Source organism: Arvicola amphibius, chromosome 5 (assembly GCF_903992535.2).
Source record: "Arvicola amphibius chromosome 5, mArvAmp1.2, whole genome shotgun sequence".
NCBI lineage: Eukaryota > Metazoa > Chordata > Mammalia > Rodentia > Cricetidae > Arvicola > Arvicola amphibius.
Window position 1 is genome coordinate 14,951,964 of NC_052051.1, and position 142,285 is coordinate 15,094,248.

A 142,285-nucleotide genomic window follows, 5' to 3' on the forward strand; every position below is an offset into this window, starting at 1 on the left:
GTGGTAAATTTCAATTAAGAACTTCTGCAGATGTTTTAGGAAGCTTAGTAACAATTGACCGACCTTTTTTTGAGTCTCAAAGCCACATCCGTAAGCTGTATCGAATGCCTGCTTACTCTAGTAAATACACGACCAACAATAGTTGATGCTATTTAACATCATAATACCCAATGAATACCAAAGGAAACAGGTCAAAAACCAGGAGATAATTCATTCCCTCAAAGCTTGGGTTAAGGCTAAAATTTTGACAGGTGTCTAAAGTGCCTAAATGCAAAACTAACATTCTAGCCAACTGGTTCATCCACACTAGACAGTCTTCTGGGCCCCAGGTAAACCAGCAACAACCTGGCCCAGTGTGTTTCCAGAGACAAAAATAGAAGAAGCCCAAAGCTGGCCATTACTGTGACTGTTTCTGATACACTGCTAGTGTCTCCAGGGTGGAAGGGTCTGTACAAGATTTGGTCAGCCTGGCAAAAGCCATCCCTTTCAAGGTCACCCATCATCCTACAAAGGCAGTTGGTTACCACCAAAGGCACAGCCAAATGGTGATACTCCTTTACATAAGGCTTGTGTACATGCCACAAAAAACCAAGACCCAACTACCTCTAGGTGGTCATCTTTGCAAGCAGAAAACCTAACAATTTCAGCAGCCTCAAAGAACCATCCCATGTAGCTTACTTTAGAAATGACAAAGCTGAGGTCCATGTCTTGTCCAGCCACACACCTGACTCCTGGTCCAAATGCGTTACTCACATAGTCTGGAAATCGAGTATTTTATGTTGACCAGTATGATCCCATGGAGAATCAGAACTTTATGGGTTTGGGAAAAGTTTCTATTGCAAGATTTAACCCTGGAATCCCAGGGATGCTCTGAAGCACCTGGCTTCCAAATTTGATCTGTAACTACTGCCTGGGTCCTGGTATTTGTACTGCTCAGTTTACAATGCTTTCTAGGTCCAGCAATGACAGCTAGGGCCTGAATGAACCTTGAATCTTGCTGATGAGCAACAGAGGTCAACACCTAGGGTTATTGGGGAAAGAGACTCTTAACAGTTTCATGTGTGGCCATCTTTCAGGATTGGCAAACTGCTTCAGAGTTGTGACCAAATTGTTTCAGAGTCGTGATTAATCCACTTGTCTTCTCCTAGTTACTTCAGAGTGACTTTGACCCTGGTTGCTTCCAAGATGTGTAAGAAACAGATACAGACAGCTTATATAGACTAGGAGTTGCAACATTTGGGAATCACCAGGGCAATTTCCATGTCTTCCCTGGAATAATGCAGATAGCCAATGGTCTCCCTGTGGTGGGCTCACCCTTTAATCATTATAGGCAGCTCCGTCGCTGCATAATGATGGAGCAAGACTGAGGCCTCGGCATCTTGAGCCTTGTGCCTTTCTAAGGAATGGAGAAATTCTACACGGTGACTCTCCCAGAAGAGAGCTAATAGCAGGAGTAGAGCTGGGACTTGACGGCTCGCATGGAATCATCACACTGTGCATCTGAGATCAGTCCTTCAGGTAGCAGTGGCTGGCCCGGGAGACTCTCACAGGCAGGCACAGGCTGGCAGAACTCTTTTACAAAATCATCCTCTGATGCCAGCAGCACCGCATTCCAGGGGGCAATGTCCAGCTCTCCAGCTGTGCCCCCATACTCCCTGGGGAGGATATTCCTTGGAAGGCTTGTATGGAGAGAGTTCAGGTCAGACCCATGGAGAAAGAACTAAAACACAACAGTATAAAAAGCACAGACTCAGCAACTGTGATCATGGGCACAAGACTGGGTCCTTCAACATTCCATCATGGTGTTGAGGGCAGGACCACCCACTCCTTTAAGGATCTATGGTTAGTTAATAGTTGTTGGGGATAGGGGGATTTTCTTCAGTGTTATAGCCACTAGTAAGTGTCCATGTTCCTGTAAATGGCCCTTTACTCCAGACCTTGTAAGTGATCCTAAATAAACATGGATCACCAAAACAGATAAAAAAGACTGTGTAAGGGGGACTACTTGAAGAGGAACAATGGGCATGGGAGGAGGGTAAGAGGGTAATGAGGAGTGACAATGCCATAATGAAATGACTATTATATAATATATATGCTAATTGTGCTGGTTAGTTGTGATCAACTTAATATAAGCTAGAATCATTTGAAAGAGAAGAACCTCAATTGAGAAAATGCCCCCATCAGATTGGCCTTCAGGAGATTTTCTTGATTGAGGACTGATGTGGGAAGACCCAAGCCACTGTAGGCAGTGCCATCCCTGGGAAGGTGGTTCTGGGGTATATAAAATAGCAAGCGGCAAGCCATGAGGAACAAGCCAGTAAGAAGCATCCCTCTATAGTCTGTTTCAGTTCTTGCCTCTCGGTTCCTGCCTTGGCTTCCGTCAGTAGACTGTGACCAGGGATATCTTTCTTCCCTAAGATACTTTTGGTTATGGGTTTATTACAGCAATTGAAACCTAAGACACTGTAAAACTTTTTTTTTTAAAGCACAAACACGTGCTGAGGAGAATCAGTAATGCAACAATCTCCCTCAGGTCTCAAGCACACCCCACTGAGAAAGTTCCAGTGAGTCATGATGTAACTACTTCACTACCACCCTACCAGTCCCAGGCCACCACCATTTCTCAGAGCCTACCAGTGGCCTTCTACCTGGCCTCTCAGTTTTGAGCCTTGTTCCGCTACAGTCCCCTCCTTTCAGTGTGGCTCAGGTAATGTCCCTATATTTACAGTCATCTCACAGGCCCACAAGAACTGTCACAGTCTGGCTTTACCCATCATTCTCCCCATCCCTCAGCTCCGGCTTCCTACCTGCTCTTCCAGGCTGGACACCCCTCCCACACCTCAACATTATCCCTTGCTGGTCTCCCAGTTGCTGATCATAGATCTCACTGGTACCGGCTTTAACTATGCCAGTGAGTACATAACCTCTTCACACAATCCATTCTGTGTGCCTTTCCAGAGTATGAGGATCTTAGGGTAAAGATTTGGGCCTGTTCTTCCCATGGTCCGTATAAAGTTGATTGATCATACTTTTGAGTGAGTGTGTGAGCACAGAGGGAACAGATGGGACACGAATAAGAGGATTTCAAAGATGTGAAAGATCCTTCCAAGGGCTGCAAGGTAAAATGCTAATTGTGACAGAATCACTTGGCAGACAGGCCTCTGGACATGCCTGTGGGCAATTTTGTCTTTATCAGGTTAACTGAGGTGAGAAGAACCATGGTAACTGAGGGTATGACCATTCCCTAGGCAGGGCTAGATCCTGGTGTGCACATAATGGAGAAAGACTACTCCCCTGCCTTCACTGTCTTCTCACTGTGGGTGCCACTCAACCAGGGACTTTACCCTCCATTGTCTTGACTTCCCCACGGTGAACCAAAATAAACCCCTTTGTTTCAAGTGACTTTTGTTCTGTGTTTTATTATAGCAAAAGAAAGGGAGGCCAGGAACCAACAGGGGCTCACACGCAGCCAGCAGCCTTCAAGGCTAATTGATCAGAATTACCTGAGGTAGTTTAAAAACCACCCTCACAGGCTCTTCTCTGTTAATATACTTGGGGAAAAGGCCTTGGGAATCTGGAGCTGGATTTTAAGCTTTAACTCTTACAATCTTGAGATTCTCTATTTTTAGATGCTTTTTTTAGAGAGAGAGAGAGAGAGAGAGAAAGAGAGAGAGAGAGAGAGAGAGAGAGAGAGAGAGAGAGAGAGAGAGAGAGAAAGAAAGAAAAGAAAGAAAAGAAAGAAAAAGAAAAACTGGGCTGGAGAGGTGGCTCAGTAGTTAGGAGCATTTACTGCTCTTCCAGAGGACCTGGGTCTGGTTCACAGAACCCACATCAGGTGGCTCACAATCGCATGTAACTCCAATTCCAAGGTGATTCAATGCTCTCTTCTGGCCTCCTTATGTACTGCATACATGCATGCTGTTGAATAATCCTTCTGCACACTGTGAAAATGTGTTGCAGTCATTGTTAATAAATAAAAAGCTCATTGGTCGATAGCTAAGCAGTATTTTCAGGGCAGAGAATGCTGGGAAGAAGAAGGGTGGAGTCGAAGGAAACGGAAACAGGATGAGCATGCCCTGTTGAAAGAAAGTACCACCATGTGGCAGAGCGTAGATAAGAAATAGGGATTAGCCGGGCGGTGGTGGCGCATGCCTTTAATCCCAGCACTCGGGAGGCAGAGGCAGATGGATCTCTGTGAGTTCGAGGCCAGCCTGGTCTACAAGAGCTAGTTCCAGGACAGGCTCCAAAGCCACAGAGAAACTCTGTCTCGAAAAACCAAAAAAAAAAAAATTAAGGGATTAATTTAAAATGTAAGGGTAGCTAGTAATAAGCCTGAGCTATTGGCTCAGCATTTATAATTAATTATAAATCTTTGAGTGGTTGTTTGGGAGTGGCTGCCAGAACACAGAGAAACTCCGCCTATACACACATACTTTAAAATTAAAAGATTTTGAAAACAAGAAAAAGTGTGAAAATGTGAAAAAGTGTGAAAGAAATCTAGCCGTTGGAGTGACCTCAGTGTCTCTGGGTGCAAGGAAAGAGGATAAAAATGTCACTACCACATTTACATCAGTGGCCTTGCGAAAGATGAAAAGAGGAGGGGCTTCTGTGTGTCAGAAAGGAAGATCCTCTTTTTAAAGTATCTTCCAGGGTTGGCCATGTAACTTAGCAGTACAGCACTTACTCAGTATGCATGAAGCTCTGAGTTAGCTATGGTCTGTCTATCTGCTTGGTGACCTATTATTTCCCTTACCCAAATCTTCTTACACATAAGATGCAATGTTGGTTCACAGTGTCTAAGCCAGGAGACCAGAAGTCTGAATAGATTACAGAACAGGGAGGCAGCTTATAAAAATCCCACCAATCAGCCTGAGCTACGTGAGGCCCTGCAGTAACACAACACCCTCGTCCTGTTCTCGTTGTTGGCAAACAATGTATTCTTACTAGTTCATCTTCCCCTCATGAAAAGGATGGATCATGTTAAGTCTAAGTACCTTATGTTTCCAAATTAGTTTCTGAACAAAATAATGATGCTCTAGGTGTCACAATAAATCAAGTGAGAAAAAAAAATCAAGGAAAATTTTAAAAAAGTATCAAGTTCAAAGGAAATCGCTCACCCTGTTTGCAATTTTCTCCTTCAGAAATGGTTTTATGATGGCAAAAATGCCTTTAAATATCCGAGGTTCGTTCACTATGTGGACTGCTTTTATCCGAATGGGGAAGCCATCCTGTGGGTGGAAGGAATGCCATGTTAGAACATAGGTAGTATCTGGTACCCTCTCCTCTGCAGCTGCCCTCCTCATCTAAACCACAAGCCCAGCACCAGTCTGCTCTGATTCTCACAGCCGCCTCATAGAGCCCTGGTGTCAATCACAGGAGACAAGTTTTTGAGGAAGTCTGGGTCAGAAGAGCTGGGCAAAGATAGCAGGTGGGAGGGCTCTTTTAGTAGCAAACAGTGGTCCAAGACCACAGAGAAAGAGCTGGAAAACATCAGACCTCCCAGGTAGGAGCAGCCCAAGTGTACTTCCCAGGGTGTACAAGATATGATGTGAAAGCAGATCTGCTTGGGAAATTCGTGAGCCAGAAGAATACACTGGCCTACATAGTCACATAGGTTTCCTTAGCCTGGCTTAGTGGTTCAGGCCTGTAACCATAGCTATTCAGGAAGCTGAGGTAGGAGGATTGTGAGTTCGAGGCCTGTCTGAGTTACAAAGTGTGGTGGTTTGAATGAGATGTCCTCTGTAGGTTTGGGCATCTGAACACTTGGTCACACTAGGCGGCACTGTTTGGGAAGTTGAGGAGTGGCCTCCTGGCGGAAGTATGTCACTGGGGACAAGCTTTAAGAGCACACTATTTTTAGTGCTGTTTTGTGCTTGCTATTGAAGATGTGAGCTTTCAGCTTCCTGTCCTGCCACCATGCCTAACTCTTGATAGACTCTGCCCTCTCTGGAACCATACACAAAATAAACTTCTTTTTCTAGACGTCACCTTGGTCACGGTGTTTCACCACAGCACCAGAAAAGTAACGAATCTACAGAGTGCTTTCAAGGCCAGCCAGGACCACTCAGGAAACCCTATCTCAAGATGTAAAGTGGCTTTTTTTGTTGTGTATTTTTTCAAGACAGGATTTCTCTGTGTAATGTCCCTGGCTATACTGGAACTCATTCTGCAGACCAGGCTGGCCTCGGACTCAGAGATCTGCCTGTCCCTGCCTCCCAAGTGCTGGGATTAAAGGTGTGCGCGATCACCACCTGGCTATATATAAAATCTGTTTTTTAAAAAGGGCTGGAACTTTAGCTCAATGGTAGAACCCTTGCCTAACATGCAAGGCTCTAGGTTCAATCTCCAGGTCCATTTAAATAAGGAGGGGGTGTGTCTTTAAGTGCAGTTCTGTTCACAAGCTTTAATACACTAATGTTTACAGTGAAATTCACCAGAAAGGGACACATTACATCACAGTTCCCAAACTTACTTAACTTTGGAATTTTGATCCTTCTGGGTGATCTTACATTAGTAGAAAATACAAATCCAAACCCAACACTGTGTGTGTGTGTGTGTGTGTGTGTGTGTGTGTGTGTTTGTGTGTGATTCAACAGGAGCCATTAAAACCCAGAGCCAGGAGCTGGAGAGATGGCTCAGCAGCCAAGAGTACTGCTGCTCTTCTGGAGGACCTGGGTTCAATTCCCAGTACCCACAGGTCAACTTACAGCTGTCTGTAACTCTAGTCCTAGGGAATCTGATGCTTTCTGGCCTCCTCAGACACCAACCACATGTGCACAGGTACAGATGTAGGCAAAATACCCATACACATAAAATAATTAAAATAAAACATTAAGCCAGGAATGTATCTCAGTGGTAGAGTGTTTGCCTAGCATACATGAGGTCCTGAGTTGCATTCCCAGCACAAGAAAAAAACAGTAGAAGCTAAGGGAAACCAGACTTTCCAATTTACAATGCTGGAGGTGTGCATGGTGGTGGAGGCAGGGGGACCGGGTAATTCTTTGGCTACATATCAAGTTTGAGGCCTACCTGGAGCACAAGCGATTCTGTTTCAAAACAAAATAAAGTAAGATGATGGCCAACAGCCAAGTCTGTTTAAGTCCGTTCACAGCAAGGGCTTGGACATCTGTGGACCTCAGTGAAGGGCAGTGCATCAGGCACCTCACAGCTCACATGAGGCAGCATGCCAGGGGCATGTCAGTAAGTAAGAGCTCAGTCTTTATAGCTGTGACATGTGGAGCAGGCCACGTGTTCACGTGTTCTCTAGGTCTCTGCTGCCCCATCTATCAAAAAGGAAAACAAATTCTTGCCTGCCTCAGAGTGTTCCCTGGAGGATTGAACTGTAATGATAGGGCTTTGTGAATCACTGAGCACAGATAGGAGATGCCTTCTGCAGGTGCCTTCAGGCATGGCATATAGGACTAGAGATTATTCTCACTGCAATGGGAAGTGGGGTTTGTATAGTCCCCATAAGACAGCAGCAAGTGGACAGGCCATGGGAAAAGCAAAGCAACCACAGAATGGGTACATGATGAATAGGGGCCATACCTGAAGGATGCCAATCACCTTTTTGGCTATAAAAGGGCCAAAATGAGATGCTTTTGATAAGCTGACACCTTTGTAGTCTGCGAGAATTACAATTCCGTTCACCTGGGTCTCTTCAGACTGAATGAGTTTCTCTAATGTCAAGTATATGGCTCGGATGTTCTCCGTGATTGGGTAGTTGCTTGGTATCCATCTGTCTGAGATCACAAGGAGAGACAGTGTTACGGAATGAATACAAACAAGCGCTCAGAAAAAGATGGATCTTCTAAAACCTTGGCTTTGCAATGGAAGAGAACGACATTCTTGTCACCAAGATCCTGCCTAGCAACTGGTGTTTCCTAACCTCCCGAACCCAGCAGAACACCTGGAGACAAAAACACAATTAGGCCAGGTGGTGGTGGCGCACACCTTTAATCCCAGGCTCAGGAGGCAAAGGCTGGTGAATCTCTGTGAGTTCAAGGCCAGCCTGGGCTACAGAGCAAGTTCCAGGACAGGCTCAAAGCTAAACAGAGAAAACCCTGTCTCAAAAAACAAACAAAAACAAAAAGAAAGAAAACAAAAAAAGAAAAAGAAAACACAATTGACAACTGAGTGTTGAGGTTGAAAGCATGAACTCTGAAGTCAGAAATGCTATCCTCTGACATTTATAGGCCATGTGACCTTGGGCAAGATGCTCCAGCACTCTAACTCTCTCCCTCTCCCTCTCCTCTCTCTCTCTCTCTCTCTCTCTCCTCTCTCTCTCTTTTCAAAACAGGATTTCTCTGTATAGTCCTGGCTGTCCTGGAACTCACTCTGTAGCCTTAAACTACTGTATAGTCCTATAGTCCTGGAACTCTGTAGACCAGGCTGGCCTTAAACTCACAGAGAACCGCCTTTGTCTGCCTCCTGAGGTCTGGGACTAACGGCGTGCGCCACCACTTTTCAGATGAGCCTGGCTCTTAAGTAAACAGGGTAACACCTACCTTGGCCACCTCTGCTTCCTGCTATTAAGTGTCATCACACCGCCACCTGATTTTCCACTCTGGCTGCACAGGCTGCACAGAACTAACCTGACTGGTGACTCCAGGAGGGTGATGATGCGGACTGGCTGGCCAGGCTGGTAGACACCTTAGCCACAGCATGCGACCTAAGCCAGGCCACACAGAGCCAGACTCCATCTAGGGTGTGGTCCTCGGGAAGATCACTCCTCCCTCTCCTAGCAGTAAAGCTGTGGGCCCGAGGTCCAGGGGCTCATGAGACCAGAGCAGGACTGAGAATGAAGTCTGTTGTAGTGAGGAGCTGCTGGCAGGCCTGCTTTTCATCCTGCCCAGCTCCCGGCCACCGGCTAGCTTATACCCCAAAATAACAATTCACAAATTGTATTCTTTTTTTTTTTTTTTTTTTGATTTTTCGAGACAGGGTTTCCCTGTAGTTTCTAGAGCCTGTCCTGGACCTAGCTCTTGTAGACCAGGCTGGTCTCAAACTCACAGAGATCCGCCTGCCTCTGCCTCCCGAGTGCTGGGATTAAAGGCATGCACCACCACCACCCGGCTCACAAATTGTATTCTTTTAAATACTGCCTGGCCCATTATTTCCAGCCTCTTACTCACATCTTGACTAACCCATATCTAATAATCTTTGTAACACCACGAATGGTGTCTTACCGGGAAAGATTCAGCACATCTGACCTGGTGTCTGGCTTCATCGCATCTGGGATCTCTCTGAGCAGAGGCATGGCGGTCTGTCTAACTTAGGAGAGGCGTAGCATCTGACTGAGCCTTCTACCTCACTTCCTCTTCCTGTTCTGTCTACTCCACCCACCTAAGGGGCGGTCTATCAAATGGGCCAGGCAGTTTCTTTATTAGCCAATGAAATCAACTCAAACAGAAGACTCTCCCACATCAGTCTGTGCCAAGGCTGCCCTGAAATCATCCATCTAGGTCCTGCCCCAAACCAAATCTAACCGAACCCAGATATCACCTGAGCAAATGAGTTTTTGTTTCAACTGACAGAAGTTGGCTTTTGGTTTGCCATCTAAAGAGTGAGTGCTAACTCATAAACACCTCCAGGGTGTTACAGGATGGAGCACAGCTATTTCCATGAGGCTCTTCCTCAAGTTCCTCCTTGCAAGCATCCTCCTGATGCTTGATTAATATTTGCATATTTAGTGATTCCACTCTTTGGGAAAAAGATAAAAATGACAACCTTTTTTGACTGTTAATGCTTACTATTTCCCCCCCCCCCCAGACAAGGTTTCTCTATAAGTCTTGGTTGTTCTGGGACTTGCTCTGTAGCCCAGACTGGCCTCGAACTCAGATACCCACCTGCCTCTGCCTCCTAAGTGCTGACACTAAAGGTGTGCACCACCACCTGCCTTAATCACTATTCTTTTTCTCTTCTATTTCTTTTTTTTGGGGGGGGGGCAGGGGTGAGAGGGTTGAGACAGAGTTATTCTGTATCCCAGCCTGGCCTTGAACTTTCAGGGATTCTCTTGAGTGTTGGGACAGTAGGCACAGGCCACCATGCCCAACTGGAAACTACTATTCTCAAGAAAATCTTTACCAAGACTCACGTGCCATAAGACATAGAGACATAGACATAAAGACGAAGCTGACTCGGGTGCTATGCTCACACCTGCAATCCCAGCACTTGGGAGTTGGTGGTAAGAACAGGAGTCCAAGGAAGTCTAAGGCCAGCCTAGGCTACACAAGACCCTGTCTCAAAAACAAAAATCCCTCCCCAAATGCTGGGGAAGTGGAGTCATAGTCCTCAGTAGTGCGACCACTGGTAAGATCCTCTTGCTCAGGGAAACAACTCCCAACCTGTGCTCAAGCAAGTGACCCTAATTAAATGCAGTGGGCCCCTCCCCACCCACCCAATCCCTGCAAGGGGGTGAGTAGGGCAACACAGGACATGAACACTGGAGGATTTCTTGGGGAAGAAGAAGGGGCTTGGGAATTAGAGGGAAGGGTGATAATGGATAATGGGGGCTTATGGTCAAAGTAATTATATATGTATGAAATCAAGAAAATACATAAAAAACAAAATTTCATTTTGTTAAAAATGGGATATGTAATGTGCACATCTGAATATGTGTGCATGACACATGTACTCATTTATGTGTGAGGGGACATGTGTGCCATAGAGCATGTATGTAGGTCAGAAGACAATCCTAGGTTGTCATTTTCCACTTTGACTTGGGTTCTAGGGATCCAAACACAGGCCTGCGGGGCCAGAGCTTTTACCTGCTGAGCCATCTCACTGGCCCCATACAAAATTTTCATACAAATCTTTGCCAAACCTGGTGATTAATGTTCATGTGAATTAGGTCTGCCTCTGTGTAAATGTATATCATCTTTTCAACCGCATACATCTCAAAAGAGCTTAGAAAAAAAGCAAAGTAAAGCCCGGTTAGGAGCACACCTTTGTAGGTACGCTTCCTCCTAAGAAGCTGGGTCAGCAGGGAGGGCATAAGCACATGCCAGGAGGAGGCAGAGCCAGCATGGTGCCACCTGACTGCCTGATAACACTCCTGTGCTGAGCTCACAGAGGGAGACAAAACTTGCTGGCCGGTTTCTAGGTCTCACGGTGCTCAAAAACCTGCACTGCTTATTTGAAAATAAACACCTAATTTTGGAAAGTGCCTGGCACAGCAGGTAAAACGGCTCCAGCTACGTCTGACACGTGGCGCAGGGTGAAGAGAATGCTCTAGACTGCACAGACAGCTTGTCGAAGGCGAGAAGGAAATGTGGTGTGAGGCCTGCAGGCGGAGGAAAACAGATGGAGGTGGCCTCACCCGGCTTGGCACCCCTGCAGGTGCAACTGCAGGCACAGGGCCGTCAGCACGTGCTCACTTCCTGGCCTGCTTAGGAGGAGTGCTGTAATTTCTCACTCTCCCTGGACTCTGTCAGGCAGGGAACTGCAGGGGCTGCGAGTGGACTGAAGATCTCTCTTCAACTGCACCCAGTGCCCAGGATGGACAGAATTAGGAATCAGAAGGCTGGCATCCCATGCCCTCCATTCACTAGCTAACGCTTCTAGTTTCCCCCTTTAGCTGCTCCTAGAGCCATGGTTTTAAATGCTCTGTGGGAGCTTCCCTTGCTGCAAATAACTGTGCTTTTCATTATCTTTCCTGGCACCTAAGCTGCCACCTCCTCTCCACTGCGAACAGTAAAGTTAATACACAGAAAAGCAGGATAGAGAGATGCAATGTTTGTTTACCGTTGAGTCTACCATACTTCTTTGTGTAATGTTGAAAAGACACCTAAAAGCTGGGCATACGCCTTTAGTCCCAGCACTCCGAGAGGCAGAGGCAGATGGATCTCTGTGAGTTTGAGGTCAATCTGCTATAAATAACAAGTTTCAGGACAGTCAGGGCTACATAGAGACTTTATCTCAAAACACAAAGTAAAATAAAAATTAAAAAAAGATGCATTTTTTTTAAAAGTAAGCTACACCGAGTACCACTATGAAGTGCTGGTATTGGCAAATGAATCAAAGGGTTCTGATCTTAGCTCAGTGGTACAGCTCCTGCCAGGAGGTGCACACCGGCAGTCCAGCGCTGCAAAACTAACTAACTTAACTAAGTAAGTATAAACAAATAAATAACAATATATAAGACCTTGTCAGGGTTCCCCACAGAGGAAGGAGGGGAAGGAGCAGAGAATGGGTACCTTCTCAGGCTGCCCAGCCCACACTGTCTTGCTTCTATCTGTCCTCAGCCCACTCAGAGGAGGCACTGGGAGGGACTTGGCAATCATGCCTGTATCAGCCCACTGGATTCCTTCCTTTGGAAATCTGAGTTTGCACTGACAGAAGCTCACTGAGTGGCCAGGTGAGTCTGAGAGTTTTGCTGTCCTTCAGGGTAAAGAATATGAAGAAGCTGTCCGTGCCCAGCACAGATAGACCTGAGGACTTGGGGCTCTAGAACCTAGTCGGAGTAGCAGCAACTTCAGTATGGTGGATATGGGAGCTGTTCCCGCCTCATTAGGTCAAATCTTCCTGTGGTCCTCTGTCTGAAGATGATTTTGTCATCTCTAGTCAAAAGAGCCTTGGGGTAGGTATGGTGTACACACTTAAAATCTTAGCACTTGGGAGGGAGAGGCAGGAGGGTCAGGAGTCTAAGATCATCCATGGCTGCATATTGAGTCTAAGACCAGCCTGGATTGTTTTAAAAAGCCAAAACCAAACCAGAAAAGTACCTTCACTAAAACAAGCAAATGGGGGACTTTAAGAGAAAGCAGGGTGAAGAACAGACCCATCCCAGAAGGACCACACATTCCCCCAGTACCTGGTCGGATGCAGAGGACGTGGCAGCCCCTGGGGTCCGTGTGGGGCAGCACTGTGAGGAATCCAGAGTTAAGAACATCTTTCAGAGCTGAAGGTCTCAGGTTGCTGAAGACCTCTGGCCAGTTCCGCCTGCAGCCATGGTAGTTGACCAGCAGTTGCAGGGCCCGGTCATAATCAAACTTTCGGGCCCGCAGGAAGCGCAACAGGAAAGCATCATCGAGCGACGTGCTCAGGTAGGGGTACTCCTTCCGCACCATGTCTCGAAGGGCCTGCACATCCCGGAGTCTCCACTCGGGCTTCTCCTGAAGCTCCTCTCTGGCTTTGGTGACCAAGTCTTCTGTCAGTGAGCACACATAGCCAGGAGGCTCAGGTGGAGGCAGTGGCAGCTCATTTTCAGAGAGTGAGGCCACAGAGGGGCTGGTTCGCAGAGAGTCACTTTCTTCTGACATTAGCTATGGGGGTTCCTGCTGACACACAGGCCACATGTGAGGGTAAGAAAGTGCAACATGGGCCTTCATGACGGCTCAACAGGTAACTTTTGTCACACAACCCAATGACTGGAGTATGATCCAAGAACCCACAGGAAGGTGAAAGGAGATTATTGACCCCTACGCTCACAAACTCGCATGTGTGCGTACATGTAATGTTTCAAAAAATTGTTTACTATTAGTATTCTATTTATTCATTTATCTACCCTTATTTTTAAGTCGATCTTTTAAAATTTATTTATTTCATGTTCATTGGTGTTTTGCCTGCATGTATGTCTGTGTGGGGGTGTCAGAAGCCCTGGAATTGGAGTTACAGACAGGTACCAGATGCTATGTAGGTGCTGGGAACTGAACTAATGAGCCATCTCTCCAGCCCATGTCTGTAATTTTTAAGGTGAAACATTGCTTATTTGGATCCCCAAGAGCGGGAAATGGGTGACAGGGAGTTTTGTCAAATTACCTCAGGGAGTCGCAAGGAGGTCTTGATCTGAGTCACATACCCAAGTCAAATCCAACAGCCAAACACTGTGCCTTCCTTGGAAGGGTCTAAATAGGGGCTTGACTTGTTGTTACATAAATGTAAATGCAAACACCCTTGAGATTCAGACCCAGTTCAAAAATAAGAAACACATTTTCTAAAATACTGGTGAGAATATAAACTGAGTCTTTCCAAAAAGCAGTTTGTCAATGCTGAAATTCAAAACTAGGCTGTTGAGAGGGTTCAGACAGCAAATAGCCCAAAGTACTGTTTGGATGCCCAGTCTCCAGGGATGCGAGTCTGGGAAGGGGGCAGAGACAGGAGCATCCCTGGGGCTCATTGGCCAGGCAGTCGTCAGTGAGCTTCAGGTTCAGTTAGACCAGTGGTTCTCAACTTGTAAGGTCACATATTAGATATTTCCATTGCAATTCACAACAGCAGCAAAGTTACAGTTATGAAGGAGCAATGAAAATAATTTTATGGTTGGAGTCACCACAACATGATTAATTGTATTAAAGGGTCGCAGCGTTAGGAGGGTTGAGGACCACTGAGTAGACTGGCAGAGGGCCAGGGAGATGGCTTGACAAGTAAAGGCACGTGATGCAAATCTGACGATCTGAGTTTGATTTCTAGAACCCGCAGAGTAGAAGAGAACTGACTCCCTCACGCTGTTCTCTGATCTCCTCATCCACACTGTGGCACGAGAGTGTGTCCCCCCCTCAAATAAATAAAAAATAAAGTGGAGATTGATCAAGAAAGACCCCCACACACACAGACAGATGCAGAGCCTCACAAACTGACCTTTGCAGGAGGAAAAAGCCACAAGAGAGTACAGAACAATCACATTTGTGTAGGAGATAAGAAACTTACCAAAAGTGCCTCAAAGAAATAGATCTGAACAACTGGACATTTAAGAGAGTTTGTTTGTTTTTGAGAAACAGAGTCTCACTAGGTAGCTCAAGACAGTCTGGAACTTGCTAGCCTCCTGCCTCAGCCCCTGGAGTGCTGGGATTGCAGGTATGTGCAACCATGTCTAGCTTGCCCGAGTTTTACAATGTAACTTACTATGGAGATCATAGAAATGTAACTGAAGGACCCCGCTGCAGTCCCTTCAGAGGCCCTATCCTATTAAAGCCACGGTTTCTACAGACACCCACAACAGCCCCCGTTCCTACCCCCAGCCAGTGACTGACCCAGAGAGACTGATCTAGCTGGATTCCTCCTGCCTACACCTCTGTCACAGGGGCCAACCTGCCTCACGGACCCAAGGCTCCTCCTCATCTCCTTGGATCTGTGGAGGCACTCCAATAAACTCCACACAGTGCCCGTCCATCTGCTGATCCTAGGGCTTGCTCCTGGAAAACCTGTGCTAACACACTACGGGATGAAAACAGGACAGCCTGAGCTGTCCTGGAATCAGCTGGCAGCAGGACTCCCTGGCTGCAGAGCCTAAGCCTTTGTCCATGTGTGGACACTGATCTTCCACCCTATGCTCAACAAGGAGAGCAGGGGCCATCTCAAGAGTCCTTGCACATACCTGTAATGTCCTGGCTGCACCTGGCTGAACTCCCTCCGGTCCACTGCAGCTAGTGACCAAGCAGGCCACTCCCACCAAATCTTAGGATCGCCCACTCCATCACTTGAATTTCAACATCTAGTCACACCAGGTTCTTTCACTTGCTTCCAAAGATATGTCCTCATTCCATGCATATTCTGGTCCCTCTCAATGGTGTGTTCTTACTCCAGAATCTCCCAACCCACACAGACTCACCCTGAGTCCTGACTGGGTGACACACATGCATTCAATGAATATCAAACACTTAACGATGTCTGGGTTTTTTTCCCCCCAGGCACAGTAAGTAGAAGCAAAAAAAAAAAAAAAAAAAAGGTCCTGTCTTGTTGAGCCCAGTGGAAATGGGAGACAGTTTCTAACCATAATACACAGTCTACTATTATGAAGAACAGAAGGGGGGGAATCAAGATAGGTTTTAAATGGGGGCAGCCAGGGAAGACTTGACAGAGTAACATTTGAGCAAAGATGGCAGGGTGGGCCAAATGTATCACATGGTTGTATGAGGGTATCTGAATAAATGCGTGGCTTTTCTGAAAAGCAAGAGGCCCAGTGTAAACTGGGCGGTGGTGGCTCATGACTTAATCCCAGCACTTGGGAGGCAGAGGCAGGCGAATCTCTATGAGTTCAAGGTGAGTCTGGGTCTACACAGCTAGTGCCTGCACAGGCTCCAAAGCTACACAGAGAAACCCTGTCTCCAAAAACAAAACAAAACAGACAAACAAAAAAAGATGCCCAGTGTAGCTAGAACTAAGGAAGCAAAATGGGGAAAGCAGATGGATTTGGAGGCCGTGTGTATCCGTACATCACAGAAATGATGAAAAGTAACTTTAGTTTAAGGAGTGGATCGTAATGGAGTGATGCACAGAAGGATCAACAACCCAGGCAACAGGGAGCCGTGACGTGAAGAAGCCAGCCTTCACTCACTCCAGGCTGCCTGAGCTGCCTGGGCAGGAGCTCTGTGCATTACATCTCCAGTTCTTGTCACGTGTGCAGGTAACCAGTGTGGGATATCCAGGTGATCGCTGTGCAATACCTTGTAGCACCTAACAGGGTCTTAAGACATAGAGGCTCCATGACTTAATCCTTTACTGTACTTCATAGAGTGTGCTGAGCAAGGAATGGGACACTCCTGCCTTCACTGGCTCCACCCTGGGCTGTTTCCATGGCAGTCGCCAACAGGTAGGTGCCAGGTATCCCAACCCATGGCCTACCTGAGATGAACTGTAGTGTCACAGGTCAGAGAACTAGCCTTAAAGGCCCTCTCCGTTCCTCCTCCACCCCTCCTCTGCCAGGGGGGACAAACCAGTGACCCTCCATTCTTGGAGTAGCTCACACATCCGATACCCACTGCATGAAAAGTCCTCTCCATGTTCGTCACCAACCACACAACTCAGGATAGTCAAGGCCCAGCTGCGAGGTCATCTATTCTGTAAAGCCTCCCCGATTTCCTCAGGACGAGTCCCTCCAGGTTTCCACAGTCCTGGGTTCCCATGGCGTTTTAGAAATGTCTGTTCGGTGTCACAGGTGTTTACGTGAAACCCTTCAGAGTCAGCTCCCACCCGTTCATTTATCAGAGAATTGCTGACTGCCTCTTGTATGTGTCAGCACTGTGCCAAGAGTGCTAGGGACACAACGGAAAACATTCATCCCCTGCCTTGTGCAGCTTACATCGCAGTGGTCTGATGGAAAGAGGTCATGCATGCTTCAGGGTTTTGCTTTGAGTCAAGCTCTGCATCGTACATTCATTCTTATTTCCTCCTGTGTGCTGCTGGGGATCGAACCCACGGCCCTGCACATGCGAGGCACCACTCCACTGCTCAACTCTACTGTCAACTCCACAGTTCATCTTCAGGATACAGAGCCAGCACTCACCCCCTACCGTGGGGATCCCAACAGAGAAAGACCCTGCCTGCCAGGCTCACCACAACCCCCAGTCCCGGCTCATGACAGCACTCAGTAAACATCAAGGGAAGTACAGCAAGCCCTGCCCAGTGAGGCAGAGCGAAGTGTCAAGCCCCACCCTGGCCTCATCTTCTCTCTCCTCCACCTGCAGCCTCCTGTTGTATCCCCAAGGGCTCAGCAGTGGCTGTCAGCCTGGGGAACGACATGATGGGTGGCCTTGGGGACAGGAGAAAAAGGCTAACATCCTCCCCACCTGGAGCCATCTCCCCGTGGAGCATTCCCTCTCTCCCCAAACAACCGGAGGCCGAAAACCATCTCTCTCGGAGCCCCAGAGACCTTCGAGCCGCTGGCAGCGTTCCAAGGCCCCCTACTTCCGGTGGTCGCCCCCTCCCCAGGTGAACCCATTTCCTGGGGTCTCCCGCCCCCCTGGCTCACTTCCGGCAGTCTCGCCCTCTGGGGTCCCTATCTCTGGCCCGTGGGCGCACGCACAGGCTCGCGGGCACTCACCAGCCCGGCGGCAGGCGGAGCGCGGGTCTCGGCGGCAGGAGCCTCGGCTGGCAGCGCGCGCAGTACAGACCCGCACTCCGCAGCCGGCCCGCCCGGCCCTCGCGCCGGAAGTGACGTCCGGGCCGCGAAGGCGGTGCCCACCCGGGAGCGCGCTTAAGTGAACGCGGCGGCGTTGACTTGGTTCTGTCCCCACCTGGTGGCCCAGGCTGTGCAACCGGGTGTGTTGACAGGGGAAACTGAGACCTGGAGGAGGAAAGCAGCTGCTTCCCTAGAACGTACTGCCGCAGCATGCCTAGTGTTTGCATCATTTTCTCTTTAAATTGTCCTGTTTTTGCAAATCCCCTGCTTCATGACAGGGAAGAGGCAGAGGTGCTGTAACCGGCTTCAGACCCAGACCTCAGGCTCTGCTTTCCAGAACTCCTTGGCCCTCCGCTGTCATGTGACCTGGTTGTCCAGGGTCAGTACACCATCAGCTGAGCCATTTTGACGCCTAGCCTCCTGGCGTCAGTTTCTCCTGAATATCACGGTTCTTACCCTGGACCCTGACTCAGTAACTACCTGTTTCCTGCTTTGGGGCTCACGAGGTTGTCTCCAGACAGCCATGGTTTGAAAGGGAATTTACTAGCTCCATGCCTGGCCCATTAACTATCCTCACTACGTACATATCCCTGTTTTGTACAACTGTAATTTGGGGGCAGATCTCTGAGGTTCCTCTTTCAGGTACGATAAGGACAACAAACCATTTCTGGAAAAATTCTGGTGGTCCAAGAGAATGTCAGATCCAAAGGAATGACCTTAAGTCACCTCTTCCTTTCCCTTCCTTATGGGTAAGAGGAATCTTAGGGCTGTGGGAAGGGTCCAGGAGGGATGTAAGGACATCGGGTTTTGCCAGATGCCAAATTGCCTGCGGGGGAGAAGTGTGACGTGGCCTGGGAATTCTGAGTTGTGTTTATCTGTTGTTTTTTTTTTTTTAGTATGGGCTGTCATCATGTAGACCAGGCTGGCCCCCAGCTCATGATCCTGGTGCCTTTATCTCCTGAGAGCTGGGCATATAAATGTGTACCAGTCACCCCAGGCTGCAAGTCGTGAGACTTGTGATCCTCGGTTCTCTCCAATCCCCGACTTGTAAGTTGCCAAATAAAATATAGAACACTCAGTTAAATTTGAATTTCAGATAAACAGAAGTCTATTTTTAAGACAACGTGTCTTATGTAATATTTGGGACACGCTTAGACTTTGGAAACTGTTGTTTCCAAATTTAAATAGGTGTCCTGTTGCTCCCCTCACCGCAGATCTAAGTATTAGTTTCAAGTTCCTCCTACAGCAAATCACTACAGGGTGACTGGAAACAACACAAAGGGTTTTCTTGCCCTACTACAGATACCAGGGAGTTGGCAAGGCTACATCCTCTCTGGGTACTTGTGGAGGCTTGTGGTATTACTCTGTCCGTGGCCTTCTCCACGTCGCTGCACCATCTTGCTCCGACTCTCACAGCTACGAATGAATGACTCCTGGCTCCTTCATGAGTGTGTGTGTGTGTGTGTGTGTGTGTGTGTTTGTGTGTGTGTGTGGAGGGGGGAAGGGGTTCGAACTCAGACCGTTGTTTATGCTAACTAAATGTTTTACTGCTAAACTACATAAGTGTCTTTTAAGACTTGGCAGAAGGGCTGTTTGTTTGTTTGGGGTAGTGTCTCATAGCCCAGCCTGCTCTGGAACTTGCTGTGGTCCAGGCTGACCTCAAACTCTCAGTCCTCCTGTGCCAGTTTGTATGTGTGGGGATTATAAGTGTGAATGCATATGTTTCTTCTTTCAGTCATATTCAAATATTTGAGAAATCTGAGCATTGTGGTGTTCGTGCCTTTAATCCCAGCACTCTGGGAGCAGGGGCAGGAGGATCTCTGTGAGTCTGAGGTCAGCCTGGTTTACATAATGAGTTCCAGGACAGCCAGGGCCACGAAATAAAACCTTGTCTCAAATTTTTGTTTTGCTTTTGAAACAGTTACTCAGGTTGGACTTGAACTTCCAAAGCCCCTGCCTCAGGCTCCTGAGAAGCTGAGACTATTTCAGTACCTCTCCCATCCTCCTGCCTTAACCTCCCAAGCAGTTGAGAGGATTTCACCATCACACCCATCCTTCTGCCTCCTACTTAGATTATTTCACCATCATGCCCATCCTTCTGCCTCCTACTTAGAACTTTTGCAATTACATTGGGCCTACCTGTTAATCCAGAATAGTCTCCCAATTTCAAGAACCTTATTCATGGGCTGGAGAGGTGGTTCAGAGATTAAGAGCACTGTCTGCTTCTTCCAGAGGTCCTGAGTTCAATACCCAGCAACTACATGGTGGCTCACAACCATCTGTAATGAGATCTGGTGCCTGCTTCTGGCATGCAGGCATACATGCATGCAGAACACTGTATTCATAATAAATAAATAAATCTTAAAAAAAAGAGAGAACCTTAATCACATCTACAACCTCTCTTTTACCCCACAGAATAGTTGTGAGTTTCAGAGGCTGTGATGAGGACATCTCAAGGGGCAGGGCATGGTTGATTATTCAGCCACCAAAATCTGGTGATCTAATATGACCTTGGCCAAGCCTTTCAAACTCCCAGAGCTTCTAGATCCACGAGTGCTAATTGCCGTCCTGACAGACTCTAGAACCACCGGCAAAGTGTCTGTACAGCATTACCTTAATTGTGTTCATTGAAGTGGGAAGACTTTACCTGGGACCGTTCCCTGGCTTTAGAAAGGAAGAGTTCATTCTGGTTTTGTGGAACTATTTTATCCCAACAACAGAAAAGTAACCAACATAATCTTCCTGAGGGGGAAAAAAAAGCCAGTTCAAGCCGGGCGGTGGTGGCGCACGCCTTTAATCCCAGCACTCGGGAGGCAGAGGCAGGCGGATCTCTGAGTTCGAGGCCAGCCTGGTCTACAAGAGCTAGTTCCAGGACAGGCTCTAGAAACTACAGGGAAACCCTGTCTCGAAAAACCAAAAAAAAAAAAAAAAAAAAAAAAAAAAAAAATCCAGTTCAATGGCTCATAAGACAAAAAATTATGAACTTTCTTCAAACTGAACAAATAGACTGTTGGTCTCTAGCAAAGCTTTGGACCCTGCTGTCCTAGGTGTTGAGATTAAACCCATCTTTAATCCAGGTCCAGGTCTACTGCCGGCACTGGGATCACAGGCTGCAGTTCTAGATGCTGACAGCAGGGGGCGATCAGCGTGGTGAGTATGGGGAACTTTCCTTGCTCACAGTGAATAACCGGTAGAGATGGAGGAAGGATCTCAAATAAGGCAAGAGCCAGAGTTTCTTCCCGAGGAGCAGTTGGTTACCGTGAAGCACTGGGCTCCGACCATCTGACTTATGCCTTCTAATAATCCTGTGGACAGCAACAGAGGAGACGGTCGCTTACAGAACAGGACATTCCAGTTCAGAAAGCGAGTGGGATTTGAACTCAAGTCTACGACAGCACAGTGCCAACTTTTACTTTGTCGTCGAGGCCATTCACAGTTGGGCTCTGTGGCTTCGGAGGTTGGAGAGCAGGCTCAGATCAAGGACGGGCAAGACAGTGTCCATGATTACAGAGCCATTAAGAGGTCGAGTAGAGACTTGAACTTTTTCTGTATTCTTTTCTGTCTTGAACACTCAGAAATAGCAGGCCTGACATATCACATTGAAAAGACCTGTTTCCCTGCGCGTAAAGGAGGGCGGTGAGCCTTGTGCAGAGGAGTGGTGTGTACAGAGAGATCTGGCACACCGTGACTCAGAAAGTCTGTTAACAGTGACCACCCCACTCCAGAGCAGAAAGGTCATCAAACGGCGGCAGCTTATCCTGCATCTTGGGTTGGAAGGCTGCAAACAGCCTGCTCTCCGAGCTTTGTCCCACCACCAAAGAAATAAATCCTGACACTGTGAGTGTGCCGCTGTGGCTAGGAACGCCTGTGCCGTTTTCAGCCGTGTACACTTACAGTGGGATTTTTAGCATGATTAAAGAGAACATTTAAAAATGAAATGTATAGGGCTGGAAAGATGGCTCAGCGGTTAAGAGCATTGCCTGCTCTTCCAAAGGTCCTGAGTTCAATTCCCAGCAACCACATGGTGGCTCACACCCATCTGTAATGAGATCTGGTGCCATCTTCTGGCCTGCAGGCATACATGCAGACAGAATACTCAGAATACTGTATACATAATAAATAAATCTTAAAAAAAAATGAAATGTATAAGCACATAAATGCAGCTTGCGGATACTCCGACCCCTGTTTCTGAGACAGGTTTTGCTCTGTAACCCTGGCTGGCTTGGCACTCCCCTGTGTAGAGCAGGGTAGCTTCAAACTTGCAGCAATTCTGCCTCTGCTTTCCACGTTCTGGGGTTACAGAGAGGAGCTACCACACCTGGTCACAAATTATACTCTTTCAAAATTACATGTGTTCCTTTTGAGTGTGTGTGTGTGTGTGTGTGTGTGTGTGTACGCACATCACCATGCATGTGTGGAGATCAGAGGACGACTTACAGGAGTCACCACGTAGGTCCCAGGTTCAAACCCAGGTCAACAGTTATGCATGCCATGTCTGTCTTAAAATAAGTCCTTTAAAAAATGATTTTTTTTTAAAATTTTCTGTTTGTGGGTGCTTTGCCTGCTTGTGTGTCTGTGCACCACCCTCAGAGGCCAGAAGAGGGCATTGGGTTCCCTGGAGCTGGAGCTACAGATGATTGACAGCTGCCATGTGGGTGCTGGAAATTGAACCCAGGTCCTCTAGAAGAGCAGCTGATGCTCTTAACCACTGAACCATCTCTCCAGCCCCTTTAAACCAAGGTTTTAAAAAGTGAAAATCAAACTGCTTACCTCCCTAAGTATATATATGCACATGCGTTTGTGTGTGTGCTTGTACACGCTCAGGTTGTATGGTTTCCTGTAGCAGCAGACACATAGTAGGCCCTCCCTACTTATGAGTCCCGTGTGAATCATCAGAGACACAGCTTTATGACTCCGGGAACATTACGAACATGCTTAGAAACGCTCAGTCCTTATCAGGGCTTGCTGTCTGCTAGCCACGGAAGAAGCTAACAGACTCCTCACAACTCTGTTGCATTTTTGTCTCCATTTTTACAAGGCTCAAAGAAATTACTGGTGGCCACACAGGAACTGGTCAAGCACCTTTTTTATTTGTTTTTAAATTTACATTTATTTATTTAGTGCATCTGTGTGTGGTATGGGTACACCTGGTGTGAGTGTTTGTGTGACACATGGCACATGAGTAGAGGTCAGAGATCAGCTTTTGTGGGAATCGTCTTTTTCTTCTACCATGTGAGTCCTGTGGATTGAACGCAGATCACCAGGCTTGGCTGCAAGCTCCTCTACCAGCCAAGCAGCTAAGCTGTGTTGCCAACATTGTAAACGATTCTCCTCTCCCAGCACCCGTTAACTGCCTAAAGGTCTTCAGGGAGAGGTGGGGACTTGTGGCTCCTTTGCCCCTGGCATTGAACTCTGGTCATCTCACCTCCATAGCTTATACCCCTTGCTGTTCATTAGTTTGATTGTGGGTGTGGGAAAGAGAGGAGGGCTGGAGACTGAGCCCAGAGACACCTATGTATTGTGCCCACGCTACTTTATGCTTGGCATCTGATGTTGTTTACAACAATACCTGGCCCTCACTGAGCACCTGCCCCTGTGGCTGTCATGAAGTTCTTGGAGAGGGGGGGATGGGCCGGAACTCAGAGAGGTAGAGGAAAGTGCCCAAAGTTACAGAACAAGTAAATGACTGTGAGAGGTTGGGAGCCGGAGTTTCGGGATGGGGAAGGCTCACTCTAGGTCTTGGGATTCAAAAAGAAACATTCCACGCTCTTCAACAATCTCACTGACGGGTCTGACCCAGTCTGAGGTTAAGGGTTGCCCAACCAGTGGTTTTGGAGCCTGGCTTGGCTGGAAAAGTGTCCAGACCTAGGCTGGGCTGGGGGAGGGGGAGAGCCAGAGGCTTGGCAAGCGTGAGAGAGATGTCTGACTTCAATCGGAGGGTCATGTGAAGCTTGTGACCCCCAGGCCTGGTCTGCCTCAAGTGCCAGGGACTTCTGTTTCTCCGTGTGCTACCTTCTGCTCCAGAGCCCAGAATCAGGCCCTAGAAGGGAGCCATCCAGGTCTCTGAATGGGAGCAGGGTAGTACCCAGGGCTTAGCCGTGTGGAATTCCCAGAAGAGGTCAGAGCCCAGCTGTGTTTTTGTGGTCACACATCGATCTCCCTGAGTCAGCATGGCTGCTTGGAGGGACAAGGACAGGATGTCCTGTCTGTTCCCAGGGGCTTTGGATCCCAGCCAGACTGAATATTTTCCAAAACATGGCCTGAAATGATTAGGGGGCAGATGGGGGAGACCCACCCCTTGCTGCATCAATGCTGGCCTAAGAGCTCACCCTAATGCATCGCCCTAATGCACAGCCTAGACCTAGTTCTGACCACACGCCTGGCACTGTACAAGGCTTTCCCTGTGTGTTCACTCTACTGAGCACCCCATGTGGCAGCTGAGCAAACAAGAAGCAAGTCCATAATCTCAGCATTCAGAAGGCCGAGGCAGGAGGATCTCAAATTTAAGGCCAGCCTGGGCTACATAGTGAACTCAAGGCCAGGCTGGGGTTACACAGTGTAACCCTGTTGAAATAAGAGAGGAGGAAGGAAAAGAAGAAGGAGGGAAGAAAACAGAGAGGTCAAATGACTTACTGGTCACAGGGAAGGAATTGCGGGTCTGTGTGGGAGTCCCAGGGTGTCAGATCTGATGATGCTGTGTAAATTCACTGGGTCACTCCTGACATCGTAGCAAGCCCAGTGGGTAAATATCACTACCTGCTGAAGAAATGGGAAAAGTGAGGCTCAGGAAGGTAGAAGGGGATTGTACAAAGTTGGAGAAAGAGCTCCTGGGATAGCCAGCGATCATTTCTTCAAGGGCACAATGCCAAACTCCCCAATGCGAAGATCTGGCCTGGAGGGACAGAAGCCCCTCCCCTTCCTCTGAGCCCCGTGTTTATCCACAGGTCTCCGGGATGGGAAGAGGGAGCAGACAGACGATGCAGCTGCCATTTCCGGAGGAAGATGCAGGAAGAGAGGTGTTATATGGAAAACGTAAGTATGGGAGTTTGATGCAGGGACAGCTAGGGCTGAGACGCAAGCAGCTGAACATTTGTCTGCGTCTGCCAAGGTCAGCCTGCACGCAGGCATTTCAGGGAGAGTACTTGAAGGTCTCCCATGGGCCATGGTGAGCAGAGACTGCCTACAGGAAGGACTCTGCTTGTCCCCCATCCCCACCCGGGGTGACCAACTGCCTCCTGGGGGGAGAGGGTAGACTGCATGGCACAGGGATTGGATTCTTAAGGGGAACCCCTCCCCCCATCTCCGGTGCACTCGCTAAAGAAGTGTGTTCTCCAAGGTCAAAGGCAAGAAAGGCCTGTATACATGGCCATCTTAGTGGTGCCCAGTTAAATTGGAAGCTTCCAATGCCTGCTGGGTCCAGAGAGCTGGAAGACAACCAGGCTGTTTACCCTCCTCATCCCTAAGACCTCCCCACCCCTGGCCCAGAGCAAGGGGATGACAGGCATCCATTTCACCCCTGGCACAAAGGAAGGGGATGACAGGCATCTAGTCCTCGTCCCCCAGCAAACCTAGCTGGGCTATGGAGAAGGCTTACACCTAAATCGAATTGGGAGCCTGTATTGGCAGCTTGGCTGAGTGTCCTAATGTGAGATTATGAAGTTGTCTACTGAGCTGAGGAGCAGTGGGGGTGAGTCTCCTCCCAGAGACCGGGAGGATGCTTCTCTACAGAACACGTTTTTTTTTTAAAAAAAAATAATTTATTTAACTTTATTTTATGTGCTTTTAGTGTAAAGGTGTCAGATTCCTTGGAACTGGAGTTACAGACAGTTGTGAGCTGCCATGTGGGTGCTGAGACTTGAACCCGGGTCCTCTGGAAGAACAGCCAGTGATCTTAACCACTAAGCCATCACACTAGCCCCCAGAACACATTTTTAAAGGGATTTAGGGAGTGGACTGGGAAGACACCTTCACTGGCAGAGTATTCACTAGGAGGACTCATTCATGAGGACCTGAGTTTGGATTCCCAGCATTTACAAAAAAAACCCTAACCAACCAAATGAAAAACAAAACCAAAGGAACCAACAAAAACAGGGGAGGGCTGGAGAGATGATAGCTCAGCAGTTAAGAACACTTGTTGCTCTTACAGAGGATCCAGGTTCCATTCCCAGCTCCCACATGGAGGCTTATGACTGTCTGTAACTCCAGTTCCGAGGAATCTGATGTCCTCTCCGGGGGCTTTATGGGGGTAACACACACGGTGCACAGACATATGCAAGCAAAGCAGCAACACAATAAACAAGCAACAGTCAGGTGAGACAATGTGCGTCTGCAATCCTGTACAGGGGAGGCGGTGACAGGCAGGTAGGGCCCCAGGGTTGGTGACCAGCCACTCTAGTTGAATCAGCAAGCTCCAGGTTTAGTGAGTGATCATGTCTCAGATCCTGAGGTGGAGAAAGATGGTGGAAGATCCCTGACGCTTTCCTCCAATCTCCATGTGTGGTGTTCATGCACATGCACACAAACTTTCTCTAGAAATGGGGGTTGGGCTGGAGAGATGGCTCAGCTGTTGAAGGCTAGGCTCACAACCAAAAATATAGAAATGGGGGTTGTATGGTAGATAAAAAAATTACATATCTGTTTTGATTTTGCTGTAGGTGGGGTTTGTGCAATGGGCTACTCCCACTGAGTGGAAATTTTCATTTCTCTTCCCTCTTTCATCAGGGTCTCATGGTGTGACACCTTCAGGGCCTGTCACAAGATTCTTCTACACTTAGAAGACCTTCCCTCATGTCCTCTTCCATAATGTCCCCAGGTATACTACCTAGGAGCGCTACACTTGAAGGTTTGCATCTGATTAATAACAGACTCCAGATCGCCCGAAGGATCAAATGAGAGCGCACTCCCATTATACCAGCAGCACCATGCCAGGCACCATAAAGCTCTTAGTAAATCTTAACTGTTATCAGCCTTCCCCTGGCCAGTGCTTGCTGACTGCTCAAGTTTCTCAGCCTTTGACTCAAGCACTTTCCGTCCCAACATCATTAGCTGACGTAAGAGATGCCCAAAGTTCATCGTAGAGGGGAAAGGAGAAGACAATAAAATAATATACCTCTGCAGGGCATTCAAAACACTGAAGAAAAGCAGACGTGCACATCTCAAAGGGGTTGTCAAGAGCCAGCTGTGATTATTACAGTTTGTGTTGGTTTGGGTTTTTATGGAGACAGGGTCTCACGGGGTAACCCAGGCTGACTTTGAACTGTTAAGGCTCCCGCCTGAGCTCCTGAGATGCTGGGCTTACGGGTGAGGGGGTGGGTAAGTAGCTGTGCTGAATTTTAAGGTGAAAGTGTTTTGAAGCCCAGGTAGCTTCAAACTACCTGATGGCACTGAAAACCACAGCACATTTGCATTGGCACCTGTATCCAGAGGAGGTAGAATTGTTCCCAGCTGAGTTCCCTCTGGCACCCTTCAGGGAGGGTATCATGGCAAGGCCGGGGCTGGACTTGGGACCCATTGGGTTAGTGTAGGTTTTGGTACTTGTTTTTTTTTTTTTTTTTTTTTTTTTTTCTTTTAATGTGGCCTTGAAACAAAAAGAAAAGGCAAGAATTGCCCTTTGGAATCAAGACTTCAAGCTTGTAAACTGTTGTAGTCATTATGGAAATCAGTATGCAGGTTCCTCAAAATACTAAAAATAGACCTACCATATGATCCAGCTACACCGCTCCTGGATATCCACCCCAAGTAAGCTATGTCAGCATTCCACATAGCTGTTCAGGTTTATTGATGCCCAGTGTATCATAGCCAAGATATGGATACAGCTTGGGTACTCAGCTATAGATGAATGGATAAAGAAAATATGGCCAGTTGGAGAGATGGTTCAGCGGGGAAGAGCACTGGTTGCTCATGCAGAGGACCCATGTTCAAATCCCAGTACCCACATGGCAGCTCACACCTGTCTGTAACTCCAGTTCCAGGGCTTGGCCCCTCACATAGACACACATGCGGGTAAAACACCAGTGAGCATAAAAATAAATTTATAAAACGAAGAAAAGGAGCCGGGCGGTGGTGGCACACCTTTAATCCTAGCACTGGGGAAGCAGAGGCCAGCCTGGTCTACAAAGCGAGTTCCAGGACCGGTCGGTCCAAAGTTCATAAATACACCATAGAATTGTATTCAGCTGTAGAGAATAATGAAAAGATGACCTTGAGCTGTGGATCCTCTCACCTCTTGAATGCTGGAATTACAGGCATGGGCCATCCTGCTTTATTAGATACTGGATATCAAAACCAGTGCTCCCTGCATGCTAGGTAAGCACCCTACCAACTGACTGCATTCCCAGCGCTGGCTTTCCCCCAGCCCTGCATAAACTCAGTGCGCATTTGTGATCCCAATACCAGGGTAGTTAGCGATAGGAGGACAAGAAGGCCCAGGCCATCCTCAGCTACAAGCTCAGTTCAAGGACAGCCTGGGCTACATGAAACTTTGTCTCAAACAAATAAAAAATCCAAAAGGCAAAACAAAAGCACCCCTCCCCAAATGAAATGTCATTTGTAGAAAAATGGGTGCAATTGCAGATCATCATGGTAAGTGATATAAGCCAGATTTGAAAAGGCAAATACCACATGCTTTTTAAAAAATGTGGAATACACACCTAAATATACAATGCATAATTAGCATGCTCTCTGGTATGTTTGGGACGCAAAAGAAGTGGGAGGAAGGGGGATAAGAGAAGGCAATGGGAGTGGCTGGAGAGATGGCGCAGTGGCTCAGAGCACTGGCTCCCAGCACCCACATGGCAACTCACTACCATCTCACTCCAGTTGTAGGGGATCTGAAGTCTTTTTGGGGCTCTGTGGGCACCAGGTACACATGTGGTACACAGACACATGGACAGGCTAAACACCCATAGACATAAAAATAACAACTATTAATTAGACAAGTAAGAAGAAAGAAAATATCACTTTTTAAATAAAGGGAGTCTAGACTGAACTACAATAGGTGTGTGTGCATACACACATATGACCTGAAAGTAGGAGGATTATTAGGGTGGGGAGGAAGGAGACGGAGAAGTAGGGACAAGGAGGGAGGGCAGTGGGGGCTTGAACAAAGTTTTCATATATATATGTGTGAAACATCTCATAGTGAAATTAACTAATTGTTAATTTAACAAACTACACATTTTTCAGAGAAAGCTTGGATTCGGGTAGCCTCTGCAGTCTCTGAGGTGCTATGACAGAATATGAACACTTGGGGGCACTCCAGCCAATCTCCAGTAGAGCGATACCAACGCGGTTGAGCATAAAAGAAACTTGAAGGGGCCAGCAAGATTTAGCTAGCCGGTAAAGGCACTTACCACTCAAGCCTGTGGAGTTCGGTTCAATCCCTGGAGCCACGTGGTACGAGGAAAGAATCAACTCCTGAAAGTTGTCCTTTGACCCTCCCCCCCCAACTCCCAAGTTGTGGCAAGCGTGCCACCCCCAATAAATAAATGAAAATAAAAACCCTAAACTAAAAGTAATGTCACTATCAACATGATTTTCAGGGACTGGGTTCTTTCCGACAAACCCTGAGCTGTCTTCAGAGGGTAATAGGTCACAAGATTTTCGCTTTTGTTTTGTTGTTGTTGTTTTTTGTTTGTTTTTGAAACAGGGTCTCGCCAACTCAGCTGTCCTAGAACTCCCTGTGTAGACCAAACTGGCCTCAAACTCCCAGAGAGTCGCCTGCCTCCGCCTTCTGAGTGCCGGGTAAAGCAATACCCTCCCACACCTGGACCTCTTCTCATTTTAACTTTGCAAACACCCCATTCATTAGACACTATTTTTAAAAATTATTTTTAAAATATGTGTATGTGTGTGCACATGTAAATGTATGCTGTGTGTGTGTGTATTTGTGCTTGTGGGGGGTAGAAGAGAACGTTGGGTCTCTTGGAGCTGGAGTTGCAGGTGGCTGTGGGTGCTGGGAACCAAATTCTGAGCATCTGGAAGACCAGCAGGAGCTCTGAACCGGAGCCATCTCTCCAGCCACCCCTCCCCTCAGCATGGTTACTGAGGATTTTATACATAAGAGTGCATTGCTTTTCTGGGTTTTTAAGCTGTTTCTATGGCACAACCCATACATGCAACACTGCTTAACTCTATTAAGTGTACAGCTTCACAAAACCAGTGTACAGGTTGACTCGGGGGAGGTTGGGGATTCCATGCTTGGACCCATGGGACTGGCTGGTAACTGCTTGGCTTAGCCAGCTCTCTCAGGATGACTTGTCTCTGGAGAGCAAAATGTCGTCATTTTGAACTTTGTCCTCTGTGTTTCTCCATATTGAACTGTTGTGATATATAGGTTCCGTTTTGATAAACACAGTATGGGGTTTCTGATGGGGGCCTCTGGCATCTAAGAAGGAGCTGTGAGTTCTCAGAGGGCCTAACGGACAAGCTCCTGACAGGCTTGTTTAGGGGGAGATCCCATTTCAGGAAATGGGGAGCAAGGGTCCAGCCCTGGCTCCCTCTCTCGCTCAGTCCCTCTAACATGACGTGAGTCACTGGTGTCCAGCACAGAGTGGCCCTTAGTAAATGTCTGCCCATGCTAGGTTTGCCCTTTCTCCTTCACTGCCACTGCCTGCTCACTGCCCTTCCCCAGGAGAAAGTGAATCAATTAGATCTCCAAAACGTGTAGTGGTTACAGGTGTTTCTTCAGCAAGGGAAATACTGAGCACGCCAGACCCAACCAGATGGGTAACACATGGTGGCCCCTGTCCTCTGGGAGAGGACAACCTCTGAGCCATTTCTCCAGTCCAAGCAGTGATTTTGAAGCTGTGGCAGAAGAGCCACCCAAGCAGACAGAAGAGCTCATGGGTCCTGAGGCTGTGGGCCAGTGTTGCTGAGGTCTGAGGGAAAGAGGGCAGTCAGATGGCAGAGTGGGACCTTTTGCTTTTGTTCTTGTTTGACAAAGGCCCTCACTATGTAGTGCAGGTTGGCCCAGGACTCACTGTGTAGACCAGGCTGGATTCAAACTTGCAAAGATTCTGCTGTGTCTGCCTCCTGAGTACAAAGATTCCAAGTGCACACCATCACACAGGGCTCAAAATCTGGATGCTATTCCGTGCGGCCTGATGAGGTGAGGTGGGGTTAAGGGTAATTGTGCTTTATATAAACACTGCAGGATGTGGATGCTGGGTTCATCTGGGGTACGGAGGGCAGGAAGGAGGCAGGTGTGGGCTCTGGTAAGGAGGACCAGGGCCAGGAGAGGGAAGGTGATGAGAAGAGGTGGGTTGTGGATGTTTGGGTTGGTAGAGTTGTGAGCAGAGAGGCCCTTCTAGCCACATGCCCGACTGACACTTTGCCTGGGTCTGTAGTATTGTCTGAGTGGTTATCACTGCGATTTGGTGGAGTAGGCCCTGAGGATTTGCATGCTGAAGATCTGAATAGAGGGTCCCCATTTACCCATAAGGCAGTGACCACAGTGGCCTGCTACCAGCTGGGAGACTCCTAATTCCTACAGACATCTCCTGCACCCATCAGCACCCAGGAATCACCTTAAGACAGCCTACCTGTCTTTCTGATGGGCAAAATCCAGAACCTCCAGAATCTCATCGTTTCTTTGCCATAAAACCCTTTGCCCATGAAAGCCTGACATATAAAATGGATAGAAAATTCTAAGTCCAGGGCAGGAATAGGGCTCAGTTGCTGGAGTGCTTGTCTGTCACACACAAGGCCCTGGGTTTGGTCCTTGGCACCCCACAAACATTGTCATTAGCTTCCACCCATTTAGATACCCGGCACACCCCTCATTAGCTTGGCAACGGAAAAATGACTCAAGGGCTGGGGATGTAGCTCAGAGGCAGTGCACTGGCCCGGGATGCAGGAGTCTTCTACCCCCAACACTGTACGGGGTAGGAAGGCAAAGGGCAACTCTAGGGAAGGCCACAAAACAAGCAACAAACAACAACAACACACACACGCAATGGTGGTACTGGCCCAGGCCGGCTGGAGATGCGGAAGTGATACCAAAACAGAAGCAGAGCCTTTGAGGAACGACGCAGCCTCAGCCGGAAATAAATGCAGACATCCAGCATCTCCCTTGCGCTGCTTTTGATCTCTGTGGATTCTTTGTTTTGCCAAATTCTACCAGAAGTCCGAAGGCCCAACACCTCCTGGGATGGGAGGAAGGGACTGGAGGAGATCTGATGATGCTCATGGGGAGTCATCAACGGGAGCTGTCCCAGGGAGGACAGCAGCAGGGCCCAGAAGATGGGCATTTCAACACGGCCTTTTTGTTTGTTTGTTTGTGTTTTGTTTTTTTGAGACAGGGTTTCTCTGTGTAGCTCTGGGTGTCCTGGAACTCTCTCTGTAGACCAGGCTAGCCTCGATCTCACAGAGATCCACCTGCTTCTGCCTCCGGAGTGCTGGGATTAAAGGCATGCTCCACCATGGCCTGGCTTTGAACACGTCTTGAAGGATGTGAAAGCACTGTGGTTTGAATACTGTCTCCCAGATCTTGTGTGTTTGACATGTGGTCCCTAATGCAGCAGAGTTGATAGGTAGGAACTTTGGGGGAATTGATTGGAGCTGATCTGCTTGTGGATTTATGGGTAATAAGTTATAGCAGAAGTGGTGCAGCACCATGAATCTGTCTCACCTTGATGCCCTCCACCATGTTATAATACAGACTGATGGCTCACAACACATACCAGTACCGTGTTCATGGGCTTCCCAGCGTCCAGAACTGTGAGCTAAGCATACTTCTTTATAGATGGCCATGCCTCTTTATTTTGCCACAGAGACAGTAAACGGATCGAGACACCAGGAAATAAATGTTTCATCACAGGGAAGAGAAGGCAGCATGCTCGGAGTTACAAAAGCACCCGCTAACTGAATTGTTTATTTAATCATGATTGTTTGTTCCATTGATCGACTCTGCCGTGTGTACTTGGTGAAAAGTAAACACCCAACTGGGCAAAAGGGCATCAGATGAAGAGTGGCTCTCCTGCTCACCCCTGATCCCCGCTACCCGCTCCTTCCCGAGCGCCCTTCTTTCCCCTCTGCTAGTATTCTCCCACTTCAATGATGGCAGCCTCTGCGCTCCAGTATTAGCCGCGCATCCTGTGTGTGTGTACACGATCCTGTCAAGATCCCCCTCCTTTCACTACCACAAGAGGAGAAAAGGGGTTATCTCTCTCCTAGTCCCCTTGTCCCACTGCCAGCACTCTGCCACACAGAAAGAGCTGAGGGACCAGAGTGATGGTTCAGCAGTTAATAGCACCGGCTGCTCTTCTAGAGGACCCGGTACCCCCATGGCAGCTCACAACCATCTATCTGTAGCAACGGTGCCAGGGGATCCAACGCCCTATTCTGGTTTCTGTGGGTACCGCAAGCATTTGGTGGAGGTATCTGCAGGCAAAACACCCACAGCATGTTAAGAATAAACACATCTTTAAAAAAAAAAAGTTGTTGAGGGAAGATTTTTGTGGATAAATGAGTCATAAGATGTTGGAATGACAGACCTCCAAGACTGTAGAAATCAGACTTGGTGAGCAGAACTGGGGAAAGTCTCAGCAGTGTACTAAACTGAGAATCCCCGAAGCTGAGGATCTGGGAGCGGGAAAAACTCTTGTCCAGACTTCTTGACTAAGAACCATTAGTGACTTAGAGAGGTCCTCACTGTGTCCTTCAACTGAGTTCTTTTGGGCTCAGAGGGTAAAGACGCTTGTCATGTAAACCCATTGACCTGAGCTCAGTTCAGGACCCACATGGTGGAGGGAGAAAAATAAACTTGCAAACCGTTCTCCAACATACACATGTGTGCTGTAGTATGCACACACCCACACACGTGCTCACCCTCCCCATACAAGTACATAAATAAATTCAACTTTAAAATCTAAAAATAGATTTAATATTTATTGTTTTTATCAGCGCCAGGGAGGGATTGAACCCAAGATGTTCTGGACGCTAGGCAAGCACTTTACCACTGACTGAGCTAGCTTGCACCTTCTCCACCATTCACATAGAAACTTATCTTTTAAATATTTGTTTTTGCAGTGTGTTTTATATTTATTGAGCACCTAATGTATTTATTAACCAATATTAATTAAGCAAATATTTTGGTCAACATTAATATAAATGTCATGCTCTGCAACTGAGGCTCCAAGATTAATTACCACGGTTTAAAGCAACGAGCCCGTGTTAGCTCATAATTTGGGGATGCTGGACTTCAGGAAGGGCTTAGGCGAGTGGGTTCTGTATTAGGGTCTTCCATGACGATGCAGGGAAAACTGTCACTGGACCTATGGTCACTAAGCAGGCTTAATGGGCGGGGCCATTCATTTTAATGCAGCTCATTTCTGTGTCTACCTATTGGCAGTAAGCCTCAGTGTACCTCCATGAATCCCCGAGTGTCTTCATCATAGCTCCCTCATACCCCAGAGCAGGGCATCCAATACAGGAAGGGAAAACGCAGTGCCTCAGAAGCCGCATTCTACGGCTTCCATAGTCTGCAGAGGTCGTTCAGGGCAGCCCAATTTGGGGGGCATGACTGCATAGTGGTATGGGTACCAGAGAACGGGGACTCTTCAAGGGACATCCTGGAGACTAGCTTACATAGTATCGCTGAATAAGACTGTCCAAGTTCCCGCTCTTGTGAAATTAGCACCCTAGGAGGGAAGGGGAGAGGACGACAATAAACCAATAAGCAAATATATAGATGCTTTTGGAAGTTTTCAGGGCAATGAAGAAAATCAAACAAGATGACAAGTTAGAACAGGGCTGAGAGGCTAAGATCTCAAGCCAAGTCCAGCCCGCTGCCCACTTTGCAGATGAAGTTTGCTTGGCATTCAGCCATGCCCATTCCCTTCAGATAGCTTAGGGCCCTTGCCTGCAGTAAGGGTAGACTTAAACCATTACAATGGAGATTGTTGAGCTTGCAGAAGCTCCTATATGTAACTATATTTACAGAAGGCGTCTCCAGGAGACCACACTTGGAGCAGAGACCCAAATGGATAGGAGGAAGTGGCTGTGTTAAGAGCAGGGGAAGGTGTGTGCCAGGCAAAAGAGACCTCAGGAAAGAGCTGTGAAATGGGGAGCCCTTGGGCATGGAGACACACTGGAAGTAGCCCAGAGGTCTGGGCTGGGAAGACTACAGAGGGATAACTAAACGTGAGGTGGGAATATAGGGAAAGATCTGGATCTGCTTATTGGAGGGGAGGGCTCAGGGTCCCAGTGAGTCTGAGGGGCATTTTGTCTTGTCTATTTGAAACACGGGGGTTTTTCTGTGTAGCCCTGGCTGTCCTGGAACTCACTCTGTAGACCAGGCTGGCCTTGAACTCACAGAGTTGTTTTTTTTTTTTAAGGAAATAAGCTATGCCTTATTATTATTATTATTATTATTATTATTATTATTATTATTATTATTTTATGTGAGGGCAGGCAGCACACCATAGCACATTTGTGGAGGTCAGAGAGTACTTGTAGCGTTTTCCTTCCATCCTTTCAGTCTGGGGGATCGAACTCAGGATGCCAGGCTCAATAGCAACCCCCCACCCACCCACTGAGCCAGCCCCCAAAGTGCCTGAGAGGTCCTTTTGTTTGTTAGCTTCTTTGTCTTGAGACTTGGGCTTGCCCTGTAGCCAAGGCTACAACTCATGACCTTCCTGCCTCCTCCGGCTTTCAAGTTGTGGCATTATAGGCATGAACACCCATGCCAACAGAGCTTGAGTTTTGCTCCAAGCCTGATAGGAGGCCTTGGGGGGTTTCGATAGGGAGAAGTGGGGTTTGGTGGGGCTGATAGCTGTGCCTGCTCTGGTTTAATCCTCCTCAACTGTCCCCTAAGCGCAGCTTTCCCAGAGCTGTGTGGTCTTGGCAAGACCCAGACAGAGACCTTTGATTACACACATACACAAGCCTCGGCAAACCTGAGATCAGCGTGTCCATTCTTTCTACTCATTTTCTAATCCCCTGTTCTTCCTGCCCTACTTACTCATCTAGATCCAAGAAATCTGAGGGAGTGAGACCTAGATTTTAGAACTCTTCCTGTCGCTGTGGAAGTCAGACAACCTCCCTGAGTCTCCCTTGCCTCAACTGGACAATAAGGGCATAGTTCAGTCACATCCGCCAGTCCAAGAACGGCTCATGAAAGGTGGGGCTGTCTCAGGCACACACAAAGCCAGCATCCTGAGAAGGGCATGAAGGGCACTTGACAGTTTCATTTGGAGCAGGCTTAGCCGGACTGGCGTGAGCGGTGGGACGGGGTGGCTGGTCCACTGCCCATCCTGCAAACCCTCCTGGGCTGGAATCCTGAACAAGGCAGCTCACACCTTCTCAGAGTGCCTCAAACAGCGCAGGTGGTAGTAATTCAGCTGGAACAAGACTCTGAGTGACGAATGACCTAGCAGCTAATGTGCATCAAGTCAGGCCGGGCGCTGAGAGAGCACGGGTTTGCTGAGATCTTGCCTCGGCTCTGTCATTCATCAGTCCTTTGCCTTGGGTGAGATGGAAGGAGTTGAGTAGCGGGGACTTGGTTGTAAGAGCAACCAGCATTTTGTGTACCACGTAGAAAGGAAACCACCACCAACCAAATGGCGACATAGTACTTTCTTGTCACTTAGAGTTTTTATTTTATGTTTGTTAAAAGAACATTTACGTTTGGAGCAAGGTGTGGTTGTGCACAACTATAACCTAAGCGCTCACGACGCAGGAGACAAGAGGATTTCCAGTTCAAGTCTGGGTGGGGCTGCATAGCCTGTCCTATCCTCACTATCTCCTGAAAAACCTCTTCTCCATTTCATTACGTGGGCTATGAGGAGGGAGGTCGGAGGATAACCTGCCAAAGTTGATTCTCTCCCTGACCATGCAGGCCTCTCTGGGGTTGAGCTCACGTTGCTGGGCCTGATAGCAAGCACCTTTACTCATTCAGCCATTGTGCTGGCTAGTCATCAGAGTGGAGGGAGCCTCATTTGAGAAGATGCCTCCATAAGATCGGGGCTACATACAGAGCCAGGCAGTGGTGGTGCATGTCTTTAATCCCAGCACTTGGGAGGTAGAGGCAGGCAGATCTCTGTGAGTTCAAGGCCAGTCTGGTCAAACAGCCAGAACTGTTACACAGAGGAACCCTGTCTCAATAAATAATAATAATAATAATAATAATAATAATAATAATAATAATAAATAAGAGATTGAACTACATGTAGGCCTCAGCACATTTTCTTAGTGACTGTGGGAGAGTCCAGCCCATTGTGGGCGGAGTCACTTCTGGACAGGTGGTCCTGGGCTTTGTAAGAAAGAGAGCAAGCCATGGGGAGCAGACCAGTAAGCAGCCCCTTTCCATGGCTTCTGCATCAGCTCCTGCCTCCAGATTCCTGCCCAGTTTGGGTTCCTGCCTTGGCTTCCCTCAACAGATTCTGACTGGGGTATGTAAGCTAAATAAACCCTTTCCTCCCCAAGTTGTTTCTGGTCATTACGTTCGTCATCACATGGCCCCCCAATACTCTTAAAGATGAGAGTTTTAGATCTTTGGGTTGCTGTTGTTTGTCTTGTTTCCTTTGTCCGTGTGGTCTGGAGACTGAACCAGAGCCTTGAACATGCTGGGCACACATGTGGCAACACTGCCAGCCATTTTATAGGTATGTCTGTCTGTTTTTTTTCTTTCTTCCTTTCATACTTCCTTCCTGACTTTTTTCTTTTCTGTTTTTAGTTCTTTTTTTTTTTTTTTGATATAAGGTCTTACTATCAAACAAGCCTATGGCTGGCTCAAACTCACCATGTAGCCCAGGATGGCCTCCAATTGGATATCCTCCTGCCTCAGCCTTTCAAGTGCTGAGATGATAGCCTTGAGCAACCATACCAGGACTCTTAGTGATCCACGTAGCTCTCTTGTTTATTCTGAAAAATAAAAACACTAGACTGAGTATGTGGCCCATTGGTGGAATGCTCCCCTAGCATAAGACCCGGGTGCCATCCCCAGCACTGCATAAACCAGATGTGCTGGGGCACATCTGTAATCTCAGCTCTTGGGGGCAGAAGACAAGAAATTCATGGCCAGCTTCAGCTACACAGAGAGATGGAGGTTAGCCTGGACTGTATGGGAAGAACAGAAAAGAAGAAAAATATAAATAAAAAACCGTATTTAGCCGGGCGGTGGTGGCGCACGCCTTTAATCCCAGCACTCGGGAGGCAGAGGCAGGCGGATCTCTGTGAGTTCGAGGCCAGCCTGGTCTACAAGAGCTAGTTCCAGGACAGGCTCTAAAAAAAAAAAAAAAAAGCTGCAGAGAAACCCTGTCTCGAAAAACCAAAAAAAAAAAAAAAAAACAAACCGTATTTAGCAGGCGGATCTCTGAGTTCGAGGCCAGCCTGGTCTACAAGAGCTAGATCCAGGACAGGCTCTAGAAACTACAGGGAAACCCTGTCTCGAAAAACCAAAAAAAAAAAAAAAAAACCAACCAAAAACCCCCCAAAACCCCGTATTTATTAAGGGACTCCCCAAACCCTGCAGTCCTCCTCCAGCTGTTCTGGGTCCCTTTGCCTCCGAGAACCACTGTTCCCCACACTTCTCACTGTCCGCACTGGCCCACACCTCCACTGTGCATCCCTTCTAGGGGGGCTGCTCCGTGGGCATCTCCAGACATTCTCCCCCTGCTACTGCAGAGGCTCCAGTCTCCTTAACAATGGAAGGTTTCCAGAAACTGACGTTGAGCGTGTCTCTTCCTTAAATGGCCCTAATGTCACTTGTGATAAAACAGAAAGAGCAGCAAGAGCACAGAACAAAAAATTGACCAGAACCACCCAGGCCACAGTCATCACATGATCTAACTGACGGCCCCTGTGGGATGTGTGATTTACAGACGCTTCCTAATTTCAGTGACATCATAACGTGGAAAGAGGCATGGTGAACTTTAAAATTTTGAATACCACTCAGGGGCAGTGTGGGCTAAGTCTGTGATGGGCTCTAATTCACAGGCCCCAAAGCGCTCAGCTCAGAGCAGCCACTCCCTTGGCATTGCTCAACTATTCCCTGACTCTTTGCAACCCAGGGCATCGCCCTCCTTCCAGGGCCAGCTCGGGTTTATGGCAACAATCGCTGCTCCTGCCAGACATGATCTCAAAGTCATAAAGAGTTTTATAGTTTCACTTGTCCCAAGATAAGGCTGGGGAGCCCTTCCCAAGGCCGGGCACAATCTCGGAGCTCGGGAGGAGGGGCTGGGCGTTGGGGACTGGTACAAGTTTTATGGCCCCCACTTCTCTAAAAATACCACGTTTCTCATAGTCTCAGCCTGAGTGTGCTTTTGAGGCCTCACCACCTGGAGCACACTGACAATCACTCATTCGAGCACTCATTCATTCATTCTTTCTTTCTTTCATTCCCTTAGTCATTTGGAATGGTGTGTGGGATACAATAACTTGTGTTTTCTTACCAGGCCACATCATGCTGCCTGTGGGTCCAGACAAGCTGCTTCCCTTCCTCTGCATAAGGTGACTTCATTCAACCTCCCCACAGCCTCGCTGAGGTCCACAGAAACAGCGAGCCTGTGTAGCACACAGTAGGCCCACAGCAAAGGAGCCGGAAACTTTTCTCTTTACCATCAACGTTTGTTCTGTTTGCTTTTGTTGGACCTTATTCCCAGCCTCTGTGCGGTCTGGCCCAAGACAAGCCCTCACCTTTCACCTCCTAGCTACCTACACCCATTTAAAGGAGATCAAGTCACTGTTCCCGCCCACCCCATAACCCATCATCAAAATGCTTGAAGTCTTGCCTCTCATGCAATCAAGATGTCAGAATGTTTCCAAACCTGGTCCCCTGAGTGCCTCTGTCCCCCACCTAGCAGCTTCAGCCCCTGGTAGCTGCAGCTGTCTCTGTGGTTTTGCCTTTCTTGAACATCTTACAGAAGATCACGGGGATTCTGCCAAGTCTGCCTGCCTCTTTCCCACAACACAGAGCATTTGAGGTTTATGTTGGATGCACTGGTCATTTGTTCTCTCTCTCCTCTCCCTCTCCCCTACCCCTTCCCTATCCTTCTTTCTCTCTGACAAGGTTTTTTTTCACTATGCAGCCCCAGAACCTTGGCTCACCTGCCTCAACTTCCTGAGCTCCTGGATAACAGGCTAATGCCACTCTTCCCAACTCGAAGTGAACTTTCCATCTCCAGCCCCAACTTCCCCCAGGATCTGGATATTTAGCACTTCAGGAGGTATCTCATTGACATCTCCAGTAGCACAGTCAAAGCTCAAATCAAACCGTGGCTGGTCCACTCTTCCTCGTGTCTTCCCAGGGTGCCAGGGCCACCTTTGCTTTGTTTTTCTTCTTCATCCTCAAGAAGTTCTGGATCGCTTTCCTCTCCTGTTATCTCCAGTCATGTGATCTTCTCTCATGTGATGTTCTCTCACCATTGCCTGTATTTGTTCTCTGCTGAAAATCTCTAATGTGATCAAAGAATGTGTACTGGATATCCCTGACCTGCAGTGTGCTCAATCAGAAGCATGGGCCTGACATGGCTGTGTCCTAAAGCTAGCTGCCCCTTTTCCTAATTGAGGGCTCTAAGGAAAGAACCAGAAGAACCAGCTCGCTTACTTTGCTGGCTGAATTCAGCTCCGCACGTACTGAGGTCACTGTTTCCTTGCTGCCTACCAGCGAAGGGCACCTACATTCTTGCTGTGGAGTCTCCTTCACCATCCCTCCTATATTCCTTATTTAATATGCCATAAATTGCTCTGTTTCCTGCAAGGGAAATTGATGAGGTGAGGTGGGTTTGGAGCCTTAGTTAGGCTGGTAGAAGTCCTCAGTGTAGGGCTAGAAAAGATGGCTCAGTGGATAGCACCTGCTACCAAGCCTGATGATCATCCCTAAGGATCCACATGGTAGGAGAAAAGAACCAACATTAGCTGGTTGGTGGAGGCACATGTATTTAATCCCAGCACTTAGGAGGCAAAGATGGGCAGAACTCTGAGTTCAAGGCCAGTGTGGTCTATAGAACCAGTTCTAGGAGAACCAGGGCTACACAGAGAAATCCTGTTTCACAAAACCAAACCAAACACAGTAAAAAAGAACCAACTTCTGAAGTTGTTCTCTGCGGTCTATTCCCATGCCGTGGTGCACACGGGCATCCCCCAACACATACACACACACACACACACACACACACACACACACACACACACACACTAAAATGCCACGGGGCACACAGGCATCCTCCTACACACACAACAAATAAAGTGTACTTTAAAAATGTTGCAGCAGGTGAATGAGCGATAGATTGAAGAATGAGGGAAGATGTGGATGTAGAGGGGTGGGATTCCTGGGTCCCGTTTTAGCATTTTGCCTGCTCTTCTATCTCAGACCATGCACCTGTCCCTCACCTGCACTGCTCCCAAGCTCACTGCTTTCAAGCTGTGTCTGTCATATAAACTGTTCTCAACACATCAGAAGAGGCCTTTCAAGTACACGAAGCAGGGCCTGGGAATGCAGCTCAATTGGTATAGCACTTGCCTAGCATACATGAGGTCCTGGGCTCAGTTGCCAGCACCGAATAAAACAGGGCTTGGTGACTCATGCCTATAATTCCAGCACTCAGGGGGTAGCAGCAGGAGGATCAAAAATTCAAAGTCATCTTTGACTACATAGAAAATTCAAAGCCAATCCAGGCTATACAAGGCCCAGTCTATAAAGGGGTGGGGTGGGGCCACAGATGGCTCAGCGGGTACAAACACTTGCTGCTTGACCTGAGTTCAACCCCTGGAGCCCACATGGTGGTAGGAAATGGAAATAACTGACTCTAGCAAATTATCCTCTGGCTTTCATACGCACGCCATGCCACAAACCTGCACAATTACATAAACACACACGCGCGTGCACACACGCACACACACGCACGCATGCACACACACGCACACACACACGCATGCGTGTATGCACACACACACACACACACACACACACACACACACTCATAAATAAATGTCACTTTAAGAACAGAGTTGTTTGTGGTAGTGACACCTTTAATCCAAGCACTCAGATGGCAGATGCAGGCGGATCTCTGTGAGTTCAAGACTAGGCTAGCCTACACAGCCAATTCTAGGATACACAGTGAGATCCTTCAAAAATAAAATAATAAATTAAAACAGAAAGAAAGGAGGACAAAGGAAATAAAGACAAGAAAAGATGAAGCAGGTTGGATCAGTGCTTGTTTAAAATTTCTAAGAACCTGGAGTTCTCACTTTACCGCAGCGCTGAAAATAAACTCCAAGACGTTTCTGAGGCTCCAGAAAGCCCAGCTGGTCTGGCCCTACCTCTAAGAACCCCAAAAGTGCCCAGCACATCTTGGGCAACTTCTGAGTACTTGTCCAACGAAGCTTTAGGCTGTTCGCCCCTCTTCTGAAGTTACTGCCGTGCAGACTCATCGCGGAGTACCCCAGTCTTCCCACAACGGTAGCACACCCTCCGTTTCACCCTGCCCATTGTGACTTTCCCCTCAAATGTTAAGGTTTAGAAGACCAGTATTGTATAGGCAGGAAATGAGTTTTCTTTTTTCTTTTTTTTTTAATAATGCGTTTTCTTTACAGTTTCCATTAATGGAGCGAGTTCACTGTTACATGTCAGTTTTAATGCCACTCTTAAAATGTTACAGCATCATCTAGCTTTTGAAATCAGTATTTTAAAACTTTATCTTATTTTATATGCTTTGGTGGTTTTGCCATGGGTGTTGGGTTCCCTGGAACTGGTGTTACAGGCAGTTGTGAGCTGCCATGTGGGTGCTAGGGATTGAACCCAGTTCCTCTGGAAGAACAAGCAGTGCTCTTAACCACTGAGCCACCTCTCCAGCCCCACGGTGACCTTCAAACACATACACTGGTCACAGTCCTCCCTGCTTTGGAACCACTAGTTCATTCCCACTTCTCCAGGACTCCTCTGTCTATCATCTGAAGCCCCACCCCCGTGAGCAGACAAGCAAGCATGCTTCTGGATGAGGGGATGCTGGGAGTTTTAACAGATTCATGGGACTGGAATCAGGTGACATGATCCCCAATGTCTGCCCCTTTTCTGGTCTTTCTTTGTTTGTTTCTCTTTTCTTTTTTCTCCATGATAGGGTTTCTCTGTGTAGTTCTGGCTATCCTGGAATTCACTCTGTAGACCAGGGTGGCCTCAAACTCACAGAGATCCACCTGCCTCTGCCTTCCAAGAGCTGGGATTAAGGGCATGCACCATCACTGCCCGTCTGGTCTTTCTGTCTGAAAACTTCAAGGAAAAGCTTCCCACTGGGTGAGAAGATGCCTTTGACATCTTTGTGACACTTGCCAGTCACCTATCCCTTTTTATTTTTGAGAGTGGGTCTTACCATGTTGCCCAGGCTTGCTGAAAACTCACAGACTTAAATCATCCTCCTGCCTTAAAGAATAAGACCAGCTCAGACTCTCAGTCTTTACTTAGGAGACAGAGTCTCAAAAACTAGAAAATTAAAACAAACAAGCACACAGAAAGGAAAGAAATGAAAGTAGAACTTTGCCCAGTTATTTCTGTCTACGGTGTAAAGTTAATTTCCTTTCCACCTTAGTTTTGGAGTCACTTCCTGTTTGTGTCAGTGGCTATTTTGAGTTTAAAGAGAATGTTTATAAATTGAAGAAAAGGTTCAAGGATGGAGAGGTCCACGTGGCCTGTGCTGTGGCTGAGACGCAAATGGGGAATGCTGACCTCCTCCTGTCAGTAGGCCGTCATTGGCTTCTCCGGCTTCAACTCCACCTCAAGTGGACTTTTCATCTGCCCGGCTTTAGCCTCTGAGTAGCTTTCCATCAACACACGTGCCACTTCCCCCCCCCCCCCCCCCCCCCCGGCACCAGCAGTCTCTCCCTCCTTCCCAGCTCGCTGCCCCTCCTTGGTCCTCAACGTGTTGCTTTTCCTTCTACACGTGAGCGAGATGAGCTCTGGGAGGGAGGTGCCTCATGGTGCTACTTCTCTGTAATCCCAGAACTCCTTATCCTGGGTCTTTGCCCGCTGACCTTTGTCACTTTCCAGGGTTCTTCCCACTGTGCCCACTGCACAAGGACTGAGTCATCAGTGGCTCCCCAGTGTCCTCGTGGTGGCCTCTGGAGTCAGACAATGGGCACCTGATCAGCTGTCACACCAGTTAAGGGCCTTTGGCAAGTCCTTTTCTTCTCCTGAGCCTGCTCCCTCACTTATATGACAGAACAGTAGCTGCCCAGAGAGTGGTGGAATTTCATTGTGCCCGGCAAGGTAGGCGCAAAGAGGAAGCATTCCAGGAACATTGACTTGACATCATGACCCTACTCCACCGTCAAACAGCTGCAAGGGATTCTGGGACCTTGGTCTCTTAGAGCTCAGCTTGCAGTAATACACAGACAGGAGAAGTCTCAATCAAAGGTGATCTGGGCTCGACAACGGAGGAAGGTAGCAGTCTCATCAATTTGGGATGACAGGTCATTCGTGCTACCTGAGACTTTCTTTGGCTCCTCAGGCTGCCTGTCACTCCGCGCTCTTTGTGCTTCTGGTCCTACTGTGAGCACTGAGGCCCTGCTGGGGGTGCTAGGGTAAGAAGCTTCTGGTCTGTGTTGGAAAAGAACCTTTATAGAAGGGCTAGCAGGAAGAGCCCCCCAAAAGCCCCAGGTCTCAGTCAGCCCGCAGTTTCTTCACTTTTCGTTTTACTGTCTCAAAATGAGGGTACTACAGTTTGCCACCTTCCTGATATTGTTTAGCAGCTGAAATGGGAACCAAATTCAAGGCTCTGCTGCCTACACTGAGCCTGGAGGGCAAAGGGCAGGTGAGGTGGAGGAACCAAGGTCGGGGAATTTATGGCAGTCTGAGGTTTATGGTTTTGATATGGATTTATTAAGCACAGTTTAGGGCCGAAATGTTCTCCTCCGGTCCCCACCCCCACAGCCATGTTGGCAGGAGTGGAGACAGGAGCTTATTGCGACATCATCCAAACATTTCCTGGTGTTCAGGGCTAAGGGGAGGGACAGGAAGCTGGAAGTGACCCCGGGACCCAGGAAGGGCAGTTAGTGGGTGCCCCTGAACATGGAAAGTGAATGGTTAGTCTCTCCCCAGAAACTGTGTGAGGGTAACCTCCCTCCGGTCAGTGCCCCTAGTTTACAGCTGGGGTTTGCGGAAGTGGAGTGGTCTGCCCTGCAATCTGCCCTGCATGGCACTGACTGCAAAGGGCTACAGACGCCACTGTAGCTGGGCATCAAAAGGTCCCCCATCCCTGGATGCCCTGGGGTGCTGGATACATGGGTTTTCCACAAGAAGAGCACTGCTGTCCCATTGGTCAGTTGTGATGGTGAGATGACCCACTGTGGCCAGTTTTAGGTCACTGACATGATGTCAGGAAAAGAGTTGGGAAGAGAAGTGGATACCCAGCTTTCATATGCTGGCTCTAACTCAGCCCTTGTGAACGGGAGGATGTTATCTGCAGGGACTGGACATCAGGCCATCTACCTAAGGGGAAAGGACCAAGATGACTAGCGGCCTGGCTGGAGATGGTCTCTCTCTCTCATACACACACCACCTGATTATTCTTGTTCTTATGACATCCTGGTGTCCATGTGTCTTAAAGGTTGAGGTGGCCCCCAGAAGAGCTCCATCTTGGAGCCTCTGACTATTCTTCCAAATCTTTGCACTGCCCCCTCTCTCATCCCTTCCCTGTTTAGGAGGGAAGATGGAGGACCCACTTTCGCTCTCCCCATATACCTGCTACCCTGAGTCAAGGAGCCAGGGCTGGGGCTGGGAAAGTAGATCCGTTGGTAAAGCGCTTGTCTTATAAACACGAGGAACCGAGTCCAATCCCCAGAACCCATGTATCAAGGCTAGGTGTGGAGTCACATACTTTAAAAATATTTATTTAATGTGCACGAGTGTTTTCCCTGCATGTGTGCCTGTGTGGCACATTTGTGTTTTGTGCTTTTGGAGGCCAGAAAGGGGAGTTGGATTTCCTGGAACTGGAGCTATAGACAGTTGTGAGCCATTGTGTGGGTGCCGGGAATTGAACCCTGGTCCTCTGGGAGAGCAGTCGGTGCTCTTCATCCATGAGCCATCTCCCTTGGCTCTGGCAAAAGCTTTCAATCCCAGTGATGAAGACAAACAGATCCTTTGCCAGGATTTGCTGGCCACTAGCCTAGCCTAATCAATGGACTCCATGCCAGTGAGAGGACCTTGTCTCCAGAAACAAGATGGATGATGCCCTTGAAACAACATTCTCTTCCCTCCCTGGGCATCAGCACATATACATATATACATGTGCAACCTTCCACTTGCAAATGAAAAAGCACACACATGCATGTTCACACACACACACACACATGCATGCACGCACAGATGGGGTGGGATAGGATTTCTCCCTCTGCTTTTTAAAGAAAATCACCTCCCTGAGCCTCAGTTTTGCCATCTTTATGATGGGAGATTATCCATAAAGTTTGATCTCCTGGCAGGAAGACTGAAAAGGAGGTAATCTTACCCAGCATGAATGTCCCAGACTCTTCTTATTCTGACACCAAGGGGAGAAAGACACCAATACAAAGGCTTAGAAAACAAACGTGCCATTTATTTTTTGGATAAACTTATGCTAAAACACAAGAGTAAGAACTTATTTTGAGATTTTGAGGGTTTTTTGACCCCTTGGGCAGTAATGGTGGGATTTGGGGAACAGTGTGGGACCCAGTGATGTTTGCATGTGTAAACTAGTCTGAAGGGGGGCTACTTTATGAAGGCTGGGTATGAAGTTCATAATTCCTATTACCAGGGTAGGCCACAGAGAATGGCCAAAGTGAATGGCATGGTTGTCACAAGAAAGCTAGGACATCTGCGTCCAATCCTCCCTTCTCTTGTGTCCACTTCAGGAAAGCCTCCTGAAGGCTGGAAGCTTCTGAGAGTTCCCTGAAGAAAGGAGGGTGGTCTCGGGGAAAAGCTTAGCACCCACCCTTGTCTACCATCAGCTTGTACTTAGTCCGTCGTGTTATAGTAGGACCAAAACTCAGAAGAAAAACTCCAACATAGTGTCCTCAGCTTATAATCAGAAGGGTAAACTTTCCTTTATTTCATGCTTCCCATATTGTAATAGTTATTAATGTCGAATGGATTTCTCCTTCAGAAAGGATGGACGGGGGCAACGGCTGACCCCTGCACCAGAAGACTGTTACCCCTGAAGGTCAACATTTCCTACCTCTCTCATGAACATCACTGGCGATGGAGAGGCAAAGAGTGGGAAGGACAATGTCCAGAGGGAGGCCAGCTGCCCATCAGAGCAGTCTGAGTGATCTGCCTGGAGCCTCTGGGGGCACTGGAGTGAGGATGGCTAAGGAATCCTTGAGGGCTCTGAGCATGGGCAAGTCTGTCCTGAGACCCAAGACGTGGCCTAAGGGATTAAGGACAACCCATCCTGACCATCCTGGACTGTGGTGTTCTTTTTCTTTAAGCAGGTGGCCCCAGTACCCCTCCGTTTTACGGAGGACCCTATCACTGAAGCTGGGATTTCTGGACACTGGGGTGCTAGCTCCACCCACTCAGAAGTGCCAGCTCTGATGGAACGTGGTAGTCAGTCTCATGGCTCTTTCCTCCTATTTATCACACCTCCAGCCGTGGAAACATTGGCCAGTGGCACTTTGTACGGGCTCCTCAAAGCCATGCAGAGTCAGGCAGGGGCTAAGCGCTGACTGCTGGGGATTAGCAGTTCCAGAATGCAGCTTGCATGCAGCTCCTCAAGCAAGCCTGATCCAGGCTTTCTTATCCCTCTCCTGCCCCTCACCGAGACTATCTTAGCCCTGGACTCCCAGACTAGACCGGTCCCTCTTCCAGGAACCACACCCTTGCTGCTCCTCACCCACACTTGGGGAGAGTAAAGGACAGGAGTCATGAATCCGCTCGACTACTTCTCAGCAAACAGCGTTCTTGACTTCCAGTGGGTCTTTAGAACACCCTCTAGCTGACACGTTCTGGAAAGAGCAAGCATCTGGTGTTGGTACTGGTAAAGGATGGTGAAATCTCTGAGTTCCATCACAGGGGAGACAAGAGCTTCCTATGAGGCAGTTAAGATCCTTTACCTTCATCTTCTGAAGATTCTATGAGATAGTGGATGCCAATGCCTATGGCATCATCTGGGAGTATAAGAGAGCTTGACAGGCCCTGGGGACAGCCCTGATCCATTGCTTTATCCCAGCCCCAGGCTCTAGTCTGGCCTCCTTGCTCCTTCTCAGTAGCCATACCTCTGCAGGATGTGTTCAGCTTCTCTCAGCACCACACCGCAGCTACTTCCGACTTCAGTCTAGTATTCAGGGTTTCATAGTCCCCAGTGTGTATCCCATCTCAATGCTATGGAAATGGATTTCTTCGTTGTCTCCCTCCCACATTATGTTTCTTACCTCTGAGCCTTCATTCAGGCTCCTGGAAACTGGTCTGTCACCTGCTGTGCTAGCCAGAAGCCCACTCTTTCCTCTCAAAGGACAGAGGCAGAGCTTGCCTCTCTCTAGATGCTTTCCCCATGGCTCCCAACCTCTTTCTACATTCTGTTGCAATTGTCCCCCCTTGGATGACTCTGCTATAGGAAGCCATAGGGCTCATTGCTCCAAAGGTATAGCCTAGTTCTGGAGGGAAGAATCATGCTGGTGTTGGCAGAGGTGGGGAGAGAGGTGGTGACTCCTACCCTCTGCCTCACCCAGGTCAGTGCTTACAAAAGGTTCTCAGAATGAATGGGGAAATGGTTGCCACATCTTCCTCAGCCTCCGGAGAGGTGGCTTTGGAGAAGACAGAATGGCTGAGGAAGGTAACAATGGAGGATGGGATAGAGGGTCGCCTGAGGTTGGCACAGCTGAAGAGAGAGGAGTACCACACTGCAAGCTGACTCAGCCTCAGGAGCTTTGCATCCAGACCCCCTGACCAGCACCAGGAAGGAAGAGGCCCCAGCAGGGGGAGGGAAAGGGAGTTGTGTTTCAACAAGGTCCTGCAGCATCTGCAGACAGTCATCCTTCGGGGAGAAGAAGCTGAGAAGAAGATACGAACGAAGATGAAGACAGTGGCTTCAACTTGGGAAAAGTGGTCCAGGCAGGTGCCTTCCGGGGTGTGGGGTCAGGGGTGGCAATGCATGTGGCACTCAGCCCATGGTTTTGGGCCCTGCACCCTTTCCATGGTTGCTCTGGGAACGGCCCCTCTTGTCACATCTTCCTTGCTGTGACTAAGTTACACCCCGGTGCTCTCTGAGGGTGTGAGCCAGCAGAGCCCCTGACCCCCAGCCGCTTGCTAGATGACTTCTTGCTTGGTGATAGTTGGCTGGGGGAGGGCAGAGGGGGGCTTGACAATGGTGGCAATGGCTCCTGGCAGAAGCTTGTAAGGTTCAGATCCCGAGCCACTTGGTGGTGATGGCTGCGGAGTCTCAGGGGTGGCTAAAGGGAGAAAGAAATAGAAGTCGCTCAAGATTCCAGCCTTTGTGGGAATAAAAAAAAAGAGCCCTGGGAAAGCCCTCCCACCTGCTGAGACATTATATAAAATAAGATGACGGCTCCAATCCCTAAGGTGGTAACAGCTCAAACTTCTACGTTCTATGAAATCCTCCCACCCATCTGTCCACCATTTGATATGGAGACTCAGGCTGCTTTTCCCAGACCAGGGCCCAGGTGTGACTGTTCCCAAAGGCAATACGAAGTGTGATAAAAAATATTCTGACTCGGAAGAAAGAGCAGAAACTGCGGCTCTGGGCTAACTGGGCTGAAACTGGCATTCCTTCAGTCTTTGGGAGAAGAGTAACACAAATGGAAAGGCTTCATTCCCATCGCAGTTTGGGTGAGTGACTTTCACCTGTGTGGCTACTTTCATTTTTGTAGACAATTTTCCCACGACCAAACTCAATGAAATCCCTTTCATCCCAGTGGCCACCTCATCCCATTGACGATTCTGTTCTTTGAAGAGTTTGACCCAATGACCAACCAATTTAGTCATTGACAATTTCCCCTCAGATGATGGCCGTAGCCTAGTGGGCAGTCCTACTTAATTGCCAGTCTCTTTCAGCTGCCCAGAGGATGGTGTCATTCATCAGGCCAGCCCTATTTCAATGAACACTTTCACCTGATGGACAATTTCTCAGCCAACAATCATGCTCAACGGTCCCCTCACCTAGTGGCTTGCCTCATTTGGTAGACATTGTCCATCACCTTGATGAATGCATAGCCTCACTGAATAAACAGCTTTAACCAACAATACCCTTATCCCCACCCCCATTCCTTGCTCTGAAACACAGAGAACTATGTTCTTAGTTCCACCTTCTAGACGCAATCTTCTCCTGCTTCCTTTCTTAGGTCCCCTCCCCCTCCTTATCCCTTGCAGGGTAGACCCCAGGCTGCCCACCTGCCTGCCCCCTGGGTCGGGGCCACTCACACATCTGTCCATTGCTGAGGTGAGAGGGCACTGTATTGGCAACTATGACATTGGTGCCCATGTGTTCCTGCATCAGGTGAGGGTGCAGGGGGTGGTGGGCATGGGGTGCATCACTGGCAGACCCTGTAGACAGAAACGAGGGCATCAGTCAGGACAGGAAGTCTTGGAAAAGGACCCCAGCCTTGCAGCACCATTTCTCCAGTGCGGTGGTCAGCCTGCTCATCAGGACCAACAGGATCTCTTGGGAGCTATTACTGGGTTAGAAATGTGAAAATCACCAGGCGTGTCTGTGGGCTTCGTGGCTTGAAAGAAACCAGCACTTCCGAGTTTAAATACAATGAGTAAGCTCTTTGGTTTCATGGTAAAATGGTCAGTGGGCGCCTATCTTGTCCTGGGCACTGGTTTATGGCACTTTCAATTCTTTACACGATTTCATCCTCCTGTTAGTTCTAGAGAATAGACACCATTATCATCCATACTACAGACGAGATAACAGTATCCAGAGGGATTATCTCACCCAAATGTGTCTGGCGAACAGACCACAACTCCTGATGCTTCCCCTAAGGGGTGATCATGGTCTGTGGTTAGAGTTACCGTCTTGCAGCCAACCTCAGCTCTGACTCAGCTATGCTGCGTGGGGGAGCATCATCCAAGGCTTGTCTGCCCTGTCTCTGCTTCATTACTCTCCCATTCGCCCGTCGCCTACTTTGTGATGCTCTCCACACCTGGTTTCCATCCCCCAAACCCTCTGATGCTGCTCACACCAAAGGACCGAGACCCTGTAAGCTTCCAGTCTCCTCTCTCTCTCTCCTAGTCCTTCATTGATTTCTAACTTCATCCCTTCCCCATACCCTTCCCTCCCTTTCCTTTCTTTATCGTACCTTTCCCCCTTCCTCTCTCCTCCCCCTCATTTAACACTACTGTAGTCCTGTCCTCCTGAAAGCACACCTTCTTTTGGACTCTGTAATTTTCCTACCTTTCTCCCATGCCCCTGATGGGTCATTTCTGAAGCCTTCTGACTTTTAATGCTAGAAAACCTGAGGCTGCCTTTCCTCTATTGCTGGGCCATCGACTCACTGTTGAGGTTTGTCCCGTTTGAATATCCAACACACCTTCCGTGTCAAGTCCAGATGGATCTTCTGGGTCATCTACTCACCACCTGAGACCCAGATTCAAGTCGTCCCCTGGTCTTCCTTGCCAGTCAATTATTCCACCATTGTTTCCGCCACTCAAAGCAGAACTTGACCCTTTACCTTTTCTCTTCTGTCTCTCCCTGCTTCAGCATCTGTGGCATCCAGAGAGCCTCTCCTTCTCTGCCTGCTCTACCTCCACATTTTAAGCCACCATTGTCTCAGATGGTAGAAGAGAGTAACATTCCTGGGCACTCCCACTGCCCCCTGTAATTCACTATTGACCCCTAAATCAGACTGGCTTGTTTAAAATTTAGCTGAATTTTCAGTCTCTTTACAAGAGTTGTAGAGAGAATAAAACACAATTCCCCTCCCCATTTTTCTTTCTATCTTTCCTTCCCTCCCTTTCTTTTTCCTTCCCCACCTTCCTTTCTTCCTTCCTTTCTCCCTTTTTCTCCTTCCTTCCTTTTCTTCCTTTCTTCTTTTCTCTCATTTTTTCCTTCCAAAGTTTTGCTATATTTCCCAGGCTACCTCACAAATCCATGGTCCTCCTGCCTCAGCTTCTCTGTTGCTGGAATTACAAAGGTTTGCTCCTATATAAAATTCATTTTTCTTTTCAAGACAGGGCTTCTCTATGTATCCATGGCTCTCCTGGAACTTTGTAGACCAGGCTGGCCTTCAGCTCAGAACTCAGAGATCCGCCTGCCTCTCTCTGCCTTCCAAGTGCTGCAATTAAAGAAAGGTGTGGACCACCACTGCCTGGTCTAAAACTGACATTTTTGACCATGGCCCATCAAGCCCTGTTTATGACTTGGTTTCTAATTAATTTCTACCTTCATCTCCTCCATCTTTTACACAAATCTTAGCTCAGAGCTTGGAACAAATGACTTCTGCTTGGAATATTTTCAAGATTTTAAAATCTAGTAATTTTTACCCATCAGTCTTAGATACCGCTTCAGCGAGGCATCTCTTGGTCAACTCACCTAAAGGTCTTCACATAACCAATTTTTAATTGTTCTGCTATTCATTTGTCTAATGCCCATGACATTCTCCCCTCCTTTCAAGAGTGATTGACTGACTCATGCTCGACCCTCAGTGTCTGAACAAATGGACCTCTGTCCTTATCTCCATTTTTTTTTGTCTGATGACAAACCAAGGTCCTAAACACAAGCAGATTGTCCAAGACTCCCACTGAGGAAGCACTGGAGTCTAGAGGCCAGCTCAGATCCACGAGAAGCCTGTCTCCCAAGAGCCAGCACTACAGATCGACAAAGAGAGGATGCCCCCGCCCGGCCCCGTGCTCCAGACCTCCAAGCAGCATCTCCTGCAGCAGGTTGTCAATCTTGGCCATGCCAAAGAGCTTGATGAACTGGATCTGTTCGATCATCTGCCAGGTGATGCTCTGCAGAGTTGGCAGCAGCAGCAGCAGCTCGCCGAAGCGGCCCCGAGAGTCGTACTGGCGGTCATTGATGTAGTCCTCTAGGCTCACCTGCACCTGCGACCGCAGCCGCTTGATCTTGCCCGGGTCACTCAGTCCTTTGGCATCTGCAATGGGAGAGGTGGTCAGGGAGCACCAAATCCCCTAACCTATAGGCTCCAACTGGGAAAATTACTGACCTTGGAACACAGGGAGTCTTTTTTATTAATTAATTTATTATTAATGATTTATTGTTTTATTTTATGTGCATTGGTGTTTTGCCTATGTGTATATCTGTGCAAGCATGTCAGATCCCAAGGAACTGGAGTTACAGACAGTTGTGAGCTGCCATGAGGGTTCTGGGAATTTAACTGCTGGAAGAGCAGCCATTCCTCTTAATTGCTGAGCCATCTTTCCAGCCCCATGAACCAAGGAGTCTTAACCTGGGACAAGTTAGTGCTGGGACAAGAATTTGGCGTCCTCAACAGCTAGCTTCCTCTAGAACAAGTAATGTTTTCCTAGATCCAGGCTTAAAAAGATATAAAGCCTGGTACTTCATGTTACAGTCTCAGTTCTCTTTATAGTTTTCTTGCGCTGTGCTATGGATCAAACCGAGAGTCTTGCACACACTAGGCTAATGCTCTTCTATTGAGAGCCCTAGTCTCTCTTTGTCTCAGGCAAGGGGAAATAAGGAAGACTTAGCCAATTCATGCAACTATTTGCCAGCAGAATGATGATGTGAACTTGGGGTTTCTGGCCCACAGGTGAGGTTCCACCATCCAGACCTTGCATTGACCACATCAAGATAGTATCCCCTCCCCTGCCTGCTGCTGTCTGTCACCTGGGGACTCAGCTGAGGCTTCAGTTCCTCTGGCAGAAAGAGACCCCACCCACACTTTGCACTTTTTTTTTATTCAATCAATCGTCTTTCATGAAATACCTGTTCTATACCAGCCTAGACTAGGTCCCCCTGCCCTCAACCAAGCTGCTAACTCTGCCTTGGGGCCAGTAATATCACATCTGTCACTGAGGAGTGACCACCCTCTTCGCCAGGAGTTTTGCACCGCAGTACTGGAACTAGGCCCTTGTCCTCTGGGAAATGGGAGTTGCAAGGAGAAAGCAAGACCGTGAGTTGGAGAGACATGTCTAAATTAACAGCTTGAAGTGCAAATTCATGCTCTGCAGGTTCCTAGTTGCGTGACCTTGCTAAGTCAGTCAGCCTCTCTACACTTCCACCTTCTCCCTGTTTGGAACTGGGGTGAAGATGGTTCCTAACTCACAGGAATCATGCTGTAAGTACCTTGCATGAAATGTTTAAAACTGTGCATCTGGGCGGCCTCAATAAATGGCAGTCGTTTGTTTTCCTCTTGGCTGCATTTAATTGCTAGAGGCCATCTCTGTGAAATCAGGGACCAGCACCAAGGACAGCGCCTAGCGCCCGGCGGTCCTGGCGCTCCAGCTGGTTTAGAGGGAAGACAGCAAGTCTCAGATAATGAGAAACAAAAGCAGGCTTTGTGCAAAGATTTGACTACAGACATACTGTGCAAACTCAGGGATAAGAGTCAGCACAGTCATCAGGGAGAGGACAGAGAGAGACTGAAGGGAGGGGGGAGGGGATTCGGTATCCTCATTCCAGCAAGTGAAGGGTAGAAGATGCTGCCTGTTGCTGACAGGACAGGAGTATTGCTGCAGTGCTGATCAACAGAGACAGGAGGGCTGCAGTAATGGAGGGTGGGAGAAAGGATGCTTGGGATGATGAACAAGAAGGAAGATGAGAAAAGCAAAACCGAAGCCTTTGCAATCTGTGCCCTGCAGAGCCCTTCTTCCCTGGGAACATCTACTCAATGGGACTGATGAAAATGACTTCTTCTGGTTGTCATGGTAAGGCAAGAGGTTGTGAGTTCATCAGGAATGTGACGACAGGTCTAGGGATGCGAAGGCTAGGAGGTGCGGATGGTACCTGGGTCGAAGAAGATGATGGCCTTGAGGCAGGCATACTCATTGTCATCGATCTGCAGCTCCTGGAAGGGCAGGACCAGCTCATCGAGGATGCGAATGGACACACGGCTCATCTCTGCTAGCTCTGGGCAGTGCCGAGGGACAATGTAGTCATTGCCTGGATGGGTGGAGGGGGGAGATGGGACTGTCACCTTGGTTGATTCTTGTCACCCCTGGCTGTGATTTGTGTGCCTGGTGATCTTGGGAGGAGTTACTGGGTCACCATGCCCATTTTACAAATCAGAAACCCGAGGCCAGTGGAGGAAGGTGAATGCCTGAAGTCCCGGGTGAGCTAGGAACTTAGCTTTTTCAGAGGCCTTTTGTGTTCCTCCAGACTCCTTTTTCCTGCATGACTCAAGATGAAGGAAAGCCAAGGTCCACTTGGGAGGCAATAAAGCATCAAGGTCAAGGGATAGACTTCAGAATTGGGTCACATCATCTGAATGGTTCTGTCACTTACGGCTGGTTATAATTAGTTAACATATTTGACTTGTTTGTGCCTCAGTTCCTTCATCTATAAAATGGGAACATCTAGCAAATATCTTGGGGTCGTTGTATTGAAAGAGTTTATTTATTATTTATTTATTCTGGGGGAGCAGTCTGTGTGCTATGGGGGCATGTGCAGAGGTCAGTGCATAATCTCAGGAGTTGGCTTTCTCTTTCCACCACTTGGATCCCTAGGCTCAAACTCAGATTGCAAATCTTGGCAACAGGTGCTGTTCCGAACCAAGCCAGTCCAAGGTCTCCCTAGTGCCGTCTCTATTGATCTCAACTGATAGTTGCTAGATTTTTTTAAATTATTTTTTATTTAGTTGAAGATAGGATCATGTTATGCTTCTCAGGCTGACTTGAGCCCTCCACGTAACCCACCCAGGCATGTCTTGACCTTGTAAACTTCCTGCCTCAGCTTCCTAAGTATCTGGGATTACCAGTTTGCAACAGTATATCCAGTTTGGGATGTTTTTGACAGGCCTGCCTGGTCTGTGTATGTGGAGATACTCTCCCTTCCTGGGTGTACCTAGCTTTGTTCTACCCCTCCAGCTCTGTCTGGGACCAGCAGCCTCCTCACCTAGGAGCAGCACATCCTTGAACACCATGGATCTCTTGGTGGCTCCGAGCAGCAGGTGCTCGCCGGCATGGGCTCTGAGCAGGGCCACCTGGAAGAGAGACGGGGTGAAATCAAGCAGCTGCATGCTAGGAAGGCTGCTCATAGGCAGGTCAGTGGCCTTGGCAAGGAGGCTCTGTGTCCCCTCTGCCTTTACTTACCTGAGCTCTGAAACACACCCCACAAAACCTCTGCCTTCCTCCTGTGAGTAACAGAGCGAGGAGTATAGAAAGCATTCTACAGAGACCAGGAAGGTGGAAGCCTGTGCTGTCCAAACCAGGGCACCTCCAGTTCACTCTGCTCTTGAACTGATGTGTCTCCATCTTGGGGCAAGGAGCCATGCCCCGGCCTCATCAGGGCATAGGCCATACCTGGCGTGCATGCTTCAGATCAGATTCTTAAGAGTGTCAACTTGTCCCAGATGTTTTAAAACTGTGGGTCCCGAGGTCCTACCAGCGTGCCTAGCTGTAGGGAACTGTAGTTCTTGTAAGTCTTGGGCTTAACTACTAGTGATTCTGGTTCTGTATGTAGGAACTGGACCTGTAATACGCAGGCCACGAGCTTCCCTGGTTGGTTCCAAAGCTGCACTGAGTTTGGGAAGTCACTGGTGCTATAGATCTCCACAGCGCCTGTACTGTAGATGCTGTAAGATTCTGGGATTCTCAGAGAATCTATGTGAGCTTCCACATGAATGTCTGTTCTTAGAATGTGTTTCCACCAAGTACAGGGCATCATCAAGCCCTGTCTTTTCATGGCAGTCTGTGAAGACTCAAGTTCAAAGTCAAGTCTGAGTGTTTCACAGGCTGTCGTCTGTGCTTTAGAACCGTTGTTCTTAGTGCTTGTGTGAAGACCAGAGAATGACAGCAGGCTGGTGCCCATGGGGATCTGTGGGCTCAGTGGGAGGCTGCAGGTAGCAAGCCATGCTGGGAGGGTCAGGTGTAGCAATCCAGGCTGAGAGGGGGAGGTGCTGCTCTGTGCTCTTTCATTTAGTTGTCAAGCGTTAGATGCCCACAATGTGTCCTGTGTGTGTGTGTGCATGTGCGTGCGTGCGTGCGTGCATGTGTGTGTGTGTGTGTGTGTGTGTGTGTGTGTATGTAGGGCAGAGCACAACGATTCTCTCCTTCTACTCTGTGGGTCCTGGGAATCAGCCTTGACAGCAAGAGCTTTTGCCTGTTGAATCATCTCACCATCCCTCCTAGACACTCTTTCAGACAGTGTGGGGACACTGCGGTCTCTGAGCTCACAGAACCATCATGCTGAGAGAGTGAGAGGAAAGGGATTGGTAAAGTAGGCCAGGGAATAGAAGAGGATGGTGCTGCAATGAGCAAGTGGAGGGGAAGAAAAGAGGGAACAGGAGAGAGGGAGGGAGGAGGGAAGGAGCACAGAGCAGTGAGATAAGAGCGGCCATGGGAAGGCATGGTAAGCCTCTTTAAAGAGAGCACAGCGAGCACACAGATCTGTACTGAAACAAGTGAAGGAGAGAATGGGGAGGGGTATGAATGTCTGAGCCGGCACCCTGACTTCCTCCCGGTTCCGGTTCCTCCTGAGCCCACCTGCTATGACCCCTTTCCACTTCACCTAGGAGAGAAACCCAAAGTGGGAAGGAATGGGAAAACTTGGAGGTGAGACACTATTTTCTGTGAACAATAGGAAGGGATACAGAAGATGTTAATCGCTGAGCATACTCTACCCAGGAGGCACTGAGGCAGTGTTCTCAACCTTTAGCTCCGTGGCTCTCAGACCACAGAAAGGAGGACTGAGTCAAATCCCAGCACAGTGGCCAGTGTGCTCTGGGCTTTAAGTCACTCTCCTTCTCTCTATGCCTTAGTTCCCTTATCCTGTAAGACTTGGCCTTCTAGACCCAGGAATTGGCTACTCAGCTGTAACAAGATGATGGTCCCTGGAACAATGGAAATGTGGGTCCCTTGGAAAACTGTGTCCCCAAATCTCACAGGTAGCCTCAGCCATGGTAGGCAATATGGTCTCCTTATGTACCATGCATAGGTTCCCAGTTCCAACCCTCAGATATGACAGCTGTGGGGTGTAGGCAGGCAAGGGGGCATTAATGATTGGCCCGTGTTACTGGCCACCCATCACTGCCCTCAGAGAATGCTCTGAGCCCCAGCCAGGGAGGTTTGGGTGGGAAATAGAGGTTAACAATTGCTCAGCTTGGGGGTATCTTGTTGTCTTGCTAAGTTCCTGGGAAGGAACAGAGGGGATTAAACATTAATTCAGGCTCTCCAGCAGAGGGACAGGGGCTGAAGCACGAGGAGTGGGAGAAGTCAGGGACAGCTTGGACATGATCCCTGACTGTCAGTTCTCCAAAGGAGGGATGTCTCTAGGGTCCAGACCCAGCAGGGGGCTAAGGAGCAGCCAGGCCAGTGCTGTTGACCTAGAGTGCCCTATGGCTTTCTTTCTTTCTTTCTTTCTTTCTTTCTTTCTTTCTTTCTTCCTTTCTTTGTTTTTGTTTTTGAGACAGGGTTTCTCTGTGTAGCTTTGGAACCTGTCCTGGAACTCGCTCTGTAGACCAGGCTACTCACAGAGATCCGCCTGCCTCTGCCTCCCAAGTGCTGGGATTAAACGCACATGCCAGTACCACCCAGCTGCCCCATGGCTTTCTTATAGGTGTTTAAAGAGGAAGAGCAGTTCCTGGCTTCTGTAGAGAGGAACAGCTGTGGGCCCGTGTAACTTCTCTGAAGCATTAAGACTGTATGCAGCCAGGCAAGTGGTGCATGTCTTTAATCCCAACACTTGGGAGTGAGTTCCAGGCCAGCCTGGGCTACATAGCGAGACCTTGTCTCAAACCAAAAAAAATCTCCCAAACAAATAACAACAAGATACAAGATGCTGCAGTATCAAACTTGTGGGCAAGGAACTGGGGCTTTCAGTGTTGGGAAGGCGACTGATTCTTTTTTCCTTGCCCAGGCAGGGAAGATGTCTGTGGAGACCAAGGAGTATGTGTATTGGGAGCCATTGGATGAGACATTTCAGAAACTCAGCCATCCAAAGACGCACACAGCCCTGCTACCCCTGCACTTTCCCTCCCTGGCCCCGTTTCGGGAGTTCAGAGAAGGGGCTTTGGAATACCAAATACTGACAAAAAATCTTGGGGGAAAGCAAGAGACATAACACTAGGGAGGGTAGGGGAGGTCCAGCTGAGGTGCTGTTGCACCAGCCTGGACTTTTCAAACAAGAATGGCCCCAGTTCTGACAACGTTCTTCAGAGATAACTTCCACTTGGTAGATAAGAACTTTGGGTCTTGGAGTAAAGTAATTTGCCCCAAATCACTCAGGGAACTGGTCTTAAAACCAGAGCTTAAGTCAAATTTCCTGATTCCTGGTTTTAGGTTCCTGTCAACACCTCCAGGAATGCTGAATGATGCGGTGGTTAAGAGTCTGGACTTTGGAGCATTTCTGGCTGGTTCTAATCCCGGTGATGCAGGTTATTGGCTGTGTCACCTTGAGTAATTTACTTAACCTCTTTGTGCCCTGGTTTCCTCACCTGGAAGATGGGAAACATTCCTGCTTCATAGTCCTTAGGGAGACTGAGTCAATATTTGTAGAGTGACTTAAACAGTTCTGGGAGCACGTGAGTGATATGCGTTTCATTGAGTAAAATCAAATCAGCCCAAGGCTGTGTCTTGGGTGGGTCAGCGGAACCCTAATGGCCAGTGTCCACCTCTGCTCCCAGCACATGTGCCCTTACCTGGTCATCCAGAAGGAGCTCACAGAAGGCTGGGATGTACTTGGCCCACTCAACCAGCACCAGCAGCTGCTCTTTCATGGACTCACATACGTCTGTAATGTTGGCGATCTTTTTTGCCCGAATGTCACCATTGATCCCAGAGATGGGAGATGTGATCTGTGGGAGACAAGGGAATGCTGGGGGAGTGGGGTTTCCCTGAACTTCCCTAGGAAGTCCCCTGTCTGGTGGCAGCTCTGCCTGGACAGCCGGGTCAGTAAACAGCTCTGAGCAGAGGGACAGGGAGGACTCAGAAGCAGGGAGCACTCCATTTGGATGGCCACCTACTCCTTGCCCTGCTCCCGTCTCGTCTAGCTCCTCCCTTGGGTGTAAAAGGGCGTCATCTTTATCTCATATATGAGGTCACCTTGGCCCGGAGAGGCGCTGTAACTTGTCTGAGGTCATGCAGAGGGTGACTGAGCCCATTTGCCACCTTGTTAAAATTGCTACTGCTTTTTGGTAGGACTGCTCTTGAGCCCTCAAGGAGAGCAGTTTGTGTGGCCTGTGAACATGGCCACTGTGATGAACTAGACAGTGCCCCCCAATGCCAGACCTAAGTTTGAGTTCCCTCTGTCCCAAAAGCTGTGTGTGGCATTGGGTTTGGGTTTCCTTCTAGGGTATCTGTGGCCCTTTCTGTGTGAGGCTACAGGGTCTGGTGGGAGAAGGCTGAGGTAGAAGTGAGCTCCCACTGAGAGGAAGCCCAGATAGATGAGAGGGTCCCTTGGTACCTGCTGAGACAGGACTTCTGCCTGCAGGAGCGCATTAATGGAAGGCAGGCTGCTGTCCTCGTAGCTTGACCTCCGCGTGCTGATTCGGTCCCGTTCATTTTGAACAGCTATAAGAAGGGCAGAGAGGGGTAAGAAGGATCCCTGAGAGAGGAGATGTCCCACAACCGGTAAGCAGTTGGGAGCTAGGGAAGGAGAGGCTTCAACCTGGACTGGGGCTGCCAGCGTGCTGCAGGTGGACGTATTCCGAGTGTGTGTGTGGGCCCACATGCGTGCATGTGTGAGCATACATGTGCCATGGTGCATGTGTGGAAGTCAGAGGACAAATTGTAGGAGTTGGTTCTTTCCTTCTACCACGTGGTTCCCAGGAATGGTCAAATCAGGTTATTGTCAGGTTGGTGTCTGACATCCCATTGAGTCATTTTTGCCTGTCACATGTGGGATTTTCTAACTCTGTTTGCAAAGCTCCCCAGGCACCAAAGCTTCCCCCTGCCCTGTATACTGAAGACTGGAGGAATGACAGATCACCGTGAGGGGCAGGTTAGCGAAAACTCAGAGGAGGACAGACCACCGTCTGAGTAATGCGGTGAGAATCTGCCACCATCCCAGATCCATGACTCCTGCTTGGGAGTTGGTTGGCCCCTTCCCTTCCAAATGATAAACCCTTTCCTCCTGGTGAAACAGAGATGGCCCTGAGATTCCTGAGTGACAGACAGAAGTCCCGGTTTGGGACCTGGAGGCTCGGTTGCCCTAGTGGACTGTCTGCTGGGAGGAACCCTGCTCTCTAGACTAACCTGGGAGAACGAGGGGGAAACAATCTCTTTCCTCCCCGTACCAGGAACTCTCCAGAAGTCAAAGACCGAAGGCCTTGTCTCTTAATCCTTCAGCCCACCATCCACCCCAGTCGACTCAGTACAGGCCTAAGGTGTCAGACATCCTCTCAGTGCCCCACCTGTCCCCTGGAGTCTGAGGGGCCTCGCTGTGGAAGGACTGAGGATGAGGCTGCAGAGCGTTCTCTCTGTGAAGGTGGGAATACCTTCCCTGGGGCCTCTGCTTCCCCATCTCTCTGAAGCTCCTTCCCCTCAGCCTGCTCCTTGCCTGTCTTCCATCTTAGGAACTGGTGCACAGTGTCTATCCTGTACGCAGACACCCCCATACACCGTGGTGCTGGAGACCTTCTGTGTGACGGCTGTCACACGAAGACTCTGCTGTTTCTGGCCTCACCACTCTCCCCTGGGCTGGACCAGGCTCTCCTAGAGGTCCTGAGAACCAAAGCACATGGCTTTCCCTTTTGGGGTTGAGTTGCTCTCAGGGATCCCTCTGAACACACCCAGGTCTCGTATCACGTTCTGTTCAGAATGGCTGTCTCAGCATCTCATCAAAGCTCCTTTGAATGCCCACCCACCCCCATCCCCCCGTCACTCGATCTGTCCCCAACTCCTGCCCTTCCCTATGTCTAGATATCCAGACAGGCCACAAGAAACAAAAACAAAAACAAAGCAACAACAAAAGTCACCTCAGGTGCCTTTTCGGCCTCCTCTGACACAGTGTTGTGCCCCAAACTCTGCCCTCTTTTCCTGTTTCAATTTCCCTATCTATTGTAGCGTGATTTGCTGAATTCTTTCTTATCTAGCTCCAGAGCTCCAAAAGCCAGACCTTCCTTCCTCTTGCTCACTGTCACCCTGGCCCCTAAAGCACACCCCCACACATAGTGGGTATGCGGTAAATATTTGTGGAGTGAAGATGTCATGTCCCAGACAGCATGTGACTTCAAGGGACACCCACATTCCACTCTTCAACTTCTTCTTGATTTCAGAATGCTGAAATCTAGAGTCGGGCATAGTGGTTCATGCCTGTAATCCCAGCATTTGGGGAGCTGAGGCAGGAGGATATGCCAGCTTGGAGTTTAGACGTAGGGGCCTGGAAAGAAGGCTTGGTTGATGAGAGAACGTATCACGTTTACAGAATGAAAGTTTGGTTCCCAGCACCCACACCATGTAGCTCACAACCATCTGTAAGTCCAGCATCAAAAGAGCTAAAGCTTTCTTCTGCCTTCTGAGTGTGCCCTCGCGTGCAAGTGCACTCACATGCTCGAGTGCACACCCCCCCACACACATACACACAATAATAATAATAATAGTAACGAATATAAAAAAGAAAAGGAAAGAAAAAAGCGAGACTTTGCCACAAAAACCCAGAAACAGAGAAGTCAGGCGGCGTAGGACAGAGACCCTGAGGTGGACAAGTTCCCCCCACTACACTGATTGTACCAGCCTGCCACACCCTCCCTGGCAACCCAGCCTGCCCTGTCGCCTGCCCCCACTGGGCGCTGTGGGGAGGCGGGCGGAATGAAAGACCGCTGTCAGCAGCTGTGCAGAGAGCTCCTCAAGGTTGGCCTGGCCTTATCAGCACCCAAGCGAGCTCAGTCACGGAATGATGTTTTCCTAATGTTTGCGCAGTATTAGCGGGGTCGGGGACCTAATGTAACTTCCATTGAATATTAACCGACAGGACGGGGTGGAGAGGACTTGAGCCTGTCTTCCTAGAGAACCCTGGGTCGGCCCTGGGGGCTGAGCTGGGCTCGTGAGGAAGATCTTACAGGGTGGGCCATGCTGTCCTGTACTTCTTGGCCTGTCTCTGGCCTGGCTTTCTGCTGCCAGAGGGTGGGCCCTTTAGTCCTGGGACCAAGAGCCAAGGTTGGGCAGGCATCCCTCTCTGTAACTTTAGTCACAGGACAGAATTTTCCACCGTTTGCTTGTTCACGAACACCCCCAGGCTCCCCCACCCGCAGTCTTTGCCCTCCAGGGAAGCCCCTTGTGGGCTCTGTGGCATCACCTCTGCCCAGGCAGGACTCCTGGGCCTGTAAGATTGGAAGCTCTTCTCTGCTATGCCAGGAGGTTTCAGTCACCAAGAACAGAATGTGCCACCCTAAACAGATCTTTCCCAGCTTCAACCCAGAGAGCGTGAAGGCTTCATTCTCAATCTTTGGTCCTAATCTTCGCCCCACCCCGGCCCATCGTATCACCTCTCTTGCCTCAGTTTCCCCACCTGAGAATCAGGTAGATCTTCCTTTACTATCCCTAGCTGCTCTGGAAGCCCTGTTTCCAGCTCCCTTTCTGGTCCTCGAGAACTTTAGGGTGTCAGTCCCCAAGTCCATGTGCAGGAGAGGTCGACAGGAAAATACAGGAAAATAAGTGAAAAGATGTCTCTAGACACCCGGTCAGTGGCTTTGGGATCTTTCCATCAAGCCCAGGAAAGGTTCTGGGACTGCTAAGACTTGGGCAGAATGAGCAATAGCCTTCCTAGAGCTTGCCCATGGTGGCTCAGAATGCTTTGCTTTGCTCTCCTGGTTTAACTTATACCTCACAATCCCTCGATAATGCAGGTGTGTGTATGTATACACACACACACACACATATGCATACACACATGCAAACACACATGTAGGCACTCAACAGGAGCATTTACTGACTGGACTCTCTGTCAGTGACTCATTGGCTCTCCTGTCCTCCTGGCAGAAAGGCTAGTTATTTCCCACCTAGTTATTTCCCAGCCCAAGAAGCAAACCGTTCAATTCAAGGCTGAGTAAGCTAAGACTGGATAGGGTGGGATTTCTCTTCTCCCAGGAGCTGGAATCTAGGTTCACTTGGATCTGTGGATGCCAGGGACAAGTAGAGCCCAGAGGGGCTGGAAGCCTCCCTCAGTTTCCACCCCCCCCCCCGAAACTGTTTAACAAAAGACACATGACACATGACCGCATGCAGACTTACTAGCTAGCCACCTGCCCCGTTGGACTGCCTGCCTTTCTCCCACACACTGACCATTCTATAGGAGAGAAGCATTCTCAAGCACAATGTCCTATGGGCACTTGTGCTTAGGAACACGGAATCGCCAGTTATCAGAACTGAAGACCATGTGGTCCTTAGTCATTCATCTGGTCTCCAACATTCACACATGTGCCGCAGTCCTTCCACAAAGCAGTCCTCAATGAGAAGATGATGTGAGCCAGGGAGCAACATGCCCATGGGCCCCTAAAAGCCCCCACTCCCATGTCAGGGAAGCAGAGATCTGCCAGCATACAGTGTACATAGTAGGATCTTGGGCTCTAATTTTCCAGCAAAACTCCTGAATTTGCACTGAGGACCTGCAAGGACCCTTCTGAGGGACAGGCAGTCAGAAGAATCTCGGAACGGGAGAGAAGAGGCTGGGAAGGGGGGCTGTCATGCTTAGCCTGCCTTCCATCTTGCTCAGCCCAGTATGGGCTGGATCCCGGGATGTGTGTGTGTGCACGCGTGCACGTGTGTGCGTGTGTGTGTGTGTGTGTATGCACGTGTGTGTGTGTGTGTTCCCAGAGGGCTAGACTTAGGGTCTGGCCAGAAGAATACGGTAAGTAGAAGTCAGCTGGGAAAAGTGAGTTGAGAGAAGGGAAGAGACTTGAAAATGAACTCAAGTTATTTAGAAAAAAAGTTTAAAGTTTTTTTTAATTTGTGAGCTTAAGAGGAAAATAGTCCTCCCTCCCTCCCTCTCTCTCTCTCTCTCTCTCTCTCTCTCTCTCTCTCTCTCTCTCTCTCTCTCTCTCTCTCCCTCCCTCCCTCCCTCCCCCCCTCTCCCCCCCCCCCCGTAGGCTGGGCTGGCCCAGAGCCCTGCATGTTTACCAGGCATTGGCTCTACTACCATGCTACAGCACTGGCCACTGAAAACAATGTGCAAATGAGGCCTGGCGGGCACCATGTGGGGCACAGTGTGGGGCACAGTGTGGGACACAGCATAGGGCATAGTGTAGGGCACAGTGTGGGGCACGGTGTAGGGCACAGTGTAGGGCACAGTGTGGGGCACAGCATAGGGCACCATGTGGAGCACAGTGTAGGGCACAGTGTGGGGCACAGCATAGGGCACCATGTGGAGCACAGTGTAGGGCACAGTGTAGGGCATAGCATAGGGCACAGTGTAGGGCACAGTGTAGGGCATAGCATAGGGCACAGCGTGGGGCACAGTGTGGGGCACAGCGTAGGACACAGCGTGGAGCACAGTGTGGGGCACAGTGTTGGACACAGTGTGGGGCACAGTGTGGGACACAGCGTGGGGCATAGTGAGGGACACAGTGTGGGGCACAGTGTGGGACACAGCGCAGGGCACAGCATAGGGCACAGCGTAGGACACAGTGTGGGGCACAGTGTAGGACACAGCGCGGGACACAGTGTGGGGCACTGTGTGAGCAGCACTGAGGTGTCCAAACAACATGAGGCTGGGGTTGGGGCCTCTGCTCTTCCACTGCCGTGGGGACTTCAGCAAGGTGGCTAACTGCTGTAAAAGGGGGACAGTTCCCTCTGCTGTAAAAGGGGGACAGTGTTCATTCCAGCCTCCCAGAACTGTCACAGGAAAGAAAGAGGAAGAGTCATTGGAGGAAGAGCCAGTTCCTGTCTGACGGCAGGAGCTGGCTGTGTGTGGGACCTCATCCCACTGTTTGGAAGGGGAAAATCTAGAGATTGCCTGACATCTAGGAATGAGAACTAAGGGACTGGGGTGCTTGTCCTTGGACAGGATGCCCAGAGTAGGGTCCTCTGGTCATATTTATGAAGCCTTGGTAGTCAACGCTTAGGTGTTGGCCATGTGGTGTTCTATGTTTTTCTTAATGCTCGCGGTATCCATTAGAGAACGCGCCCATCTTAGCTGCCTCATGGTGGCACAGGAAGACTCAGTGGCAGTTGCTGGGAGCTGAAGTGAGTGAGTGGGAGCTTTATCTCTGAATCTTTCTCAAGACCAAGCCCAGCCACTCCCTGTGGTCAGATCTCCAGGCCCTCCCTCCTCTCAGCCATTAGCCAGTCATCCCAGGGCCTGTCACAGAGCCATAAAGGAGGGCTGGAGCTGTAAATGCCGGGTTGGTTGGAGCCGGGGTGCAGGTGGGGCAGGGTGTAGGGAGTGCGGAGGCTCACCTTCCTTCTTCATGCCAGCCCGGAAGCACTTCTTGAGTCTGCAGTAGCGGCACTGGTTCCTCTTGTCTTTGTCCACTACGCACTGCCGACTAAACCTGGAGAGGAGAGGGTGTCGGATGGTGGGATGGAGAAGACGCAGGCTCCCCCTCTTAGGGCAGAATGAGGACCCCGGCTGCTTCTGACCCTGGCCCAGCTCCCTCCTTGCTCCATCTCTGCATCCCATAAGTTCTAATGTTAACCCATCAGAAGCCAGAGGGGTCTATGGACTGTCTGGAAGTCCAGTTTGTCCCACTCAATGTAGGAAACTGAAGTCCAGAAAGGTGATAGGTGGCTTGGATCACTCAGCAGAGCTGAGTTGGGAACTTTAGTCTCTTGGATACCAGAGCATAGATATTTTCACCATATCCTATGAGAGTGTATAGCCCATAGCAGGCTGCTGGCTATGGCTTGGAGTCAATAGTTGGCTCACGAAAGGGAAAGGCAAGGTTATGGGGGGAATATGGGTTTCAACATGGACTCCATCACTCATTCAAGTTGAATGACCTCAGCTAAATTTCTAGCTATCCAAGACATAGCTTCCTCATCTACAAAATGAGGACAATAATTGTGACCACCTCAGAAGGGCATGGACAGGTGACAATGAGATATTACAGGTTTGGCATGGGACAACGGATGCCCAGGCAACCACTGCTACCATTTTACTGTTGCTATCCAAAATGAAAGATGCCTTTGACAGAGGGAGTTTTTAGAATGTTGGGGGAACCCCATGGATAAGTGGAAAGGCTTAGGGCCAATGCCTTGTTGGAACCTAGAAAAAACAGCAGGTTGGAGGGCCGGTCCTATCTTCTCTACGTTTGATAGGCGAGTGCTAAAGTTGCTGCTCCCACCTGGATCCACAGATGCTAAGAAAACAGACCAACTTTGAAGGTCTGGAAGGGCAGGTGCCTCAAGAGGGACCCTGGAGGGCGTGAATCCCAACACACCCATATCCCAGCTGAGTAAGTCGAGGCCTAAGCCGGCTGCTCACCTGCAGGAGTACATGTGGTTCTTCCTCACGCTTCTCCTGAAGAATCCCTTGCAGCCGTCACAGCTTGAGGCTCCGTAGTGTTTGCCTGTGGCCCGGTCTCCACAGATGGCACAGAGGGCACTGACGCCCAAACTGTTGGATGAGTTGAGGTTGGCGCCTTCAGATGGGGATGTGTCTGCACCAACAGAGAGCGAATGAGAACCCAAGGGGGACAGAGAGTGAAGTGGGGAGAGAGTCTAAGACTTAAAGTGGGCTCTCCAGAGCTGGGGGGGGGGGCTACGCCGGCTCCATCCTTCCGCTCTCAGAGTCAGTTGGTTTTGGGGGGTCTCAGTTTCCAGTCTGTAAACCAGAACCACTTGTACTGCTGGTCTCCTGGGCACCTGCAAGGACTTGCTCTCCGCAAAGCTTCCTCAGGAAGGAGTGAAACTGGACCACCATGTAGCCGCTTACAGACTCCTGGTTGGGAGCTTCGGAAGGGTCAGCGACTCCCCCAGCCTCTTCCTCATCAGGAGAAAGAGAACAGGGGAACCCGAGTTTAGCCTCAGACTCTGTGAACCCTTCCAAGGAGGGGAAAGGTATACCTGAGAGCATCCTTTGCCTTTGGCTGGGTGCTGACAGGGGTCTGGGTGGACGTGGAGCCATCTTTATTTACCACAGATTAGAAGCTATCGCTCGGTAAGAGTGTGAGGAGGGCACTCAAGACCTCCAGCAACGGAGGTTTCAGTTTGTGTGCCAAGAACCGGGGGCGTTTGTACCCGTACTACCCCTAGCTAACTTCTGGTCTTGGGCCAGCTCCTTTTCCCAGCCTCAATTTCCCCAACTACCAAAGGAATCAGTTTAACTGGTTTGGTTGGTTTTAGATTAAAGAGGAAAAAAAAAGTCAACAGGTTTCTCTTTATCTAAAGGCAAATCTTCCATCACAGATCAGTTCTTTAGGAAATCTCTTCACTGGAGATGTAAAAACAGGAGGATCAAGAGTTCAAGGCCAGCCTCGGTGACTTAGTAAGTTCGAGTTTAGTCTGGGCTACTTGAGACATTGTCCCGGAAAAAAAATAAAAATCACCCTTAGGAGATAATAAACTCTATAATAATTCTCCCAAAACAAAAGTGCAGGCACGTTCACAACACACACACACACACACACACACACACACACACACACACCACACACAGGAGGGGGCCTTTCCATAGAGACTGCATATGACCTTGGATTCCTAAGGGAATGGCCTATTGCAAATGGGAGAGGGATGTGGGGTGACAAAGCATAGACCCTGCAGTCTTGCAGCATATGATCAGATCCCTTTTGGTCTTGTAGCACTGGGTTATTTCTTGTCGTTGCCTCCCCCACTTGTCATATGGAGCATAGTCATCTCCCCGAGGTGTTTATAGGTTCAGTAAGTCTGCGGGAAGTGCTTGGCATTCAGTAGGTTCTAGAACTAAATGCTTCTCTGCAGAAGAGAACGCTCCCAGCAGGCGTCTTGCAGCTCTTTCTCATTTCTGCTGTCTCCTGGCTGAACCCTTCCTAGGACTCCTGAATGTCCAGAGTGGAGCCCCCTGCAGCTGGTGAATTATTCCCAAGGCAGGGATAATTGTTAAGCTTCATTGGTGCCCTTTCTCCCACAGCCTCTCCTCCCTCGACCCCCGGGGAGAGCTGAGCCCGCAACTCGGGCAGAGGCTGGCAAATGTCCTTTTGCTGGGCAGCCTGGGTTGGGCATAATTAGCCGGATCATCTCCCCTGCGGTCAGCAGGCTATTTCCATTGCCCATTTAAGAAGACAGAGGGTCAGAGAGGAAAGGGACTTGCCCAGTGTCGTTTACACGGCTGCCAGGCAGAGGGGCAGGGTTTATGGGGTGGTGTGCTGTGTTCAGCCATGCTGGCCATGCTTGGGTATCTGTGAAGACCCTTCTGCTGTTTCTGAATTGAGGATGGAAGGCGGGAGCAGTTATTCTTAGAACCTTCTAACCATCAGCTCAGGATGAAGCCCATTCACTTTGGAAGACAACCTCTTATAACCAGACTCCCAGACCTCTGTGAACTTCGGCAGGGCATACAGACTCCTTCCATCGTATACAGAGTCCTAGAGGACAAACATGTTGGGGCCAGGACCAAACACCAAGAGAAGCTCTTGTATAATTTATAGTATGTGCTACCTATCTCCATTTTACAGATAAGGAAACTGAGGCTGGGGAGGAAGAGTTTTTCCAGAGCTGGGGGTGACCGATGTGTCCTCAGGACACTTAAGGGCTTGCCTGCAGGTGCAGACTGAAGGTCCTGTGTGGTGGCCAGGAGTGTGACAGTATGTACTGTTCCTGAGGGGTCACATGATACTATCTCAGGGCAGAAGCAACGTATTCACTACTTCAGTATGTTTCTCCCTGAGCACCTCCTCTGAAGCATCCATCCTTCAAAAGCTTTCGGCCAACAGGGCTAGGGTAAAGGAACACATTTTTATACTGCACAAGAGACAAAGGAGGAGGTGGTGTGCCCAAGATCACACCGTACACGGCAAGAGGTACTAGGGGAGGCAGTTGGGGGACTGACCATGGACAGAGCCCACATGATGCCTCTTCTTTCCAGGCAGATTGAGAGAACAGCTTTCCAGGCCTAAGCCTTCTAGTGTCAGAGCCATGGATGAAAGGTGGTAGCAGGCCAGCCCCAGCCAAGTGCCTTCTCTCCAGGGCTAGTCTAGAAGCTGGTTCCCTCCTATCCAGGCGCTTACCAGCCCCCTTCCACCCCCACTCCCAGCCAGGAAGTCTACCTTCTCATTCCCTGGCAAAGGAAAACCATCACCCCCTCCAGACATATTCTCAGTGATTCTGGAGCAGATGTTTGAGCCGGAGTGACACACACCGACAACAGAATCAGCTCAGAGACAAACACACAGGCTGCTGATGTGACTCCCAATGTCTGGTACACAGCAATAATTAAGACCCTCACAACAAACCCATGCTATTTTGGGAGGCTGGAGTATAGGCTCCCAAGTTCCAGGCCAGTCTGGGAATATGTTCTAAAGTTTCAGGCTAGCTCAGGAACGTATACTCCGCATAAAACCAATAAAGCAAAACGAAAAGAAAACCAAGTCCCGTATGGTGGCACACCCTTTAATCCCAGGATTGGTGAGGCAGAGGTGGTGAGATCGCTATGGTTTTGAAGCCAGTCTGGTCTAGGTAGTGAGTTTCAGAACAACCAGAGCTACGTAAAGACCCTGTCTCAAAATAAAATAAAACAAACAAACCCCCATGCAACGGAGCGACACAATTGTGTACATCAGAGAGCGCTGCTGTGTGCACATGCGCATATGCAAAGTGCCACCCAGGGCCACCAGGCAGGAAGCACAGAGTATGTCCACCAATCCACAAACATGTTACAGGCCCGTGACACACATTCACAGACACTATACATAAACACAGATACACAAGCAAGAAAAACGGATGCCCCTGGAGATATAACCACAGAGTATTCAACAAACTTGAAGCCAGGACACAAACTTAAAAAGGGAACAGACTCACTGCTGGGTTCTTGTGTTTGCCATGCTACTCATACACTAACATGGACACCTAGGGCTATGCATGTAGAACTCACGGCTGTGCCGGCTTTCTAGCTAGGAAGCCTGAGAATTCCACTCCCTTGGTCGCCCCTGAACTCCAGTTTCCCTGAAATATAGCTATGCCTCCGGTCCCCATCTCTAGGAACAGGACAGGGCTTTTGTTGCTTGCTCATATGCCCGGGGGCCTGAAGATGGACCACGTCGGGTGGGATTTCTGCAGTCACCCCGAGGAAGCTCACCATCACGGCCTATTGTTGTAACGTGGTGAGGAAGGCAGCCTGAGATCCCAGGGCCTAACTAGGGAAGATCTGGGAAACGTTTCTGTCGGAAATCCACCTCTGCAGGCCTCTCTCACCCAGAATGCCTCTGGCCACAGTACGTGGGTCCACTTGCTTCACCTGGCAATACCTGTACGAGCCTATAGGACCAACCTACAATTTTCTGTATTTCTCCTCCCATCCCAAAGTCCAGTGCCAAAGATTTACTCCATACCTGGGCACAACCTACCGTTGGCCATGGTCAACACCTGCACATTTTCAAACTCCAGGGTGGTGTAGGCTGGGTCCAGAGCGGCACTGTAGTCGGCCATATCCATGTCGACGAGGGTTTTAGAGAGTCGCATTCTCCCCTACCCACGGCTCAGCCCCCTGTCCTGCCCTGCCCAGGATGCCACCCAAGCCCCTGGGCTGAGCCCCAGCCCCCGTCCCCGCCCTCTCCCTGCCTCCTCCCAGGTCCCTTCTCTGCCTTCCTCTGTTTCAAACTGTCCTCTGGGAGACTCAGCCTGGCGCCCTGGCCTAGCCTCTGCAGAGGGTGGAGGCTCTGTGGGGAGGAGTGGGGGTTAATGGTTAATCACCCCCGTTGCTGGGTAGGCTGGGTGGAGCCATGGGGATTTGGCTGTTTGTTGGTTTCTGACTGACACCTGGGGTGCTAATTACAACTGTTGGGCCCCAGGTCATTAATATTCAGTTACCAATCTTCCAAGGCAGGGACTGGACAGGGCTGGCATTTGTCAAACCCTTACCTCAGCAGCCCCAAGCCAAGTTGGGTATCTCAGCTGACACACTTAGACACTGATATGTCTATCTTCATCCAACCACTTCCCAAATCATTGACTTCCATCCTCGGTGCTATGACTGAGATAAAGCTGTCCCAATGTCCTTGAACTGGGAATCTGGACCCCAGACCCACCCTGGACCTTTTGGATCCTTGCTGAAGAAAACTCTTCGGGTTCCATTCTGAGTTCTCACCTGCCCTGGGAGTCTCCTGGACCCACCTACGGGTCCCTTCCTTGATCCCTGACAGCTCCCGGATGCTCCAGCTGGACCAGATGCCAGGGATGGCCCGCTGTCACACTGAATGCTTCTACAGCCCCCACCCTTCCCAAGCCAGGCACAATCAAGATCTGCAGGCCCTCAGACCTAGGCTTACACTCAGGCATCTACCACCTGCTAACTATGACTCTAGGTAAAGGGTTCTCCTTCCAAGCCTTGGTTTCCCTCTCTATCAAATCTTCAGTCAATCTGAAGGGATCGTTTGGGCATTACATGAGACCTAAAAATAACTGTTAAGGTACACAGGCCGGTGCCTTACGCCCAGCCCATCATTTTCTGCTATGTAGCCAAGGCAGTGCTCAAATTCTTGACACTCCTGCTTCACCTCCCAAGAGCCAGAATTAAGAGGAATGTGCCACTATGCCCAACTAATTCCTCTTTTCATTTTGTGTCCCTTTTCTGCCACCCTGTTTCTCTCTGTCCCTCTCTTCCATTTGGGGTGGGCTTCATGGATATACCCCTGTACAGTCACAGGGAGTTCTATGCTCAGAATGTCCTCTGCACGTCTCAAGACTTGTTCCAGCCTTTAAATTTCATTTTTTAGATTAAAAAATAATGATCTGTATGAATGTTTTGCCAACATGTATGTCTGTGCACTGCATGCATGCCTGGTGCCTGTGGAGGCCAGAAGAGGGTGTTTGGACCCCGCAGGAACTGGAGTTACAGACAGTTGCAAGCCACCATGTGGGTGCTGGGAATTGAACTCCAGTCCTCTAGAAGAGTAGCCAATGCTTTTAACTGCTGAACTGTCTCTCAGTCCTATATCCCCACCCCGCCCCCACTTTTTTAGCCTTTAAAGGCTTTTTTCTTTACATTTTCATCTTATTGACCACATCCTTTATGAGGGTTGACTAGGAGCTCGGTGCACCTGTTCCCTCGTACTTGTTTTGTTTTGAGTTTGAACAATTATGCAATCTCCCTGTGTGTTCTTCTCTGCTGACCTTTTTTTTTTTTTTTCGAGACAGGGTTTCTCTATGTAATAACTCTGACTGTCCTGGAACTTGCTCTGTGGATCAGGCTGGCCTTGAACTCGCAGAGATCCACCTGCCTCTGCCTCCCCAATGCTGAGATCAAAGGCGTGCGCCACCGCTGCCACTGCCTCTGCTAACATTTTCCAGACTCCCACACTTAGCTGGGGAGAGAGAGTCAGTAAGGGTTGAGAGCGAAGGCAGCAGCTTTGAACGCTTCAGGGTCTGCTTGAAAGAGCCACTCAGATGGCACGGTAACAACACAGAACAGGAATGAGAGGCAGAGCCTGCTTAGGAATGAGTGAGTGGGCCAGAAAAGTGAGTGACTAGGAGACCAGGTAATTAGTGTCTGAGCTGATCGAATGAGTGAGATTCATGAGTGTGCAAAAGGGTAGAGGAATGAGCAAGTGAGCCAGGGAATGGGTGTGTGAGTTAGAGAGCGGGCGAGGACATGCGCCTTTGCACCACATTGGCGCAGCCACTAGAAGCCGCCTTTCTGCACTGCATGGCTTCATTACGCCCCTTCCATCTTGTCCCTAGAGACAAGATGGTGGGAAAGAGTGTGGGAGGCAGTTGTGAGGAAGAGATATTAGGATGGAGGGGAGGGGGGAGTGCCCTACGTTTAGAAACTATACCTGTCAGCCTGTAAGTTGGCTCAGCAGGTAGAGCACTTGCCTTGCACTCTTGCTGATCTGCGTTTGATCCCCGGCACGCCCTGTTTCTGTCATGTACACGTTCACATGATCAGAAACAAATAGAAACATTTCCTGTCACTATTCACGGAGCATTTTAGTCCACAGCTCTTCTCTGGGCAACTCTCCCTTTCGTTACAGTCAGGGGAGATCCTTGTCTTGTCCTCCACTTCTTGGTTGAAGGGGGAGGAAAGATCGGAACCTGCAGCCCACACCTTGAGATCCTAAAAAGGTCTGATGTTGACTTCAGACACTTTCAGGTCCTTTCCAGTTCCACTTGGCAACATCTGGTCGCAGAGATCTTGGGAGCAGGGCTGGGCTGGGAGGAAGGGAAGACCTGTGAAAGGGCCACCCACAGCTATTCCATGGCATTTAACATGTCTGTCCTACATGTGGCTTGTCGCCAGGAAGAGACACAATTCCATGTTTCTACAAGTGGAATGTGATCGTTAGCAAGTCAGAATTTTATTGGGTTAACGAACCAACAATGGGTCTTTTTATAGATGACAATGTAGAGTCCATTAAATACAGTCTATGATCAACTAGGGTTGGCTGGGCCGCATAGTGTACAGACAGAGATCTATCAAAAGGACAAGGGAGCTCGCATGAGAAGAGCTGCTAGGTATACAAACCATGGCACACATGGCGTGTCACACAGTCCACACCCGTGTCCCACCCTGTCACTACTCACCCACAGCAACCTATCCACCCAGCAATCATAAACTGCATAACTGTCTCATTCAGAATTCCTTCTACCTTCAGCTTATTCTGGGTAATACCCTCCCGGCAACCTTCCTTCACCAGGTAGGCCAGCTCTGTGATCTGACAGTCCTGGAGTCAGGGACAAGCTATTTTGAATCTAGTGTCTCTGTAAAACGGGCCTAGTCTGTGAAGTTTGTTGTTGCTGTTGTCTGGTGATGATTAAGTGAGATCTGTCAGTCACCCGGCTGTCCCTGCTCTTTGTTTCTATAGGTCATGGAGTCCAACGTACGTGGATCAAAACCCATCACCTCAGATTGTGCTTTCGTCAGCTTTGCTTCCAGCGTCAGGAAAATGAAGTGGATCCTTGCCACAGGTGGGTGACTGTAGGCAATAAGTGACCAGGGTGTAAGTCAGTCCTGACGCACAGGTTCTATATTCAGGGACTGACACTTTGGATGGGAAATCCTAGGGGCAAAAGGGTGTCAGAACCGGGCATCATGGACACGTGTGCTATCCCAGCACTTGGAAGGTAGAGGCGAAGAGGATGAGATGTTAAGACCCGCCTGGAATATATGAGGCTTTGTCTCAACAACAGCAGCAGTAACAAAAGGACTGGAGAGGTGGTTTAGCAGGTGCTTGCCTCATGAAACTGCTGGCCTGAGTTCAATTCCTGGAGCCCACAGAAGGAGAGGACCATCTCCTAAAGCAAAGTCATCTGACCTCGACAAGATCGTGCCCACCCCCACCTCACCTATCTCTCTCTCTCTACCCACAAATTAAATATCTTTTATTTAAAAATAACCAAAGGGTTCTGGGGAGATGGCTCAGTGGGTAAAGTGCCTGTTGTACAAGCATGAGGACCTGAGTTCAGATCCCCGGCACCCACATGGGGAACCAGGCATGGTGTTGCCTGTTTCTGATCTCAGTCATAGGAGGCAGACACAGGAGGCTCCCAAGGCTTGCTGTCCAGCCAGCCTAACCAATCAGTGAGCTCTGGGCTCAGTGAAAGACCTTGTCAAGAAACAAAGTGGAAAGTGACAGAAAACACCTGCTGTCAGCTCCACACACACACACACACACACACACACACACACACACACACACACACACACATCCCATACATACATGTGCATGCAACTGAATAAACCACAAACATATGAACACATACATATACCAAAAATTATTATTACCATTGCTGTTACTATTTCTGTATACCTATGTCAACATGTACAAACAGGAGATATTTATTTATTTGATATGGGGTCTACTGTGTTACCCAACCTGGCCTTAAGCTCCTGGGTGCAAGCCATCCCTCTGCCTATGCCTCCTGGGAGTTGGAAGACAGGCAAGCACCACTTGCCTGGCCATTGTACAGATTTGTTTTTCCTTGTCATTACCCCTTAAGTAATTTAACTTAACAACTAAAAACTAGTTATGTAGCACTCCCAAGGTGGCATACATAGCCTGAAGATGCTTAAAAATACAGCGGGCTGTGCACAGGTCGTATGCAAACACAACAGTCATTGATATGAGGTGTTGTTATCAAGTACGTGTGGATTTGGATATCTGAGGAGGATTCTGGAACCTCCCTCATGGATGCCCAGGGATACAACGTACAACAGTAGTGATTGTCATCCATGGTTGGAGACTCCTGGCTCCACTGGCCACATAATCTTTGAGACTCAGAACCCCTACTCTGGGGAACTCCTAGGTAGGGCATTTTTCAGCCTGGATATCTTCAGTGTGGGACTTGTTCGTCACCTCTGTCCTTTCTTGTTGAGCTGCCAGACCTCAGCTCAAGGAGTGGCAGTTTCTGGAAGAGATGAATTCAAAGCTTGCCTGGAGGGCCAAGCTCTTCACCTTGTAGATGGAGACAGGGAGTGAGCAGGAAAGAGGATGGTCCAGAGAGGTGGCAGCTGGCCAGGAGTTGAGCTCGAAGATCACATCTCTGATGTGAGTGGAGTTTAAGGGCCTGTCATAATGGATCATATCCTTCTCCCTCACTCTGTCTTTTGTAGCCCAGGCTCGCTATGTAGCCCAGTATGGCTTTAATTTCCCATCCCCATGTTTCTGTCTTCTGAGTGCTGGGGTAGCAGGCGTGTGCTGCCGTGGCTGGTTCATACAGTGCTTCAGACTAAAGCCCGTCACTCATGCGAGCTAAGCCCTCTCCCGACTGAGCAGCATCCTTAGCCCCCAGAGCAAACTGCAGTGACAGCAAATGTCATGGATACATGTGTCTGGCCTCAAGATAAGAACCCAATTCTTCTCACATTTCCAGGATGTCCTCACGTTATAAGACCAAATGAGACTCAATAAGGCAAAAATACATTTGCCCAAGGGCCATGACTCGTACAGCAGAGGAGTCTGCCATTTGGATCAAGGCTGACTATGGGGCTCAAGGGCCTCCCCGTCTGTGTTGCCCCCCCAACTCCCCGGGGACCCTGGAATAGCTACAGTGTCCTGGAGATTGGGTCTGGCTCCAGCTGGTTCCCTATTGCAGTACAGCAGGGGCGTTGTCATGAACCTGAGTAGCCAGGGCTCTGTCTCTGACCGCATGCAGGTCTAGAGGCACACTACAGACATCCAGCCACCTGGGGCCACCTGGCGCCTTGGCTTCTCCTCTCCGAGCTCACCTCACCTCTATCTCCTCTCCTTCCTCCCCCACCTGCCACCCGGGGCGCAGGGCAGGGGAAGCTAGCACTTATCAAGACAAAGAACAAAAGTCGTGGGGGCAAGAAGCCAAGAGCCATCTCTACTCTGGGGTAGGTAGGGCCTTCAGCTTCGCCCCTTTGAAATTTCAAATTCCAGTTTGTGGACAAAGTCCTAACTATCTCACAATATAGGTCCCCAACTGCTGACCAAACTCCAGTCCAGGCAGCCACCTGGCCTGAGACTGGCCTGGCTTTGCCGTTTCCTTTGGCAGCTCCCAAGACCCGAGGGTAGGAGCCCTAGGCAGCTGGGACCTACTAGGCCATCCTGAAGCCCCCAGCTCACTACCAAAGAATCTCTGTTCCTATCTGAGAGGACCACCTCTGTCTGAAGCTGGAATCTGATTCTTGTTGGTGTCAACAACTGAAACCAGGTAGGTGTCCTCTTGGGGGCCTCTCTGCTCCTTTTTGAGCTCCTGAGCTCTGTCCACTGTGGCTCAGTCTCACTGAGACTTCCTGGAACTTCAGTCTGGAAAAACCATCTTGTAAGCCACCCATAGGTCAGATGGAGACCTTGCTGCAGGTTGGAAGTTGGGCTAAAGACATGGGGCCCCTCCACAGGGGAGAAGGGACTTGCTTCAGGCTAATAGAGGTGACTGATGAATTCTGTCTTAATAAAGGGGACTCCATTGCCTTCTCAACTCACAGACCGTGGATGACGGCATGTTACTTCTACTCAATGACTGATGGTCCCTGGCTCACTCAGGGACCACAATATATCAAAGAGGATGATGAGGGAGCTGAAGGCCAGTGGTTTTAAAAGAAAACTACACTTATGTGGTTAACTGATAACTGGGCCCTATCCCCGGGCCTCCAGTGGCCTCTTCCTCACTTTCTGTCCTCAGTGTGATTAAGATGAACTTACCCGTCTGCTAATCATTGCTGAGTCTGTTGGTCTTGCTTTAAAAAATTAACTGGGCATGAGTTTGCGGTTTGCCTCATCCCTAACCCTGAAAAGGCCCCGGGGTGGGCAGGAGGCCTCCTAGGTTATGCAAGAGGCCACTGGCCTCTCCACACACCTCCAACAACCTCCGCAGCACCCTCCGGAGGGGTGGCTTTGCTCAAGAGTCAACACCGTGCATGTGCCCCTGCTCCAGGGCCTGAGCATATTTGTTCTGTTAGCACAGGGAGATAAAGGCAGCGGGAAGCATCCCGAAGGGGGATGTGAAGCAGCAGATTTTGGTTCTAATGTCCCAGCCAGAGAATCTTCGGTGAGATGCAAAGGGAGGCTTTCAAGTTGGGTCCTGGGGTTCCCAGGAGCCTAGAGGGAGCCAGATGGTGCCTTCTTAGATGAGATCCTTTGTTGGTTCTTTTTTTTTTTTTTTTTTTTTTTTTTTGAGACAGGTTTTCTTTGTGTAGCCCCGGCTGGAACACACTCTGTAGACCGGACTGGCCTTGAACTCACAGAGATCCATCTGCCTGTGCCTCCCAAGTGCTGGGATTAAAGGCTGCGCCACCACCATCCGGCATTAGATGAGATGGTAACAGTTCATTTTCAAGCCAAGAAAACCCTGGCCCAGACCCAGCAGATAGGGAAACAGAGAAAGAAAGGGGGTGCATCCTTTCTAAGAACAGGCTGTTTTTGATAGCTTGAGTGTCCCAGGGCCTGAGTGATGAGTTTTAGGACATCAAGGACAAGGGGCTTCCCCTCTGCTGACAGATCTCTGAGAGCTACCAGCAGCTAAGTCAGGGGATGTCATCTGTGTCCTGCAGGTCTGTGAGCAGTCCCAGCAGCAGGTGCGTTAAGTAGAGGCAGCTCTTAGCTTTGGCTGTATCTCATCTCTGGAAGCATCAGGTCCCTAGAGAAAAGACACAGAACCCAGAACAGTTCCCTGACTGTCTAGACCCTTTAGCTTCCGTTTCTTCCCTTGTGACTTGAGAAAATGCCTACATTTTAATTTTCCCATGAGGATGAAATTGTGTCAAAGACACACAGAGCCAGTGTGTGGACATTTGTATCAGGGGCTTCATTCATGAATCCTCGCACTGATCTGGGGCTGGGGTGTTTTTATCAGCAGTTTGTATGACAGCTGGCCCAGAGACGTTGAGTCGTGCGCCCAAGCTCACACAGTTGATAGGAAATAAAATGTAGGATTCAAATTCATGCTGACTCTGGAACCTGTATTCCTAGTCCCAAAGCCACCCCATCCTTAGAAGACTTTCCCGGATGTAGTAAGTATCCAGGGAAGGCCGGCAGGATAAGAACGGGGAAGCAGCTGTGAGCAGAAAGCAGTGTGCTGTGGGAGATGCGGATGGGGTAGGTTTAGGAGGTCTGAGAAGCGGATGGCCAGAAATGACCAGGAAAGAGGCCAGGATTGGGTCCTGTGGGTGGTGTTTCCTGTGGGCTGTTTGCCTACTGCCAGGTGGCTTATGACATGTGGGCTGAGGGTGTCACTGTCCTGTTTGTGTTCTGTGAGGTGACCTTAACCTTTGTAGGGCCTAAGGGGTGAGGGGGAGCCTCTGATAGCCCAAGTCGTGGTTTTGGGGGGGGATGAGGAATGATTCTGCCATTCAGAAGTCACCCTTAATCCCCCTGACTTCTGTCCAGAGGGAGTCCCGGGAATTTGTCTCAGGTTATCAGGGTAAAGTAAGTATTTGGGAATTTTGAGACAGGCCAGGATCACTGTGTACAGGATCGCTGTTCATTGCACAAATGTTCTAGGCAAGAGGGCTGAGTGGGGGATGGGGTAAGGGGTGGAAACCCAGCCCTTGTTCCAAAGCCCCAGGACCTGGCTTCTCAGGAGGGGTTTCCACTTCTTTGAACAAAGGTTCCATGAAAGTCATTGACTGCCTTATCCCAGCTTTGTTTTTAGCCATGTGTGGTCCGGGGAAAGGCCATTTCTCTCCTTGGCCCTGGTTTCTCACTTGGGAAAACCTAGCAGAATTTCAGTCCAGATAATGAAATGGAACCACCTGAGACAGTTCTGGTTTTGAGACAGGGTTTCTCTGGGTAGCCCTGGCTGTTCTGCAACTCGTGCTGTAGACCAGGCTGGCCTCGAACTCAGATCTCTGCCTGCCTCCCAAGTGCTGGGTTTAAAGGCATGTGCCACCACTGCGGGACTCACCTGAGACTGTAAAAGGTTTCTCCACCCTGGTTTTGAAGGGATTGTGCACAGTGGTAGCATACTTGTCTAGCATGTGACAGGCCCTGGGTTCCATCCCCAGCACCGCATAGAGAATAAAAGAGAGATGAAACAAAGATTTCTAAGCCCTATCACAAACTGACAGACAAATCTTGGGGTTGGATAGTCAGGCAGGCAAGGTAGCACACACCTGTAATCACAGCAAGAGGGGCAGGAAATCCAGGCCAACCTGAGCTACATTCTGGTGAGTGGAAGGAGCTAGCCTGAGCTATGTGGCCATACTCTATCTCAAAATAAAAATCTGGAGTCACATGCACGGTGCTAGGTGTTGGAAATCCCCAGAGAAGTCTGGTGGGTGGCCATTCAGAACTTTTGTGGGGCCACTGAGAGCTTGAAATGCCTTAATGTGGGTCCAGGTTTGACAATGAGTCAAACCTATGGTGAGGCTCAGTTTCCCTACCTGTGAGCTGGGTCAGGGATAACTGCTTCACAAAGTCAGAACGCTGACTCATGGGTGGTGTTTACACCACACCTGGCTCTGTCTCCAGTTTACAGACAGTTCCGATTCCAGGTACCAATGACTTTTGCTGTTATTATTGGCAACACCATATTGGCTTTCAGGTCAAGGATGAAATGACATGAAGCTAGTTCCTAGGATGTGCACTGCAATCTTGGCTGCACACCTGTCTTTGTGGAGGTGCATGTTGTTATTATTCTTATTTACTACTTTACCTCATTTGTTAAAGTTTTTAGTCTTTAGTCCTTGCTACATTGCTATGGATCTAAATCAAGATATAAGAAGGCCCCTGCTGAGAAGCCTTGCTTCCGTGGACTCTGTTCACCACCTCTTCCGGGCTCTGCACTATCCTGGCCGTTTCTTACTTTTCCTTGTCTTTCTGGAGCTTGCACTGATCCTGGGCTGTCACCCAGCCTCCCGCACTGCTCCGCACTGGGCTCTTCTCGCTTTCTGTGGTGGTCTGTAGGTCACCTGACACCATTAGTTAGGGCAAGCCTTGGCCAAGGAGAAGCTCAGCCGAGGACACTTAGTCTCCTGGGGCTCTGAATCTCGGATTTTTATTTTCTCACAGTTTCATACAGGTAGCTTAGTCTGGCCTTAAAGTTGGTTTCTAGTGGAGAATGACCTTGAACTTCTGATCCTCCTGCCTGTACCTCCTGAGTACTGGGATTACGGGTGTGCACCATCCTGTCTGGTTTATGCAATGCTGGGGATGGAACCCAGAGCTTCATTCCCACTAGACAAGCACTCCACCAACTAAGTTCCTGGGGAGTCCCTGGGCCTTACATTTCCTTCCTGGTGCTGGATCGCCAGGACATCCATTGTTTTGGATCAACAATCCTCCAAAGAGGCTAAAGGGTGAACAAGCCATCAAAATCGGAACCCGGAGACTAGTCGTCCCCTGGGTGGCATGGTCAGGGCTTTGTGGTCAAGTCCCCTAGCACTGTGGAGCCTGCTGCTTCGGGCTTCTGGGCACAGAGGGAGCAATGTGACAGGGGGCTTTGTTAGTTTCTTTTTTGACCTATGTTCTGTTTAGGCTACTTTGAGGTCTCCTCTGAATTAATTATTCACCTGTGTTACTTTACTGACTTTGAGCAACTCACTTTCCTCTCTTTCTGCCTCAGTTTCCCCAACTGCAAAATGAAGATTAAATGGTTGATCAGCCTTGGAGTACCCCCTGAAGAGTCTCTTGTTGAGGGGCTCTGAACCCTATTTTGATCATATGTCCATCTCTTATCAGGACTTTTGGCCTTCTTGGGCTGGGGCTAAAGTTTCCCACATACCCTGAATTCTGGACGTTTCCCTGAGTTCCTCGTCCCTCTCCCACCACCCTGAGCTTCCTTCTAGACAGATGCAAACTCAGGAGCATACCTGGTGGGTCCTGGGGAAAGCCCTGGCCCCCGTCCGACATCCTCTTCCCGGTCCTATGGGGTCACGAACGGTGGGCAACCTCCTCATCCTTGAACCACTTCCTGCTGCCTCTCTGGCACCCAAGACCCTGGGAGGGCTGCCGACTAGTTAATCCCTTAATACTGGTCACAATGAGATTTCGGGGATGGTGGGAAGTGGTCACCATGGAGACCAAAGACCTTTCCAGGACCCATGGGAGTAACCAGCCACAGGCCTCAAAAAGGGGCCTCAAGTCCCAACCTAGATAGAAATGAGAGGCACAGAAGCTGCCTTTGGGGACCTGCTAAGACCTCCTGCTGTCTCTTCATGTTCTCCTGCTACCCTGGGAGCCAACCACATTTGTAGAAAGAGTCCTTTACCCCTCTGAGCACCAGGATCCTTGTCCTCCTTTTGGGGCTCTGGTCCTTGGCACAGTAGCTTTTTCTGGAAGAGAAGAGGCTTCCTTCTGAGTCTCTTAGACGTGAGCTTGAAACTCTACTTTCCCTTCCCAGTCTATCCCTTCCTGTCCTCAGTTTCCCCATATGTAAGACGAGTACAGTTAAAGCCACCCTGGCATCACCTGGGAGTCCGCTGGTAGGTAGTGACACCCAGTGACTGGATGACACTCCCTCCACAGCCACCTGCAGAGCTCCAGGGCCCTGCCCTACTCTCTGACAGGGCTGGGGGTCCCACTTGTCTTGGTCATCTTTCTCCATAAAAGGCCTGATGACCTGGGTGGGCTTAGGGACTCCTCCTCTGTCCCTTCACAACCCCCAGAGTTTTGCGTCGTATTTACCATAGCCTAATCAGATGGTGACTACCTCCTCCTCCTTTGGACTGCCTGCTCATCATTGTTTTTCAAGGACCCAATGGTGCTTAAAATAAATGGGTTGACTGAGGAAATGAGGGAAGGATAGAAGGAATTCACCTATCCAAGCAATCAGCTTTATCAGCACAGTTATTGTGGAAGCTGCAGATTGAGCAAGGAAGATGGTGGGCAAGGGCCTTCCCTTACAGGATTGCAGTTGGCAGTGGAAATAAAAACATCCAGTGAAATTGTAACTTCATTAAAACAACATATGCTTTGTAGCATAAGTATATCCCAAATAATATATTAGACATACTCATAGTTAAAAAAAATAAGGGGTGGGGCCTGTGAGATGGCTCAGCAGGTAAAGGTATGGACTCCCAGGCCTGTCTCTGGAAGAAGGTGAAAACCCATCCTTGCCGGTTTGTAAGTGGAGACAGCTCTTTGGTTTCCCAGCTGCCCAGATCTGAATAATCACACAGAAACTATAAGGACATCCCACATCACAGGCTATCTCTGACCTCCACAGGAGCCTGTGGTCACCTGCTCACTCTCACATACACCACAAATAAACATAAAAATATGATTTAAAGTTTAAGGAAGGATGTGGCTTATCTCAAGTCCAAATGGAGCTGAGAACCCAGGGCTGTGTCCAGTGACTCCATGCTCCGCCTGGCCTGCTGGCATCTTGGTGGGGGAAGGTGGGGTGGGAACAGGTAGTAAAGGAAGTAGCTAAAAAAGGAAGTGAATTTTAAATGGTGAGCCATGGCTGAGAACAAGGAAGCTGAGAGCCCTGACAGCACCTGGTGGTCAGGTGACCCTTGCCTTGGAGAGGGGGAGCTGAGCTAGTGGCCCTCTTCTGCAAGGAGACGATCTTACAGGTGAGGAGTTAGGAAAACTTAAAGCGGTGATCCAGGATCCAGGCAGTGACTCAGGAGTAGCGGTTCTCAACCTTTGGGTCGTGGCTCCTCTGGGAGTCGAAAGACCCGCCTAAGACCATTGGAAAACACAGATATTTTACATTACAATTCATAAGAGTAGCAAAAAATTTACAATTCAGTAACAACGAAATAATTTTATGGTGGGGGGGGTCACTACAACCTGAGGAAGTGTATTAAAGGGTCGCAGCGTTAGGAAGGTTGAGAACCACTACTCAGGAAGGACAGTCAGGCAGGGTGCTGCTGGCTGCTGAGTCACTTGCCAGTCTGCAGTTCTGCACCTTGGATCTCGGCTTTCGCAATCCTCCGCAAACCCACGGTCCCACCCTCCCACCCCAACTCCCGGGTCAGCCAATGTTCTTGGCGAGGCTGAGAGCCCCAGGAAAGGGGCCAAAGGAGCTGCGCAGAGAAGCGTGGCCACCTAACAGAGCTCAGCGTCCTGACACCCTCTTCTGGCCCATCCCTGTCCCCCATTGCAGCAGGGCGCTGGGTAGCTGGAACCAGCTCTGCAAATCTGTGTCCAGCACCGCTATTTGACCTTCCAGAGCTCCTCCTAGTGGCCAATGGGAAATGTCGCTAAAAGACTCGCTAGAGTCACGTAAGTTCCTTAAAGAGGCCTCAGCGCAATTCAAGCACAGTCCTTGCCACTGTACCAATCAGAATGCAAGGTTAAAACAAACAAACAAACAACAAACAAACAAACAAACAAACAAAAAACCTGACCCCAGGGCCTTTTGTTCTGCATTTCTACCTTCCCACGTTCGGTTTCCTACCCCTGGTGCCATTGTGCGGGCACCTTTGAGGAAGTCCCCAGGCCCTCATTTGCATTTGCATTCATCCTCATTTACAACGGCATTCATAACATTAAATGCCACTCCCCCATCACAAAAGTTAACATAGAGCCTGGAGAGACGGCTCAGTGCTTAGGAGTGCTTCCTGTCTTTGGAGAGGACCCTCGCACCCATGTGGCAGCTCAGAGCCTTCTGTACCTCCGTTTCCACGGGCTCCGACACCCTTTTGGCCTCCATGGCTCCTGCACACACGATACAAATAAACTCACACAAACATACATATACACTACACCTGTGTACTCTAAAAATAAAGTTAGCAGAAGATATGAGTGAAAAATCACATCTAGTCATTAACGGGGATCATATTAAACACGCTGGAAGCTTTGTGTGACCGGATGGCCCTGCTCCATCCCTAGGTTCTTAGCATCCTCATCCTCATCACAACCTGTCGTACCTTCCCCGCCCCCGGCCTGTCCCTCCAGAGTCGTCATCAAAAACCCCAGTCCACACCACCTCCACGGTAGCTAGAATTTTCGTGTTTTTTTTTTTTTTTTTTTTTTTTTTTTTTCCCGCTCCACTACAGCCAGCTTTGGCACAATCGCCATGTTTTCTGGAAACCAGCAATCTTTATACAGCTCTTCCTTGCCCACTCTGGCTCCGGTGCCCGAACCCGAGGGTGCGCATGCGCAAACACACCTTACCCCCAGATCTCTCCCTTCTTTAAGCCCCTTCAGTGCCATTCATGCACCTCACAGAACTCCCGTCCCGAGGGCTTACTACTGTGTCCCACGTCTCCAACCTCCTGTCACTCCTCCGTCTGTTTTCCTTTGTGTCTCGGGGCCTTTGCGCATCTCCTTTCAAGCCCTGGAGAGACAGTGGATCTTCAGCCCCGGACTCTTGCCCCTTTCCCACGCTTTGTAAGAGTTCTGCGCCTTCCTCAACCTTTATTCTCTATTATGTCTTCCTAGCATGTCAACTTAACACGGCCAGTGTGTTCAGTTACTTGTTGATATAATCTATTTCCCCTTCTCCAGCCCCTGCTATGGAGACGCCCTCTGACTGTTTTCTTCATAGTACACCCCAAACCTTCAACAGCTTCGAATGAGACCAAAAAAAAAAAGCAGCTAATAGAGATTTGTTTGACAGAGTTCTCTGAGGAGGCCTCTGAGGAGGAATCAATGAGGATGCTTACAATGAGGTCATCGGGTAAAGGTGCTTGCCTCTTGGTTGGATGACCTGAATTCAATCCCTTCAAATGCTCCTCCAGCGGTCTCCTGAGGACTGACGCCTTGCGCCCCACGAGGCTTTCCGGTGTGGCTCTCCCCTTGCCTCCCTCCCCTTTCCAGCTACCTGCTCTTCTGTCCTTTCAAAACAGAACAGTGCCGGAGCCTAGCCGCAGCCCAGCCGCAGCCCAGCTCACTCCAGAACCTAGATGAGTCTGGACCGTTTGTGAAGGGACAGCACCCTCACCAACAGGCGTGAAGTATTTGTTTATAGAGCGGCTGTCAAGCTCACCTTCTCTGGTCCCTAGGAACAGGGGCTCTAAGGCCAGGTGCAGGACATTAGTGAGTAAGGACAGGCTAATTGAAAGGGGCTGGACTAGTCTACCCTGGTGTGTTCACATTGGTCCTACTCTCTTTCCAGGCAGGAGGTAGCTCCATACTTCTGTTCTCTGAAGAAGGACGTGACTGAGACACTTGCCAGCGAGATGTGAGGGAAAGCAAGTTGTGCCGGCCCCAGTCGGAAACTTTGAGACTAGTCTGCTTCAACAGGGTGGGTATTGAGTAATCGTGGTCAGGAGCGCCCCCTTCTGACCACGGAGGGACATGCACTGTAAGAGCACTAGAAACCAGCTAAGTGGAGCCAGGCTTGGGCCTTTTGGTCACAGACTAGCCATTCCTGATCAGTTGGGACAAACTTCCTAAAGGCATCACAGATTTCCCCAAGACCAGAATTGCTTCTGTCATCTGAAAACAATTTCTAATGCTACCTACACACATTTTCTTGCACAAGATCACATCTTTTTACTTAGCTTTATTGTATTGCTTTTTTCCCCCCTTACTTTTTGAGGTAGGGTCTCATGGAGCCCAAGCTGGCCTCAAACTTGCTAGGTAGCTGAGAATGAGCTGGTTCCACTTTCCTGGTGTTGGAACTGCAGGAATGTGACACTAAGCCAGTTTTTATGTGTGGCTGGAGATGGGGTGCTCACACTTGCTAGGCGAACACCCCACTGATTGGGCTACATCTCCAGCTCCTAGATTTATTTTCAAAAGAAATGTTATTCCTATCAAGTGAAATATTATTCCATAAGTAGAAAGCAATGGGAAACAATCATAACGAAATAAAGCATTTTGTTACCTCCTGACTTGAAATTGTTTGCCTCTGTGTCCCTGGTCTGTCCCCTCTTTGTTAAAAAGGAAGGGTCCCCTACCACCTAGGGGAGACGGTTAGAAAGTGTGGCACCAGCACCATGTCAAGGCTGAATAAACAGGTTCTGGCCCTTGACTTCCTGGCCTTGAATGTATGCACTCTACCACTGCACTGGACCCCAGCCCTGGGTCTGTTTCCTCGTTTGTGAATATCGCTAGCAACCTGCAGCCTCCTGGGCTACGGTGGGCTCATTGGCACTGATGTGGGTTTTGTTAAGGGCTGAAGCCGTGCTTGGCACACTGTGAGTGCTCCAAAGATGTCAGCTGTGAAACAAAGGATTAAGATCCGAGCTCCATCTGGCCCCAGTGGCACACTTCGGTGACTCCAGCACCAGGGTGGCTGCGGCAAGAGAATTGGGAGTTCAAAGTCAGCCTGAGCTGCAGCGGGAGGCAGGCATGGGCTACACGCTTTGTCTTAAAATAAAGAAACAAAATACAATGACCCAAGTGTCTTTGAATCAGTGTAAACACCATAGAGGATGGGGGAAAGTTCCTCTTCATTGGTTAAAGATAAATCCCAGGGATGCTGTGGATGGGGAAGGCGCACTCAGTGGCAGGTGATGTAACAGAGCCCTTGGTTTTATTTGGGGACAGCAACTCCAACTCTACAATGTCCTGGGTCACTCATGAGAATGCAGTGCTCAGGTTGGAAGAGCCAATGCCCTCTGCACACTGTCCTTAAATGACCAAATATGGACGTGGGATTTTCAGAGGAACACTTAGGACAGGATAGGGCGCCCTTTGGGGAATGACTGAAGGTGTGGAGAGGAGTGGGCCGGGCGCTAGGGAGCAGCAGAGAGGCAATTCTGCTAAGGGCTGTGGCTGTGGCCTTTGAACTGTCTGATCCTGGGCAAGTTACAAGCTCTTCAGATCTTATTTGTTACACCTACAAGATAGGACTCAACAACAGCGCCTCTTTATAGAGAGCTTTGTGTGGTGACTGTGATAAGCCTCACACACCTGGCACCCAAGTGCCCAGCATGCAGCTGTGTTTGGGATCAAAATGGATCCCTAGACTGCTTATCCAGCATGTGCAAATTCCTGGGTCTCATTCCGGCACTGCAAAAAACAAAGCATTTCCTGGGAAATAAGAATTCCCTGGTTCCTATGATCCCAGGGAGCAAACCAGAATCAACAGATGGGAGAAAAACTTGGGCCAATGTGACTGTCCTACCAGGGACAGTGCCGATGGACCCAGATGTTAGCTTCTTGTCACTGGGGCGGGAGGTTCTCAGATGCAAGTCCAGGAACCATGATGTCAGGGAAGATGGGTTGTGGATCCCGGAAGCTGGTCAAAGCTGCCTTTCCAGGGGTCAAATATCTCAAATGAAATACGACTAAACTCAAACACAGTGCAGACACGTGGGGTCCCCACGTGTAAAAGGATGAGGTTGATGAGCTGGACAGGGTGGTGCCAGCTCTCAAAAGGTGGAAGCAGAAAGATCATGGATTCAAGATCATTCTGGAACACGGGAATTTCCCTAGTGGGGTTCAGAGAGCTGTGTAGGACATGTAGACTCCTCCCAGTTCCAGGCCATGATAAACTGAAAGTGACCGGTCCCAATAAAGCTGACCTCAGTCTGCATTCAGTTCCTACCATAGGACCCATGAAAGACCACAGGGTGGGGCGACGGGGGGGGGGGCCTTCTTCCCTCTGGGAGTCCTTTTCACTTTTCTTAATAAATGTGTGTTTGTTCTACTCTCTCCTGGTCTGCATTTCTTATTCTTCGGAGACAATGAGCCCAGAAGCCACTGGCTCAGGACAGCTTTGATGACCATGATCATCCAGCATTCTAGGTCCCTGGGCTAAGCTTACTAAGAGCCAAGGAAAGTTCCATTGCTCTCAAAGAACCCACATCAAAAGGACACTATCAATAGAGTGGAAAGGCAATCCACTAGGAGGAAAATACCCTTAAATCATTGAGCCGCTGGCAAGAATACAAACAGCCTGACATCAGAAAACAGACAACTTCACCCGAGGACTTGAACAGACACTTCAGAGAAATGATCCAATGGCCAATGCAACCATGGAAAGACTAGCGTCACTGGGCATTGGAGAAGAGCAAAACAAAAGCCGCCAATAGTAGCTGCACGGTAGTGACACACGCTTTTAATCCCAGCACTCGGGAGGCAGAGACGGGTGGATCTTTGCGAGTTCGAGGCCAGCCTGGTCTACAGAGGGAGTTCCAGGACAGGCCCCAAAGTTACAGAGAAATCCCTTCTCCAGAAACAATAAAACAAAAACGAACCAAAAACCCCCACCAACAGAAAGTCAGGTGTACTGGTGTAAACCCACAATCCCAGAACTCATAGGTAGAGGCAGGAGGATCTCAAGTTCACTACCAGTCTGGGTTACAAAGCAATACTCTGCCTCAAAACCCAACCCAAGCCAGGCATAGATGGCGCACACCTTTAATCCCAGCAATCAGGAGGCAGAGGCCGGGGATCTTTAGGAGTTTGAGGCCAGCTGAGTCTACATAGTGAGTTCCAGCCTAGCCTGGCCTGTGAGGATGTAGAGACACGGCAGTCTCTGCGCTCTACTGCTGAGAATATAAACTAGCGTAGCCTCTGTGGAAAGCAGTATGGCGTCAGTCAAACACAGAGTTAGTCCACTTAGAGTTTGGTCGTAATCACTCCCCCTCCATCACACTTCCTGCCCCACTCCACTTCCCACTCATCCTTCCTGTCTTCTTAACTAACCCCCCTTTCTGCTTTCATACCGTGTGTGCGCGTGACCCCCTGAGGTCATTAGGGCCGTTTCAGAAGTGTGAGCACCTCACCAGGGTACACTATCCTGAAGAAAATGCCTCTCTGTCCTCCATCAACCAGTTTGACTTCAAACACGTCCTGACAGAGAAGTGAGACCTCAGAAGCTCCTCCTCTTCTTTGTCTTTTGAGACAGGGTCTCTTGCTCTCAGGCTGGCCTCCAATGCACTGTGTAGGCAAGGATAACCTCGGGCTCCTCATTTTCCTGCTTCTATCTCCTGAGTTTACAAGTGGATTCTATTATTATTATTAGCACTCTTAACCAACGATCCATCTCTCCAGTTCCTACAAGTAGATCTTTTTTTTCCTTCCTTCCTTCCTTCCTTCCTTCCTTCCTTCCTTCCTTCCTTCCTTCCTTTCTTTCTTTCTTTCTTTCTTTCTTTCTTTCTTTCTTTCTTTCTTTCTTTCTTTCTTTCTTTCTTTCTGAGACAGGGTTTCTCTGTAGGTTTGAAGCCTGTCCTGGAACTAGCTCTTGTAGACCAGGCTGGCCTTGAACTCACAGAGATCTGCCTGCCTCTGCTTCCTAAGTGCTGGAATTAAAGGCACGTGTCACCACTGCCCAGCACAAGTGGATTCTTATATGGTGGGGGGGGGATCAAGTCTAGGGCTTCATGTATGCTAGCTGAACCAGACATGTGTGTGTGTTTGTGTATTCTTTTTTGAAACAGGATTTCTTCGTGTAGCAGCCTGTCCTGGAACTCAGGAACTCAGTTTGTAGACCAGGCTGGCCTCGAACTTACAGAGATCCATCTGCCTCTGTCTCCCAAGTGCTGGGATTAGAGGTATGCACCACTACCACCTGGCTTCAGACTCATATTTTATTGATTGATTTTTATTTTAAGTGGTCACCTGTAGCCCAGGCTATCATCAAACTGGCTGTATAGATGAGGATGACTTTGAGTTTTGTGTGATTAGGTTTCAATGTCAACTTGAAAAAGGAGCTCACTTGAAGAATTGTCTTATAGCCTTAAGTGATGTGGGAAGAGCCATCCCATATGTAGGTGGCACTTTCTGGTAGCAGTCTAGATAAAAAAAAAAAAAAGGCATGGCAGAACAAAGAGCCTTTGGCCCCGGGCTCTCTTAGCCTTCCTCTTGCCGAGTTAACTTTCCCTGTTGTTGAAGCTGAGCCCTCCACAGACGTTAGGATCAGCATTTCCGCACATCCACGTGACGAAGGATCAGCTGCTCTACAGAAACCCTCCAGGGGTTGGCACTCAAATGGGACTGCTGAGGCTTCCAGCCTCAGGAACTGAGCAACTACTGGATTCTGCACCTCTTTAGTGTGAGACAGCCACCGTGGAGCCACCCCAACTGCTAACACACCCCACTTCTAGGACAAGGCACCTCCCAGAGCCTCAGCCTCTCAGGCGGTATTATTTCAGTGCCAACTGATTTAATCAATTGCACATTTATTTTTCTCCTATCAGTTCTGCTCTGCTAGAGAACCCTGACTCATTAATGAGTGCACTCCAGGTCCTCCTGCCTCCAACAAACAAGTCCTTCCACGTCCAATCTCATTCACCCTCGTCGAGAATGTTTCAAACATGGTTACCCAGCCTAGGACAGTGTGCTGGTTGTTTTTCGTCCACTTGGCACAAACCTAGACATGTCTGGGAAGAGGGAGTCTTAACTGAGAAAATGCCTCTGTAAGATTGGCTTGTAGAAAAATTTATGGGTAGTGCTTTGATTAAGGATTGATGTGGGCGAGCCCAGCTCACTGTGGGTGATACCAACCCTGAGCAGTTGCCTGAATGGTATAAGAAAAAGCAGTCTGAGCAAGCCATGAGGAGCAAGCCAGTAAGCAGCACTCCTCCATGGCCTCTGCTTTGGTTCCTGCCTCCAGGTTCCTGCCTTTGGTTCCTGCCCTGACTTCCCTTGGTGATGGGGTGTGATCTATGAATTATAAGAAATAACCCCTTTCCTTCCCGAGTTGCTTTGCTCACAGTGTTCTCTTACAGTAGTAGGAACCTAACTAAGACAGACAGCTCTGCATATAATTGAAAATGAAAGACAAAATTATGGCCCTGAAAACCAGTCAATAAGGGATAGCCTGTTCTACGTCTAAGGTTGGACCAAGTGCTCATCCACATGACAAAAGTGTAATGACATCAGCAGGGGGTGTGAAAGGGTCCCCAGGCGTCCAGATATTGGAAATCTAATCACCAAATACCTATGCTAATGATATTTTGGAGGAAGGGCCTCTGAGAGTTAGTTAGCATTTGATGAGGTCCTGAAGATAAGACACCACAGTTCCTAGGAGGTGCCCACACCACACACTTCTCACTTCAGGACTGTGGGCCACAGGAACATCAGCTCTCAAGCTGGACACGGTAGCTCACGCCCACATTCCAGCACTTGGGAGGTGATTCAAGTTTGAGCCCACCTGGGTTGTCTAGGGAGACCTGTCTCACAGAGACAGACAGACAGACAAAACATGAGTGACGGCAGCAAGGGGGCAAGATAACTCGGGGGTAAAAGTGCTTGCTGCCAGGCCTGATGGCCTGAGTTCAGTCCCCGGTACCCAATGGTAGAAGGAGAGGACCAATTCCCACAAAGTGTCCTCTGAGCTGCCCATGCACCTTGGCATGCATGTGTCTCTCTCTATGCACAAAAAATCAATCAATCAATCAATCAATCAATCAATCAATCAACCAATCAATGTGCTTTATTTAGGCCTTTACATTTTATATTATGTGTTTTGTATGCACATGTGTGTATACCTTATGTGTCCCTGGTGTTCAGGAAGGTCAGAAGGGGCCCTAAGAACTGAGCCCCGATTCTCTGAAAGTGCAGCAAGTGCTCTCAACTGCTGAGCCGGCTCTCTAGTCCCTGGAAACTTACTATTTCGTGTGTATGAATGTTTTGTCTACATATATGTCTATACATCATGCGATGCCCACAAAGGTCAGAATAGAGTCTCGGATCCATAGGACTAGATTATAACCGACATTAATAGATAATTAATGCCCAGTGAGATAACCCAGCAGCTAAAAACACTACCCATGCTGGAAAACCGGAAGCCAATGGTAGAGGAAGGAGATAAATCAATTCCTGAATGTTACTTCAGGACATCCACATATGCATTGTGGCACATGCATGCCTACACACACATACAGACACAGACAGACAGACAGACACACACATACACACACACACCACTACTAATAATAAGTCATAAAATAATAAAACAAGCATAACTAAACTCAAAGCACATATGACCACATGGAAGGATCTGGTAATAGTGAAAGGTGGATCTGTCCTTGTTCAAAAAAAAAATGCTTCTAGGTATTTTTCCATATTTGAGATGTTTTCTACTTAAGAGAGAGACTTAGGGACTTAGGGGATGGTTCACCTACTGTGTTCCTGTGCATCAGCAACATACAATTCAGTAATATAGTCTTCTTGATTGAGACAGGGTCGCATGTAGCCCAGGCTAGCCTCAGCCTCATTCCACACCCAAGGATGGCCTTGAATTCCTGGTTCTCCTGTCTGTCTCCCAACAGTTGGTATTATAGGAGTGTGAAATTATTCTTAACTTATTTTTTTAAAGCCCTACTGTTTAGAATGTCTAGAAAATTGGGCTGGGAGTGTAGCTCAGTTGGTGGAGCGTTTGCCTAGCATCTGTGAGGCCATGGGTTTCATTCTGAGCATTACATCACCTAAGGATGGTGGTTAGGCAGGCGAGCAAAGGAAATAGCTTGACTTGGGCCCAAGCTCGGAGTTGTGAATACCCCGTCCTGCAATAACACACTTGGTGGTCTATTTCCTTCATCTGTACACCTTGTGCACATGTGTTCCTCTGTAAGTAATACATCTTGCAGCCTTGGAACACCCGTGGGCTCCCACTGCATAGGGCTACATGTACTCTTAGCTCTGTATACTTTTCTTCACAGCTGGTGACATTCAGATTTAGGCAGTTTTTATACAAGTGTGTTTCTAGCACACCTGGGTGTGAGGAACTCCCCACCCCTGGTAACATTCAGATTTAGGCAGTTTCTATACAAGTGTGTTTCTAGCACACCTTGAGTGTGAAGGATTCCCCATCCCTGGTGACATTCGGATTTAGGCAGTTTCTGTACAAGTGTGTTTCCAGCACACCCGGGTGTAAAGGATTCCCCATCCCTGGTGACATTCGGATTTAGGCAGTTTCTGTACAAGTGTGTTTCCAGCACACCCGGGTGTGAAGGATTCCCCATCCCTGGTGACATTCGGATTTAGGCAGTTTCTGTACAAGTGTGTTCCAGCACACCTGGGTATGAAGGACAGAAGGGCTGATCTGGTCTAAAGTGGCTTTGGCTGTAAGACAGAAAGGCAAAACACTGTCCTCTAGTAATAGCTTACGGAGAATCCTCTACCATCTCATGTCTCTGCATAATTGGGTGGGCATATGTCTAGAAACAGGTGCATTATGGGAAGGGACATGCAAAGCAGAGAATGGTTATATAGTCTAATTAATAGAGAACCACCTCCTAGTAAGCAGCTCCACCTTCTCTTGAACCCCATAAGGGAAGCCTGGGACAACAGTCAGGGCTCTTGAATGTTCTCACTTGTGTAGCCCTCTGTCAATCACGACAGTGTCTCCCTGGAGAACCTGAAGTATTGCTTTGCTTCTAATGAAGTTATCTTGCTGCTTCTGCACATCTGTGTGGTCCTTGATTTTCAGTTCTTTGCATAAAAGACCAAGAGCCTGGAAAGAGCAGGCCCAGACCATGGCCATTGCTAACAGTAGCATACCCCTGTATTTAGCACAGGCGCTAATGCTGGAAGGTGGGGGCAGAAGGATCAGAGGTCCAAGGTCATCCTTGGTTACACGGTGAATTCAAGGCCACCTTTGGTTATATGGGACCTTGTCTCAAACAAAAACAAACCAGCAAAGAAATGAAACAAACAAGAAAACTAAAGTGATCATCTAGAATCCAGGCTGCAGGTGTGTGGAAATACGTCTAAGAGACGGCACTTCTAGGAAAAGCCAGGGGGAGAGAGAGCTGTACTGGCTTGATAGGAGCTCAGTGGGAGGGGCCAAACTCACTTGGGGTTCTACACACTGCTTGCCCAACACGTGGCACTGTATGAAGGACTCTGAGTTCTCTGATCCTGAAATCGTGCTTCTGCAATGAGACATTTTTCACACGCCTGACAGCAGAGTCGTTCCTGTGACATCTCATGGTAAAGGCCAGATGAGAGGTGACCTCAGCCAGATGAGAGGTGACCTCAGTGCTCGTCATTCTAGACTGGGTTCTGACACTGACTTGTGGCCAGGCCCCCGGATAGCATGCCCTGACTAACTGGGAGCGCAATATTAATAGGAAGGAAAGAAGGAAGGGAAGAAAGGAGGGAGAAAGGGAAGGAGAGAGGAAGGGAGGGACAGTGGGAGGAAACAGCATTAATGTTGTTCCTCATCCCTTAGTTAACTTTATTTTTTTTTTATTTTTAAGTGTGTGTGTGTGTGTGTGTGTGTGTGTGTGTGAGTGAAGACCAGAGGCATCAGTTCCCCCCTAGAGTTGGAATTAAAGACGATAGTAAGGCATCCAACATGGATTCTGGGAACTGAACTCAGGTCCTCTGGAAAAGCAAGAAGTGGTCTTAACCACTGAGCCATCTGCCCAGCCTGACCTTCCACCTTCTTAGAAAAAATTGGAAGCTGAGGTCAGGTGTACTGGACCCTAACCTGTGATCCCAGCTCTAGGGAGGTGGAGGCACAGAAGGACGAAGTACAAAATCATTCTTGTCTACATAGCGTGTTCAGGAGCAGCCTGGGTTACATGAGACCCTGTCTTAAATGAACACCCATATCCCAGAAGTTAGGAGGCTCAGACAGGAGGACTGCCATGAATTAGAGGCCACCAAACCAGCCTGGGCTACGGAGTGAGACCCTGTGTCAAATATACAAATCCAAACACGGCCCTTCACTGTACAGCTGAGGAAACTGAACCTCAGACAAGACAGATGCTGAGGTTCAGGCCCGGGACTGTTTCCTAATTCCTCCTGTCCCCGCAGGTTCCCAATGCCAGTCCCAGTTCCTTGGGCTCTGTCTCCCTATGCCTGCTCCCAGAGTCTCTCTATCTTCCCAGCCTTTCTCAGGCCTGTTCAAAGAACTTGGGGTGGGGGGAGGTCCTCCCTGAAGTGCGGCTGCCTCTGCTGCCTGTCTTGGAGAATCCTGGGGCCTTGGCAGTGCTGTGGCCAGCCTTGGCCTATCCAACAACAGACATTTGTCAAACAGCGCCGTCTGGGAAGAGGAAGGTATGTTTACCTAGGGCAGGGCCCAGGCAGGGGCTGTGGCTTCCTTCCCACACCACAAACCTAGCCATTTGCTCCGTACGCGGACCATACTGTCCTCATCTGTTTGTACAGTCTGAAAATATCTGTGGAGCACCTACTGAGTGCTGTCCACACTGTTGCAAACTCCACCGACATCTGCATACAAACACCAGGCCGGAAGGGCGGAGCAGGCCTGGAATTCTAGCTGAGAGTGGAGGATGTGAATTTCAAGACCTCCCTGGGCTCTACAAGACTGACTTGGAGGTAAATGAGAAGAGCTAGACTTGGTTGTGTAAGTCTAGAATCCCATGCTTGGAAAGTGGAAGGAAGTTGGGGGATAAGAGTTCAAATCTAGCTCCAGCTGTCATAGCAAACTGAAGGCTAGCCTGGGCTACTTGAGATGCTGTTCCTAAATAAATTAAGAATAAAAAATGTAAAGAGTGAGAGAAAAGGAGAAGGGGAGTTGGAACAGATGTCAGAAGGCCATGGGGGTAGAGGGCAGCATTAGAGAGGCTTAGCACGTCACTGTTGCCAACGGGCTCCTGCTGAGTCCTCCAGGGCAGTGGATCTCAACCATCCTAATGCCGTCACTATGTTGTGGTAACTCCCCAATCAGAAACATCATTTTGGTGCTGCCTTATAAAATGTAATTTTGATATCATTATAAATCATAACATAAATATCTGTGTTTTCAGATAGTCTCAGGCGACCCCTGTGAAAGGGTTGTTCCACACAAAAGGGGTCAAGACCCACAGGTTAAGAACCACTACTCTGGTGCTTGGTGTTCCGTGGATAATAAATCCTGGCTCTTCACTGTGGCCATAAAGACAATGCAAGATCTGAGCTTGCCCGAGCGAGGGTCTGCTTTCTTTGCCCCTGGCGCTAACCTCTTTCCCGCTACACTGACCTTCTTTATCAATACTCAACCCTCACCCTTCCCAACCTTCGCCCCAGCGCTAGACTCATCTCTTCTTCAGGCTCTTTGTGCGTGCTGCTTCCTCCGCCAAAGGACCTCGGTTTGTCGAGACAGGGTTTCTCTGTGTAGCCCTGGCTGTCCTGGGACTCACTCTGTAGACCAGGCTGGCCACAAACTCACAGATAACCTCCTGCCTCTGCCTCCCGAGTGCTGGGATTAAAGGTGTGCGCCACCACTGCCCGTCTGGCTGTACTTTCTTTACATGCAAACACTTACTTGCTATTTTTTTCTTTGAAAATACACATTTTTTTAATATGGCCTTTTTTGCATCTTTTGAGAGCTTTTTTATTAATGCCTCAATACGCCATTATAAATTTTCCTAGTTCAATATAAAACAAATTCAGAAAGGTTTGGAAGTGTTTGTCTATGTCCTGATATGGCCAGCCCTGTTCCCAGTGGGATACAATGAAAGTCGTGCTGCTTGGAAGTGTGGTCACGAACCTTTGAACATTCTGTCCTGTGGCTTTAAACCTTTTGATCACCAGCCTTGATTCAGAGCATATTGTGCTATATATACTGTATATACTGTACATGCTGCATATACTGTATGCATTGTTAATGCTGCATATACTGTATATACTGTGCATACTGTATATGTTGTGCATACTGCATATACTGTATATGTTGTGCATCTGTATATACCGTGCAAACTGCATATGCTGTGCATGCTGCATATACTGTATATGCTATGTATACTGTATGTACTGTGTATGCTGTATATACAGTGTATATCAAACATATTGTATATGCTGTGCATACTGTATATACTGTATATGTTGTGCATACTGTATGTACTGTGTATGCTGTATATATGGTGTGTATTGAATGTACTGTATATGTTGTGCATACTGTATATACTGGGTATGCTGTATATGCAGTGTATATTGAATATACTGTATATGCTGTGCATACTGCATATACTGGGTATGCTGTGCATACTGTATATGTTGTTCATACTGAATACACTGTCTATACAGTATATCCTGTGCAATGTGGTATATATATTTTAATACTGTGCATACGGCAAATGCTGTACATACATGCATACTGTATATACTGTACTGTACTGTCTGTACTACTACATGTACTATGGTACTATGTCTGTAGTGTGGAGCCTGCACTATGAAACATGCAAGCCAGGAAAGGGGCTGGAGAGTTAAACACATATGCACACAGACAGAGACAAGGGGACACGGGTCATCCTTGATACAAGAATGCTCCTTTAATTGTGCTCAGGGGCAGCTTATATAGTGCTTTGGCCACACCCCAGCTCTTGGGGTCTTTCAGCTGCAGACTCATCAGAACCCACTCCCCTGCCATCAGGGTCTCGTGCTCAGGGCAGCTGCAGGCTGCTCAGAGCAGAGGAAAACAAGTTGTTGGCAGGAAATTCAGGGTCTGGTGGTCTGCATCCCCAACACTGTACATCCTGTATATACTGTACATGCTACGCATAGTAAAAGCACAGGCCCGGGTCCACCTGCCTGGGCTGGCATCATGTCACCCCTAAGCGCCTTTGGTCACATTGGATGAGTGACCTGATGAATCTGTGCCTCCATTTCCTCATCTGTAAAATGAGCAACAACACTGCTTGCCTCATAGTGTCACTTTGAGAATTAGGAATAATGTATATAAAGCGACCTCATTGGTTTACTATACAGGTCTTTGTTTTGTGTTTTCAAACAGAGTCTCAAATATTATAGGCTAACCTTGAACTCACTATGTCTCAGAGGCTGGCTTTGAACTCAACCCTGATCCTCCGGAGTGTTGAGGTTACATTCATGTATTGGGATTACATACCACTAGACCATTATTGCTATGGTCACAAGTACAAACACACATGCCCTTCCAGACAGTTGCCTCTTGGAACCTGTCCCCTCTCCCTCCTTCACTTCTGTTTGCTCTGTAACAGCTAGAAAGATGCTTAGTTCATAATAGGACCACTCTTCCTTGTATGTGAAAGGCACACCCTCTACAGCTACGGGAATACCACCAATGGTTGAGATGCACATGGCCCTTTCCATGGGGTACACAGGTAGCCCCTTCCAGGGACAATACAGGCTGGGGATGTGACTCAGTGGTAGAGCACTCATCTAGAGCCTTCAATTTAATCTTCACCACCACAAAATTAATAACTCATTTTAAAAATCCACTATAGGTAGACTGTATTCCACCCTTATCATGGCCTTATTAAAGAGATGTCAGCCGTGCTTCTAGGCATCAGGGGGAGAGGACACACAGAAGACTAAAGAAAGCTCCCAAAGACACTTGGCTAGACTTCTGTCTGAACCCGGGCAGAAACAGGAGCCACCAGCAGCTACGTGGTACAGCCTCTGGGTGTTAACGTGAGGGCTGACAGCCCAGCTAGAGCCCTGATGTGACAGGAGGCTACATTCTAATCTCTCTCTAAGCAGCACAGGGAAACTTGTTTAGAAATGCCGAGTCTATTGCTGTGTACAGGGTGGGAATAAACAACCCATCTTAAAGCTAGGCCAGATAAGCCAGGCAGTGGCAGCATAAGCTTTTAAATTCCAGCACTCGGGAGGCAGAGACAGATAGATTTCTGTAGATCAGCCTGACCTACAAAGCAAGTTTTAGGACAGCCAGCGCTGTTACACAGAGAAACCCTGTCTCGAAATACAGAGAGAGAGAGAGAGAGAGAGAGAGAGAGAGAGAGAGAGGGAGAGAGGGAGGGAGGGAGGGAGGGAGGGAGGGAGAGAGAAAGAGAGAGAGAGAGAGAGCAAGAATATCTGAAGTTTGATATTATTCTCAGTTACCTATCCAATACAAGACTAGCCTGGGTTACACACGATATCCTGTTTCAAAATATATCTAACAAATAAACAAGCCTTGGAGGCTCCCTCCTATGATCTTAGTACTCAGGAGCAGGAGGATTGCACATGAGTTCAAGGCCAGCCTGGGCTATGCTGTGGGTGAGACTCTGTCTGCAAACTTCTAGCTTTGGGATCTGAATCAATTGGCTGGGTGGTCTAGCAGGCGTACTGTTCTTCAGGTGAACTGAGTTTGGTTTCCAGCACCCCACAGTGGATGGCTCACAGTTGCCTGTAACTCCAGTTCTACAGGATCTGACACCCTCTTCTTGCCTCTTGGGACACCTGCACACACATGGCATACACATGTAAACACATACAAATGAATCCTAAAAAAACCCAAAAGTTGGGTTTGGTGGCACATGCCTATAGTTCCAGGGCTTGAGAGACTGAAGCTGGGGCAGTGACAAGAGTTTGGGGTCAGCCTGGGCTATAATGTGAAACCTGTCTCAAAAACAAAGGAACAAAAGGCTCCCCACCTTGACACCTTGTTTGGAAGATCAAAGGGGTCAAAATGTGTCCAGCATCCTGTGTGTAACATAGAAGGGTCACCGAGGAGAACATTTCTCTCCTGCTGGAGGCCCATTCTCATGACTGGGACACATGAGCCAGAAAAAATAGAAGGTCCAACTTCTGCACTTTAGTATCCCAGGTTGCTTTTAGAGACAAGATAAGCCAGCCACTGAAAACAGCCAGCAAAGGACCAGGACACTCTTCGTAAAGGATAGAGTTGCTTGCTGCTGAGTGCTGATAAAGTCAGCCCTGTGCAGCCAGGCTCTGGACCTTTGCATAGGATGTCACCCCAGCTGGCACTTGCTCCTTCTTCTCTCTCCTGGATGCCTCCTGCTAAACCTTTCTGGTCCAGCTAAGATATCAGTCTGCTCTCCCAGAGACAAGAGGTCTCTGATCCTCTCCTCTAAGAGTCCTTGTGTTCCCATAGTTTGCTGTCCATGTCAGGCTGCTCTCTCCTTGGTCCCTGTTGGCTTGTTCGCCATCCCAGCAAATGGAGCCAAGCTCTGAGGCCACATTTTGTCTCCCATGTGTTCCCAGTGCCTATCACAGTATCTGGTACCCCACTGCCCTGGGAGACAGTTGTTGAAGACATGAATGAACAAGAGCACGGTGAAGTAACGGATACAGCGGGCTTTAAGATGCATTCTGGGGATGAATTCCCCTTTGTTACATGACAGGAAGGGAGGTAATAGCTTCCAAATCCCAGCTGACTGGGATGCCAAAATCCATGTGCAGACCTCAATAAAAATGACAGATGCTTGGAACTCACTCCAGGAGATCCTCATTCTCCAGATGTAGAGTTGGGGAGATGGCTCAGTGGATAAAGCCCTTGATGCTCAATTGTGAGGGTTGGGGTTTGGATCCCCAGAACCCATGTAAAGCCATATGCAGCAGTGTGCATCTGTAATTCCAGCATGCTCACAGGGGAAATGGGAGGCAGAGATAGGAGTCTCCCAAGAGGCTCTGGGTCAGCTAGTCTGGTGTGCAGTGGTGAATCCCAAAGAGACCATGTCTCAAACAAGGTGGAAGGAGAGGACTGACCCCGAAGAGTCCTATAGTGCTCTGTGTCACATCAGGACCCCCAACACACAAACACACATGAATGCACATGTGAGCATGCACACACACACACGGGACACACAAGCATGCACTCATGCACACTTTCAGTTACACACATACTCACCCAGACACACACACACTCTTGCACACATGAGGGCATATATACATGCACATACATGCACACACATATACACATGCACACACAAGTGCACGCACTCATGCACATTTGCACAGACGCGTATACTTGCGCATGCACACGCATGTGCGCACACACACTAAAAACAGAAAAGCTTCCCATGTGCAGCCAGGCTTGTGAACCTGAATCATAGAGGCTTCCATGTTGAGGCAGGGTGGAAAGATGTGTGGAGGGGTTGCAAGAGTGGTGGGAAAAGACTACACTTTGGGAAAGAAGGCTTAGAGCATCCGTAGACACTGGACATGACCCCGTCATTGGCTAGCATATGGGGTTCTTCTCAACTTATATCCCATCATCCTCAAAGGAACAAAATGTGCTATAGTTTGTACCTTTCGTCCTTCATTAGCTCACGGAATCCTTACAAACAGCCCAAGTTTTACTTAATGAATAAAGACATTGAAGCTGGACATGGTGGCACACTCTGTTATCTTATCTCGGATCCGAGAGGCAGAAGCAGGAGGACAGCTATATGCTTAAAGCCAGCCTGATCTAGAGAGTGAATTCTAGGCTAGCCTAGGCTACAAAGTAAAACCCTAACCTGTGTGTGGTGGTGCATACCTTTGACCTCAGCACTCCAGAGGCAGAGGCAAGTGGATCTCAGTGAGTTGGAGACCAGCCTGATCTACATATTGAGTCCAGGCCGACTAAAGGTACGTCATAAGAACCTGCCAAGATCCCCCACTAGATCCTGGAAGTGGCAAAGGGATGAAGGAAGGAGACCACCTTTGCACAGCTTTAAGTGAGAGAGTCACTTGCCCAGAGTGCCTCTAAGAATGGCCTCTGTCCTAAGGCTGCTGCAATTGGCCAAAAGGATGAGGCCTTTATCCCATGAAAAATTCGGGGCTCATTTGACACTTAGAAACAAGTCTATTACCCTAATGGAGACTGTTGTTAGTGGCTAAATGACTCCTATCTCCTTATCTGTCCTGTCCTAAACACTTGCAGGTGTTGCTATTCTGGCCACCTCAGTCCATCCATCCATCCATCCATCCATCCATCCATCCATCCATCCATCTTCCCTCTGATTCATCATCCATTCATTTAGCCTCTCAGACTACATAGAGCCCTGCCCTATAGAAACCTGTTGTATAAAGCATGCAAATACAGGAAAAAAAGAACCAGACAATTGAGACCTGGTCCTCGGAGAGGTCAGAGCAATAACAGGAATGTTATACTACTAAGTGGACCAAATAATAATCAAGGGGGAAAAAGATAGGAAATAAAGCCAGGGGGTCAGATTACCATACCATGTGCCCACCACTGCCTCTTATCCTCACAGTTGCCCAAGACAGTTGGACAGTCAGTTAGGAGCTAGACCCTGGCACCTACAGCAAACACCAACCCATGAGTCCCGGGATACCCCCCTGTAGACGACACTGAGCTGTAGCTATCCCTGATCCCATGTAATGGATGCGGTGTGTGTCCTGGGGGACACATGTTGAGAATCTAGAGTCTTTCAGTGGCCACAGCTGATGGGGAGACACGTTATTGGTCTCTGGTGGGTACAGCAGAGGTCAAGGATGGTGCCTAGCATCCTACAACTGCAGGAGAGCTCTCTACGACAGTTGTCCAGCCAACATCCTGGTAGTGCTGAGGTCCAGAAACCTGCTGTAACAGAACAACATGGAACATGTTGTAACAGAACAACATGGAACATGGACCGCGATGAGTTGGGCTCAAGAGAGGAGCAGGCTGGGCTAAACCAGCCTTGACTTTCCCATTTCTTCCCACCTTGACTTTGACCTTTTTGTTTGTTTGCTTGATTTTTTTTTCAAAATAGGGTTTCTCTGCAACTTTGGAGCCTGTCCTGGAACTTCCAACTTTGAATTTTTCTTAATCTCTTAATCTAGGAATCTCTGCTGAGAGATTTCTAAGGAAACTTTTTTTCCAAGACAGGGTTTCTCTGTAGCTTTGGAATCTGTCCTAGCACTCACTCTGCAGACTGCGGACCAGGCTGGCCTCGAACTCACAGAGATCTACCTGTCTCTGCCTCCCAAGTGCTGGGATTAAAGGTGTGTGCCACCATGCCCAGCCTTTTGTTTTTTGAAACTTGATTTTTTTTTAAAAAAATTGAAAAACATTAGTGAAAAAAAACCCAGCGAAGTGGAGGGCAGGGAGAACCCCAAGTGTATTGAGGGAAACTCTTCCAGTCTCCCCTAGTCTCAGGCATAGTAAGATCAGCATGATGCCTGATGCTGGGAGAACCACTTTGGGTCTAGACTGGGACAGACACAAGATACAAAAGTCAACACAGGGAGATTGACAGAAAGAACAGAGCTGGTTGACGCTGAGGGTCACCGTTCTGGATCTCTTTGTTCAAACCTTTCTGATGGATTTATACAACAAATGCTTCTCTGTGTCAATCATCATGTGAGACTTTACAACACAAAGCCAAACAAACCACCAATATCCCTGACCTCGTCAAGTTTATGGTCTAGTCAGGGGACGGATGCTCTAATCCACATCAACTATCTGATCAGGGAGAGACTGTCTCTTACTAGTGTGAGGGAAAATCAAATGTGCTGTGGATGGACTAGACATTCGGAAGTCCAAGCCCATCTGCTGTCACTCCACCAAAGAGACTGTCCTACTAAGGCTCAAACCAGGAAACAACCTGGGTCTAAGCACTCGTGTGTCCTGTGCTGGTCTGCAGGACCCTGCTCTTCACTGCCTCTGCCGAGCTCACCTCAGGAATGGCCACCATCGTCCCCTGGAGACAGTTTAATTTTTTCCTCTAAGTATCTTTTTCTTTTACCAGAATGAGAACTCTTCTCAGTCCCCCAGCAGGTTTCCCTAGTTCACCTTACAGATAAGCTCTCTAAACTTCAGGCAAGCTAGCCGTGCAGCTTGAAGAAAAAGGAAGATCTGGATGCTAACTTGGATTTATTTTTATTAGAAAATGGGGTTTTAGGCTACCCCACCCCCACATACATGCTACTGCAAATGATTCACAATCATGGGACAATGGTGGAGTTTTTTACTGTTTGTTTTTGATGTATACTGTGACTCTGGGCATTGGAGCCCCCCTTTCCCTAACCAATCACATCTGTGGCCTGGCCAAGTGGATTTACAACAGCTGACTATAGCATACCTCAAATCAGATTTATTTTTAAAAATCTCGAACTTTAGTTTTTTGTTCTTTTTTCCTCAGAGACAGCAATACTGTTTATTTCACATAACTGTTGCGATCATTAAATGAGACAATAGATACATAATATCTACTGATAAATATTATATATATATATATATACACACACACACAGACATGTGCATACACTCAGTCAACTATTCATCCACTCATACACACACACACACACACACACATATATATATATATACATTCAATCATCCATCTATCTAACCATTCACTTATCCATACATCCATAAACTTAACTATCTAACCATACAACCAAGTATCTGACCATATACCCATTCAACTACCCACTTGTCTAGTCATCAAACCATATATTCAGCCATTCAACCATCCATCTGTCTACCCATCCACCCAACCATCTGTCCATCAATCATCCATTTATTCAAGCATTCATTTATTTAACTACCTAACCTCTGAACTTTCCGTATAGCCATTCACCCAACTATGAATCTATCCAACTATCCATTTAACCATCCAACTATCCATTCATTCAGTCCAACTATCCATCCTTCCTTCCATCCAACTGTCCATATAGCCATTTACACATCAATTCAACCACACTTCCATTCAACCAACCATCCATCCACCATCCATTTATTTATATATCCATTTATTTACCTATCTAACCATCCACATATAGCTATTCATGCAACCATCCATCATCCATTCATCCATACATCATTTCTCCATCCATCCTTTTATCTATACATACATTTAGCTATCCATTTATCTAAACATCCATCTATACATCCATCCATCCACCCATCCATCCATCCATCCATCTGTCCACCCATCCATCCATCCATCCGTCCACCCACCCACCCACCCACCCATCCATCCATCCATCCATCCGTCCGTCCATCCATCCACCCATCTATATATGCTGGCAACTCTATGTTGGATACAAGCACATGGTAAACACTGCAAAGAATCTAAAGAAATAGGACATATAAACATTTTCTGAAGTATGGACCCGGGAGACACAGAGATGCTGTTGAGTGGTGTTCTTACTAATTATCCTTTAGGAGGACTCTGTCAGGCCTCTCCTTCACCTTTAGCCAATGCTACTTGGAAAGGTTATAGTTTGCAAAGCCAAGTGTTGCCCTGATGTGGGATTCCCCTCTGTATGCTGTGAATACAATTGGTTAATGAAGAAACTGCTTTGAGCCTACAGCAGAGCAGGGCAGAAAGAGCTATGTGGGAAAACTAAACTGAATGCTGGGAGAAAGGAGGCGGAGTCAGAGAGAAGCCATGGAGCCACTGCCTGAGACAGACACACAGAAACTGCTGGTAGGCCACGACCTCATGGTGATGCACAGATTAATGAAGATGGGTTAAATTAAGATGTAAGAGTTAGCCAATAAGAAGCTAGAGCTAATGGGCCAATCGGTGATTTAAATAATATGGTTTCTGTGTGATTATTTCGGGGCTGAACAACCGGGAACCAACAAGTGTCCTCCTACAACATTGCTCCCTTTCAGAATCAATTCCTCTGGCTATAGGTTCAACCAAGTCTTACAACTATGAATTAAAGTAACTCTAGCTCTTCAACTATGCCCCTGTAATCTCCAATCCAGTGAAATTAGCTCCATTTACAAAAGAGGAAGCTGGTTCAGAGAGGGAAGTGACTCCTCCAAGGTCATACTGATTGTGTGTGGGATGGGTCGTAGGCCATTTGATTTTTAAGCTTCTTCTACTTCCATGATGTCACATCCTGCTCAGGAGTGAGTTAAAGCAAAGAATCCGAGACAAGCCAGAAGTGACAGTCCCTGACAAGTCACCGGACTTCTAGCCTCTGCTGAGCATGACACCGAGGGCCGGATGGCACAGTTCAGTGGGTAAAGTACTTGCTGGCAAGGCTGGTGACCCAAGTTTGAGCCCTGGGACCCACATGATGGAAGGAGAAGAGCAACTCCTAATGGATGTGTGCTGGCCTCCATTGACACATTATGATGCAAGCGTATACACACACAAATAATAAGCAGGCAAATAAATAAATGCATATTTTAAAAAGAATGATGTTAAATAATATTTACTGAGTATGTGTGATGTCATGAGCTTTACATCTTGTCTCCATGTGACCCTACAAATCCATGGCTCTAACTTTGTCTCCATGTCAAAGAAAACATTGGAGGCACAGAAACATTCATTGACTCAGACAATCATCCCACGACTAGCAACAGAGCCAAGATGCATAGCATTCCAGCAACCAAGCTCTGTATATGTGTGTGCATGTAATTTAGCTCCGTAAAATACACCAAGTTATTATTATTATTATTTTAATCTATAATGTGCCTCAAGAGGAAAACATTCTCTTGGATCTCTCTCTCCTCAGAAACAAAACTGTCACCACTCCCTTTGTGTCCTCCCATGGAATTTTCTATGCAAATACAAACCCATGTGTACATATATATAGGACCACATCCGTTTTGCTATCAGAAATATCCGCAGGTTTTTGCCGCAACCGAGACTTTCTGTCTGCACACACATCTGCATTCCTTTTCTTCAATAATGGGTCTGCATTCCATTATAAATTTACACCATCCCCATTTGCTGGTCACCCAAAGCCTCTGCGGTCGGTGGGTACCACATTTCCCCAGCTTCACCTGCCCAATGCAAGAACACACTCAATTTTCTTGGTCTCTGAAGGATTGTGATTTCGACCATATTCCCAGGGAGGGTAGAGAAACCAATTATCCCCTGGGGTTCATCTGCCAAGGTCCCACCCCAGCTGGCTGCATGGTCAGGCTCAGTTCCACTTTCAAGGGAATTCAACCACCACTGAAGTATCTGTCTGCGGACCCCTGCTTTCTATAGAATTACGGAAACTTTCCCTGGGTGTTGGCTCTCAGAAAAGCCTTCTTCAAAAAGCACTAAACCCTGGCCGCAGGCTCCTGCAGCCCCTCCCAGGTCTGCCCACACGGCCACAATCTTGTCAAGGGACCTTAGTGAGCAAGGCCCAGCTTCTTCGGAGATTCTAGTTATTCTAAAAGAACCCCTGAAGGGTCTTGGAGCCCATCAGAAACGTAGGGTTGTCCCGTAGCCTCCATAGCCTGACCATGATCCTACCCTATCCATTCATCCCCCCCAGCCCCAGAGGCTGGCTTTACTTACCATAAGGACTCGCCACTGGAGCCCCGAGGGGCACGTTCACACTGACCATGACCAAGAGTACCCAGTTGGACACTGGGGGGCATGGAGGAGCTAGAGCCCACACACAGCAGCAGAGGGGCTACCGGGAGCCGGTCCACCAGGAAGGCAGTGAGCACAGCCAGCTGCCACCGCCCGGTTATCTTATTGATTCTTCTAATCACCCAAGGTGGGTGGATACGTTAAAGAGTAACCAGTCACTTAGGGAACCTGTGGCTGGGGATTGTCGCTTTTGCCATGGCAACGGCAACCTGGCTAGACCTGAGGTCCACTCAGGCCCCAGTCCTGGACTCTGGGGTTAGGAGAACCTGAAGCCAGATGTTAGAAACATCAGCCATGCAACTTGGGAGAAGGGGTTGAGTGGGGCCTGGGGAGTTGAGTCCGTGATGGGTGGAGTTTTATGGCTCTGGACTATGGGTGTGACGAGTGCATGAAAACGTGGGGAAGTAGAGGGAAGGGTTGGGGCGGGAGGGTGGAGAATTACATTTACTGCACACCAGACTGGATGCTGGGAGTTGAACATAGGCATTGCTAGGATTAATTAAACCTTGAGATAAAGGAATTTGAGGGGGCTAGAGAGATAACTCAGTGGTTCAGATCACTGGCTGCTCTTGCTGAGGGTCTCAGGATGTATTCCCACCACCCTCATGGCAGCTCATGGTTATCTGTAACTCCAGTTCCAGGAAACCCAATGCCCTCTTCTTGTCTCTACAGGCACCGGCACGCGTGTGGTATACAGACATACATGCAGGTAAAACACCCATACACATAAACTAAACCTAAAAGTATATAAATAAAGGACAGTGAGGCTTGCCTCAAGAAGTTGCTTGCCTGGAGTCTCACACGGGGTGCAGAGATCTGGGGTCATGGCTCTAGCCCGCCACTCATCTCACAGGTCACCTGAGTACCTACATTACCTACATGAGCGGTGTTCTGTGTTAAACAGTGATGTAAAAATGGGCCAAGCAGACATCACTTTCTCGATATGGAATTTGTGAAGTAACGGAAGAGATGAACCTTAATCACATCGTAGTCAAAAGTAGGTGCTGTCTGGGATGGACCAGCTGGTGGTACAGCCTTCTGCTGGCCTCCGGCCCCATTCCACAGGCTCAGACAATCCCACTGTGGAAGTCTGCAGTCTTGTCTGAGACCTCTCCCACATGACAACCCACCACCTGGTTCTTTGTTTTTGTTTTTTTGCTGACACCTCATTTCATTTGGCTCAGTGCTGGAGCTCCCAGCCTGCCTTGGGATTCTCTGGTCTAGATCATCTCGTGTTAAAACACTTTTCAAATGACAAATTTGAAACTCAGAGGAATGAGCGACCCCAGCTCCACCATTTTCTTGGTGATTCTTTGTGCTAAGTTCTTCTGTTTCCTTACAGCAATTTCTCCCTGGTGGGTTGCCACACCTCCCAAACCAGGTAGCTGGTTAACTCTCCCTCAGCCTCTTCTTCCAGGGCACTTCTCCGGTCATTTCCAAGAAACCAATACCCACTTCTCACCAACGGGCACCGCTCGTCTCTGGTTCTCAGCCTCCAGAGTTCTTCCCCTAGGTTGGCACCTTCCTGCCTTCATTTTAGTTCTCATCCGAGTTAAATCTCTTAAGATTACTGTTACTTTAGCCGCTCTGCTTCCCTCCCAGTCCCTTCCCCGAGGAAGCTCAAAGCCAGGAAGGACTTGAGTATTTTGCTCTCTTCCTGTCTATACTCAGCCAACCACTCATGCTGGAACCAAACAAAGACCCCTGAGAAGGTCAGATGTGACCATGACAAGCGCTGACTTGGGTGCATCTCCTTGCTCTGGTCAGAATCCTCTTCTGGGTCTTCCTTCTCTCCTATTGGTTACTTTTCTTTCCAGACTTTTCTTTCCTTGTACTTTCCCACTCTTCCCATCAACAGCATGAGACTGGGCCTTCCTCCGGGAAAGCAGAAGTCAGGCTTGGCCCTCCAGAATCCCATTAGAACCCCTCCAGAACCCCATTAGAACCCCTCCAGAACCCCATTAGAACCCCTCCAGAGCCCATTAGAGCCCCTCCAGAGCCCATTAGAACCCCATTAGAACCCCTCCAGAACCCCATTAGAACCCCTCCAGAGCCCATTAGAACCCCTCCAGAGCCCATTAGAACCCCATTAGAACCCCTCCAGAACCCCATTAGAACCCCTCCAGAGCCCATTAGAACCCCATTAGAACCCTTCCAGAGCCCATTAGAACCCCTCCAGACTTCTCATTTTCCTCCATCGTGGGCACCTGCGTCCAAAGCCCTTTAGTCTCACCTGGGAAGTTCATTCACTTTCCTTTCCAGGGCTAGCATTTGGGTTCAAATCACCCTCATTTTTTCCTTCTATACTGAAATAGCTGTTTGCTCTTTCCCAGCATTCAGTGTGGCCCTCAACAAATCAGGCCCTTGCTCTTGTCTTCTCCAGTGAAACCTGATGGTATTGTTCCAGTAAGTGAGATGTTGGGATCTTTCTTCCTTCTTTCCTTCCTTCCTTCCTTCCTTCCTTCCTTCCTTCCTTCCTTTCTTTCTTTCTTTCTTTCTGAGACAGAGTCTCTTGCCAGGCAATGATGGTGCATACCTTTAATCCATCACTCAGAAGGCAAGAAGCAGGCAGATCTCTGTGAGTTCAAGGCCAGCCTGGTCTACAGAGTGAGTTCCAGGGCAGGCTCCATAGCTACAGAGAAACCCTGTCTCGAAAAACTGAAAGAAAAAAAAGATGAGACAGGGTCGCAGACCTAGGATTTGCTGTGAGGACCAGGCTGGCCTTGAACTTACAGAGCTCAGCCTGCTTCTGTCTCCAGGGATGGTATTTAATATTTAATATTCTTCTTCACTACTCCCTAATGGAGCCCTAAAACTGCTTTTCATGGTTTGTCCCCTGCCTAGTTCCCTAACATGGGCCATCACACACACATGCGTGCACACACACACACACACACACACACACACACACACGCTCATGCGTGTAAGGTGTTCTTTCAAGTCTTGTCAGTGCCGGGCACCCTCTCCTCTAGCTCACAGCCCTCGTGTTTCTTGGACACAACCATCCCTTCATAAAAGGAGAGGCTAGAGAGATGGATCCAAGGTTAAGGCCACCCATACCGCAGAGGACCCAGGTTTGGCTCCAACACATGACAGCTCACAGCCGTCTGATAACTCTAGTTCCCGGGGACCTGACACTCTCTTGTAGGCACCAGGCTCACAGTTATGCATATATCTACATACATGTGGGCAGTCAAAACACTCATACACATCAGATAAAAATAAATTAATTATAATGAAAACTCCCATCGTCACGGATAAAGGGGGAATGTATTCACATCTGTGATGGGATATATAGGAAATCTTGAAACTTCTCTGTAGCCAAGGGTGACCCTGAACTGATTCTCCCACCTACTTCTCCTGGGTGCTAGGATTACAGGATGAGGATTTATCTGATAAGAGGGATGGATCCTGGGGCTTCCTGCATTCCAGGGAAGCCCTCTCCTAGCTGAGCAGCTATATCCCCAGTACAAGGCTCTTATCTGGAACAATAAACTTGCAGCCGTATCCTTGGCCCTCCTTCACTCACTTCCAGCATTTGGAAACCGTCACACTTTCTCTTCTGCCAAGCAGAGTAATAAAACCTACACCTGCGCTGCTGCGGAGTGCCCACCCCTTCCCTGCTTCCGGCAGAGCCCCCGCTACCCTCAACCATTTCTCACCCAACCCCACTTTCTTCACTCATTTTCTCACCCCTGGAAGTGAAAGGGGATTCACTAAGAGCCACGGCCCGAGACCAAAGGGCTGTATTGGTCCTGGAAAGGGATAAGAATGACATGCGCCAGTCAAGGCCTAGTGGAGACCATCAGAGAGAAGACTCAGTTGTTCCAGGATTCCACAGAGGCTCTGAGTGAAGGGGTGGATTTTTCTGTTCATTCTGAGCTCTTTCTTTGAATGGAGCCCTCCCTAGTCCACAGGGAGTGGGCCCCACAGCAAGAGGGCAAGGTCTGAAGGAGGAAATTTTACTATCTCTACAGACAAAAGGACTTTTGTGTTTTATGATCTCTGGGTGAGATGGGGTGGGGAGAGGGGAAATGGTTTATTGGAATGAAAATGACATTGCAAGGGAGAGAACCGGTCTGTAGAGGCTAAGAAGGAACAATACGCTGTGCAGTGATGGGCAGAGGGAGACAGAGCAGGGTAGATGCAGTGCAGTGATGGAGCAGGGGGAGACAGAGCAGGGCAGACAGAGTGCTACAGAGAAAATTGTCAGAGGCAGAAATTGTTCCTTGGCCAACTTGGGGTTGTGTTGTTTCATTGAAGAGGTTCCAGGAAGGTCAAAAAAGTATGAATTCAAACTCAATTATGTATGAGACAAGGCTGGACCCTATGGTCATTCTAGGAAATGTACCAAGGGTGGGGATATGATATGCACAAACAAACAAACAAAAATCGTTAGGACCTGAAATTTGCCCAACCTAGGAGGAAATCATCAGTCCCGGAAGGCTGACATAAAGGCTGGATTTAGATGGCTGGAGGCAAGATTTCGGTTAAAGCTGTTCTGTTGTTTCTGTCATTTTTGGTTGTTATCCTTAACTTGCTGTGTAGCTGAGGGTGTTCTTCAGCATCTAATCCTCTTGACTCCAGTTCCTGAATGCTGGGATCATAGGTGCACACCACCATACCAGGGTTGTGCAATGCCAGGACATGTGCTTGCTATGCAAGCAAGTATCATTGAGCTACAGCCCCAGGTTGAGATTGTTTGACAAAAGCCTTTTGCTAGGTAGACAGTCTTGGGTCAGAAGCCTCAGAGTCACAGATGAAGCTTCCTATTTTGTTCCTAGTAGCCTCCGCTCCACAGAATCAGGCAAATGAAAAATGCAAGTCTTGCTGGGCATAGTGGTACAACTCTAATCCCAGCACGCTTAGAGGCAGAGGCAGGCAGATCTCTGAGTTCAAGGCCAGTCTGGTCTATAGAGTGAGTTTCAGAACAGCCAGATCTACACAGAGAAACCCTGTTTTGAAAAACAAAAACAAAACAAAACCAAAAAGTGAAAAAAATGCATGTTTCCCTAGATATCATAGAGACGAAAGGCATTACTAAGGAAGGGAGAGGAGGCACCTTTGGCATGGACTGGACCTTTAAGAAAAGGAGTTTATAAAGAACTGTAGGGTTGCCCAACCCCTGTCTCCTTCTCAACTTTGGGGAGGAATCTTTCCAGGGACAGGCCCAACCAGGGACACCAAAACATTGGGTTAGTTTAGATCCATGGGAGCCTGTTGGATTTGAGTCCAGAGAAGCACATGTTGCTGTTGCAGTTGCCTTGGTAACTGGAGGGACAGGCAGAACATGGCTTCCCAGTCTTGTAGGGCGCCTCCCCAATCCAGTTGCCCCTACAAGAGAACAGACCCAGGGGAAACAGCATTAGGGAACGAGTGTTTAGGTGAAATAGACTTCACAGATTTCCACATTTCCACTCTGGGGTCCACTGCGCATGGGACCTCGGACATGGCACTTCTGTAAGCCCTGGTTTCTTTCTCTGCAAACCCAGCAGATCCCTCCTCCATAGGGATGCCAAGAACAGCACAAATACAACCTGTGCATATGTGTGCAGCATCACTGTCCTCGGAAAATACTGACATCCTATAAGGTTTGGCTTTCTCGCCTTCTCCCAGTCTCCCTGGAGGGGGCAGATTTGGGTTCTGGTCCTGAGTTCTCATCCTGGTGACAGACTGAGCCATTTCATTTCTTGGAAACTGATATTATTCTCTGAATAGAATAAATGTGACAGTGTCCATGAAAATGATGTGAAATGACCTATGGGGGGAAAAACCTCTTTGCTATATGTATATTGTGCAAATGAGAGCTTGCTAATTAGCTGATGAGGATAACGAGGCATGAGTGGCCCACTTGTGGAGCCTCATTATGGCCACCTTCCCTGTCTTCAAGGCTTCATCCTTAATCTAGGTACTCAGCTGTAGAATTACCCTCTCAAAAGACCTCCACCTTCTACGGAAGAGAATAGGGAACTATTGCCTAATGACTATAGACATTTCTCTGGGCTGATAGAAAAGGAAAAAGTTTAGAAGGAATAGGTAAATAGTTGATAGAGAGTTTGCCTAGCATTTACAAAGCCCCAGGTTCTATTCCCAGTACCACAGGTAACAGGTCCATAATTCCATAATTGGAGGTGAGGGGATTAGAACAAGATCAACATTTGCTAATTAATGAGGTAAAAACCAACTGGGGCTACATGAGACCTTGTCTCAAAAGAAACAACAGAGCCAGCAAGATGGCTCAGCAAGTCAAGGCAGTTGCTGCCAAGCCCAGTGACCTGAGTTCAATCCCCAGGACCCACATGGTAGAAGGAGAGAATCAACAAATAAATGACTGTAATATAGATAAATAAAATGACAATGGTTGCACAATAGTATAGTAATTGTCACTGAATTCTTCACTTAAAAAAAAGACTCAATGGTATCTTTTATGTTATATTTTACTAAAACTTTAAGTATTATTTATTGTGTCTCTGTGACATGAAAACAGCTGTAGAGAAGAGATAAAGGAATTGTAACCCCATGTTTCAATAAAGCTTTATTTAAAATGGGCCACAAGCTAGGTTTGGCCATGGGCCATAGTTCTCAGAGTCCTGCCTTACAGAATCCCATCACTAACTGTGCCCTAACTAGGAGGCAGGTGGTGCGTGTCTGTAATCATAGTACTTGGAAGGCTGAGGCTGGGGATTTATGAGTTTGAGGCCAGTTTGGGCTATGTGGTAAATTCCAGGCCAGCCTAGACCATGTAAAGAGTCCCTGTCTCAAACAAACAAACAAAAAACAAAACAAAATAACAACAACAAGCAGCAATGAAATAAAACAAAACTTCCAGAGTGCCCTTAGCTGCAGGCTTGGTTAGTATACACCTCACTTTCCCCTCAACTGGCTGAGGCCCTTCACAGTGTCTCTCTTCCTCCTCAGAAAACCTAGTAGTCTCTTGCTCTTGCCGCAGGCTACCCAGGTATCTTATCTCTGGCCTTGCAGCCTGTTATCAGTTATCTACAATTCCTAAGGCTTATTTTTTTTTTACAGTCCAAACTAGCGAATAGTCCTTATAGCCGGAAATGGAATCCATTTCCCCCCCACCCAGCAAAAAGGTAATTGGGTTGGTTTTATGTGTTGCTTGTTTTGTTTTTGCTTCTGAGACTGGGTGTTTTGTAGCTCATTGTGTTGAGATTACACCAAGCGCCACCAGGTATGGCAAGTGCTTAGGAAAGGATGTGCTTCTGATTTCATAACAGGCTTCATTAATTTTTTTCACCCATCCATGGAGCTCTTCAAAATTTCCGTGATATTAGGATTAGTGCCAGATATAATAAATTGTATTTTTTTAAAGATCCTCTTGGAAGCCAGGCATGTGGGGGGGAATACACCTATAACCCCAACAATCAGAAGGTCAAGCTGGGGACCCAGAAGCTCAGTCATCTTCACTGAGAATTTGAAGACAGCCTGTGCTACAAAAGAGCCTGTTTAAAAAAAAAAAAAAGAAAGAAAGAAAAAATAGACCCTCTAGAATGAGGAGGGTGGGGTGGGGAGGTCTGGATGGTAGACTCAAAGAAGTTCTTTGTTTTTTGTTTGTTTAACCACTTGAGGGTAAATTCTGCTTAAAAAAAAAAAAACAGATAATGGCTAAACTGGGTTTTCTGTCCTAATCCCAGCTCTGGGGAAACTGAGGCAGAGTCTAATCCCCTGCAAGCTTGAGGCCACTCTCGGCTAAGCAGTGAATTCCAGGCCAGTCTAGGTAACAGTGAAACCTGTCTCAAACAAACAACAACAACAAAAACCAGCAGCAGCAACAATAACAACAACAACAACAAAAAACCAGTTTTTTATTCTCATTTTGAGCTGAAACGCTGTAATGCTAGTAAGGCTGCGTTCTGATACTGGATAGGAACTTATCTTGCCATTTCCCTGTGTTTCCAATAGATTTGTGTAAAGATGGCTCCTGGTCTCCTGCCTACCACATGCCGCGAGGTAAGTCTGGGCGAGCTGCGCATGCTCTTTTCGTCTTTGCTCTTCCATCCAACCCGCCCTCCCAAGAGCAGGTGCTCTTAGCTGTCTGTTCCTTGGGGTGAGCTCAGAGGACTAGCACCGTACCCATTTGCTCAGTGATGCCTGGCACTGGCGTGAAAGGCTGGCTTCATGGTGATTAGCCACTTGATGGGCAGATGGGCCAATTCAAGCCACAATCCCCACCCCCTCACCCGTCTTTCGGCCCTCTGTCTGTCTCCTACCCCCACGCCTTGGGCACAGAAGAAGGATTATTGGCTGAGGCTGTGGCTAAAAGGTAGACTACTTGCCTAGCTTGTGTGAGACCCAGTTCTGGTGCCACAAAACAAACAAACAGACAAAAGGCCTCATCAATTGAGTCTCTTAAATTGTCCAAACCAGTAGAGCACTGAGCAGGAGGAACCCCGGTGCGGTACTTACTTAATGGCGTAGTTGCAGACCAGGTACACAGCCTGCTGCCAGGTGCTGCCCCATACATCGATGCTGCTGCAGGTGTGAAGGGCGCAGCCCAGTCGGCTGGAGGATGCCCAGACCATCTGCGGAAGCACAGAGACAGGTAGACTGAGGCTTAGAGGAGCCCGAGAACCCTGGGAAGCATGGTCACTAGACCCCATTCCTGTGGAGTACGGACTCGGTGAAGTCTTGGGGCCTAGGGCTGAAGGATGGGAGAAGAGGCCACGTCTGCCTATCCTAAGGGGCTGGAGGATGGCTTAAGACATTTATTCTGAGCTGGGCGGTGGTGGCGCACGCCTTTAATCCCAGCACTTGGGAGGCAGAGACAGGAGGATCTCTGTGAGTTCGATGCCAACCTGGTCTACAAGAGCTAGTTCCAGGACAGGCTCCAAAGCTACAGAGAAACCCTGTCTCGAAAAACCAAACCAAACAAACAAACAAAAGAAAAAAACAAAAACAAAACAAAAAGCCAAAACCAACAACAACAAAACATTTATTCTGTAATAGAATGTTTTTCAAAAATAACGTTTAACTGAAACCAGCAGTAAGGAATGTGTTTCATATTGCTACATGGAGAAATAGGTGTGCAGGGTACAGAGTCGGCTGAAAGAAGCAGGGGTTCAGCACAGTAGAGCTCATGCCTTGTGGTTCTAAGCCCTTGGGTATACCCAGCATGCCAAAGAGCGTTATAAAGCAATATTTATCCATATCGTGTGTGATGTTACTATTTTCTATACCCTTTCATTTATTTTTTTCTTTTTAAGATTTTCCTTTTAGTGACAACCTTTGAAAGCCATTGTAGTGTTGGAGGTTAAACTTTGGAATCACACACGCTTGGATCAGCATCTCAACATCACCTGCTGTGTTTGTCTGAGTCTCTGACCCTCTCTGTGCCTCTGTGCTTTACTGGGAAGGTGGATGTAATGATGGTCCATGAGTTTGTTGTTGTTGCTGTTGTTTTGAGACACTCACTATGATTTGAACCTCCCTATGTACCCCTGGGTGGCCTAGAGCTTGCTCAGTAGACCAGGCTGACCTTGAATTCACAGTGCCTTTGAAGTGCTGAGCCTAGAGGTACACACCACCACATCTGGCTATTTTTTATTTTTTTAAGATAGTTGGAAAGGGCTAGGGTATAGATCAGTGGTGGGAACAAAGCAGACAGTAGGAGTTTGGAGAAACAGAAAATACTCAGAACATTCAAAACAGTACAGTGGCAGGGTGTGATGCCTGTAATCTCAGAAGGTGAAGCGGGAGGAGATCTCTGAGTTCAAAGCCTGTGAGAGCCTGTATTTCAATATAATTCATCTCAGTGCGTGGTCTACACAGCTTTCCAGGAATGTCTACATAAAGGAAAGCACACACTGGGAACCGTGGGCTTGCCTATAGTCCCAACGCTCAGGAGGCTGAGACAGGAAAATGGAGAGTGAGAGACCAGCTTGGGATATTCAATGACCCTGTCTACAGAAAGAAACAAAAGGAAGCCCATGGGCCTGTGTTTTAATTCTCATTCTGCCGCCCCCCCCCCCATTACTCTCTGAGGTGCCAGGGTCTGTTGAGTAGCACTCTTGGCTGGCAGAGGGTTACCTGGGTATAGTGGGAGCAAACAGGGCCCCTGCAGAGCCAAGGGCAGTGTGGAGCACAGTCCTTTGGAGCTGGGAATGAGTAATGCCGCTTTTCCTCAGACCAAGACTTCACGAGATCTACCACAGAACGGTACCTGGGGAGGCCGAGAACATGGAAGACAGTGAAGGGAGGATGGAACTCACCAACGTGTTGTTGAGTCCCCTCATTCTCTGGCACATCTGCCATCTGTAAGATGGTAGGATGTAGACAGGCCATACTTACCTCAGGGGTTTAAGGTCTGAGAGGAGGGCGACGGAACGCTCACCTGTCTGGCACATAGCGCTCAGTAAAGCTGTGTGAAGAGCCAGGTTGTGGTGGTATTTCAGACACAACTTGTATTTTTAGGGAAAGAGAGGCATGTTGGAGCATCAGGCTATCCCAGGAAGCTCTCTGCAGACTGAAGTACCTGATGGGGTCTGAGGACTTTCTCCATTCCTGCCTGAGGAGATCAGGCCTTCCAAGCAACTCTCTCTGGGACAGAGTTTAGAAGCAGTCTTGTGCTGGAACTTGAGGCTGTGCTGAATTAAATCACATGAAACTTGCTGCTGGTCCCCTCAAACTTACAAAAGTCGGACGTTCCTTCAGTTCTTGGACTTGCTCTGGGCTTTTCCCCGGATGACTTCCCTGAAGGGTCTTTCTGGCTGCCCTTCACCAATCCCTCTCATGGAGCCTCCCTTTCTTGAGACAGCGTCTGTCTTTGTAGCTCAGACTGGCCTTGAACTCACAGAGACTGGCCTGCCTTTGCCTCCAGAGTGTTGGGATTAAAAGTGTTGCCACTACAGCTGGCTCTCCCTATCTCTCTTAGTCTCAGTTTTAACAAAAAAGATTAAATGTTGGAGCTGGAGAGGTGGCACAGAGGTCAAGAGCACTGGTGGCTCTTCCAGAGATCCAAGTTCGGGGCACCAGAGCACATGTGACATACACATATACTCATAAATATAAAATGGTTGTTTTTTAAAAAGATTTATTTTAAATTGTGTGTGTGTGTGTCTGTGTATGTGTGTATTATTGTCAGCTTTCCTTTCCTGGACTGCCCATTGGTATTTTATCTTACTCTTCATCTTTATGTTGAACAGGCAGGCGTGAGACAAAGAGCGGACGGGGGGTGGCCTGAGAGTAGTCACATTGGCAAAGTGCTACTGTGCCTCTGCTCTTCACACCCTTTCTCGGTGAGTTTCAGGCCGCGGAGAGTGTGTCAGGAAGAATGTCATTGTAGGAGAGAGTGTGTGTGAGCTTGAGGAATGACCTGGTCACTGAGATCAGATCTGCAGGGCTCTGAGAGACCAGCCACAATCCCCAAGCTCGGCACTGGCTCCAACCAGTTGGTGACATGCAAAAGTGCAAAGGGGCCCAGTGGTGCCAGAAACTCAGTCATCAGGACCAACCCTGATCCGTCTGAGGTCATGGCAAACTGGTAGGATGGGGAGGGCTGTGTTTTCCTAATGTCCTCAATTGGTTGAATAAAACTGTGACATATGACCGTCTCTTAAATGTTTATGTGTGTGTTTGTGTGCACATGTGCACACATATGTGTTCATGTGGAGCATGTGTCTACATGTGAAGGCCAGTAGTCAACCCCAGGTATCATTTCTTAGATGCCATCTACCTTGTTTTTTGAGGTAGGGTCTCTCACTGGCCAAAAAATCTGCCTGGCCAGTGATCCCCAGGGATCTTTCCTGCCTCTATTTCCCCAGGGCTAAGATTACAGGCATGCGCTGTTGTGCTGGGCTTTTTGTGGGTTCTGGGGATTGAGCACAGGTCCTTGTGCTTGCCAGACAAACACTTCGCTACTGGAGCATCTCCTCAGCCCTTGTTACTGTCTTATGAAACTCACAAGTCTAGAAATAGCTAATCTAGGTCAAAAGAGACCCTAAGTTTTGGAACATAGGCCAAACTTCCTCAGAACTCTGGCGCCCACTTTCTGACTCAGAAGCTGGCCTGGTGACAAAAGCCAGGCTGGCAGTTCAGTTTTATTGCTGTTCCTGGGCCCCATGTCCTCACCTCCTACCCCCATCCTCGTTCTTCTCCCCATATCCCTCACCGCCTTATTAAGCACGTGAGTCTTCCAATCCATTCTTGCTCTCTGAAGTAGCGTGAGCTCCAGTTTGTCTGCCCCGTATTGCAGCTATTGATGAGTTAGTTTCTATATGTGCAGAGCTCATCTGCCTGGTTCATCCCAGTGACCGCCACCGCGTGTAGCACCGGGGCCAGAGTAAGTACTCGACGTCCATGTCTGTACGTCCAACGACTGAATGAGGAAAGGGCAGAGATTCACTCACCGGCCGGAATGGATCGAGAGGTTCTGGCCTACGTATTTCATCAGCTGTGAGGGTCCATGGGCCCAGATGCACTGGGTGGCCCAGGCTTTGGCAGACCTGGCCAGCTGCTCATCCCAAACCTGATGAAAGAAAGGCCAGGAACTTGCCCCAGGGTAAAGAACCACCATGACCAAAGCGGGGTGCAAACAGGCCCACTTACCTGGCACCGTGCTTTCTCAGTCTCCTGAGATCAACACACCCATGTAGAGATCAGAAAACAGAGGCACAAATCCATAGCTGAGCCAGAGTCTATGCTCAGGTCCCTGGCCCAGAGCCCTGTGCTCTTTCTTCCTTTCTAGACCTCAAAGATAAAGTCCTCAGCTCTGCTTGGAATCCTGGGGCATTTGTTTAATAGTTATCAGGAGTTCCTATGTGTGACTGACCCCAGAATGAAGAAGAATCATTGATTTTAAGTTTGCAGTATTCATTTAAAAATTGAATTCAAGACCTCTTTTAAAAGCTTGAAAACACATAAAAATATCTAAGATTAAAAATAATGAAAGCAGGGCATGGAAGTATACACCTTTAATCCTGGCATTCAGCAGACAGAAACAGGGGGATATCTATAAATTTGAGGTCAGTCTGGTCTACATAGTGAGTACCAGGCCAGTCAAGGCTATATCGCAGACAGATACTGATATATATCAACAGAAGGCAAAGTAGAACATTCTACATCTCTCATCACGCCTGTACCCTTCCCCAACAATCTCCAACCAGAAATACTCCCCGTAACCCAGACATATAGATCACAAATGGCTGTGTATGCTCAGTTCTATAGCCAGTTCTTCATTTGACAAGACAGGTGACCCTGGTGATTCTTCCATATCAGTACCTATTAAACCCCCTCCTTCACCTTCTTCACAGTTATATAAGTGTCCAGTGTGGAAATTCTTCACAGTTTATAGCTGGGGGGGGGGCAGGGTTATCTCTTAAAAAAATACTAGTTCCTAGGGTTGGAGCGATGATTCAGAGAACAAGAGCACTTACTGGTGACCTGGGTTTGGTTCCCAGCACCCACATGGCAGCTCATAACTGCCTGTAACTCCAGTTCTAGAGAATGACACCCTCTTCTGTTTAAGAGAAGCCTGAACTACATGAGACAGGGAAAATTATGGGGACATGAGAAGAGAGAAGAGCCCCACCCCACGATCCGGAGCCTGGTTAAAGTCTCCCACCAGCTGAGCTTTGAGGACTCAAACACAGCTAATAACATTTTCCACTGATGACAAGACCTTGTCTCAAAACCAAACTAAGGGCCGGAGAGAGATGACTCGGTCGTTAAGAGCTCTTCCAGTGGACTGGGGTTCCAGAGGACTGGGGTTCCAGAGGACGGGGGTTCAGGTCCCTGTGTCCACATGAAGGTTCAGAACCATTTGTAACCTTAGTTTCAGGGGATCCAAAGCCTCCTCTGACCTCCCTGGGTACCAGGCACACACATGGTACACGGGCATTCATGCAGGTCAAACACCCATACCCATAAACATAAATAAATAAAATTGTAACAAGCAACACCCCCAAACAGTTTCTTCCCAACTGTGACTCCCTGGAATTCTCTGTGTTAGTATTTGTTCACCCAGCAAATATTGAACAATAGTCTTTGGCACCAGGGCCTCAGTCTAGCAAGGAAATGACCTGTCAAACAAGCATGACTCACGACAACCCCAGGGCGTGTGGGAACGTGGGACAGACGTGACCCAGACCTTCTTGGGGCTTGGAAGAAAGGTTTCGGGAGCGAGGGTCGTTTAGTCTCACCCTGATCTGCAGGCACAAGTCACAAAGCAAAAGAGAAATGGGGACGTAAGAAGCCCCCACCCCACCCCATTGCTGCCTCCTGCTTTTTAGGGAAAGCAGGGAGAGGGAGAGAAGGAACAAAATAGAAGCAGCGCGACCCTCCCCAGCATCCCTGGAGGGAGTAGCTGGCTTGCCTCTCCCAGCATCCCTGGAGGGAGTAGCTGGCTTGCCTCTTCCAGCATCTCTGGAGGGAATAGCTGGCTTGCCTCTCCCAGCATCTCTGGAGGGAATAGCTGGCTTGCCTCTCCCAGCATCCCTGAGGGAGTAGCTGGCTTGCTTCTCCCAGCATCCCTGGTGGGAGTAGCTGGCTTGCTTCCTGTGCTCTATACCGCAGGCAGTAAGTAAACACCTGCTGAGGCTGGTGCCACCCATACCGCTGGTACTCAATTAATGTGTCATTTATTTGGAAACTAGAGGCCTTCTGCGTGGCAGTTTCAGTGTTAATAAATGAGTGAATGAGTCAGCAAACAGATAAATGACAGTCCATCCACCCCACCCCCAGCTGCCTGCCATCCAGTTCTGGACCCTTCCCAGTTGCCTCCTGACATGTGATATTGGCCTTTATATCTTATTGGTGACTTTTAGTTTTTCTTGCCACCCCCACCCCCCTCCCAACCAAGTAGTCTTCTTGAGGGAGTAAGCCTGGTCCTCCATGGTATCCAGAAAAGGCTTAGCGCTGTGTCTGGCTTCACGAAGGAGGTAGTGCACAGAGAACGCTGAAAGGGAGCCACCTTTCCACTTATTAGGCAGGAGGAGGCCTATCTGATGTCTCTTTTCCTAAAGATGCCTATATGGGCTGAGGGCTATCTCTCCAGGCTTTGGGGACAATGGTCCTGGGGAGGAGTTGTAATAGGAGGATTTTCCTCCTCCACCCTGGGGGCTGACTGAGCTAAGAGACACTAGGACTGACTGAAGAAGACATCCCAACCTGCACTGAGATTTGGCTCCTGGCCTTCCTCAACCCAAGATACCCTGGTGCCTGCCTGTCCTCCACTGGGGCTGGGAATGAATGGTCCGGGGCCGGCGAATGGTCTGGAAAGCTCCATTGTCTCCCACCCCCTGCAGGTTCCCAGTGTGGAGGCAAAATTCTTGGGCTGTATATTGTGTTAATTGAAACTCCCAGCTTAGCAGCAGGCAGACCAGGCTTGCAATCTAGGCTGGGGGACCTTAGGCAAACCTGTCCTTTGACTCTCAATCCCTTCCTTGGGAAAACAGATAAAATACTGTCTTGAAGAAAGAGGTTATGTGACGGCCCTGGCAGAGCGCAAAGATGCCCTACAGATAGCATTCTTCTCTCCCCACCCCCACACAGGCCCATTCGCTGAGGATTTATGCCACCGCCTTACTTTCTGCATCTGTCAAATGGATTGCTCATTGTCTCCATTTGCTTGGGCTAGGCAGACAGATGGTCCAGTACTTCAAAGCCAGCCAGCACTGCAAGCCACAGTGAACAGACTGGTGTTGGCTGGGAGGTGCACCAGGAAGGCTTTGGACTCACCATGTACTCCATGTTGGCAGCAGGCGGGTGTACGCTGGCCCGGATGTGATTGTGATAATCCAGCAAGGCACTCATGTCCCGTACAGAGATATGGCGTTTCCGGCGGTACCGGGGCACCCCCAAGCCAGACAGGGGCCACACAGCTATGTTCTTGGGTCGGCCCAGGAACAGTGTGGTGTTGGGCATCCTTAAGGCCCCCACTGTGTGGCCTGTCCAGAGGAGAAGGCCTGCCAGGCCCATGATGCTGGCCAGAAGAGGCATAGCTGTCTGGGATCGTGTACCTGTCTGGTGCAGAGCAGAGCTGCTGCCTAGAAGAGGTGGGTGTGAGAATGCCAAACCCTGAGAGGTCTCCTCGGACACTGCCAGTCCAGAGAATATTCCCTGGGAACTTGGCAGAGATCCTCTGACCCAGCTCTGGTCCAGATACTCAATACTTCCTCCTTCCTCCCCTGTGGACTCAGTTGGTTAGGTGATGAGAAGAAATGCCCAGACAGTGGCTAATCCAGACTAGACTCTGGAGTGGCAAAGTGTTACCACTTCAAAGTCAGGGCTCTGTCACATTTTCCCGGGAGACAGACGGCCATCTCCTCTGGCCAAACACCCTCTTTACCAATCCCATAATGTTGGGCTCATTTGATGCCCATAGAAGCAGAACGGGCCCTTTTCTCAGTGCAGCAGCCTCAGGATGGAGGGGGTGACATGGGAAGGACAGATGGCAGAGGATGGCAGAGGCAGAAGGGACACTAGAGGTCAGAGAAAAAGACAAGAGAGACTAGAGAAGGGAAATAGAATGGGAAAGAAGAGAGGAGAGAAGGGAGGCCAGGAGAGGTCAGCATAGATGGGCTTCAAGTTCACTAGGGCACATACCCAAAACAGGCAGCCCCAGGAGGTGGCTGAGAAGGCAGGGACTTCTGCAGATATCCCGGTAGTGCAGCACTTTTAACAGTCCCTGGGGAGCAACGGCATCTGACGTCCCATCTAGCAGCCCCCTCCTTATCCAGCCAGCACATTCAGAGAGAGGCTCCGCCTGCCTCTTCTGTGGGCTTTTCCCTCCAGCCCTTTGCCGTCTGGAGTGTGCAGGGGCTGTGGCTAAGCTGCCAGCTGAGCGGGGGGAGGGGGGAGGTATAGCAAAGGGGTAGGAGTCCTAGGAGGACATGCACCCAGGGAGATCCCAGACCTAGTGGAGTCCTCTACTCGCCAGACCCCTGTAGAATAAGGAAGCAGGAGAGAGTTCCGACTTCTCCCTAGGAAGCCCTCCAGTCTCAGAACGGGCAGACATGATGGGATCCAGGTATGAACATCTTCCATGTGTCACACCTTGGGATGAGAGTTTTATACACACAAGCACAGCCAACATTCAGAGGCAGGTGCCACGACCCCTTCCTGTCCCGTTTCGTAGAGGAAGACTCTGAACCCCACAGAGGTGAATGAAAAGAAGGCCACAGTCAAGAGAGCCTGGGTTCAAATCCAAGTCTGCTTGATGCCCAGGGCCCCGTTAGTCAGAGAAATTAATTGATGTTCTGCTCTGTACCCCCACAAAAATGCAGGTGTTGGGGGTGAACCCTGGAGAAGGCTTGAGCCACTCAAACAACATGTGTGTTCAGCAAGGGGGTTCAAACCCCTTTAATCCATTCACTGCAAAACATCCATGAGCAGTTGATGGGTGAACTGTCTGACCCTCACCGGAACAAGTGAGAGCAATGAAGGCACCTGTCTCATCAAGCACTCGTGAGAGCAAATGAGTCGATGTTTGTGAAGTTACAACAGCAGCTGCCACACAATGTGTTTTCTGTGGGTGTGTGCACTCATGTTCATGCACACCCATGCGCTCATATTCGGCTGTTTATACTTGGGTGCTATGTGCGCACTGGTGCAGTTACATGTACATAGGCATGCGGGTGTCTGTGTCCTGTCATATACATCCAGGTGCATGCATGAGCACACATGAGTCTACATATACAGGCATGGGTGCGATTGGAACCCAGCTGATCTCTAAGATGCTGAAACTGAGGGTTTGGCATTCACGTCTCTCCTCTTTGGTTGCTTGTATTCTGCACAAATAACAAACATTCCTTTAATGCTAGGAGAGTCACACTTACAGGAAATGTGTAAAAGAAACAAGGTTGAAAACCCCCAGGCTGGGGCTGGAGAGTTGGCTCAGTGATTAAGAGCACTGTTGCAAAGGACCTGGGTACAATTCCCAGCATCCACATAGAAGCTCGCCACCTCCTAGGGCACGAGGCACACATGTGGTACACAGACATACATGCAGGCAAAACACACATACATGGCAAGGTTAAGTCCCTGCTCAGCTAGCAGTGCACAGCTGAAGACAGGCTGGGTCACTCGGGCCAGGTCTTCCTCCCCAGACACTTGAAACCCTAGTTCCAGGCTGCCACCCAGACTGCTCCTCCACAGCCCAGACAACACGGCCGCCAAAACACACTCCTGCTGCAGCAATGTCCCTGGCCACAGCATCCTTAGCTTGGCCAAACGACGACTGGAAACTAAAGGAGGCTGTGGGAGGCTGAGATCCCTGACCTCAGCAGGGCCTTCCCATCATAGGGTAAGAAAAACAGACACAAATAACACTAGTTCTTGGGGACTGGGGATTGTCAAGTCCAAACCCCTCTGGCTGCCTGACCTGGACCACTCCCTTGTGAGGTGCCCAAACCTTGTTTCAGAGTTTAGCATCAATGGTCCCAGTTCACAGGGCATCTTTGAGGCAGAGACACATCTTTTGTAAAGATGGAAACACTCTCTGCTCCCCTGTGGACAAGACTGACCCCTTTCCATGAGGCAGATTTTCAGCAGATAAAATAGCCAGGGTAGGGCAGGTAATAATTAGGGGTGGCCCAGATTAGAAGCTCTTGGTTAGTGTCTACTTCTGCTCGGTTCAGTTACTGCCTGTTTCTTGCCTTCTCTGAGCATGGGGAAGGAAGGGACATTCTCCCAAAGAGTGGGATTGGGGCTGTGTAGATTGGTGTGTCACAGGGCAGGCTAGGTCCAGACAGCCCGGGTTGCTGGACCAGATCCAAGGGTCATTGGCCGAGTGGCCACCAGCAAGCTACTCAACCATTCTATGCTTTGGTACCTTTGTCTATAAAGTGGAGCCACCGGGCTGGAGAGAGGGCTTAATGGTGAAGGGTGTGCTCTCCTCTTCTCGAGGACCTGAGTTTGGTTCTCAGCATGTATGTTAGGTGACTTACAACTCTTGAAACATGTATGCGCACACACATGCGCAGACACACATGCATGTATACACATACACACATACACACACAGTGGGGGAGGGAGTTAAAAATAATAAAAATATGGGGCCGAGGCCAGGCATGATGGCACACACCTTTAATTCCATCACCCAGGAGGCAGATGCAGGCTGTGAATTCAAGGCAAACCTGGTTTACCTAGTGAATTCCAGACCAGTTGGGGCTACGGTGACATTCTGTTGAAAACAAAACAAAACTCTCATTTATCACGACACACCTGTGATGGTCAGAGGACAATCTGTAGGAGCCTGCTCTCTCTCTTTCTTGGGACCATGTGGGTCCCGAGGTCAAACTCAGTTCGTCAGGCTTGGCCACAAGCACCTTTACCCACTGAGCCATTTTGCCCCTGTTGGTATCTCTTAAGGCAATCAATGAAATGCCTGTCATAGCACAAGCTGCGGTGTTTATAATAACTAATAATAACATCAGCAGGCAACATTTGTGGAGCATGTGGAAGATGACAGGTTATAAATGCTTCATACATGTAGTCTTGTTAAGCCTTATTCCATGTTCATGATGCCAGCACCCCTGTTCTCCAGCTGACAAGGTGGAAGTTCAGATAGGCTAAGCAGTTTGCCCAAGTTCAGATAGTCAGCCTCAGGGGAATAGGGATTCTAGGGTAGGTCTCTCCCGCTCCTGCGCACAGGTTGTAGCTGAACCAAGAGTGTAGACCAGGAGACTTCGGCTGGACAGAGGGGAGTGGGAAGCCCTTAGAGATCATCTGGGCCATTTGTCAGTTGAGAAAAGAGGTTCAGAGAGGTTAAAACACTTGTCCAAGGACAATACACAGCAGCTGGCAGGCTCCGGACTGCAGCCCAGATCTGTCACTCCAAATCCAAGCAGGAGGAGGGCAGTCATTAAGAACAGAAAAGCTACAGGATTTTGGTTTTGTCTTGTTTTTTCTTTGTTTTGAAATAGGGTTTTGCTCTCTAGCCCAAACTGGCCTCAAAATTGTAGCAATCCTCCTATTTAAGCCTTTCCACAGTCTTTTTTTAATTAATTTTTTTGAAAAAAAGATTTTAAAATGTTTATGTGTATGAGTAGTTTGCCTGCATGTGTGTAAGCGCACCATGTGTGTGCCTGGTGCCTTCAGAGGTCAGAGAAGGGAGTAGGATCTCAGGGAACTAGGGCTATGAGATCGTGAGCCTCTGGTGTGGGAGAATGATCTGTATTCTGTCAATTATATTTTAAATAAATGCTGATTGGCCAGTAGCCAGGCAGGAAGTATAGGCAGGACAACCAGACAGGAAGTAGAGGTGGGTCAATGAGAACAGGAGAATTCTGGGAAGAAGGAAGCCCATTCCTCTGTAGTCCTGTCCAGACACAAAAGAAGCAAGCTGTAACTACACCGCTGAAAAAGGTACTGAGCCATATGGCTAACACAGATAAGAATAATGGACTAATGTAAGTTATAAGAGTTAATAAGAAGCCTGAGCTAGGGCTGGAGAGATGGCTCAGAGGATAAGAGCATTGCCTGCTCTTCCAAAGGTCCTGAATGGTAGGTGCTTGGTACACAGACACATCCTGCTAGTCCCACAGTTGACTTTGATGTTTTATTTTGAGACAGTCTCAGGTAGCTTAGGCTGCCCATGAACTCAATATGTAGCCAAGGATGACCTTGAACTTTTTTTTTTTAATGTGCATTATGTTTTGCCTGCATGTATCTCTGTGTGAGGGTGTCAGAAGCTCTGGAACTTGAGTTTCAGACATGCGAGCTGCCATGCGGGTGCCGGGAATTGAACTCAGGACTTCTGGAAGATCAGCCAGCGCACTTCACCTCTGAGCCATCTATCCAGCCCCAACCTTGAACTTTTGATCCTTCTGCTTCTAGTCCTGGGTCACCATTCCCGGCATGATCAGTGCTGAGGGTGGGACCCGAGCATTTGTGCATGCTATGTAAACACTCTATCAATGAGCCAATGAGCTGGATGCCCAGGTCATAGTTCATGTTTTGGGTTTGTGTTGTTTTATAATTCAGAAAGCTGAACATTAACAATGACAGTAGTTCCCCAGCCCCAGTTCCCACCTGTCACTGCCTTAGCTATGTACAGGAATTTTAATCTTTTTTAACAGTTGAGAACATAGCTTCAAAGAGGGAGGCCACTGCCTGAAGCACATAGCGAGTACATCTGGACACCAAGATTTGACCTGTAGCCAGGCCTGTGTCCCCAGAACAGCAGAATGGAGAGGCTGCGGGTGACTGTCCCTTGACCTAGAGAGGCTCACAACGGCTCAGAGTGTCTGAGTAGCTTTGCAAATAAATATACATAAAATACCTCTGGGCCCCAAGGCCTTGTTCTTTGTTCCCTCTGCCCCATCCAGCACTGGCTCTTCTGTGGGTCACTCAGAGGGAAGCAGGATGATGTAGCGGGTGAGGGCGAGCATTTCAGAGTCTAGAACTCCATATGACCCACACCAAGGCCTAGGCCTTCTCTGGAACTCTTTCTCATTTGTAAAATGGGAACAAGAAATAGGTGCTTCCGAGCTGGGGCATGGTGGTGAAGGTCTTATCACCCTAGCTACTCCGGAGAGCAAGGCTGGAAGATGGTATGTTCAAAGTTAACCTTGAACTTAGATGGAGCCTATCTCACAAAAGTGAAAAGAGGGGTCTGTAATATAGCTAAGTGGGTACAGGGGCTTGCCACCAGCCTAATAACCTGAGTTTGAGCCCCATGGGATCTACATGAAAGAAGGAGGGAACTAAGTTGTCTTTTGACCTACCTCCTCCCATACACACACTAAATAGGTAAATGTAATACATATATAATATATATTTAATGATATATACAATTATATATAAATATATTCAATGAATATAAGGCTGGAGATGTAGCTCGGCGGTAGAGCACTTGTCTAGTATGTGGAAGGCTCTACGTTCAGTACTGGGAAAGAAAAAGGTTCTTTGATCCAGGGTGACTGATCAACTGATTGGAGTGCTGGTGCAGAGAAGCAGGAGGGGGGCCACAAACCTATTTTAATTGACCAGATGCCTAAATCTGGATGATGTGATCTTTTATTTTGGAAAAATGTGGTGTGATGATTTGATATAATTATGTAAAATACAGTGATCAAGTCACGGTAACTAGTATCTCCATATCCTTGTCTTGAGAGCTGTCCTGCTCTCTGCATATGTGTGTGCATGTGTGTGTGTGTGTGTGTGTGTGTGTGTGTACGTGTGTATGTGTGTGGGGGGGTATAAGTGTATGTGTGGAGGCCAGAGGTTGACAGGGAGTGGGCTTCTTACTTGATTACTTTCCACCCTTTTGTTTGTTTGTTTTTGAGACTGTGTTGTGTCTTTTATTTTATCCAAATGTCATTGGTTAATTGAATGGGGTTCCCACAACACTGTGTAGCTTTGCTTGGCCTGAAACTCACCGTGTAGACAAGGCTGGCCTCGAACTCACAGAGATCACCCACCTCTGTTTCCCCAGTGCTGAGGTTAAGGACGTGAGCTACCCTGCCTGGCTCCACTTTTCTTTTGAGATGGTATCTCTCTGTGAACCTGGAGCTCATCATTCAGTTAGATTGTCTAGCCAGGAAGCCCCAAATTCTCCTGCCTCTGCCACCTCAGTGATAGGATTATAGGCAAGAATAGCCATGGCCAGCTTTCTCCTTGGAAACTTGGAGTCCTGTCTCAGGTTCTCATGCTTGCTGGAGATTGGACGCAAAACTTCATGCATACTAGGCGAATACTCTATCTATTATTGACCCATATCCTCAGTCCTTCCCTAGCTCTTCATACAATGACTGTATGTAGTTTATGTCAGGATCCAGGTAACATTTGTTCTGGTGACTGTATGTAAAAATATACCTACTTGTATACAAGATCAGGTAAAATTGTTACACCTCAGTACAATTTTAAGGATTCTGTAAGGTTTTAAAAAATCTGTTTAAAAGAATTCTCTCTTGCATTGACAAGATGGCTCAGTTGGTAAAGACATTCTCCGACAAGCCTGTCCACCTGAGTTCTCTCCTCAAAACCCATGAGAGAGAAGTAACTCCTGAAGGTCACCCTCTGTGTTAGGAATATTTCTTAAGAATGAGCCTCTCTGCCGACGCAAATAATTCCAATCAGACCAAATTAGACCGAATAAAAGATGTCCATGTTTACTGCAGTGCTCTGGGGTGGCCCAGAAAAACATAGGGAGGGAAAGAGAGAGAGAGAAAAGGGGAGACCACTGGAAACCCAGAGACCAAGTGTTCCTTTTCTGGGGAGCAGCCTAAACAACCTGTGAGAGTGGTCCTGACCCTTCCTGGGGAGGGGTCACTGTTTGGCGGGCTTTCCTGGAGGTGGAGGTGGAGTCTGGACCAAGGCAACTCCCAGGAGATGGGGCTTGAAATGTAGCTTCCTGCTCCATTCCTGCTCCATTGGCGCTCCAAGGATGCGTGCCAGGGGCTGGGATGACGCTTTGAACCAAACATCCTAGACTCCTTGGATATAGGGGTGTCAGGGGGCTGAGGTCTCACTTTTGACCAAACGCTCTGACCCCCACATGCATGCCATGATATGTGCCCCTTCCTTCAGTAAATAAATTAATGTTAAAAAACTAATAAAGTATTCTGTCAATAGGAATGCAATTTAAAATCTTAAGGAGAAACATACACTGGAGCTGGAAAGATAATGGTTCAGTAGTTAGGAGTGTTTACTGCTCTTGAAGACAGACGACGGGAATTTGGTTGCAAGCACCCATATTGGCAGCTCCCAGTCACATGTAACTCCACCTCCAGGAGATTACACACACACACACACACACACACACACACACACACACACACACACACTTTTTTTTTTTGTTTTTTCGAGACAGGGTTTCTCTGTAGCTTTGGAGCCTGTCCTGGAACTAGCTCTTGTAGACCAGGCTGGCCTCAAACTCACAAAGATCCACCTGCCCCAGCCTCCCGAGTGCTGGGATTAAAGGCGTGCGCCACCACCGCCCGGCCAATCTTTTTAAAAGAGAGATGGTGGTGCAGAACTTTAATCCCAGCATTTATGAATCCAAAGCAAGAGGATCTCTGTGAGTTCGATGCCAGCCTAGACTATATAGTTGCAGGCTACCTGTTAGCCAGGTGCAGAGAGTAACTGGGTTAACCCTGACGATGTGGGGATGGGGAGACATTCTTATCCTCCTAACATACAATTCATAACCACACACGAATACTTCCCTGACACGTTGCCAAGGGATTTTCAAAACCCTCCATTAATCTTGAGGAGCTGGGTCGGCTGGAAAGAGTAAGGACTCAGGCAGGGAGAACAGCCTCTTCGCCAGGTGCTGAGAGTAACTGGGTTCTACGGAAGCCCAAAAGGCCCGCCTAGGGGAGCATTTGAGGGTACGGAGACTAACCGGGAATGGGAGAGCAGGGAGGCACCAGGAGGTCAGCAGAACTGTTCAACAGGGGACCTTGGTGTTTTGCCAGAGTCTACAGGAAGCACAAGGCTGAGGATGGGATATGGCACCGGAGGAAGGAGTATGTGTAAGAGCAGCTCTGAGCCCTTCACCCTACACCACCGCCAAGGCCTGATCTCCCACAGTCCCCTGGAACCCTCCGGAGAAGTGCCCGGAGATGTCCCCTATCAAGGACAGCTCTGCTGAGAGGCCGACAGCGGACATCAGCCTGGTGTTTGCAGAGGCTAAGCCAGAGAGCCGCTCGGCCTCCTGGGGTGGCGGAGAGAGAAGCGGGAGAGCAGAGGTGGCGTGCTTGAGCTGCTAGTCACGGATGCCCGAGGGTGACTGGTATTGTCGCATAGAGCGAGCTGGCCGTCAAGCCCCAAAGGTGCTCTGTGGTCCCGCTGCTGCGCCAAGGCCCTGTAGTCCCGGGTCAAAGCCATGCCCGTAGGGCTGGCGGCCGCAGGACTAGGAAAATCCTCCTCCTGGTCCAGGACAGCTGCACCCGCCAGGTGTGGCTGCGGAATTTGCTGTGTCGCCTGCCCGCGCAGCTGGAGCGGAAAAGCCCAGGCGTCAGAGCCCCCTGTCTGAGCACCCAGCCGCGCATTCCTGCAAGGCCCACAGCCACCGCCCAGCTGGACCCTAAGAATTCGACAGGGCGGGGTGGAAAGGGACCGTGGGACCCTCGGGCCACTGTCCATCTGTTAAATGGGGGTGATTACACTGCCTTCTCTGTCTCGCCAGTGGCTCTAAATGTCTCCCAAAGACCATCTTTATTTCAGAGGTGTCGTTTATTGTACCCCTAACTAGATGCTTGACCCCGAACAAATAGGACTTCACATACTTCTGCAGGATACGCAGTTGACAAGGTTTCTGGCTTTTCCAGCAAGGAAACAGATGGACAAGGAACTTGTCAGAGGTAGGGCGGGTAATGAACATGCAGCTAGACTTGAATTCACATCTGTGTTTTAAACCAAAGCAATAGATGATGTTTATACACTGTTGGCTTGTCACTTGGTAAGCGTGGCAAAGTGCTGTGGGTGCTAGTTAGATTATCCCAAAGCAGGGTGTGTTAGAGCCTCACCCACCAGACCCAGGAGTCAAGTTAAGGACCAGGAGTGAAGCACTTTGTCCAGTGGGGCCTACGTATCTTACTTTGAGTCCTAGCTCTGCTGGCTGTGTGACTTTGACTATGTGTCTTAGCCTGTCTGAGCCTCAGCGTTTGCAATTGTAGAAAGGAATATAACAGTACCTACCTGGGGGAGGCTTATCCTTGTGGGAAAGAGAGCGGTCTAGAGGATTTTAACTCAGAGCCCAGTGCCTGACATACTCTACCTATTTCTTATTTTGCTATGATTTCTTTGGTTGCTTATGCATTTGTTTTAATGGAGCGTTGTGAAATATAACATATATATGAGAAGTCAGTGTAGATTTAACGAGTATTTTTTTTAAACCCAGGTGAAGAAACAGAGAATGTCTAACTGTTCAACCCCAATACCCCCCTCCCCCACCATTCTGGCATGAGGTTGTCCTTGCCTCTCTTTCTGGTTTCTCTTTCATCAATGACAGCTACCTCTTCCAAAGCCTGGACCCTCCACTGCCCGAGATGAGATAGGCTGAGGTCTGTAAGAGGCATGTCCAGAGGAGGAAGCTGGGAGTTGGGGAGGAGCAGATCACAAAGCTGCTTGGGGTTAGTGAGGGTCCCAAGCAAGAGCCGTGCCCTTCTCCCCGCAGCTGCTGGTGGGTAAAGGCGGGTGCTCCTCATAGCACACCCTTGCTGTCCCTTCACCTAAGTCTGTATATGTTGGAGGCACAGACAGCATGTACAACCCTTTCCTGCTAGAAAGGCCTAAGATCCAGCCTCTGGTAGACACACTAGCCTTACTCAGCTGCTCCAGGAGAGGCTGGTTATTCCCTGGGGTCAGATAGAGCAGCAGCCAGAGGTGACGAATGAACAAAACTTTGCAGAAAGAGTTCAAGGAGAAGGATTTGGTGCTGGGGTGAGCATCCAACTTGTTGCCAGGAACTGAAGATGAGAGAGCCTCCTACTGGGAGAGTCTCTCTCCCAATCTGAATGAATTATTTCACAGGGACCAACCAACAAAAGGGCACGGCTGGTCACTCTTCTGGGAATAGCTGCTTCTCACCATTCCTTTGGCTGACCACTGGCCAAGCCATCAGACCTCGGTGTGGGGAGAGTTCAGTTGTTCCAAGAGTTGTCCCTGACTCTTCCCTCTCTTCCAGGGCCTAAACTGACTTCTGCCAAGCCCATCATTTCACCTCAGCATCTTCCAGACCCTGGGGACCACAAAGCAGCCATTTGTAATGATGGGAACCCCTCAAGATGAAAGTTGTAATCATTTCATATCTGTTTTTAGCCATTATATATTTTCTATTCATAAAGAGTCTATTTAAATAACATAAATAAAAAAATTCCTTTTGCTCACTGCTTTAGTAATGATTCTCTAAGAAATTTAACCTATGTATGTATGTATATAGGCATTTTGTATGCCTGTATACCATGTGCATGCCTGGTGCCCATAGAGGCCATAAGAGGGTGTTGGATCCCCTAGCACTGGAGTTACAGGGGGTTATGAGCTGCTGTGCAGGTGTGGGGAATACATCCTGTGTTCTCTGAAAGAGCAGCCGGTGCTCTAAGCTGCTAAGCAAGTATTTCTAGCCCTAGAAATGAGTCTTTATGCTGGATACAGCTCGGAGGAGTATATTTACTTAACATGAACAAGACCCCACACCAACAGTAATAATTCACTGATTTATCCAGCAACACAATTGTTTGGCTGCTTTGTAAAGGCCACATTCTGTTCTAGACACTGTCCATCAGAGAAGGAAACAGCATGCTCTCTGGAACTGGCATCTCAGTTAGGGGAAGACAGAAAATAAACACATGAATAGAGAAATTACAAATTATAGCTTGGGAGACAAATATGGCAGTACCAACCTATAATCCCAGTACTCAGGAGGCAGAGGCAGGGGGATCTGGATTTCAAAGTCATTCTCCTGTTTTAAGAGGCTGCTTGTTCATTTTCCAGCCGCCCACACTCCCGAAATAATTGCACAGAAACTATATTATTTAAATTACTGTTGGGCAATTACTTAAGCGTATTGCTAGCTAGCTCTTACATCTAGAATTAACCCATCTCCATTATTTTATATTTTACCATGAGGTTCGTGACCTACAAGCAAGGTTTCAGCATGTCTGTCTCTGGCAGCAACTCCATGGCTTCTCTCCTGACTCCACCTTCCTTTTCCCAGGATTTGGTTTAATTTTCCCTGCCTGGCTAAGTTCTACCCTATCAGGCCAAGGCAGTTTCTTTATTAACCAATGGTATTCACAGCATACAGAGGCGAATTCCACATCATTCTCCAATAATATGAGTTCAAGGCCTCTTGAGCTACCTGAGACCCTGTTTTGAAAAAAGGAAAGAAAGAAAGAAAAGATTCATCTTAAATAGAACCTTTGATGAAGACTCTCATTCCAGAAGGATCTCCTTTTCCTCACATTTTTTTATTTTTGTCAAGAATGGCAGATTCACTTCAAAACAGACAAGAAAGAAAGAAAGAAAGAAAGAAAGAAAGAAAGAAAGAAAGAAGAAAAAAAAGGTTTATTTGCCCGAGAGAAAACCAATTTTCAATATTACTTTTATTTAGTTAGTTGGGCCTTTGAGACAAGGTCTCACTACGGAGCCCTCTGGCCTAGAACTCTCTGTAGCCCATGATGGCTGTGACTTTTGTGCGGCCCTCCTGCTTCTGTCTCCCAATGCTGGGATTATAGTCGACTGCCCCAAGCTGTGGTTTGAATCTGAAATAAAGCTAGGCGGCTCCCTTGCCAAAGGCCAGTGTTCCAGAAGACGGGCTTTTGGGAAATGATTGGATCCTGAGCATCCTTACCTCACCGGGAGTAATCCACCCACAGATTGTTGTCAAGAGGCAGAAGGCAGGAAGAGGGCCTGGTTTTAGGAAGCAAGCCTGGGCTCCTCCCATCTCCACCTCTTCCTCCCTCCCACAGGTGAGCTGTGGCAACACCACACGGCTCCTTCAGGATCTCTCACCCTTGTCGCCTTGCCACAAACCTTACAGCACCAGACCATCAGCCAACTGCAAACCAAACCTTCAAACTGGGAACAAAACAAGAGTTTACTTCTGGGCTCTTAGTTTAATTTATTTAGCATTTTATTGATTGACCTGGTGGTCATGTAGCCTAGGCTGGTCACCTGGCCTTGAACTTCTAATCGACCTGACCCCACCTACCCAAATTCTGGCCTTACAGGTACATAGTGCGGTGCCAAGCTTCTCTGTGGTTTTCTGGTTTGTAGTTTTACATTCAAGTATTTCCATTTTGATTCATTCTTTCTTTCTTTCTTTCTTTCTTTCTTTCTTTCTTTCTTTCTTCTTTCTTTTTCTTTCTTTCTTTCTTTCTTTCTTTTGATAAGTTATGTGAGATAAGAAGTCAGTTTTGTGTTATAATAAGGTCACTTGTTTGTTTCCCAGCCACCCAGCAGCTCAGACCCAAAATAATCACACAGAAACTATATTATTTAAAACACTGCTTGGCCCATTAGTTCTAGCTTCTTATTGGCTAACTCGTTCATATTAATTTAACCCATCTCCATTAATCTGTGTATTGCCACGTGACTGTGGCTTACAAGGTAAGTTCCTAATATCTGTCTCCAGCAGAGCTACATGGCTTCTCACTGACTCCATCCTTCTTTCTCTCAGCATTCAGTTTAGTTTTCCCCGCCCAGCTTAATTCTGCCTTGCTATAGGCTCAAGCCAGCTTTCTTTATTCATTAATGGTAATCACAACATATAGAGGAGAATCCCACATCAGCTTGCTCTTCTAAACATAGATATTGTCACCCCCAAACCATTTACTAAAGACACTGTTCTTTCCTGGTTATTTTTTCTTGGCATGTTTTTTAATGATTAACCCATGCTATACACAAGGATTTATATTTGGGCTTTCTTTATTCTTTTTTATTACAACAATATTTTATGAATTCAGACGTTCATAAGTATTTTGAACATATTCACCATTTATTCCCCTATCTCCTCTCAGATCCACTTCTCACCTTCCCACCCCTTCCAATTTAGGAATGACAGACTAAAACCCTGCCTCAAAAAACAAAGTAAGGCGGGGCATGGTGGCACATGCATTTAATCCCAGCACCCGGGAGTCAAAGTCTGACAGTCTCTGAGTTCCAGGCCACCCTGGTCGACAGTGAGTTCCAGGACAGCCAGGGCTACACAGAGAAGCCCTGTCTCTACAAAACAAAACAAAAGTGAATAAAATTTAGTAATTATTTTGTGGAATTACTTCCCGGTAAAATTTATAAAAATAAAATCCCCGAACCCTATATTTGAACCGCCATAAGGAACTCCTAAGTCCACAAACTAGCTCTTAAGAAGAGTGACCCTCTTATTGCTGTTTGCAGATCAGAAAAGCAAGTATCCCATGGAGGTGTCTCTACGAGGAACCAAATGATGCCTGACCCCTGATCTAATTCCTACTGAGCTACAATTATTCTTCCTCAACCTCCAGGAAAACCCGCACAAACATGAGCAGAGCAGGTTGTGCAAGTCAAGTGAAACCTGTAGTACTGGCAGCATGTCGCCTGGAGGCGCTCAGGTTAGAGAAGGAAAAGCGGCCAAGGTAGTTACAGACCTGCGCTCTGCAAAGGCCACTCAAAGCCACTAGAGGGAGTATGCGCTCCCCTCGTTGGGGGGGGGGGGGAGGCGGAGCTTGCGGGAAACACGCATGCGCCCGGAGGCAGTCGGTGGCACCAGCCCGGGAGAAGGGCAAGACGGTGGCCGAGAGGGTTCCGGGAGAAGGACGGTGGCCGAGAAGGTCCGGCATGGAGCACCTGGAGCGCTGCGCGTGGTTTCTCCGCGGGACGCTGGTGAGGGCGGCGGTGCGGCGCTACCTGCCCTGGGCGCTGGTGGCCGCCATGCTGGCGGGCTCGGTCCTCAAGGAGCTGTCCCCGCTGCCCGAGTGCTACCTCAGCAACAAGCGCAACGTCCTCAACGTGTGAGTGCACCAGGCTCCGGGCGCTGCCCGGGTGGACGAGCCGTCGGGAGGGATGCTTGTCTTGACAGCCGCGTCCGCGCGCTTGTGGAAACGCGGGGACCCTGGGAAAGCGAGTGACACTCGCGCCTTACGTTTGAGGATTCCGATAGGAGGACCGAGTTGACGGGCGGGCCGGTGACAGGCTGAGTTGGAGGGGACAGTGTGTCTGAGGTGCTCTGAAGCTGCTACTCATCACCCGCTCCCTTCCAGTTAGGCTCTGGCCCCTGTCCTGTTTGGGGAGATGTCACTTCCCTTCTGCCGGCTTGTCAGACATCCCTCTCCTAACCCCTGTGACAGAAACCCCCACCGTTGTCTTAAAGACCACCTCTAGACCCACCCGCCACCCTGCAAAGTTTTTCCCTTCCGGCCGTGTATTGGTAGAAGAGTGAAGCCTCCCGCGCCGGTGACCTTTCTCCTGGATCTCCTTGGACTTTTCGCAGTCGTTTAAAGTGCATGGCAGTTGCCCAGGAAAGCAACCCCGGCGGACTTCTTTGGGACATCTCTCTAACTCCTCCCACTTCTTTCCTAGTCTTTTAAAACACTATTATCCAACGTTTATTGCACAAAACCCCGTTGTAGCAAGTACAGGGAGTCTGGAAGCTGAAATTGCTCCTTTGCTGTGAATCTAAGACCAGAGTTTCCAGCAAACTGAGAGTCTACCTAACTTTTCTTATCTGCTTAAAACTCTGTTTTGGCAGCTGGGTCGAGTTTCTGGCAGCCCTTAGCTTTGGCAAGGCTTTCCTTATCAATGCCGCTGACGGTTTTAGTGTCAGTCTCCTTGGTGGTGTCTGAGAAATTACTGGAAGCTAGGGACGAGGCATTCTGTCCTTGGCCCCCCTTCATCCTTACCCACTGAGTGGCCGGGCTAAGAATAGAGCCTGAGGGTGATAGCTGCCTGAGATCTCTTTGTGGGTTTTCTGCAGCTCACTCCCAGGTCGGCCACCTTTCATGAGCACCGGGCAGGCAGACCTGGCAGCTCTTGTCTTATCTGGCCTGATGAACTAGGAGCCCAGCAGGCTGGCACGCTAGTCTGTTGCTTAGGGGTAGCCATGGATTCTAATGTTTTGTTTCAAGACATGGTGCTGATTGATGGGAGGGAACTGACAGAGACTCACTGAATCTGAATCTGGGAGAGGTTTTGAGAATTGCTTGGCGCTCTCTGCTTCACCAGCTGAGGGAGCTGAGGCCCCAAGATACAGCAACAAATAGAGTCAGAGTCGGGATCAGAACCCTGGTCCTGTGGATTGAAGGAAAGCTCGCTCGCGCTCTCTCTCTGTTCTCTGTCTCAGACTTACCAGCCTTACTTATTACCACTAGTGTGGTAGAAAAGGGCTTTGGGGCTGGGCAAAGGGTAGCTCAGTCTGTGTTTGCTGGTGTGTGTGTGTGTGTGTGTGTGTGTGTGTGTGTGTGCGTGCGTGCGTGCGTGTGTGTGGCGCTGGCAAAGTATTGAGTTTTCCGAGCCCCCAGAATCTGTCTATAAAATGGGACAAATGATGGCCGGGGGTACAACTTGGTGGAGAGAGTGCTGCCCTAGCATGCACCCCAGGTTTGATCCCCAGCAACATGTAAAACTGGGTGTGGTTGCATGCACCTGTAATGGCACTACTAGGGTGGTGGAAACAGGAGGATCCATCCATGTTCAAGACCATCCTCAGCTACCAGTGTGATGCCAGCCTGGGCTATATACTTAAAGACAAATGACCCCTTCCTCCTCAGCTGATTGTGAATTTTTCTGTGGAAGTGGATGTGTGTAAACATATCTGACTTTTGATAGAAGCTCAGGTCTTGCTTTCCTGAGCAGGTAGCACAACTGGAAAACTGCAGGCCCTGGATTTGAACCCTAGTCCACCACTTACGAACTCCTCTCTGTCATGACACATCTGTGTGGCTCAGTTATGGATGAACTAATTTCACTACTTAGGAAATAAAGCATGGGTGAGCATGTTTTAGGGATTCAAACACAGTAGCTATTTGGGTGGACAACTTTGATTGGTTTCATTTAACTTCCCTTGGGAACTTAGATACCCAAAGCATGATGATGCCATTTCTTGTCTGCCATGTCTCCTCTTCACCTGCTCTTTCCTCTTCTGTCAGGTATTTTGTTAAAGTGGCCTGGGCCTGGACAGTCTGTCTCCTCCTGCCTTTCATTGCCCTCACCAACTACCACCTGACGGGCAAGGCCGGCCTGGTCCTGCGGCGGTTGAGCACGCTGCTCGTTGGCACAGCCATCTGGTATGTCTGCACAGCCCTCTTCTCCAACATTGAACACTACACAGGCAGCTGCTACCAGTCCCCAGCCCTGGAGGGCATCAGACAGGAGCATCGGAGCAAGCAGCAGTGCCACCGGGAAGGGGGCTTCTGGCACGGCTTTGACATCTCAGGCCACTCCTTCCTGCTGACCTTCTGTGCGCTCATGATTGTGGAGGAGATGGCCGTTTTGGACGAGGTGAAGACGGATCGCGGCCACCGCCTCCACACCGCCATCACCACCCTGGTTGTCGCCCTGGGCTTTCTGACCTTCATCTGGGTATGGATGTTTTTGTGCACAGCCGTTTATTTCCACGACCTGATCCAGAAGGTGTTTGGCACCTTTTTTGGTTTGCTGGGCTGGTACGGGACATATGGGTACTGGTACCTGAAGTCCTTCTCTCCCGGGCTTCCTCCCCAGAGCTCTAGTTTGACTTTGAAGCGAGAAACTTACAAGAAGTAAAAGAGAAACAAGTGGGGACAGGAGGACAATGGCTGATAGATTTTCCACCTACTTTGTCCGGTGACTGGCTGAACTATTGGTCCCACTTCAGAGACCATGCTTACTAGGCACTTTTGTGGTGGGGTGGAGTCTGGGGAATGTTCGGGCCTCAGACTCTGCTGGTGATGCCATCCATGCTGGCAGCACCACCATTCCTGCCCGATACTTCTCATCTCTGGCAAGACGTGACCTTAATCTGTTCCCTAAGGGAGAGCTAAGGCTCAGCAGAGGGATGGCAGACAGCCTCATGATGTGGGTCAAGGGGAACCAGAGCTGCAGGACTCCCTCTGCTGTGGTCTCCCTGGCTCTGGTCCTTTTAACAGTGTTTCCCCACAGCCAATCCTAAGATGAGCATTTATCTCTGGCAGGTTCTTTATCAAACACCCCGATGCCTAAAACACACTCTCTGGCTATAGTAATCCACCTCCTCTTTGGAGTATTGACATTTGCACCTGGCTATGACCAGTTCCCAGCGGGGGCCACAGCCCTGCAGTGCCTGGATAATTTTTATGTAGTGAACAGTGGTAAGATCTTTTTGTCTGCGCTGTCTATTGTTACGCGTTGGTTTTTGGAGCAGAAACCGAGAACCGCATTTTCCCCTCTTCTCCCCTGCGTGAGGGCAGTATGGTTTAATTGTCACCGTGGCATTTGTTCTTTGATGACAAAGCTTCAGTACTGCACTTTGGCGTGTGAAAATTGTTTTGAGGGTTTTTTTTGTTGTTTTGTTTTTTTAGAACACTAACTTAACTTTTTAAAAGCAAAACTCTTGGCTTATTGTATTAAATCCCACCTCATAGGGTTGTTCCCTCTGTTAAGAATAAAACTGGAGCCCAGGGGGCATGGTGCTGCACGTCTTTAATCCCAGCACTAGGGAGGCAGAGGCAGGCGGATCTCTGTGAGTTTGAGGCCAGCCGGGTTGGTCTGTATAGTGAGCTTCAGACCAGCCAGGTCTGTAGAGTCTCAAAAATAAAATAAAATAAAAATAAAAAAATAAAACAAACAA

General features: G+C 48.6%; 4 protein-coding genes and 1 long non-coding RNA gene across 9 annotated transcripts in view; 2 read left to right on the forward strand and 3 right to left on the reverse strand.

Annotated features, from left to right (window-relative positions):
- The window catches only part of Ttpal (alpha tocopherol transfer protein like), a 20,116-nt gene extending 2,242 nt beyond the window's left edge, over positions 1-17,874 (reverse strand). The window contains exons 1-5 of one of the 3 annotated variants that reach the window (XM_038331732.1): positions 17,762-17,874; positions 12,815-13,277; positions 7,549-7,742; positions 5,118-5,228; positions 1-1,720 (exon numbers count right to left, since the gene is read on the reverse strand). The exon at positions 1-1,720 is cut by the window's left edge and continues 2,242 nt beyond it. In XM_038331732.1, coding sequence (XP_038187660.1) covers positions 1,442-1,720; positions 5,118-5,228; positions 7,549-7,742; positions 12,815-13,262 — 1,032 coding nt within the window. In that variant the 5' untranslated portion in view covers positions 13,263-13,277; positions 17,762-17,874 and the 3' untranslated portion in view covers positions 1-1,441. Of the gene's footprint in view, positions 1,721-5,117; positions 5,229-7,548; positions 7,743-12,814; positions 15,645-17,761 lie in introns of those variants that run through there. The other 2 variants (XM_038331733.1, XM_042055107.1) reach the window with 2 other exon arrangements.
- Positions 17,875-46,341: 28,467 nt separating this feature from the next.
- Hnf4a (hepatocyte nuclear factor 4 alpha) lies at positions 46,342-108,147 on the reverse strand. 3 transcript variants are annotated; one of them, XM_038329825.1, is made up of 10 exons: positions 108,025-108,147; positions 67,258-67,432; positions 66,231-66,325; positions 60,301-60,407; positions 59,537-59,692; positions 55,795-55,882; positions 54,688-54,843; positions 52,619-52,855; positions 50,151-50,303; positions 46,342-49,192 (listed from the first exon to the last, which is right to left on the reverse strand). In XM_038329825.1, the coding sequence occupies exons 1-10, from the start codon at positions 108,071-108,073 to the stop codon at positions 49,050-49,052; spliced, it is 1,359 nt and encodes a 452-aa protein (XP_038185753.1). In that variant the 5' UTR covers positions 108,074-108,147; the 3' UTR covers positions 46,342-49,049. The 3 variants fall into 3 exon arrangements, with proteins under 3 accessions (XP_038185753.1, XP_038185752.1, XP_038185751.1); XM_038329824.1 differs by lacking the exon at positions 108,025-108,147 and adding an exon at positions 71,312-71,550 and having other exon boundaries at positions 50,181-50,303; XM_038329823.1 differs by lacking the exon at positions 108,025-108,147 and adding an exon at positions 71,312-71,548.
- LOC119814278 lies at positions 77,072-87,103 on the forward strand. Its single transcript, XR_005285382.2, has 2 exons — positions 77,072-77,579; positions 86,376-87,103. It is a non-coding gene; the product is annotated as an uncharacterized LOC119814278 (long non-coding RNA).
- Positions 108,148-113,303: 5,156 nt separating the features above from the next.
- R3hdml (R3H domain containing like) lies at positions 113,304-124,056 on the reverse strand. The gene is made up of 5 exons (XM_038332087.1): positions 123,796-124,056; positions 120,468-120,586; positions 118,150-118,282; positions 116,530-116,645; positions 113,304-113,436 (listed from the first exon to the last, which is right to left on the reverse strand). Exons 1-5 carry the CDS (start codon positions 124,054-124,056, stop codon positions 113,304-113,306), a joined length of 762 nt encoding a protein of 253 aa, XP_038188015.1.
- A 14,172-nt stretch (positions 124,057-138,228) lies between these two features.
- The window catches only part of Fitm2 (fat storage inducing transmembrane protein 2), a 6,130-nt gene continuing 2,073 nt past the window's right edge, over positions 138,229-142,285 (forward strand). Inside the window, exons 1-2 of the mRNA XM_038331677.1 lie at positions 138,229-138,494; positions 140,628-142,285. The exon at positions 140,628-142,285 is cut by the window's right edge and continues 2,073 nt beyond it. Coding sequence (XP_038187605.1) covers positions 138,322-138,494; positions 140,628-141,243 — 789 coding nt within the window. The 5' untranslated portion in view covers positions 138,229-138,321 and the 3' untranslated portion in view covers positions 141,244-142,285. The remainder of the gene's footprint in view (positions 138,495-140,627) is intronic.

Excerpts from the sequence above, each read along its gene's own strand:
- Hnf4a (XM_038329823.1), bottom strand. The coding sequence starts at position 71,426 with ATGCGACTCTCTAAAACCCTCGTCGACATGGATATGGCCGACTACAGT. Across the intron at positions 67,433-71,311 it reads GGTGTTGACCATGGCCAACG|ACACATCCCCATCTGAAGGC; the intron begins GTAGGTTGTGCC and ends CTGTTGGTGCAG. Across the intron at positions 49,193-50,150 it reads CCGACCCAGGGGGCAGGCAG|CCACCCCTGAGACTCCGCAG; the intron begins GTGGGCAGCCTG and ends TTCTCCCTTTAG.
- R3hdml (XM_038332087.1), bottom strand. The coding sequence starts at position 124,056 with ATGCCTCTTCTGGCCAGCATCATGGGCCTGGCAGGCCTTCTCCTCTGG. Across the intron at positions 118,283-120,467 it reads CTCTCGATCCATTCCGGCCG|GTACCGTTCTGTGGTAGATC; the intron begins GTGAGTGAATCT and ends CGGCCTCCCCAG. Across the intron at positions 113,437-116,529 it reads GTCTGCAACTACGCCATTAA|GGGCAACTGGATTGGGGAGG; the intron begins GTAAGTACCGCA and ends GTTCTCTTGTAG.